The 121,896-nt window shown below is 46.5% G+C and overlaps 1 protein-coding gene across 2 annotated transcripts; it reads right to left on the bottom strand.

The window, feature by feature from the left end:
* Positions 1-1,119: 1,119 nt before the first annotated feature.
* On the bottom strand, positions 1,120-84,985 carry LOC141157296 (man(5)GlcNAc(2)-PP-dolichol translocation protein RFT1-like). Of its 2 annotated transcripts, none has more exons than XM_073644359.1 (13): positions 84,776-84,985; positions 84,332-84,417; positions 83,111-83,227; positions 82,560-82,749; positions 80,192-80,293; positions 79,060-79,194; positions 77,959-78,037; positions 75,989-76,039; positions 73,372-73,502; positions 73,143-73,287; positions 71,680-71,785; positions 4,017-4,136; positions 1,120-1,236 (listed from the first exon to the last, which is right to left on the bottom strand). In XM_073644359.1, the coding sequence occupies exons 1-13, from the start codon at positions 84,842-84,844 to the stop codon at positions 1,191-1,193; spliced, it is 1,377 nt and encodes a 458-aa protein (XP_073500460.1). In that variant the 5' UTR covers positions 84,845-84,985; the 3' UTR covers positions 1,120-1,190. The 2 variants fall into 2 exon arrangements, with proteins under 2 accessions (XP_073500460.1, XP_073500459.1); XM_073644358.1 differs by lacking the exons at positions 1,120-1,236; positions 4,017-4,136 and adding exons at positions 59,367-60,855; positions 67,603-67,852.
* Positions 84,986-121,896: the final 36,911 nt, after the last annotated feature.

Below are 121,896 nucleotides of genomic sequence, written 5' to 3'. Positions count from 1 at the left end.
GGGCACTTTTATCCCCATTTTAAAATGCAGCAGCAGGTGGGACATCTGACCGCAGCCTCATTCATTCTCTTCGGGGCTTCCAGAAAAAAACAGGAACAGCCACTGAGGGAATGAATGGATCAGTGGTCAAGTCGCACATGAGCTCCAGTCTAATGGGGATAAAAACTCCACATTCTGCAGATAGGTGCAGGTCCCAGCATTCAGACCCCCACTAATCAATAACTTATCCTTAGGTCACGTTCACACGTTCAGTATTTTACATCACTTATTTGTAAGCCAAAACCAGGAGTGGATCAGAAGAATAGTATAATAGAATATAATGTAGTATAATAGAATAATAGTATAATAGAATAGAATAGTATAGAATAGTATAATAGAATATAATGTAATGAATCAGAGGAATAGTATAATAGAAACACGTCACCACTTCTGTATTTATCACCCACTCCTGGTTTTGGCTTCCAAATACTGATGTAAAGTATGGACCAAATACTGAATGTGTGAACGTGACCTTAGGATAGGCGATTACTTGTTTTCACTGGAGAACCTCTCTAAGTGCATATTTGCTACTGTGTAATAGACACAGGACAGGGAGGGGTTAAACGTCAAAGCAATTAATCTCTATTGGAAATAAAGAATCTTCCTCTTATTGATATCAGAGAGAACAAATGGCCTCCATACACAACACAATCCACTATACCAAGACCAATACCACCACATACAAGGGACACATACCATCACACCATGACCAGATCACATATTACCACCACATAGTGACCGAATAATACCACATACAAGGAATAAATATCGCCACACCATGACCAGACCACATATTACCACCACATAGTGACCGAATAATACCACATACAAGGAACAAATACCACCATACTATGACCAGACCACATGTTACCATTACATAGTCAACAAATAATACTACAATAAGGATCATGAATAAAAAACACAATACTAATAACACAAATATTACCACTGGTGATATTATACACAGGAGCTCTGTATATAATGTCAGTGTACAGGTAATACAGGGATCACCAATTACATTATACACAGGAGCTCTGTATACAGTGTATAGTGTACAGGTAATACAGGGATCACCAATGACATTATACACAGGAGCTCTGTATACATTGTATAGTGTGCATTTACATGTCCTTCATCTTCGCTTTTCTTTTTCATCCGGCACAGACGGCCATCACTTCTTCCATCCAGGACTTGACGCTGCAGAGAATAACACACAGTTATCAATAGCTGATCACTTCTAGAGCACATTCCACACTTATTCCCTGATTTCTACACGACACCAGATGCAGAAAAAAGCGACATAGTGCCGCCCAGCACAGTAACAGAACCCCCCTTTTGTTACTCCCCCATGGAGAACAGTATCCTCAAAAATAAATTATATTACAGCAGTAATGTTCCCTACAGTAATTATATCCCCATTTGCCACCATAAACTAATAATACCTCATCCTGGCCCCCATACTGTAATTGTCACCCATCCTGGTCCCCTTTATTTAATAATATCCCCCATCCTAGGCTCCCATGTATCCGCCCCCCCTCCATCCTGGGCCTGCATGTATCCCCCCCACCCATCCTGGGCCTGTACGTATCACCCCCCATCATGGGCCCCCATGTATCATCCTCTCCCCCCCCTCCATCATGGGCCCCTATGAGTGATCCACTCTCTCGCCCCCCGTTCATCATGGGCCCCTATGTGTGATCCGCTCTCTCGTCCCCCCTCCATCATGAGCCCCTATGTGTGATCCGCTCTCCCCCCCTTCCATCATGGGCCCCTATGTGTCATACCCCTCCCTCCATCATGGGCCCCTATGTGTCATATCCCCCCCCTCCATCGGGCCCCTACATGTCATTCCCCCCCTCCATCATAAGCCCCTACGTGTCACCCCCCCCCCATCATGGGCCCCTATGTGTCATATCCCCCCCTCCATCATGGACCCCGGTGTGTCATATCCCCCCCCTCCATCATGGGCCCCTGTGTATCATATCCCACCCTCCATCATGGGCCCCTATCGGTCATATCCCCCCCTCCATCATGGCCCCCTATGTGTCATCTCCCCCCCTCCATCATAGGCCCCTGTGTGTAATATCCCCCCTCCATCATGGGCCCCTGTGTGCCATCCCCCCTCCATCATGGGCCCCTGTGTGCCATATCCCCACCTCCATCCTGGGCCCCTGTGTGCCATATCCCCCCCTCCATCATGGACCCCTGTGTGTCATATCCCCTCCTCCATCATGGGCCCCTGTGTGTCATATCCCCTCCTCCATCATGGGCCCCTGTGTGTCATATCCCCTCTCTATCATGGGCCCCTGTGTGTCATATCCCCTCTCTATCATGGGCCCCTGTGTGTCATATCCCCACCCTCCATCATGGGCCCCTGTGTGTCATATCCCCCCTCCCCCTCCATCATGGGCCCCTGTGTGTCATATCTCCCCTCCCCCTCCATCATGGGCCCCTATGTGTCATATCCCCACCCTCCATCGTGGGCCCCTATGTGTCATATCCCCCCCTCCATCATGGGCCCCTGTGTGTCATATCCCGTCCCCTCCATTATGGGCCTCTATGTGCCATCCGCCCCCCCCCCCCCATTCATATAGGAGAAAAAAAAGCTTCTTACCTTCCTGCGCTCCCCCGGTGTCCTCTACAGCTTCATAACGGCGTGGACGCGTGGTCTGCAACAGGGCAGCCGATCCATCGGAGGCCGCGCTCTGTCAGCAGTCCGCCGGCCAGAGGGCATCTCCACATCGCTGCTATGTGCTGCGCACTGTGTGTGTGTGTGTGGGGGGGGATGGACGGAAGGGATTTCACCATTTCACCACACTTAGAATTTTTTTCCCATTTTCCAGTGCATGTGATAGTAAAATGAATAGTGTCATTCGAAACTTTAACTCGCCACGCAAGAAAACAAACTCACATATAGCTATGTCAAAAAAAAAAAAAGTCATGGCTCATGCAAGAGGGGGAGGAAAAAAACGAAAGAGCAAAAATGGAAAATCGGGAAGTGGTTAACAAGGTGATTGCCAAAATAAAAAAATGATGTCTGAATGAGGCATAAAGGGGTTTTCCCACAAAGGAAAGTTGATTTTAATCAATAGATCTTGGAATAATAATAGCTTCCCTTCCTCCTGGGCGGGAACAAAAGAGTATACAGACATTACAGTACGGGATCATAGCTGATTCTTTCACTGAAGTAAAACATTGTTTAAAAACAGGCAGTGAAATGCTTTATCTCACAGAAAGAATCAGCTGTGATCTCCTGCTGTCCTGTCTGTATACTCTTTTGCTTCCTCCCCTGACCAGGAGCTGTGGTATGATCAGACCATGTTCCTGCACGTTCAGACACAGCCATTACACAGTGCACAGCAGGGGCACATTTATAAGATTATCTCAGCACAGGAACATTTTATTTAAACACATCCAATTGTGGAAGTTATTATTATTCCATGATCTATTGATTAAAATGTACTTTTGTTTGTGGGAAAACCCCTTTAACATCACATAACATTACATATCACACAGTATACACTAAACATTACACAGTACAACATTATATGAAGGCTTCTCAAGGGGTGTGGGCAACGTGCCCATCCCCCTACACTTTGCCCACAGAGATCCAAGCAATGGCAACCTACAAAGTACACGTCATATTGTGCCCATATAGTACTAAACTGTGTGATAAATAGAACATTAGTGCCCACACAATGCCTTTTTGTCCTTAAAGAGTGTCATATGTGGCCAACATATAGTCCACACAACCTATGGGACTGTGGAGAAATAGTAGAATTGGGATAAGAAATTGTTGTTTAACCTTCTAATCTCCTTTTTGTAACAATTATGGGTTTCCAAAAATTATTTCCATGAAAAAAAATTTCCATCTCGATGCACAGATACTATGTGTTCTTAATATAAGACTGTCAGCCCTTTAATTATTATTATTTGTTATTATAGCGCCATTCATTCCATAGTGCTTTAATACTCACATGTTGGGTCCCCGAGGCACAAAGGTATAAACACGGGTGATGTACATCAATGTTGATTCATCCTTAAGTTCTCTGACATTTGCTTTTTTATTTCTTAATGCTGAAGGTGAATTTAAAATCCTTTAAAAAAAAAATATGATAAATCTATTTATATAGTAAAACTCCCGCTCTGCCCTCTTTTTATAACTATCTGTTAAATATGTATGTCCCCTCGAACAATGACTTTTCACATTTCCAGGCTGAATGCCTGCAGAGAGCGCGGCTGCTTCTCCCATTCTGCGGGGTCAAGGTGTTCTGTCTCACATGCTACTTCCTAACACTTAGGACCATAGTGTGTTATAGTGAAGGGTTGCCATGGCGACCATCCCCGGTAGGAACGATCAAATGTAAGGCAGTCAGGAACAGAAACCATCCATCTGATTTTTTTTTCTTTCTTTTGTGTTTTAGAAATTTCCTCAAACTCCTAAATAAATGTTACATATTTTAGGCAACTTTCATCCAAGGCAGGAAATTACCTATTATCACAGAGGAACAATCCGCTTCTGGTAGAAGAGATATTGCTTATTTTCACTGAGTAATGTAGGGTGCACATGTATAAAACCCATGTGCCTGATTCTAAGGGTTTGTGTCATGGCCGTATTTTCTGTCCAAGTGCGATCCGACAAAACATCGGATCACACTCGGACCAATGTTATTCTATGGGGCCGTGCACATGTCTGATTTTTTTCTCGGACAGAGTTTTTCCCAGAAAAAAAATCGCAGCATGCACAATTTGCATCCGATATTCGTATCACACTCGGCCATATAAGTCAGTGAGTGCGTGGAAAACATCAGACTGCACTCGGATGACATCTGAGAGCAGTCCTATTTCCACAGACTGACAGAATGGAGAAATTTTTTTCCATCTCCTCATCCGAGATAATCGGATCACACTATGACAGAATATACGCCCATTTCACCCTAGCCTCATACTAATCACTTTCACTTATTTGGTTGTAAGCACTACCATTTCAGCCTTTAGGTTGCTCTACATACAGCACTTAAAGAAACCCAAAACCTGACGTTTATATCCCTTTTGCTAGTGCATTTTTTAGGTGGCGGGGGGAGAGCATTGTGTTGTGTGGAGGACCATGGGGGTGCATTATACTCTATGGAGGACCATGGGGGTGCATAATACTGTATGGAGTACCATGAGGGTGCATAATCTTGTATGGAGGACCATGGGGGTGCATTATATTGTGTGGATGACCATGGGGGTGTATTATATTGTGTGGATGACCATGGGGGTGTATTATACTGTATGACTGTATGGAGGACCATGGGGGTGCATTATACTGTATGGAGGACCATTGGGGTCCATTATACTCTATGGAGGACCATGGGGGTGCATTATACTGTATGGAAGACCATGGGGTGTGAATTATATTGTGTGGATGACCATGGGGGTGCATTAAACTCTATGACCATGGGGGTGCATTAGGCTGCGTGCCCACGTAGCGTTTTTCAAGCGTATATGCTGCGGAATTTCCGCAGCGTAAATGCTTGTGAAACGCTAGGTAATCCGCTCCCCATGGTCCCCAAGGGGATTCCGCAAGTTCTATGCACATGCTGCGGATTTTTCCGCAGCGTTTATGCTGCGTTCAAAAATCCGCAGCATGTTCATCAATTTTGCATTTCCGCAAGCGGAATTGCCTTGTGCAATGCATTAAAAAACGCAAGGCAATTCCGCATGTGGGAAACGCGATATAAACGCACGAAAAACGCGCAATAAACGCGTGCGGAATTCCGCATGCGTTTTTCCGGGAGAGGACTTGCAGAAATGAAGCAGAAATTTTCTGCTTCATTTCTGCAACGTGGGCACATAGCCTTATACTGTATGGAGGACCATTGGGGTCCATTATACTGTATGGAGGACCATGGGGGTGCATTATACTGTATGGAAGACCATGGGGTGTGCATTATATTGTATGCAGGAGCCAGTAGTGTAGCTACCGGGGGGCAGAGGGGGTGGTGGCCCCGGGCCCCACGCTGTGAGGGGGCCCACCCGGAGCTAAGTTGTGTAACTGTATCCGGCGTGCGCCGTTCCCTCTCCCATCAGTCCCCTCTGAGTCTGACGTCAGTGACGTCATCACTTGGCGCCTGACCCGCTGTGCTGAAGATGTGCGGGTCGGGTGCGGCACTTTTTTTGCCCGGTTGGGGGGGGGGGGGGGCATATTATACTACAGACTCGGCCTATGAGGGGGGCACATTATACTACAGACTCTGCCTATGAGGGGGGGCACATTATACTACAGACTCCGCCTATGAGGGGGGGGCACATTATACTACAGACTCTGCCTATGAGGGAGGGGGGGCACTTTATACAACAGTCACTGCCTATGAGGGGGGATAATTATACTACAGACTCTGCCTATGGGGGGAAACATTATACTACAGATTCTGCCTATGAGGGAGGGGGGGAACATTATACTACAGTCTCTGCCTATGGGGGGGATAATTATACTACAGACTCTGCCTATGGGGGGAAACATTATACTACAGACTCTGCCTATGGGAACGGGGGGAGCATTATAGTACAGACTCTGCCTGTGGGGGGGGGGGATTATACAACAGACTCTGCCCATGGGGGGGGCATTATACTACAGACTCTGCCTATGGGGGGCATTATACTACAGACTCTGCCTACGGGGGGGGATTATACTACAGACTCTGCCTATGGGGGGGCATTATACTATACGTAGGCTATTTGTACAGTGTGGGGATTACAGTTAGGGTTATACAGTGTGGGAGATAATGTGGGGTCTTTGCACAGTGTGGGGGCCAGCTTACAGTGTGGGAGATAATGTGGGCCCTTTGCATAGTGTGGGGACCATCTTACAGTGTGGGAGATAATGTGGGGTCTTTGCACAGTGTGGGGGCCATCATACAGTGTGGGAGATAATGTGGGGTCTTTGTACAGTGTGGGGACCATCATACAGTGTGGGAGATAATGTGGGGTCTTTGCACAGTATGGGGGCCATCATACAGTGTGGGAGATAATGTGGGGTCTTTGTACAGTGAGGGGGCCATCATACAGCTTGGGAGATAATGTGGCGTCTTTGCACAGTGTGGGGGCCATCATACAGTGTGGGAGCCATCATACAGTGTGGGAGATAATGTAGGGTCTTTGCGCAGTGTGGGGGCCATCATACAGTGTGGGAGATAATGTGGAGTTCTTGCACTGTCTGGGGGCCATCATACAGCGTGGGAGATAATGTGGGGTCTTTGCACAGTGTGAGGGCCATCATACAGTGTGGGAGATAATGTGGGGTCTTAGCACAATGTGGGGTCCATCATACAGTGTTGGAACCATCAGTTTGGGGGCTACTAAGAAGTCAGTATACTGCGTGAGGTACTATACAGTGAGGGGGAATTATACTGTGTATAAGAGAGCATCAAACTGTGTAGAGAGGAGGTGTACATGGGGGAGACTCAGGACATTATTAAATCTTAAGTTGCCACTTATTGTTATAGGGGAACTCAGGTTATTATGACTGTCATAGGGGCACACAGAGGGCATTATTACTTTCTAGATGGCATAATGTGGTCACTGTTTTCTAGGACACTTGCACACGGCCTTACTATATTCTAGAGGGTTGTTTTACCATTTAGAGAGCACACAGCAGTTGCAGTAATAGGGACACGTACAGCAGCGGCTCAGTACTGGAGTATCAGCAGGATGAGGGGTTTGTGCAGGTTGGGAATAGATTGGGACGGGGCCTGAAATGTAAGGAGTCAACTCGTTGTTGTGATCTCTGCAGATCTAAGACTCTGAGTCCTGGACGGAGGAGTTGTCGTGTCGGTCTGGGCCAGATGGAAAAGACGGGAAAAGTGAACAATTTAATCAGGAAGAACATCAGCTGTAAGTTACTATATTTAACTGTGCTGTGATCTCTTATATGTTCGTCAGGACTGGCATCTATCAATATATGTCACCATATGGCGGTAGTATCAGTGCTGATCTTTGTATAGAGATTATTTTCAGTAACAGGGCGGTCATCTGCCGAGGTTCCCCTACATCCACTCTCTGGGTGCGCCACCATAGCTGTAATCAGGGTTACCTGCTTAGGGCCCACTCAAAAGTTTCGCCTCCCCCCCCTGAACCAAAACCCTAGCTACGCCTCTGGCAGGAGCTTAGGGGTGCATTATATTGTATGGAGGACCAAGGGGTGTGCATTATATTGTATGAAGGACCATGGGGAGAGCATTTTATTATATGGAAGACCACGGGGAGAGCATTTTGTTATATGGAGGACCATGGAGGGCGCATTATATTCTATGGAGGACCATGGGGAGTGCACTATATTTTATGGAGGACCATGGGGAGTGCATTATAGTATATGGAGGGTTATGGGGGGGCGCATTGTACTATATGGAAGGCTATGTGGGGCCATTATAATATGTGGGGCCATTATAACTGTATGCAAGCAATTATACAGTGAAGGTTTGTGTGGATCCATCATACAGTGTGGGGCCATTATAGTGTATGTAGGCCCATTACAGTGCATGGAGGGCTGTGTGGGGGTCACAGTTGGGGGATCATACTGTGTAGCGGTCACCGTACTGTGCCTTGGGAGTTGAGGTGGGGTACAGTAGGGTCATTATGCTGTGCATGTGGAGGAATGCACCATGGGGGTATCTTACTGTGTTTGGGGGGCACTTTTTTGGTATAATACTTTATGGGGGCAATGAAAGAGGAGTCTGGGACTTCAGCAAGAGGAAAATTACTAAGTAAAGGCTGGAAATTTGTGAGATCTGCTCTTCTGTGACCCTGACAATTATTATTATTTTTTTTTTTTGCGGGGACCCAATTAGAACTTCTGCTATAGGGCCCCATGATTTCTATGTACACCCCTGTGCACAGCAATGTAAAGAAAACATTGCTGTGCACATGTGCAGTGTTTTGTTACTCCTTTTAACTGCTTCACTTTTTTGGGAAGCTTCATTTGGAAGCTGGCCGCTCTTTATAATAGAAGACATGAGAATAAGATATGGATGGCGGATCTGCCACAAAAACGTCTGCAAAACTTCCGCTGGAGCCGCCTCCGGCTTTTTCCTCAAACGACTTTCCTCATATGCACACACCCTAAGGCCACGTTCACACGCTCAGTATTTGGTCAGTATTTTACCTCAGTATTTGTAAGTCAAAACCAGGAGTGGAACAATCAAAGGAAAAGTATAATAGAAACACGTCACCACTTCTGTATTTATCACCTACTCCTGGTTTTATCTTACAAATACTGAGGTAAAAAATTCAACGTGTGAACATGGCCTAATTGACAATTAAAAGACATAAAAAAAACCACAAAAGTGCAACTGAGCAAATTTACCAATATTGTTTAAAAAACAAAACAAAAAAAAAACCTCTTTGTTGCCCAATGAAAACAATCACATTGTGGCATTCATTTTACTAGGGCTGTTTAAAAAAAAAATCAAAGAAAAAAACCTTTTTATCTGCAGTGAGACAATAAAAGGCTGCAGAAAACACTCACACAAAAAATAAATAAAAAGTACAAATGGCAGATATAAGCTAGTCTACATTCAGAAGATGTGATCAGACATAAGGAACTGTCCAGACAGACAATCTCCAGGATGCTTTTGCTGTGGATAAAATGATAAAGCCGTATGAACGTGCGGCTGCCACAGGGCTGATTGATGGCTTTAACAACTGCTTCCTCCTGTCCGCTCATGAGTACATGCCGGCTGAGAGGACACTTGTTCCCCAGCTCAATGACCCCGGTGGCAGCTGCATTTCTAAAGTTGCAAAGTAGCAGTTAAAATTCCGAAAAAAGAAAACGTGCGTTTGGATAAATTCTATGGGAATCTGGTTTTCTCATGGAGTTGCCTAGCAACCACCTGGCACCACATCGGAGAACTGCAGAAGTGCATTTCAGTACTGTTAATAACCCACTCATGGGAACCTTCTGCTGTCACTGACAGCCTTGGTCCATTAATGGCAAGCCATCTGATTCGGCGCTGGAGTCGAGGAGAGTCCCGACAGGTTGTTTTTTTATGCCTGGACAAAGAACTTTTTTAAAATCAGAAAAACCTGGAAAAAATACATAATTAAAGGAAATGTCTAGTGATGATCGAGCACTAAAATGCTCGAGTGCTCGGTACTGGAATCGAGAAGGTCTGACGCTCGGAGGGGCTCGACTCTAGTACCGAGTATAATAGAAGTCCATGGGAAACTTGAGCATTTTTCCAGAAGACCTTACAGTAGGGAAGGAGTGGGTGGGGGAGGGGGACAGGAAAATAGCTGAAATGGTTGGAAACAGCACTCAAATGAAATGGGAACAGCATGGGGATGACGTTTGGACGCATGTCTGACTCCCAGGTCGCTGCTGGGGACAATGTTGTCAAAGTATTACGCCACTTTTACGGACAAAACAGAAGATAAAATGGATTTTACTGGAAAAATATGTTAGGAAATAATGTTTCCTGTATAATGACTTCTATATCAGGCAAAATATGAGGGTATGTGCACACGATGCAGAAATGCTCAGGATTTTTTCCTGAGCATTTCTGCATCTCTCTGGCAGGAAAAAACGCATGCGGATTGTACATGCGGATTGTACATGCGGATTTTACATGCCTTTTTCCTGCCAGGGACATGCGGAAATGGAGCGTTCTTCACTTTCATTTCCGCATGCGGGTTGTCAAGCGCTTCCCAAGCGATTTTAGCATCACTTGGAAAGTGCTTGTCAACTTCACACTATATAAATCCATGCAACCGGCATGGATTTATATAGTGTGTGAATGTCAAAAAATAAAAAATAAATATATACTTTACCCTCTGATGGCCCCCGGTGTCCGGCTTCGCTCGGTCCCGGCTGCCGGCAGTGAAGACTTTAGGACCTTCCGACGTCAGCGTCACGTGACCCGTCACATGACTCTGACGTCAGCGAAGGTCCTTCTTCATTCAACCGCGAAGTGCGGGGAATCAAGCAGGAGCGCTGCGCGGGCCGTCAGAAGGTGAGAATATATATATTTTTTATTTTATTCTTTTTTTTTTAATGGTACCTGGGTCTGGATGAGAGTCCTCTCATCCACACCCGGGTACCATCCGCATATTAGACCGCATGAAAAGCGCATCAACATATACAGTGATGCGGATTCCATGCAGTCTAATGCAAGTCAATGGCGGCAAAAGAGCAGCGTTTCCGCAAAATTAATTGACATGCTGCGGATTTTTGACCGCAGCGTTTACGCTGCGGAAAAATCCGCATCATGGGCACAGCACATGCTAATTTCAATTGGGGAACATTGCTGCCCTTCTACCATGCGTTTTTCATGCGTTTCCGCGGCGTTTACGCAACTGCAAAACGCCGCGGAAACGCGTGAAAAACGCATCGTGTGAACTCAGCCTAAAAGAGAAAAAAATACAAAACACCTCTTCCACCCTTTAGGCTGCATGCCCACTGGCTGCGGGCTTGTAGTTTTAGTCTTGTAAAGGCAAAATAACCAAGGAACTTCCCAGCCTGATAATATAACGCCGCAGCTGTCTGCTTTACCTTGACTGGTTATCAAAAATAAGGGGGACCCCACATCATTCTTTTAAATTATTTATTTATTGAAACCAGGCTAAAAACATCTGCATAAACACACTTACAAAGCATGTGCTTTTTTTTAATCTAATGCAAGTCTATGGGGAAATTCTGCACAAAAGACTGAGCGTTCCCACAAGAGTAATTGACATGCTGCGGATCGGAAACCCGCACCACGGGTGAGTTTACACAGCATAAAAAAGAAGTACAGTGGGCATGAGATTTCTATTAATCCCATCCACTGTGCTTGGACTGCACAACCCAGCGTTTTGGATGCAGCAAAAATATGCTGCGTCCAGAACGCTAGTAATTCTGATTGTGGGCATGCAGCCTAAGACCCGATGACGCGATGCAGCCGGCCAATCACAGTAATGTCAGTAGCCAACATGGCTACAGAATTACAGTGTATGGCAGGCAATCCCCGCATGTTTATTAGCTGTCTAACTTGAGCACCGGCAAATACTGGATCGAGTAATGAGCATACCCGAACACCCCAATGCTTGATCGTATATTCAGCAGTGGGGAGTACGCTCGCTCATCACTGGAAATGGCATTATGAATACATTCCTAAATGCCTTTAAGGCCTCATTCAGACGTCTGTGAATTCCGCACGTGTTCTATCCGCAATTGTCATAGTTAGAACACATATACATTAAAGTTTATTGAGCTGTTCACATGTCCGTGATTTTTAATTGCAGAAAAATAATGTGCAGAAATGTCCGTTTTTGATCAGACTCACGGATCAAAATTACCCATAAAAGTCTATGAGTCTGTGAAAATCACGGAAAGCACATGGATGGCAGTGGTGTACAATCCGTGTGCTGTCCATGATTAACATTGCAGTAGATAGGAGACGCTTTGCCATTTATTTCTTTGTTACATGAAAATGACTCATGGTAAAAACTGACATTGACCAAACTCTAATCACAATAGGATCCAAAACAATAAAGAAAGTCAGAGCAGTTTTTAAAAAAATTGTTCCTAGAATTTTAATAGAACAGATGCTTGTTTGCATGTAAAGTAGTAGAAAGAGGTGTTTTTCCAGTGGATATTCTAATCTAATGTTTTAAATACCAGGAGTACAGAGGTAAGTAGAGGCTGCTCATACTGCTGTTCACCCTGTCTATCTAATTTAATACTGGAGATATCAGGGGTGCTGACATAAGAGGAGGCTGCTCACACTGCTGTCTCCCTGTCTTTCTGATCTAATACTGGCGATACCAGGAGAGCTGAGGTAAGAAAAGGCTGCACATACCACTGTCTACCCTTCTTATCCGATCTAATACTGGAGATACCAGCAGTGCTGAGGTCAGAAGAGGCTGCTCACACTGCTGTTCACAATGTCTATATGATCTAATACTGGAGATATCAAGGGTGCTGAGGTAAGAAAAGACTGCTCACACTGCTGTCCATCCTGTCTATCTAATCTAATACTGGGGATATTAGTGGTGCTGACATAAGAAGAGGCTGCTCACACAGCTGTCCACCCTGTTTATCTGATCTAGTACTGGAGATATCAGGGGTGCTGAGGTAAGAAGAAGCTGCTCACATTGCTGTCCACCCTGTCTATCTGATCTATTACTGGAGATATCAGGGGTGCTGAGGTAAGAAAAGGCTGCTCACACTGCGGTCCATCCTGTCTTTCTAATCTATTACTGGGGATATTAGTGGTGTTGAGGTAAGAAGAGGCTGCTCACACTGCTGTCCTCCCTGTCTATCTGATCTATTACTGGAGATATCAGGGGTGCTGAGGTAAGAAGCGGCTGCTGTCCACCCTGTCTATCTGATCTATTATTGGAGATATCAGGGGTGCTGAGTTAAGAAGAGGCTGCTCACACTGCTGTCCACCCTGTCTATCTGATCTGTTACTGGAGATATCAGGGGTGCTGAGGTAAGAAGAGGTTGCTCACACTGCTGTCCATATCATCTAATACTGGAGATATCTGGGGTGCTGAGTTAAGAAGAGGCTGCTCACACTGCTGTCCACCCTGTCTATCTGATCTGTTACTGGAGATATCAGGGGTGCTGAGGTAAGAAGAGGCTGCTCACACTGCTGTCCATCCTGTCTTTCTAATCTATTACTGGGGATATTAGTGGTGTTGACTTAAGAAGAGGCTGCTCACACTGCTGTCCATATCATTTAATACTGGAGATATCTGGGGTGCTGAGGTAAGAAGAGACTGCTCACACTGCTGTACACCCTGTCTATCTGATCTATTACTGGAGATACCAGGGGTGCTGAGGTAAGAAGAGGCTACTCACACTACTGTCTATCTGATCTAATACTGGAGATATCAGGGGTGCCGACATAAGAAAAGGCTGCTCACACTGCTGTCTACTCTGTACACTGTCTTTCTGATCAAATACTGGAGATACTAAAAGTGCTTAAGTAAAAAGAGGCTCCTCATTATTTATTTATAATGACATTTCATTTAGTTTGTTTTTTTTCTTTTCCTCAAGAATCCTTTTATCTGGAAGCAATCTAGGTAAAAGACACCAGCATGGAATTAAAATTGGACAAAATGAATTCCTCCCCCTTTCTATGTGTAGTATGGTCTTCTGTAATTCTTTTGGCAACTGTGATGTTTAGTTGCTCGATTTTATGGCCAGATGCTAATGCAGATGTCATAGAGCCCTATTACAAAACTCGACATAGGTCACATTCATTTTGAGAGCTCCCCAAAATCTACTAGACTTTTATTAAAGTTAACATCCACAATTCATTTTTTTTGTCTAAAAATTGTTTGTTGAGCAATTTAATTTTTTTTTCTGCATGGAGGAGTTCTGTTTTTCAGATGTGATATATTACATAATTCTAAGTTTGTACAGTCATCACTTGGTGGAGCTAAATGGATAGGGATGTGTAAAGCAAAACAGATCATAGAGCGCGGTAAAAATCTGTATGCAGTGATTTTTCCCTAGTATTGGCTGCTAGTAGTTAAAACGTAAGGCTGTGTGCACACATTGCGTTTTTGCTGCATGTTTTTCAATACAGATTTTTCACAAAACCTGAAGGGTTTTCTGATGCCTGCAAAGTGAATGAGAATCCTGAAGTCTCATGCACACTTTGCTTATTTGTGACTCGCAGATTTGGTGCAGAACTAAATCTGCAGCATGTCAATTCTTTCAGCCTTTTTGCTGCAGATTTCATCCATACTAATGAATGGAAAAAAAATCTGCACCAAAAACACAAGTAAGGCTATGTTCACAGATTGCGTTTTTTCAGTTGTTTTTTTTTGCTACAAAACCTGATCTCTTGGCAGGAAAGAAGCTGTGTCAAAAACGCAGGTTTGGGGGCGTTTTTGGTACTTTTTTCAGGATCCCAAAGTTCAGCTTTACTTCTGTAGCACCCCGAGGGCTCGGCTGCTACAGGGGTATTGCACCTCAGACCAGAGGTGTGATATTCCACTCCCGGGTAAGGATGGAGTGTGGACCAGGACTCGTTTAGCTGCATGCACCACACACATCCCATTTCCGAGGGACAGCTCAACGGTGCTCCCACAGAAGTGCAGGCACGACAGCTTCTGTCCCTGGCTGGGGTGGGGCGGGGAAAGGAATACCCAGTGGTGTAGGAGCAGATAGGGGTGGGTCTCTGGGCATAGGCAGGAGTCCATTGGTTGCTAGTCACCTGGGCTCACACATAGAGGGAGGTATAAAAGGTGGGCACCATCTTAGAACAGAGTTCAGTTCAGTTCAGTGGAGACAGTCTGAGGAGAAGACGGGAAGCAGAGCCCCTGCATGGGCTCTGCTCTGCAGGCAGGCCTTGTCAGGAGGCTGAAGCCTGAGAGAGAGAGAGAGAGAAAAGAAGGAACAGAAAGGAAAGTAGGAAAGGAACTGGAACAGAGGAGAAAGGAAGCAAGGAACACAGAGAAAGGCCCAGAGACACGAAGGCAGAAGGAACCCCATATGCCCAGGAGATACAGGGTGAAGGGTTGGCAGAACAGGGTACCGGAACCCAAATTGGTGGAGGCAACAGATTCCTCAGCCAAAGACCGGAGGTTGTTACCACATCTTGGTGCGACCCCTCACTACATCCACCAGAAAGGCATACCACATAGGGTCAGGGAAACCGGGAGAGGTTTCGCCAACAGAAGGCCCGAGGAAGCTGGACAAAGGTGGGTCACTGGTGGGGACGGCCAGAGAAAGGAAAGGAAGGGAGCCCTGTGCCACGCTCTGGAATTGCCTGGGAGTTGGTCGAGTCCCTTGCCTGGTGGACGCAGCACGGCTCAGGCGGTCCCTCATGTGCACAAGTGACCAGAATAACAACTGTGAGTAAAGCTTTGGAAACTGCAATTACAAGTCTCTGTGTTTCATCGCCGCACCAGCACCATTACTACCGGGACACTCACACCATCAATCCCATCATCATCCACATTAGCTGCCCTAAGGCAATACTTCTCCCGTGGGGAGTTATCCCATACTCGGCTGCGCAAACAACATCAGCCTCAGCGGTCGGCAGCGCAGCGGCGGTCCCCACTGACCGCAATCCACGGGTGGCGTAGTCGGACACTTATTATAACACCAATAGACTGCCACTGGTTTGACCACTCTGGGCACGGACCGGGTCAGCGCCACGGAGACTACAACCCCCAGCATCCTACAAAAGGCCCGGTTCCGGGTTCCCCTGCACAGCACAGGCCCAGGGGGCGCGTCAACTTTGGCGTAGTCGGCAGGATCTTTACCAACCCACCACAAGCGGGTATTGCGTGCCTGAAGAAGATTGTGCATGTACCTTGAAAAGAAGTCTCCCGCCATTTCCAGAAGTTTCCCGCCGTCCGGAGTCGTTTCCCGCCATCCGGAGCCGATTCCCGCCATCAGACGCCATCTTGGACCGTTTCCCGCCATCGGACGCCATCTTGGGTCGTTTCCCGCCGTCTTCCCGCCATCCGCAGTCGTTTTCCCGCCATCGGGCGCCATCTTCGGGACGCCGCGCGGGAAGAAGAGGGGCGTGGATGCCGAAAGCGCGCAAGATCTGAAGCTCCGCCCCACGCACCGACGCTGCGTAAGGTCCTAGAAGGGAGAGGGAGCGACGCTGACGTCACAGGAGCGCGACGCAAGGTCCTCAACCCCAACGATCGACTGCGGAGCCGCGGCCTACGGAGGAAGATCAACGCAAGGTAGGCCACGGTCCACCAGGGGGGAGGTGGACACCAGGAACGGAGAGCAAGATGGCGGACCGGCAGCAGACCAAGCTGCCCAGCATCGGCAGTGCCCCAGCCGTCGCGGGCCCCGACCAGCGCCAGGAGAAGACGCGTGATGCAGGAGCGGTCGCGGGAGCAGGTAAGAGGAGTCTCCCTGTCCCGGACGCTGCCAGCGTCAGCCTGCTCCCGGGCCCCCTGGTGGAGCCGCCGATCCCAGGCGCTGAAAACACCGACCTGCTCCAGACCCCGCAACAAGCCCTGCTGCCGAGCCCTCCAGCCCTGGTCACTGCCGCCACCAGCCCGCGCCCAGGCCCAAAGTCGCACCCTCTGACCCCGGGCGTCATTAACAGCGACCTTCTCCAGGTCCGGTCGCAAGGCCTGCTACACAAGGGCGCAAAGGGACTGTATGCCCTCCATGTCCACCATCTAACAGAGGAGGAACTGCGGTACCGCCCAGACATGGACTACCCTGAGGGCCCAGACAGGTCTGAAGAGTACAAGGAGGAAGGAGCATCAGGAGGACACCATTACTAATGAACGGTAAATTGAACTGTACATAGTTACCCGTCAGGGTATAAGAACTGTTATGAGAACTTGCTGAAACTGTTAAATGATTGAAGTGTGGTCCCCGTTGGGACTAGTGTGGAGTTATTAAAGGGACTGTTACCTGTGTGCCCCTAATCCCTAACCAGGCTGAGGACTGTGAGCAGCCATTCCCCTATCCTCACTGGCCGAGGACTGAGAGCGGCCACCCTTGTAAATAGTTGCGCTTCTTAAAGCGCCCCCTACTGGTTTTATACAAAAACCGCAACGTCTACCTCAAGGCGGATTAAATGGACTGTTGCACCTTTACCTGGTCGCAAGTTGCACAGTGGCCAGTGAAGAAGAGAATCTACTAAAATGTTTTACCAGAAAAAGTTTGATATGCTGAATAGTTTTATATGCTGCTAGAAAATGTTATATGACAAAAGAGTTCCAGTAATATTAAAAGTGCAGTATAATGTCTAGTAAAGAGAAAGTGTTTCCTATAAAGGGAAGTTGAATAATGCCGGCCGGTTTCTAATGTGAAAAGTTTTGAAAAAGTATTGCATGTTTTTGAATTGTCTTTGCTCTTTTCCAGCCCGGGGACGTGCTGTGATTTACCAGGGGGGAATGTAGCACCCCGAGGGCTTGGCTGCTACAGGAGTATTGCACCTCAGACCAGAGGTGTGATATTCCACTCCCGGGTAAGGATGGAGTGTGGACCAGGACTCGTTTAGCTGCATGCACCACACACACCCCATTTCCGAGGGACAGCTCAACGGTGCTCCCACAGAAGTGCAGGCACGACAGCTTCTGTCCCTGGCTGGAGTGGGGCGGGGAAAGGAATACCCAGTGGTGTAGGAGCAGATAGGGGTGGGTCTCTGGGCATAGGCAGGAGCCCATTGGTTGCTAGTCACCTGGGCTCACACATAGAGGGAGGTATAAAAGGTGGGCACCATCTTAGAACAGAGTTCAGTTCAGTTCAGTGGAGACAGTCTGAGGAGAAGACAGGAAGCAGAGCCCCTGCATGGGCTCTGCTCTGCAGGCAGGCCTTGTCAGGAGGCTGGAGCCTGAGAGAGAGAGAGAGAGAGAGAAGAAGGAACAGAAAGGAAAGTAGGAAAGGAACTGGAACAGAGGAGAAAGGAAGCAAGGAACACAGAGAAAGGCCCAGAGACACGAAGGCAGAAGGAACCCCATATGCCCAGGAGATACAGGGTGAAGGGTTGGCAGAACAGGGTACCGGAACCCAAATTGGTGGAGGCAACAGATTCCTCAGCCAAAGACCGGAGGTCGTCACCACATCTTGGTGCGACCCCTCACTACATCCACCAGAAAGGCATACCACATAGGGTCAGGGAAACCGGGAGAGGTTTCGCCAACAGAAGGCCCGAGGAAGCTGGGCAAAGGTGGGTCACTGGTGGGGACGGCCAGAGAAAGGAAAGGAAGGGAGCCCTTTGCCACGCTCTGGAATTGCCTGGGAGTTGGTCGAGTCCCTTGCCTGGTGAACGCAGCACGGCTCAGGCGGTCCCTCATGTGCACAAGTGACCAGAATAACAACCGTGAGTAAAGCTTTGGAAACTGCAATTACAAGTCTCTGTGTTTCATCGCCGCACCAGCACCATTACTACCGGGACACTCACACCATCACTCCCATCATCATCCACATTAGCTGCCCTGAGACAATACTTCTCCCGTGGGGAGTTATCCCATACTCGGCTGCGCAAACAACATCAGCCTCAGCGGTCGGCAGCGCAGCGGCGGTCCCCACTGACCGCAATCCACGGGTGGCGTAGTCGGACACTTATTATAACACCAATAGACTGCCACTGGTTTGACCACTCTGGGCACGGACCGGGTCAGCGCCACGGAGACTACAACCCCCAGCATCCTACAACAGGCTCGGTTCCAGGTTCCCCTGCACAGCACAGGCCCAGGGGGCGCGTCACTTCCACCATAGAAGCATGAACACAGATCACCAATGCAAGACATACGTGAAACCATATTAACAAGAATTTCAAATGTAACAGTGGTGGAGGTGAATTGTTCAGGAATAGTTTTTCTAAGACACTGGCAGTGCATTGAGTTTGTAGGACACTATTTACTTTCACTATATGGTCTGCCATTCAGTTGCTCAGGGCATTGTTCAATTTCACACCTCCCTGGGCCACAGGTTTTGTTCAATCTCACTTGTAGCTCAGCCAATGTTTACTGTGTACACATCACTAATTTAATTAAACTATTCTAATCCAAACTGCCATCTCAGGTGACCAAGACAAGATGGTAAAATCACAAAAATAAACGAGTTTCACATAATGTTCTACTTGCTTTTTTTCACTAAATGTGTGTTTTTGCCGCTGCGTTTTTCCTGCCAAGAGATGCAGAAATTTCTGCATAAAATACTTAATGTGTGCACATACTCTTGGTGTGATGACGAGCAGCTTCTTAGCTGTTTTATTTTATTAGTAATTAGTGTCTCTTTCCAATAGATAGAACACATATGATACATTTTACATAAAAAACAAGTGTGACCAGTCATGGTCAGGAAGCTTCTTCCTTCACAAATCTCAAAAACAGTTTTATTTCTGTTCTAAATGAGATAACCTCAAGACCTCCAATGCTATTAAGACAAGGTTTCTGGTACTCTCGTTAATTACAAGTCACAGTGCAGAGCGCAGACACCTCTCCACTGAGAACTGAAAACAAAAAACCCTATTCTTTTGATCATCGGAGCCAAAATTACAGAATCCACACCAATCACAGTGTGTGATTGACATGTCAGAAAAAGATCTAATTGGAAAACCCTCAACCATCAGCACACTGTAATAGGAAAAGTGAGTGAGCTGAGAGCAGCGAGAAAGACCTTCCATCTTCATCATTATCTAGGCATTTAACCCTCTTAAGACAAAGCCTGTTGTGGTTTTAAGGACAAAAAAATGTCCTGTTTTATTTTTTGGTTCCAGAATGTACACCATAGAACATAGAACATATGGTCGAATTTTCTAATTCAGGTGTTTGATCATATTTTAAATTCATTTTGGTGACACAAATACACAAATACCTGTTTATTCAAGGAGTAAATGAGAAAATTCTAGCTATCGGCATTTTCTTCTAGGGAGAGATCACTTATTTATACTGTATAGTGAGTATTAGGTTCCATGAGAATTTTTTTTTTATAATGAGGTATCCCTCAAAGATATACAGTACTGTGCAAAAGTTTTAGGCAGCTGAAGGAAAATACTACAAAGTAACAATGCTTTAAAAAATAGAAGTGCTAATAGTTTATTTTCATAAATTAACAATATGGAAACTAATAAATAAAAGAAGAATCTAAATAAAATCAATATTTGCCTTCAAAATATCATCAATTCTTCTGGTTACACTTGCACACAGTTTTTGATGGTACTCATCAGAGAGATTGTTCCAAACATCTTGGAGAACTGACCACAGATCTTCTGTGGATGTCGCTTACACAAATCCTGTTTTTTCATGTAATCCTAGACAGACTCAATGATGTTGAGATCAGGGCTCTGTGGGAGCCATATCATCACTGATGTAGTGATACCACATGCAAAGTGTTACATCCTGCTATCCACGTTCAAAGAAGACTGGTGTGTGACGTTGTATCCACAATTGGTGATACTTGTTGCCAGGAGGGCCACCACCCTATGTGCATAACTGGCAATAGCGGCAAGGACCCACGTAAGTAGAATGTCGCACGGAGCAAAGGTTTTAGTAATGTCAGGGGTATGGTAGCCAGATCACATGTGCCATCTTGACTCTATTGGATCATGGTTGGACTCCTGTTTAGGGAATCTCTTTAGCCTCAGGTATTCATTATTTCTTGGATTAGATAATACATTTCCAGACTATACTTTGTCTTTAATGAGGGTCAAATTATATATATATTGTTTATGAATATATACGCTCTTCAACATAGAAATTGGAACACCAAGAAGTCATAGAATGATGAAAGTCACAAGATCAATGGACATGTTAATTGTATGCAAATGATGAAAATATAGAGACAACATTTTCCAAAACATCTTGATTTATTCAGTACCAAGTATAAGCTCCGCACTCAAAAAACACCAAACTTATACACCTTGGTTGCTATCAGTGAGGTTATTAATAGTTGTCTGAGAAATGTTCTGCTACCTTGAATGTACTTGGGTATGGAAATCATCAAGAGCCGCAGGATGGCAGATGCTTTTGCAATTTCTGACCAATGACGACCTAGATGTGAACAATAGGAGACAAGTCCAGAGATGTTGCATGTCATGGTAGCATGTTTAGGCCAGGCAGGCTCCTCACATTATCAATAGCAACAGGTGGCATGGTGTTGTAAAACAGCTCTTGGAACAATTGGCTCCACTGCCATCTTGTTCTGCACCATGACAGCCTTTTGGATGAGATCAACAGAACACCTGTAACTGGACGTCTGGCTCGTTGCCTTCTGATTGTCTGTGTAGACTCTGTTTGAAGTCTTAGGTTTGGTATGTGGCATCTAATTTCATTTGTGGTACAGAATGGATCATATGAACAATTCTTTCAATCTGACAAGACTACACAGGCAGTGCCATGAAGAGACCTTCACGAGGGAACATCACGCTGGACCTACTCCTGGGATTATGCTGTAGGGTGACCTAATGTACAGTATCCAGACTCTACTAATCTTCATTCCAGGTACACTAACAGCTCGGTGTTACATTGATTTGGTGGTGGAACCAGTGGTACAACCATTTCTCCAAAGTATTTTAACATGACGCCAGGCTACATGTTGCTCATGTTACGGTGTGAAGCCATTGTGACCTAAACGTGCTACCATGGGTGCTGTTGGACTGGTCTAGTCACAAGCTCCTCCACAAGCAGCCATTTTATGGACAGAAGTGCTGGTTTGTGAGGAAAACTGCACTAACAAGAGAAAGTGACCAACCCCTTTAACTATGTGAGACTGCTATCAGCTTCCTGCACTTTAACGTCTATACTTCATCAAAGTGTATATGTGACATTTTACTTGGTCCGTTAGTCAATGTGTCTGAATGGATGTAATTGTTTCCGTTACCAGTCGAGAGGAACACACTGATTTTTTGCTCAGGTCAGTATTTTTTCTCAGGAGTGGGAGACAAAACCAGGAGTGGAACAATCAGAGAAAAGGTATAATAGAAACAAGTCACCAATTCTGCATTTATCACCCACTCCTGGTTTTGGCTCCTGAGAAAAAATACTGACGGAATAATGACAAAATACCGATAGTGGGGCCGTGGCCTTAGGCTAAGTCGCCAGAGGGAAAATTGCAACATTTCTGAATCTTCTTTTAATATTAATAATAGAGATGAGAGAATCTGTTCAATGCAAACAAATCGACTTTGTGTTGAATTTATAAGAATTTGTTGAAAACAGAAAACTAACAACTTTTGCCATTGTGTTGCCATTTTCTGAGTCCCACAATGTTTTTTATTTTTCAGTCAGTAGAGCGGTGTGATTACTATTTTTTTCCGTGACAAGCTGACGCTTGTTTGATATCTATTCGTGGTACATACGACACTTTGATTACATTTTATTGCATTTTTTGGGGGGTTATTTTGACAGAAAAACTGCAATTCTGGCATTTTAATTGTCTCTCCTCTGTACAGCGTTTACCGTACATGTACATTTTAGATTCTGATAGACTGTATTTTCACGTAAAAGGCTTTACCAAATAATATATATATATATATATATATATATATATATATATATATTAACAAAAATATAAAACAAATGTTTATATTTTTATTTTTTTTATGACATAATCTTTTAGTAACTTTAGGTAACTTGAACCTGTGAGTGTTTGTCCCAGGGATGGACATATTTATGCAACCTTTGCAGCTGCACAGGGCCACTTCCACCTCCAAACTATCAAGAAGCTTCTTTCATAGTCACTTTATTGGACTGTAAAGGGCCTACATACTGTTCTTACATAGGAGGCCTCTTCTGTCTGTGGTTTGTTCTGTGTACTGCAATCAATACTACCTCTTTCTGCAGGATAACACACCCTGGCGCAATGCAAATATTGTTTAGGAGTGGTTGGAAGAACATGACAAAGCGTTTAACCACTTCGCGCCAGAGCCTGTTTTTGCCTTCGTGACCAGGCCAATTTTTTCAATTCTGACCACTGTCACTTTATGAGGTAATTACTCTGGAACGCTTCAACGGATCCCCCTGATTCTGAGATTGTTTTTTTGTGACATATTGTACTTCATGATAGTGGTAAAATTTCTTCGATATCACTTGTGTTTATTTGTGAAAAAATCGGAAATTTGGCAAAAATTTTGAAAATTTTGCAATTTTCAAACTTTGAATTTTCATGCCCTTTAATCAGAGAGATGTGTCACACAAAATAGTTAATGAATAACATTGCCCACATGTCTACTTCACATCAGCACAATTTTGGAACCAAAATTTTTTTCTGTTAGGAAGCTATAAGGGTTAAAAGTTGATTAGCGATTTCTCATTTTTACAACAAAATTTACAAAAACATTTTTTTAGGGACCACATCTTATTTGAAGTGACTTTGAGGAGCCTTTATGACAGAAAATACCCAAAAGTGATACCATTCTAAAAACTGCACCCCTCAAGGTGCTCAAAACCACATTCAAGAAGTTTATTAACCCTTCAGGTGCTTCACAGGAATTTTTGGAATGTGGAAGAAAACAATGAACATTTAACTTTTTTTCACAAAACTGCTACTTTAGCCTCAAATTTTTAATTTTTACAAGGGCAGCCAGAAAAAATGGACCCCAAAATGTGTTGTGCAATTTCTCCTGAGCATGCTGATACCCCATATGTGGTGCAAAGCCACTGTTTGGGCGCACGGCATGGCTCGGAAGGTAAGGAGCGCCATTTGACTTTTGGAATGGAAATTTGACTGGAATCGATAGCGGACGCCATGTTGCATTTGGAGAGCCCCTGAGGTGCCTAAACAGAGGAAACCCCCAACAAGTCACCCCGTTTTGGAAACTAGACCCCTCAAGGAACTTATCTAGATGTGTGGTGAGCACCTTGAACCCCCAGGGGCTTCACAGAATTTTATAATGTTGAAGGGTGAAAATAAAAAAACACATTTTTAACACAAAACTGCTACTTTAGCCTCAAATTTTTAATTTTCACAAGGGCAGCCAGAAAAAATGGACCCCAAAATGTGTTGTGCAATTTCTCCTGAGCACGCTGATACCCCATATGTGGTGCAAAGCCACTGTTTGGGCGCACGGCATGGCTCGGAAGGTAAGGAGCGCCATTTGACTTTTGGAATGGAAATTTGACTGGAATCGATAGCGGACGCCATGTTGCATTTGGAGAGCCCCTGAGGTGCCTAAACAGAGGAAACCCCCAACAAGTCACCCCATTTTGGAAACTAGACCCCTCAAGGAATTTATCTAGATGTGTGGTGAGCACCTTGAACCCCCAGGGGCTTCACAGAATTTTATAATGTTGAAGGGTGAAAATAAAAAAACACATTTTTAACACAAAACTGCTACTTTAGCCTCAAATTTTTAATTTTCACAAGGGCAGCCAGAAAAAATGGACCCCAAAATGTGTTGTGCAATTTCTCCTGAGCATGCTGATACCCCATATGTGGTGCAAAGCCACTGTTTGGGCGCACGGTATGGCTCGGAAGGTAAGGAGCGCCATTTGACTTTTGGAATGGAAATTTGACTGGAATCGATAGCGGACGCCATGTTGCATTTGGAGAGCCCCTGAGGTGCCTAAACAGAGGAAACCCCCAACAAGTCACCCCATTTTGGAAACTAGACCCCTCAAGGAACTTATCTAGATGTGTGGTGAGCACCTTGAACCCCCAGGGGCTTCACAGAATTTTATAATGTTGAAGGGTGAAAATAAAAAAACACATTTTTAACACAAAACTGCTACTTTAGCCTCAAATTTTTAATTTTCACAAGGGCAGCCAGAAAAAATGGACCCCAAAATGTGTTGTGCAATTTCTCCTGAGCACGCTGATACCCCATATGTGGTGCAAAGCCACTGTTTGGGCGCACGGCATGGCTCGGAAGGTAAGGAGCGCCATTTGACTTTTGGAATGGAAATTTGACTGGAATCGATAGCGGACGCCATGTTGCATTTGGAGAGCCCCTGAGGTGCCTAAACAGAGGAAACCCCCAACAAGTCACCCCATTTTGGAAACTAGACCCCTCAAGGAACTTATCTAGATGTGTGGTGAGCACCTTGAACCCCCCAGGGGCTTCACAGAATTTTATAATGTTGAAGGGTGAAAATAAAAAAACACATTTTTAACACAAAACTGCTACTTTAGCCTCAAATTTTTAATTTTCACAAGGGCTGCCAGAAAAAATGGACCCCAAAATGTGTTGTGCAATTTCTCCTGAGCACGCTGATACCCCATATGTGGTGCAAAGCCACTGTTTGGGCGCACGGCATGGCTCGGAAGGTAAGGAGCGCCATTTGACTTTTGGAATGGAAATTTGACTGGAATGGATAGCGGACGCCATGTTGCATTTGGAGAGCCCCTGAGGTGCCTAAACAGAGGAAACCCACAACAAGTGACCGAATTTTACAATCTACTCCTCTGTATAAATTAATCTAGTGGTGGGAAAATAAGTAGATAGGTAAATGGTCACTAAACCCATAGATGAATTCCCACAGAGGTGTCATTTCCATAATGGGGTCACTTCAGGGGGGATTATGCTGTTCTGGCACTTTTCAGAGTACCAGAGCTAAAGAATCCCCCCTGAAGTGACCCCATTTTGGAAATGACACCCCTCTGGAAATTCATCTATGGGTTTAGTGACCATTTTAACTCGATGGATGATTTCCAGAAACAAGCACGCAATGGAAGGTTTAGATTCTGGAGAACCCCCCCTGGAAATTAAGTGAGCTCTACTCGAATATGTCATTCACTAAATGAACCAAATGTTTGAATGACAAATTGGGATACATTTTTACAGTTTAAAAACGTGGTTCTGTGTGGTAGATTTTAAAGCAGTCAGTGACGCATAAGGCTGGCAATGATGGGCATTGTGGGCAATAGTAGCGGGTATCACGCCTCATTCCTCTCTTAGTACATACACAACATCTTTTCTGGGGGTTCCTTCTTGTTTCCGTTGCTGGAATAAGTGCAATAAAATGTCGCTCAGTGAGTCTTTTCACATCCTCAGATTCTAATGGATGAGCGGGGCTGACACTTTGAAAGACAAGATTTTCAATTACCTTTTCTTGATAATCAAGAAAAGGATCTGAATTTCCTGCTTTTTTGTACAACACAAAAGAATTGTATGTGGCCACCTGAAACAAATAAATAACCAACTTTTTATACCAGGTATAGGACTTTCTTGATACCTGGTATGGCTGTAGAACCTGGTCTGCAAGGTCCACACCCCCCATGTGTTTGTTGTAGTCAATGACTGACACAGGTTTTTGCTTCGGAGTGGTGGATCCTAGTTCTACAGTGGCCCTTGTGGCATCTGTGTGGATCGAGCTGAGGACAAAAATATCCCTCTTATCCCTATATTTCAGGGCAAGCAGCTCTCCGTTGCGTACAGCCCCTGACTGCCCCTTTTGAAACTTTTGGTTGACCAATGGTTGTGGAAACCCCTGACGGTTTTTACGGATGGTCCCACAAGCCCCGATGTTGTGTTCAACCAGACTTTTAAATAGGGGTATGCTGGTGTAATAATTGTCCACATATAGATTGTAGCCTTTTTGAAAAAATGGACTTATCAGCTCCCAAACAATTTTTCCAGATGTCCCCAGATAAGTAGGGCATCCTGGTGGGTTTAGTTGGCTGTTTTTCCCCTCATATATGCGAAAAGCGGATGTGTATCCGGTTGACCTTTCGCACATTTTATAGAGCTTTATTCCAAACCTTGCCCTTTTAGATGGGATAAATTGCTTGAGGTGCAGTCTTCCTTTGAATTTTACGAGGGACTCATCTATAGAAATATTTTGTGTTGGGGTGTAGAGGCTTAAGAATTTTTCTGACAAATTTTCAATGATGGGTCTAATTTTATATAACCTGTCATGTTCTGGGGCATTTCTGGGCAGGCATTGACTATTGTCGTTAAAATGCCAAAACCGCATGAGCATTTCATAACGGGTCCTAGGCAGAATGACTGAAAACATAGGGGTGGCTTGAACAGGGTGGTTGGACCAGTAGGATCGAATGCTCGGTTTTTTAACAAGCCCCATGGCAAATGTAAGTCCTAAAAATTTTTTTATTTCCGGGACATTAGTTGGTGTCCATAAATTTGCCCTAGCATAGTAAGATCGGGGATTCTGGCTTATGAATTGGGATGCATATAAATTTGTTTGCACGACAATATGCTCTAGCAAGCTGTCTGTAAAAAAACAAATTAAAAAAATGAATTGGTCCAAAATCTTCCACCTCCACATTTATACCAGGAGTGGCGTTGAAATCAGGGCTGAATGGAGCAGCCGAATCCGAAGCCTCCCATCTGGGAAATGCTAGATCATGTGGCAACGCCCCTTGTACACTGGCGTGCGCCAATTCGCTAGTAGCAGGGACAGCGTTTGTACTGGGCAGTGTTCCCTGATTTGGAGACGTTTCTCCAGTAGCGCTATTTGCCCCTATTGTTGTACTGGTCCTTGGGCTTGAGGATGGACCAGAATCACTGCTCATTTCTGAGCTCTCAGTGTCACCGCTACTAAAGCCCTCAAAATCCATATCTCCATCTGAGATTGCGCTGTCATCAGTGTCAGAACACAGCAGGGCATACACCTCCTCTGCGGTATAAGTCTGACGGGCCATTTTATTTTTATATTTTTTGACTGGACTGAACGGACCGGACTGAAAGGACGGGACTGACCGGACTGGACTGACCGGACTGATCTGACAGGACTGACTGACCTGACAGGACTGACTGATCTGACTGATCTGACAGGACTGACTGACTGATCTGACAGGACTGACTGACTGATCTGACAGGACTGACTGACTGACAGATCTGACAGGACTGATCTGACAGATCTGACAGGACTGACTGACTGACAGATCTGACAGGATTGACTGACTGGACTGATCTGACAGGACTGACTGATCTGACAGATCTGACAGGACTGACTGACTGACTGATCTGACAGGACTGACTGACTGACTGATCTGACAGAACTGACTGACCTGACAGGACTGACTGATCTGACAGGACTGACTGACTGATCTGACAGGACTGACTGACTGACAGATCTGACAGGACTTACTGATCTGACAGGACTGACTGACTGACAGATCTGACAGGACTGACTGACTGACAGATCTGACAGGACTGACTGACTGACAGGACTGACTGACTGACAGATCTGACAGGACTGACTGACTGACAGATCTGACAGGACTGACTGACTGACTGATCTGACAGGACTGACTGACTGACTGATCTGACAGGACTGACTGACCTGACAGGACTGACTGATCTGACAGGACTGACTGACTGATCTGACAGGACTGACTGACTGATCTGACAGGACTGACTGACTGACAGATCTGACAGGACTGATCTGACAGGACTGACTGATCTGACAGGACTGACTGACTGACAGATCTGACAGGACTGACCTACTGACAGATCTGACAGGACTGACTGACTGGACTGATCTGACAGGACTGACTTATCTGACAGGACTGACTGACTGACAGATCTGACAGGACTGACTGACTGACAGGACTGACTGACTGACAGATCTGACAGGACTGACTGACAGATCTGACAGGACTGACTGACTGACTGATCTGACAGGACTGACTGACTGACTGATCTGACAGGACTGACTGACTGATCTGACAGGACTGACTGACTGATCTGACAGGACTGACTGACTGATAGATCTGACAGGACTGACTGACTGATAGATCTGACAGGACTGACTAACCCTAACTCTTACTTTCTTTTTTATTTATTTTTTTTACTTTCACAGTGGCAAGGCTGACACAGCTCTTGTCACACTGTTTCTCCTCTGCTCTCTCACTGAGATCGGAGGAGAAACAGTGTATTTATCAGGCAGATCGCCCGGGAAAGTTTGTTGCTAAAACAAACTTCCCTGGTGATCTCTCTGATTGGCTGGTGTGACGCTGACATCATCGAGACCTGAGCCAATCAGGTCTCGATGATGTCAGAGGTCACAGCACCGGGATCCCCGCCGCTCCTGAGGTATGTGGGGGGTCCCGATCGCCGACCACCAGCTGTCACTATCTTTTAAATGCCGCGATCGCTATGGATCGCGGCATCTAGAAGATAGGAACAGGTTAACATCATGGGGACCTGATCCATTCAGGTCCCCATGATGCCACATGTCAGAGCTATCGCTCTGAACCGGTACCGCAGCGCTAGCAGGACCCTGGGGGTCCTGAGCGCTGCGGGACCACCCACCGTTTTTAAACGTCGGCGCTGCACAGAGCCCGGGCAGCGCCGACGTTTATGTACAGTGGGCGGTCCTGAACCGGTTAAAAGGAATCTGTCTGCAAATTTTTGCTACTTAATCTGAGAGCAGTATTATTTAGGCTATGTGCCCACGATGCAGAAATGTTCTGGATTTTTTCCTGAGCGTTTCTGCATCTCCCCTGGCAGAAAAAAACGCATGCGGATTGTACATGCGGATTGTACATGCGGATTGTACATGCGGATTGTACATGCGGATTGTACATGCAGATTGTACATGCAGATTGTACATGCAGATTGTACATGCAGATTGTACATGCGTTTTTCCTGCCAGGGACAAGCAGATGTGAAACGTTCTTCACATGTATTTCCGCATGCGGGTTGTCAAGCGCTTTCCAAGCGATTTTAGCATCACTTGGAAAGTGCTTATCAACTTGGTCACACTATATAAATCCATGCAACCGGCATGGATTTATATAGTGTGGCTGAAAGAATGGTAAAAAATAAAAAAATAAATCTATACTTACCCTCTGATGGCCCCCGGAGTCTTGCTTCCCTCCGTTCTCCCTTGCCGGCAGCGGTACACTGAAGGACCTGCCGACGTCAGCGTCGCATGGCCCGTCACATGACTGTGACATCAGCGCAGGTCCTCCAGTCCATCGCGATCTGCCGGCATGAGAGGAGGATCGCACCGGGGGCCATCAGAAGGTAAGTATAACATTTATTTTTTATTTTATTCTTTTTTTTTTTACAGTTTTCTATGGTACCCAGGTCCACAGGAGAGTCTCCTCTTCTCTAGACTCGGGTACCATCCGCACATTGGAACGCATGGAATGCGCATCTACATGTACAGTGATGCGGAATACATGCGGTCTAATGCAAGTCAATGGCGGCGAAAACGCAGCACTTCCACAAAATAATTGGTAGTTCTGCGTTTTTCTCCGCAATGATAATCCGCAGCGGAAATTTCCGCAGCATGTGCACAGCACATGCGGATTATCATTGGGGAACATGGCAGACCTTCTACCATGCGTTTTTTAAGCGTTTCTGCTGCGGAGATTTCCGCTGCGGATTATCATTGCGGAAAAAAACGCAGCACTACCAATTATTTTGTGGAAGTGCTGCGTTTTCACTGCCATTGACTTGCATTGGAACGCATGGATTACACATCACTGTGTGACGCTCGCAAGCCCTGCCCTGGGAAGATGGGGGGGGTAACTCGGAGCCGGGTCCTATGGAAGGTGGGGTGCAGCCGTGGCCCGGACCCGTAACGTGCCCAGGGCCGTCACATTAAAAAGGATGTAAGGGCTATCAGGGTTGAGTGGTTGCTATCGACTACGCCACCTGTGGAACCTGGTGAAGGCCACCAACGCTGCAGCAGTCGTCTGAGGCGGGATGTTGTGGCAGCCGTCGTTGATACTACTCCCCACAGGCAGAGCAGGGCCTCAGGGCAGAAGACAAGGATGGAGGGAGTTGTAGTGTAGGATATCTGATGCTGTGCGGTGTGGTGCAGAATAAAGAGTCCGGAGGCCATAGGGGTCGACTTCCAGGGCTGTTTACTCACGGTGGAGAGCGCAGCTGCAAGGCTTCTCCCTGCTCCTCACGGAGTTCTACGGTCACCAGGGATGGGGGTCTGACAACCTCCGAGTAATTCGAGTGCTTAATCAGGACCCCGCACCAGAGTGTTCCTAGACTTCAGACCGGGTCCTTTCCTGTCTGTGTGTAGATAGGCCGGGTCTCCCTCTGGACTAAGCTCAGAAGCAGGGTACGGGTGGCAGCTCCGCTCCGTCCGTTACCCGGTGGGATCCTCAGGGCCTGCCGGGCTTTCCTGACTAGGACGTGGAGTAGCAAAGTCAGGTGTCGGGGGCCGGTACCCCTCTTGCAGCCGGAATCCCTCTGAATAGATCAGAATAGCGAGGACAGGTGGCGTATACCGCTCCGTCTGCATCCTCCCGGGATCCTTTTGCGGTGGAGCTACACTCCTAAGCTCCGGGCCTTCTTGGTCATGGTCCTTAACCGGGTTGAGACATATGTTAACTCGAACCTGCCCCTCGACCCAAGGCCAGGGTACGAGGGCCGTGTCTCCATCCTCTGCAGGTCCACACAGGATCCACACTCAGGGAGGGAGATCACAAACAAAGAACCCAGAACCAAAATGGTTGTGTATTAAATATGAAATATTAAGTGTCACAAAAATGTGAGTCCTCCACCCTCACCCACTAATTGGTTCCCCCTATCGCTTGGTTCCCCAGTCTCCCAATTCCCAGTAGGGGCAGCACACTAGTGCTTACTAGCCCCCTCTGGTGGGAGAAGTGTGGTGTTGGATGTGGAGGTGGGGTCCTGATCATTGCACCGTTCTTACCACGAAGGAGGGATACCACACCCCATTAGAGAGGAGCAGCATCCCTGTGGCGGTCGAACCCTCAGGGGCGCCACATTATGTAGATGCGCATTCCACGCGTTTCAATGTGCGGATGGTACCCGGGTGTGGAGGACAGGAGAGACTCCTCTGTACCCAGGTACCATAGTACCTGTGAAAAAAAGAATAAAATAAAAAATAAATGTTATACTTACCTTCTGACGGCCCCCGCTGCGCTCGTCCTCCCTTGCCGGCAGATCGCGGTGGACTGAAGGACCTGCGCTGACGTCATAGTCATGTGACGGCAAGTCCTTCAGTGTACCGCGATCTGCTGGCAGCCAGGACGGAGCGAAGCAAGACTCTGGGGGCCATCGGAAGGTAAGTATAGATTCATTTTTTTATTTTTAACCATTCTTTAAGATCACAGTATATAAATCCATGCCGGTTGCATGGATTTATATAGTGTGACCAAGTTAACAAGCACTTTCCAAGTGATGCTAAAATCGCTTGGAAAGCGCTTGACAACTCGCATGCGGAAATGCATGTGAAGAACGCTTCACTTCCGCTTGTCCCTGGCAGGAAAAACGCTTGTCCCTGGCAGGAAAAACGCATGTACAATCCGCATGTACAATCCGCATGCGTTTTTTTCTGCCAGGGAGATGCAGAAATGCTCAGGAAAAATCTGGAGCATTTCTGCATCGTGAGCACATAACCATAGGGGGCACTTGAAGAAAAAGGGGCTGCATGGTCGAGTCGCCAGAAGAAAGCCATTACTGTGCAAATGCCACAAAGTATCTCTCCTACAATATGCCAAGCACCACAGAGACAAGCCTCAAAACTTCTGTTACAAGGTAATTTGGAGTGATGAGACCAAAATTGAACTTTTTGGCGACAACCATAAACGTTACATTTGGAGAGAGGTCAACAAGGCCTTTGAGGAAAGGAACACCATTCCTACATTCCTAGTAAAGTACGGAGGTGGATCGCTGATGTTTTGGGGATGTGTAAGCTACAAAGGCACAGGAAACTTTGTAAAAGTTGAAGGAAAGATGAATGCAGCACGTTATCAGCAAATGCTGGAGGCAAATTTGCACTCATCAGCCCGGAAGCTGCGCATGGGACGTACTTGGACGTTCCAACATGACAACGATCCAAAGCACAAGGCAAAGTCGACCTGTCATTGGCTACAGCTGAACAAAGTGAAGGTTTTGGAGTGGCCATCTCAGTCTCCTGACCTCAATATCATTGAGCCACTCTGGGGAGATCTCAAGCGCGCAGTTCATGCTAGACAGCCCAGGAATTTACAGGAACTGGAGGCTTTTTGCCAAGAAAAATGGGCAGATTTACCATCTGAGAAAATAAAGAACCTCATCCACAACTACCACAAAAGACTTCAAGCTGTCATTGATGTTAGAGGGGGCAATACACGATATTAAGAACTGGGGTATGTGAACTTTTGATCAGGGTCATTTGGATGTTTTTGGTTGTCATTAAGATTTAAAAAGAGAAAACACAGTAATTTGACAATAAATGGCTTCACCCAACCAATAACCATGAGCGGAGAAAAAGTTTTTTTTTTGTTATCATTCATATTCTCTGAAACAAGCCCAAGAAAGGAAAAATTCTGCCGGGGTATGTAAACTTTTGAGCACAACTGTATATACAGCAATATAAAATGCTGTATATCAGGGCTGAAAGGTACTGGCCTTACCTTATATAGGAAAAACCGGGTTCCATTTAAGAAAAAAATACAGAAGTCCCAGATAACACCTTTAATTGCCCCAATCAACCAACAGCACATTATTATTATTTGTGCCAGTGGACCTGTCACATTTAGGCTATGTTGGCGAGGAATATGATTCTGGCTGCCGCATGCAGGACAGATTGGATGGGGAGAGTTTAGTAAGAGAGAGACCGATTAGTAAAGAGTTGCAGTAGTCCAGACGAGAGTCAATAAGAGCTACAGTAAGAGTTTTTGCAGAGTCAAAGGTAAGAAAAGTTCAAACTGTAGAGATGTTTTGAGGTATAGATGACATGAGCGGGCGAATAATCGGATCTGGGGAGAGAAGGAAAGATCTGAATCAAGTATGACCCAGAGACAGCGGGCTTGTCGCTGGGGAGTAATGGTAGAACCACACACGGAAATGGCAATATCGGGCACAGGTAGGTTAGTGGAGGGAGGAAACATAAGAAGTTCCGTTTTTGATGGGTTCAGTTTCAGATAGAGGGAGGACATGATATTAGAGACAACGGAAAGACAATCACTGGTGTTTTGTAATAATTCAGGGGTGATGTCAGGAGATGATGTGTATAATTGGGTGTCATCAGCATAGAGATGGTGCTGAGAACCAAATCTACTGATTGTTTGATCCTCATATCACCACCAATAGTTCTTTACTTAATCATCTTTTGTATACACTATGCACTTTTTGGCACAACAAGCACTTTAGTACCATCTATTGGTCAAATTAATTATTACATTTAAAAATCACATTTTTTATGTGAACTTTAGCACCATCTAGTGGTAGAAATAATTATTACTTTCCAATACATATTTTGTTTTCACGTGGTGGTGATTCATTATATGCACATGGGCTGAATGAAGATATGTACTAACTTACAGTTAAACTTGATCTGCTAGAATATACTAGGAGCCTATTTGTGCATATATTTATTGATAGAGGAATATAAATAAATGTATTTTGCCACTAAAGGTATAACATCCATTTTGATGTATAATAATTGTTTTATGACCCATTTTGAAAAATGGATGCAAATTTGTTCCAAAGAGGTCACGCACAGTGGGGAACATTATTTCTCCTAGTGAATTTAGAAATAACATAGAAAGAGGGGGAATTCTTGGCTGTCCACAAAAGGCTCATTTAAGTGTGGACAAAGGCAATGTGGCTTGTGTCCGTATATGATCAATAACAACAAATCGGTAATCAATAATGAGGGACAAATATACCGTCTAGTGACATTTAAGAACTGCGGCAGTAATCATTGTGTTTATGTGATTTTCTGCACACAGTGTAATAAACAGTATGTTGGGTTCACAAGCCGCACTTTGAGAAAACGTTTGTCTGAACACCAGTGGCGTACAGCCAATAGCGGCAGGCCACGCCACTGCTATGGGGCCCGTGATCGGAAGGGGGCCCGTGAGCCGGGAGGGCCCCAAACAGCGTGGGAACCAGGAGGATATGTGAGTATTGGGGGGGAGGGAGGGTGCGGCGGATGAGCGAGCACACGCGGTAGCCGCTGCTGCAGCTACCACGTGTGCCCGCTGCTAAAGGGACATGAATATTCCCTCTTCTCCACTCCCATGGGCATGGAGAAGAGGGAATATTCATTCGCTTAAGTAGCGGCCAAGGAGGAGCGCTGAGCCCCGGCTCCTGCTGTCAGTGCCCGCCGCTAAAGAGAAAGCATATTCACGCTTCTCCACTCCCATAGTCCCGGCATGGAGAAGCGTACAACTGGTTTTTACAAATGTGGTCATTCTATTTGTACATGTTGCACCCATATAACGAAGACAGCCACATTTACATCTTTTTCTACCAACATAAAATATAATATAAAAAATGTTATTAATTGTAACACCACTTATGTTATATATATCATTTCATGTAATGTGTGCTGTCTTCAATATGTGGGATGCACATGTACTTCTTTGAAAAAACGCATCAGACGACATCTATCCGATGCGCATAATAAATTAAGTATCAGATGTTCTGCGGCATCAAGACATTTTTCGCTATGCCATAATGGGGACACTTCAACATTTATAGTAACAGGTATAGAGAAAGTTTTGAAACCTCATAGAGGGGGAGATTATAGGAGAAAGCTCCTTAATAGAGAAAGTTGGTGGATCTATACACTTAATACACGTGCACCAGTGGGTCTGAATATTAGACATGATTTGATGTATCATTATGAATGAATATTTGCAGATTATTGTTGCATATATGTCTTTTCTCGTGGGTACTTCATATTGTTTGTATTGTTTTTAATGTGTTATACGATTTTAACATGGTATGTGTGTTTAAATTCTTGATTAGTTTACCTTGAACAGGTGTATAACAGGACATGACATATAAATACCACTTCCTTGCTGTTTTTTTGCTATGCAATGATTAAGAACTTATAGTTCGAAACGCGTTTGCTGTTCTTCTCCAAGGTGGACTTTTTTATGTATTTTTTCATGACTCAATAAACTATGGATTTTTAGAAGATTGTTCAGCTGGATCTTCCTGGTTCCTCATTGATCGTCTGGTAGCACTCCTGGCTCCGTGCTGTTGATCTTCTAGGTGGGTGAGCTGATTTTCCCCTTTTTTATTTGCCATTTAAAATATACGGTATTTTAAAATCAGTGAGTACGTGGTGCCCATAATACTGCAGGACTGTGGGGTGCATTATACTATATGGGGGCTGCATTTTACCCTATGGGGTGTGTAATATACTGTATGGAGGACTATGGGGAGTGCATTATATTCTATGGAGGACCATGAGAAGTTCATCATACTATATGGAGGATTATGGGGGGCGCATTATACTATATGGAGGATTATCGGTGGTGTATTATACTCTATGGAAGGCTGTGGAGCCATTATAATATTTTGAGGGCTATATGGGGGGCCATTATACTGTATGAAAGCAATTACACTGTGTGAAGGGTTGTGTGGGGTCCATTATACTGTTTGGAGGGCTCCTGCGGGCCATTATACTGTATGTAAAAAGAAAAGAAAGGGCGCATGTGTAGACTCACAGGGCTATTTATATAATTTAAAAAGTGCCAGTGCACTCACCTGTGATGGTTGTGTACGTCTACACAACCAAGATTAAGCGTGTGATTAATGAGGCTCCGGGTCACCTCTATTTGTAGTACCGTCCTGTCGGTGTTTGCCTCGCAACTCCGTGCTCCTCAAGTGGTCACACGATCCTGCTGGACCAGATACCACGTCACCGCAGGTCCTCAGTAGTTTAACCCGGTGGTTGGATACCGCAGGTCCTCAAACATCCAAATATGCCCGGCTGCTCCTGCCGCTTTAGCTCCGCATGGAGATATCTCACAAGTAAACAATGGTGCAGCGGTCTCAGGGAGCGCCAAAGGAATACTGGACAATTTAGTAGATGTCAACCGACTTTTATTCTTCCTCCAATACCACTGCCACAACGCGTTTCAACGGTCTAAGCCGTCTTGACCCCACCTGATGAAGACGGCTTAGACCGTTGAAACGCGTTGTGGCAGTGGTATTGGAGGAAGAATAAAAGTCGGTTGCCATCTATTAAATTGTCCAGTATTCCTTTGGCGCTCCCTGAGACCGCTGCACCATTGTTTACTTATTATACTGTATGCAGGCACATTATAGTGTATGGAGAGCTTTGGGGGTCACAGTTTGGTGATCATACTGTGTTGGGGTCACAATACTTTGCCTTGGGAGTTGAAGTTGGGTACGATAGGGTCATTATACTGTGCATGTGTAGGCTAATGTGGAGGAATGCACCATGGGGTAATCATACTGTGTTTGAGGGGCACTTTTGTTGGAATCACACTTTATGGGGCAATGAAAGAGGAACCTAGGACTTCAGCAGGAGGAAAATTACTGTGTAAAGGCTGGAAAGTTGTTAGATCTGCTCTTCTGTGACACAAATATTCATTTATTTTTCGTGGGGGGTGGGGGGCCCCAATTAGAGCTTCTGCTATGGGGCCCCATGATTTCTATGTACGCCCCTGCTGAACACTTATACCATGTCCTAAATCCCACTAACGGTAGTTTGTCAGGAGCCTCCAGGCATTTTTTGCATGAACATGGAGGTAATATCGGCTGCTTACGTGTAAGTGCATTGGAATCTGTCCCTATATCTCATCGTGGTGGGGACAGGGTTAAATTATTACGGAAAAAAGAAGCACAGTGGATTTTGAAATTAAATACTAGATATCCAACAGGTTTAAAGATGAGAAATGAATTAATGTATTTGTATTAATATTCCGGTTATTTCCACTTGCACTATTTTACACTAGCTGATTTCCTGCTATATTCATTATAATTGTCTGTTTCTAGGTTGATATTATGGGACTTATATTTAGCGAGTTATATTTATGGAGTTTGTAATTATTTTGTCAACCTTCCATTTTTTTCTTTTAATAGAAACAGTCAGTTCATTTAGGGTTAAAACTGAGTTTTCTGAGCTTCTGAACAGGTGATGTCGGTGGGCCGCTACTTTCTCCATATGCCTTAAAAGTTTTTCCATTTCAACATTGTATTATGCTATGAGTAAGGATCTACGTATCCGAAACGCGTAAGCCTCTGTACGCTTTTATTTGCACTATGGTCTCATGTTTTTAATTTTTTCAAAATAAAGGCTATTTTTTAAGTCAATTTCCAATTTCACAAGTTGCTGGATAACTACCCTTTCATCACTGCCTAATGTCTCCCAGACGGGGATCTTTATAATCCGAGCACCATGATTCATGAGAAAGTGGACCGAGCAGGCTGACCCAGGTGAGCTGAAATAGTTTTTCTACATTACTTAATGTAAATAACACAGTGTGTATGGTTTTATAATCGGGAGGTGCAGTGGAGGGCACTTGTAGTTCTGGAAGTTAGACAGGTTCAGTACAGAAGTGGCTAATGTGTTCAGGGAACTCACCCCAGTTGGGAGGGGTAGGACTAGATATAAGGGGAAGCATTTCCTGTTTAGGGCAGTTGGAGATAGAAGGCAGATTAGGCCAGTGGGCTGATTAGCACAGAAGAGTACATATCTTTTGGGAGTAGCATGCGGAGAGCCGCCACTAATTTCAGCGGTCCCTCTCAGGATATCTGGGGCCTACGGCCGAATTAGGTATGGAAGCGAGTGCCTTATTCACCTTCCTGAAGGGGAAGCCGGATGGGAAATCGTGTTCTGACTGACCGGAACCTAGCGTTCCATGGGCTACAGGTGATGTATGTATGAGGTCACGTGATCTCCGAATGGGTGGGGGCTCTCACCAGAAGTGATATACATGTATTGCCACATGTCACCAAAGGGGGATGGAGGTTGCGGCATGCCGGTGCGGACGGACCAGGAAGGCGATGCATGCATGGTAAGGAAGGGCTGGAGGTTGCAGGCCCCGCATCAGGTGACTGATGACGTTGGGTCAGAGGACCCGAGTCAGCAGGCATTGTGAGATACAGGGACGGCAACCAGCCGGGGCACAGACCACGTATGCCAAGACAGCCAAGACCCATAGGCACAATGGCATCAGATACCACGCTATATAGCATCAATCCATGTTTGGACAGCATATTTCAATGAATAAATGGGGCAGCACGGTGGCTCTGTGGTTAGCACTGTAGCTTTGCAGCGCTGGAGTCCTGGGTTCAAATCCCACCAAGGACAACATCTGCAAGGAGTTTGTATGTTCTCCCCATGTTTGCGTGGGTTTCCTCTGGGTTCTCCGGTTTCCTCCCACACTCCAAAGACATAACGATAGGGAATTTAGATTGTGAGCCCTGATGGGGACAGTGCAGATAATGTGTGTAATGTCTGTTGCCCTTGCAGTGTTGGGGCGATAATGTGTGTGAGCCAAATTGTCGGTTTAAAAAACGGACTCTAGTGAAGAGTATAATAATTTTATGAGTGAAAATGTTTGTTAAATGTCTAAAATGTAGTTTTATATGCATATGTACATGTAGGTATCTTACCAGTATTATGTGGTTAGGGATGACCATGTTTTAGGAGGGAGGAATGTAAAAATATGTCCGGGACAAATGTGCTCTTCTCTCCTCCTTACTAAAACGTGCACGTTTTGTGTATTCTAGGTATATTGAACGGTTTAATGTAAATAACAGTGTGTACGGTTTTATAGCTATTTTATATGTGGATGACCGGTATGTGTTTTGATAATGCTATAATGTGTGTTAAGATAGAGACAGCATAGGATTAAGACCAAGAAATAGTTAATATGGATAGGAATGGGAAGTGCAGTGAAGGGCACTGTAGTTCCGGAAGTTTGAGGTTCAGTACAGTAGTTAATATGTAGTAAATATGTTCAGGGAGCTCATCCCAGTTGGAAGGAGTAGGAGTATAAGGGGAAGCATTTCCTGTTTAGGGCAGTTGGAGATAGATGCAGGGTTAAGATAGTGAGAGACTAGATGAAAGGCAGATTAGGCCAGTGGGCTGATTAGCACGGAACAGTATGGAATTTTTGGGAGCAGCATGCAGACGGCCGCCACTAATTTCAGCAGTCCTTTTCAGGATATCCGGGGCCTACGGCGTGAATTAGGTATGGAAGTAAGTGCCTTATTCACCTTCCAGAAGAGGAGGCCGGATGGGAAACTGTGTCAGAGAAGTGGGCCAGAAACATGGAAGCTGCGGAGCCGGATTGTCACGCTAGGTATGGGGAGAACCCAGCGTATAATGATGGGAAAAGGGGAGGGAGCCCTACAACTAGGAAAAGAAAGAGTGGAGACCCGTGAACAGATCCAACGACAAACCCTGACTCCCTTATAGACCCTAAATAGGTTCTGCACCCATCACCAAACAGGAAACCTGGCCCTAGCTGACCCTAAGGCTAGGACCTAGGTAGGGAGCAGATTGCAAATTTCTTCTTTGGCGAAAAAGAGGACTTGAACTCTATAGCGCCACCTGATTGTGACTTGTAGGATTGCTGCTACCAATAGGTGGCGCTATAGAGTTCAAGTCCTCTTTTTCTCTGAAGAGGCAATTTGCCTTACCTTGGCATGCCAGTGCTGGTATGTCACTCTCCACAAGGGCCGGCTCCAGGTTTTTCTGGGCCCTGGGCGAAAGAGTCTCAGTGGGCCCCTTTAACACATACCACGATTCATGATGCACAGATACCGCAGAGAAATACAGTTATATGAAAAAGTTTGGGCACCCCTATTAATCTTAAGCTTAATGTTTTATAAAAATTGGTGTTTTTGCAACAGCTATTTCAGTTTGATATATGTAATAACTGTTGGACACAGTAATGTTTCTGCCTTGAAATGAGGTTTATTGTACTAACAGAAAATGTGCAATCTGCATTCAAACAAAATTTGACAGGTGCATAAGTATGGGCACCCTTATCATTTTCTTGTTTTAAATACTCCTACCTACTTTTTACTGACTTACTAAAGCACTTTTTTTGGTTTTGTAATCTCATTGAGCTTTGAACTTCATAGCCAGGTGTATGCAATCATGAGAAAAGCTACTTAAAGTGGCCACTTGCAAGTTGTTCTCCTGTTTGAATCTCCTCTGAAGAGTGGCATCATGGGCTCCACAAAACAACTGTTGAATGATCTGAAAACAAAGATTATTCAACATAGTTGTTCAGGGGAAGGATACAAAAAGCTGTCTCAGAGATTTAACCTGTCAGTTTCCACTGTGAGGAACATAGTAAGGAAATGGAAGAACACAGGGACAGTTCTTGTTAAGGCCAGAAGTGGCAGGCCAAGAAAAACATCAGAAAGGCAGAGAAGAAGAATGGTGAGATCAGTCAAGGACAATCCTCAGACCACCTCCAGAGAGCTGCAGCATCAACTTGCTGCAGATGGTGTCACTGTGCATCGGTCAACTATACAACGCACTTTGCACAAGGAGAAGCTGTATGGGAGAGTGATGCGAAAGAAGCCGTTTCTGCAAGCACGCCACAAACAGAGCCGGCTGAGGTATGCAAAAGCACATTTGGGGAAGCCAATTTCTTTTTGGAAGAAGGTCCTGTGGACTGATGAAACCAAGATTGAGTTGTTTGGTCATACAAAAAGGCGTTATGCATGGCGGCAAAAAAACACAGCATTCCAAGAAAAACACTTGCTACCCACAGTAAAATTTGGTGGAGGTTCCATCATGCTTTGGGGCTGTGTGGCCAATGCCGGCACCGGGAATCTTGTTAAAGTTGAGGGACGCATGGATTCCACTCAGTATCAGCAGATTCTTGACAATAATGTTCAAGAATCAGTGATAAAGTTGAAGTTACGCAGGGGATGGATCTTTCAGAAAGACAATGATCCAAAACACCGCTCCAAATCTACTCAGGCATTCATGCAGAGGAACAATTACAATGTTCTGGAATGGCCATCCCAGTCCCCAGACCTGAATATCATTGAACATCTGTGGGATCATTTGAAGAGGGCTGTCCATGCTCGGCGACCATCAAATTTAACTGAACTGGAATTGTTTTGTAAAGAGGAATGGTCAAAAATACCTTCATCCAGGATCCAGGAACTCATTAAAAGCTACAGGAAGCGACTAGAGGCTGTTATTTTTGTAAAAGGAGGATCTACTAAATATTAATGTCACTTTTCTGGTGAGGTGCCCATACTTATGCACCTGTCAAATTTTGTTTGAATGCAAATTGCACATTTTCTGTTAGTACAATAAACCTCATTTCAAGGCAGAAACATTACTGTCTCCAACAGTTATTACATATATCAAACTGAAATAGCTGTTGCAAAAACACCAATTTTTATAAAACACTAAGCTTAAGATTAATAGGGGTGCCCAAACTTTTTCATATAACTGTATATATATATATATATATATATATATATATATATATATATATATATATATATATATATATGGTGCAATGCAAAGATTTCACTTCTTACATTACATGAGCGATATCTATTGTAAATTCCACAATAGCTCAGAAACCGGCGAATCGATCCACACAGTATACTGGCCCCCATAAAATGCTCCATACAGGATACTGGCCCCCATATAACGCTCCATACAGTATACTACCCCACATAAAATGCTCTATACAGAATACTGGCCCCCATATAACGCTCCATACAGAAAACTGGCCCCCATAAAATGTTACGTACAGGATACCTACCCCCATAAAATGCTCTGTACAGGATACTGGTCCCCATATAATGCTCCATAAAGGCTGTTCCCCCCACATAATGCCCTATGCAGGCTATTCCCCCCCTTATAATACCCCATGCAGGATGTCACCCCCCATATAATGCCCCATGCAGGATGTCACTCCCCTCCCATATAATGCCCCATGCAGGATGTCACCCCCCATATAATGCCCCATGCAGGATGTCACCCCCCCATATGATGCCCCACGCCTCCATACATTAAAAAAAAAAAAAATCAAATACTCACCTCCCTCCTCACCTGCTGCCGCTGCTCAGGTCCGGACACCAGCGTCGCTGGGGTCGTCCCGCTCTGCGCTGCGTGTGATGGATCAGGGGAGGGCGCTGTGGAAAGACGTCACTGCACCCTCTGACCTGAGACGTCACAGGGAGCGCACAGCAGGAAGACAGCGGATCTGCAGAGGCACGGGGAGAGGTAAGTATCTGGCTGCCGGGGCCCTGAGCAAGCGGGGGGGAAGGGCGTGCGCTGGCTCTCCTCCGCCCATAGCCCGGCAGGGTGCCCGACCGCCAGCGGGCCCCCCGCCTGCTCAGGGCCCTAGCACTTGCCCGGGTGCTGACGCCGACCCTGCCTTGAACCTTAGTCCAGAGCCTCTCACCTAGCAAAATCAGTTCTCATACTTTGCACTGACGAGGGCCAACAGCCCGAAACACCGTGTCTGCAAATTGAAATTCTGATTTAGATATTATCCTAAGTCATAATGCACGACTCATTAAAGTGTTGATTGTATCACTGCTACCAATAGGTGGCACAATAGAGTTCAAGTCCTCTTTTTCTCTGAAGAGGCAATTTGCATATTAAATTTCCCAGAGGAGAATTGCATGGTGAATAAGCCTCCTTACCTTGGCATGCCAGAGCCGGTGTGTCACTTTTAGCCTTCCCCCATCCCCCTTCTTTCCCACTAGAGTCTATTGGGACACGGACCTTCATCTACTCTCCTTTTCAAGTAGGGAGCACATACAATTGAAACCCTACTAATCAGGTAACTAATATCTAATCTAATATTGTGATTAACCATACATCATACCTAAATATCCATTTTTTCTCCTAGCTTTCATACTACCAGCAATAGTATAAGTAAACCTCTACCTCCAAGACTCAACTTTCTCCGGCCCCATGGAGGTATTACCAACATCCTTCAACTAATACCTGTGTCCAGATTACTAGCTCTAATCTTTAACTAACTCACTCTTCCTCTCTTCTAGGGGACCAACGACAATTATACCCACTCCTAACTAGGACTACCACCCTAAATCCTGAGGATTTATGCTACATTGTTTTTATTCGTTATTTACTGATCTTAGCATATCTATCAACTGCTTATTATAATTGATTACTGAATATCTAAAAATAAAAACTTTTCAATTTTAACTTTATACCTCTCCAAGTCTATTATCCAGCTCAATTTTATATATATATATATATATATATATATATATATATATATATATATATATATATATATATATATATATATATATATATTTTTTTTTACTTCTAACACTTAATACTTGGTGGCAAAACCCTTGTTGGCAAGCACATAAGTCAGACGTTGTTTGTAGTTGATGATGAGGTTTGCGCACATGTCAGAAGGAATTTTGGTCCACTCATCTTTGCAGATCATCTTTAAATCATTCAGATTTTGAGGCTGTCGCTTGGCAACTCGGAGCTTCAACTCCCTCCATAAGTTTTCTATAGCATTAAGGTCTGGAGACGGGCTAGGCCACTCCATGACCTTAATGTGCTTCTTTTTGAGCCGCTTCTTTTTGAGCCACTCCTTTGTTGCCTTGGCTGTATGTTTTGGGTCATTGTCTTGCTAGAAGACCCAGCTGCGACCCATCTTCAGTGCTCTTACTGAGGGAAAGAGTTTGTTGGCCAAAATCTTGCAATACAAGACCTCATCCATCTTCCCTTCAGTAGGGTGCAGTCATCATGTCCCCTTTGCAGAAAAGCACCCCCAAAATATAATGTTTCCCCCACCATACTTCACGTTTGGGACAATGTTCTTTGAGTTGTACTCATCCTTCTTCTTCCTCCAAAAACGGTGAGTTGAGTTAATGCCAAAGAGCTCAATTTTTGTCTCATCTGACCACAGCACCTTCTCCCAATAACTCACAGAATCATCCAGGTGTTCATTGGCAAACTTCAGATGGGCCTGCACATGAGCCTTCTTGAGCAGGGGGACCTTGCGGGCACTGCAGGATTTTAAACCTTTAAGGAGTAATGTGTTACCAATGGTTTCCTTGGTGACTGTGGTCCCAGCTGCCTGGAAATCATTAACAAGTTACCCCCGTGTAGTTTTAGGCTGATCTCTCACATTCCTCATGATCAAGGATACCCCACGAGGTGAGATTTTGCATGGTGCCCCAGATCGATGTCAATTGACAGTCATTTTGTATTTCTTCCATTTTCTTACTATTGCACCAACATTGTCTCCTTCTCACCCAGCGTCTTACTTATGGTTTTGTATCCCATTCCAGCTTTGTGCAGGTCTATGATCTTGTCCCTGATATCCTTAGAAAGCTCTTTGGTCTTGCCCATGTTGTAGAGATTAGAGTCTGACTAAGTAATTGAGTCTGTGGACAGGAGTCTTCTATTCAGGTGACTATGTATGACAGCTGTCTTTAATGCAGGTAACGAGTTGATTAGGAGCGTCTAACTGGTCTGTAGGAGCCAGAACTCATAATGGTTTGTAGGGGATCAAATACTTATTTCTCACTGCAAAATGCAAAAAAAATTATCTAATTTATACAATGTCATTTTCTTGATTTTTTTTTTTTTATATCTTTCAAATGTTAAAATTAACCTACCCTTAAAATTATAGACTGTTCATGTCTTTGTCAGTGGGCAAACTTACAAAGACAGCAAGGGATCAAATAATTATTTCCTTCACTGTACATATATACATTTTTCACATGATTTGCCACCAGAAAGCCCATAAAAAAGATCTTTTGTAACATCCCTAGCGGCGTGCTTGCATGGTGCACCACCTCCCACCATGCAAGACCGCAATCTTACCTGTCAGTCCATGCTGCACTCTTTGCTCCATTACCTGCTGTGTCCATGTCTCGTCTGATTGCTTAGGGCGTCGGCGTGGCTTTCTGCTTGTTTCTTATAGCTACTGTGTGCACAGTCCTAATGCGTCCCCAGCCTATTGCTGTGAGTCACTGGATACTTAAACCCCCTCCACCCAGTAGGAGGTGCCTGAACAACACTTTCACTCAGTTTGTCTTTTGCAACTGAGGTGCCAGGTCCCGTCCTGACTCTAGTCGGTTTCCGCCAACCTGGGGGCTGAGTTCCCAGGCTCGTTCCTGTATCTTGTTCCCGGTTCAGTTCCTGTCTGAACAGTGTCCTAGCCCGTTACTTGTTTCTCTCTATGTCCGTACCTTCCCTTTGCCTGCAGTGTCTGAACCTGCACCTAACTCCAACTCGTTGTCTCTGTACTTCTGTTTGTGAGTTTTGTGTCCACTCACTACTTCATTGTAAGTACCTTGTGTGTATTTGGTTCTGCTTGTCCCCTTTCCCTGCCTCCGTATCTACCTCCTGTGTTCTAACCATCTTCCTGTATTTTCCAGTCTGTTCCATGTGAACAGAGCCCTGTCCTGTCTGCCTTCACCTTCTGCTCTGTTCTGCACCGCTTGTTTACCGCACCTGTGGTTCTGTTCTGCTTGTTCACCGCTCCGGCGGTTCCGCTCTGCTCCGGACTTACAGTTTTGCTCCGCCCTGCTTGTTCTCCGCACCTGCGGTTTTGCTCCGCTCTGCTTGCTCACCGCACCTGTGGTTTTGCTCCGCTCTGCTTGTTCAGCGCACCTGCGGTTTTGCTCCGCTCTTTTTGTTCACTGCTCCTGCGGTTTTGCTCTGCTAGTCCACCACACCTGCGGCTCTGTTCCTGTATCCCAGTCTGTACTGGTCCCTATCCAGCCTGCGTTCTTACCTGCCAGTATCTGCCTGTCTGCATTCCAGCCGTGCCTGTCAGCACCCGCCTGTCTGCATACCAGTCACGCCTGCCAGTACCCACCTGCCTACATACCAGCCGTGCCTGCTAAGTACCCACCTGCCGTCATACCAACCGTGCCTGCCAGTACCCACCTGTCTGCATACCAGCTAACCTGCCTGTTCCTGCATTCCCCGGTGTGGGTCAACAGCTGTGACCGGGGTCTGACCTGGAGTAGCACCTGGTCCCTCTGCTCGGTTCCTCCCTGGTTCACGGAGTCGACTGAGCCGCCGTGCGACCTTGGTCGGACCGGGTTGATACTTAGTTACGCCCCTCCAGGCACTCCTCGGTTCATGGTACAGTGGGATGACTAATCACGCTCACGCCAGTCAGTCCGGGCGCGAGCGTAACTGTTTGCTCAGGCCATGGTTACCGTTGAGCCCCACGGCCCTTCACTCTCAGACACATTTGAATCCTTGTCTGGCGAATACGTGCACTAAGAAATTTTTTTTTCTCAAGCTGAGGTTCAGGCAATTTACGCACCAGCCCAAATGGAGCCATCAGCACTCGTTCCTGCGGATCCACCACGGTACTATGGGGATCCAAAATGAAGACGTGCATTTGTGGAGCAATGCATGCTGCATTTCAAATTCTATGCACACTATTTTCCTACCGATCGTGTTAAAGTAGCATTCATGATGTCCTACCTAGCGGGTGATGCCTTGAAATGGATCACCCCCCTATGGGAAGCATGGGATCCTATCGTCTCTGACCTGCAGGCCTTCCTGGTGGCCTTTCTAATGGTCTTCGATGACCCTAATCCTGAAGCTTCTGCTAAAGCTTCCCTTCCCAATATCATGGAGCAGCCCCGATGGGTGATGTGTGTAGGTAGCCTACCAGTTCTCCAGCCTGAAGAGACTGCTGCCCACACAGAATCCACACAGGATGACAATGCTCCACAGAATACTTCCCTTCCCAACCTCAAGAGGCTGTCCAGACGTGCAAGGCGTAGAGGTAAACCGTCACGCCAGGTTCTGTCCTCCCAAAGACTTCCTGTTCCCCAGCCTGTGGAGGCAGCTATCTGCACAGAGTCCATGAAGGATGACTATGTTCGTCAGGCAAAGCAGAGGCCAGAACTCAGTCACAAAGTCGGATTGCGGTCCCGCTGCGGTTGTTTGGGACCCCCGGACGGTCTTTGTCCAGCGAAGGTTGGAGAATCCCAAGACATTAGGCCTGTGAGAGAGGCTGCCCTTGACGTTAGTGTTTCCTCTCCACAGATGACCATGACTGTCTCCGTGGCAAGTGAAGGCCTCGGATTAACTGGAAGTTTCGGGCTTAAAGCCTTGAAGGGTCAGTGTCTGATTCCCGTCCGACAACTCCAGAAGCCGGTTTAGGCATTGTCAGAGGAAGGACGAGCCCTACTCAGAAACAGTCAAAATATGTCTGTACAAATTAAGCTCCAGATTGGAGCATTACACATGAAGAAGTTCACATTTCAGGTGCTGTCTGGTTTACCTACAGGTCGTCCAGAGCCGAGAGACCTAGTGCCCGCTCAGGTCTGGAGATCCTGCATGGTGTTTCCTGGGGGACTGCTGAGGTGCAAGGGGTGTCCAGTCCCCATATCTTCAGGACAGTCAGCAGTTTCTTCTTCTTTTTCACCAGATCTGCTAGTCGCTGACTCGCTATGCGCTGAAGTCTCCGAAGGAAGGGAAGCGGAGGCATTGTCCCCACACAGTCTCGACGATTGTACCAATGATCTGGCTTTAGGCACCGCCCCATCTCGCAGACGTGTCATCTCAGAAACCAGACTGAAGTTGGTCCCTAAGCAAGGATCCTCCATCTTTAACAAATCTGGCAATAAGTCCATCAAGGCGGTGGCTACCTCCAAGTCTCTGCACCCCTCCAACCAGGCAGAGGACCTCCAGTTGCCTCCTGAATCCTCCAGGGTGCTATCTGATAACAAATGGAGAGAGACTTTTCTACACTCTGTACCTGGTACTTCGCCCACTTCATCCAGTAAGCTTGGCAAAGTGTACGTCAAGGCGGTGGTTACCCCCGAGTCTCTGCACCCCTTCAACCAAGCGGAGGACTTCCAGTTGTCTCCTGAATCCTCCGGGGTGCTACCTGATAACAAATGGAGAGAGACTTTTCTACACCCTGTACCTGGTACTTCGCCCACTTCATCCAGTAAGCTTGGCAAAGTGTACGTCAAAGCGGTGGTTAACCCCGAGTCTTTGCACCCCTCCAACCTGGTGGAGGACCTCCAGTTGGCCCGTGAATCCTTTGGGGTGATACCCGATATTAATAAGTGGAGAGAGACTTTCCTGTGTCCTGTTCCAGGTACCTCGCCCGCTTCATCTGTTGCTGAGGATGGCCCGATGGAAGGAAGCATCCTAGTTACCAAGATGATGAGACCAGCTTTGTTCCCTCTAGTGGACAGAAGAGGAAATCTTCTTGAGGAGAAGGATCGGCATCCAAATTCTCTGCAGAAAATCCTTGCTGGCTGGAGGAAGAGTGGGCGTAAAGGGGGGGTGTACTGTAACATCCCTGGCGGCGTGCTTGCATGGTGCACCACCTCCCACCATGCAAGACCGCAATCTTACCTGTCAGTCCATGCTGCACTCTTTGCTCCATTACCTGCTGTGTCCAGGTCTCTTGTCTGATTGCTTAGGGGGTCGGCACGGCTTTCTGCTTGTTTCTTATAGCTACTGTGTGCACAGTCCTAATGCGTCCCCAGCCTATTGCTGTGAGTCACTGGATACTTAAACACCCTCCACCCAGTAGGAGGTGCCTGAGCAACACTTTCACTCAGTTTGTCTTTTGCAACTGAGGTGCCAGGTCCCGTCCTGACTCTAGTCTGTCCACCACCCTGGGGGCTGAGTACCCAGGGCCTTTTCCTGTACCTGTGACTTCTAGTCTGTTTCCGCCACCCTGGGGGCCGAGTACCCAGGGCCGCTACCTGTATCTCTGACTTCTAGTCTGTTTCCGCCACCCTGGGGGCTGAGTTCCCAGGCTCGTTCCTGTATCTTGTTCCCGGTTCAGTTCCTGTCTGAACAGTGTCCTAGCCCGTTACCTGTTTCTCTCTATGTCCGTACCTTCCCTTTGCCTGCAGTGTCTGAACCTGCACCTAACTCCAACTCGTTGTCTCTGTACTTCTGTTTGTGAGTTTTGTGTCAACTCGCTACTTCATTGTAAGTACCGTGTGTGTATCTGGTTCTGCTTGTCCCCTTTCCCTGCCTCCGTATCTACCTCCTGTGTTCTAACCATCTTCCTGTTTTTTCCAGAGCCCTGTCCTGTCTGCCTTCACCTTCTGCTCTGTTCTGCTCTGCTCTGCTTGTTTATCGCTCCGGCGGTTCCGCTTGTTTACCGCACCTGCGGTTCTGTTCTGCTCTGCTTGTTCACCGCTCCGGCGGTTCCGCTCTGCTTCGCTTGTTTACCGCACCTGCGGTTCTGCTCCGCTCTGCTTGTTCTCCGCACCTGCGGTTTTGCTCCGCTCTGCTTTTTCACCGCACCTGCGGTTTTGCTCCGCTCCGCTTGCTCACCGCACCTGCGGTTTTGCTCTGCTCGGCTTGTTCACCGCACCAGCGGTTTTGCTCCATTCTGCTTGATCTCCACACCTGCGGTTTTGCTCCGCTCTGCTTGTTCACTGCACCTGCGGTTTTGCTCCGCTCTGCTTGCTCATCGCACCTGCGGTTTTGCTCCACTCTGCTTGTTCACCGCTCCTGCGGTTTTGCTCCGCTCTGCTTGTTCACCGCACCTGCAGTTTTCCTCCGCTCTGCTTGTTCACCGCTCCTGCGGTTTTGCTCTGCTAGTCCACCGCACCTGCGGCTCTGTTCCTGTATCTCAGTCTGTACTGGTCCCTATCCAGCCTACGTTCTTACCTGCCAGTATCTGCCTGTCTGCATTCCAGCCGTGCCTGCCAGTACCCACCTGCCTACATACCAGCCGTGCCTGCTAAGTACCCACCTGCCGTCATACCAGCCGTGCCTGCCAGTACCCACCTGTCTGCATACCATAACCTGCCTGTTTCTGCATTCCCCGGTGTGGGTCAACAGCTGTGACCGGGGTCTGACCTGGAGTAGCACCTGGTCCCTCTGCTTGGTTCCTCCCTGGTTCACGGAGTCGACTGAGCCGCCGTGTGACCTTGGTCTGACCGGGTTGATACTTAGTTACGCCCCTCCAGGCACTCCTCGGTTCATGGTACAGTGGGATCACTAATCACGCTCACGCCAGTCAGTCCGGGCGCGAGCGTAACATCTTTGATTGTTTTGCATATTTTACACTGCACCCAGTGCCTGAATCTCAATAGGAGCAGCAGTTACAGGCAGTGTCAGACTTGGGTGCCAAGAGCCCACCAGTAACCAACTCCAGGGCCCCCCTTTTCAGCTAAATGCAAATGTGACATTGTCTTCCAACACAGATTTATATAACAATGAACTGGGTAAATTGTTAAATGAATAAGATGCTGCCTTTGTTTGTACATAGGGATTCAACTATATAGTGACAAGTACTGCTCATATAAGAGGGTGGTGGCCCACCGGAGGATTCTCCTGTTCTCCTGCGGGCCAGTGCACGCATGGTTACAGGGAGAACTCACTAGCCTATTCAGATAAAAAGCAAAAATCAATCGTTACATGCAAATCTCTTCTAAACTCGTGTTACATTCCGAATGTTCATAGTAAATTCATGTTACAGAAAACTGCTCACACCTCTGTTCCAAGGCTTCATCTTATGCAAAACAGCTTTTTCTTGGCTAGTGTTGTCGATTTCACTAGTAGAGCTGGTTATACTGGAATGCCTACCTCACAGATGAAGCAAGGGGTATGGAGGATCACAAGGAAGTCAGTTGTCTCATAATGTTATTCTTAACAAGGCTTCTTGAGAAGTGTACATGGAGAGCTGGAGATATCTGAAATAAATTAGTGATAATGGTGGGCTCGTAATTATAAGGTCTTCCTGTCATTACAAACAACCTTTCCCCGATATGAAATCCAGGGAAGAATATAATATGTTATGTTTCAGATCTGCCTTAAAACAGACATGGGCTTTTTATGATAACCTGCAGGCTTGGACTGGCCCACAGGAGAGCAGGAGAATCCTCCGGTGGGCCACCACCCTCTTATATGAGCAGTACTTGGCACAATATACTTGAATCACTATGTACAGACAAAGGCAACATCTGTCAAACCAAAAAGGCTCCAAAAATAAAACACTCTAAGGCTATGTGCACACAGAATCTTTTTGCTTAGCCTTTGAAGCAGAAACTGAGCATCTATTAATCAGGCTTAAGACACAGCTGCTGAGTGGAGAAACAACCTCTCGGGAAGTGCACTGTCACACCCAGAGCATTTAACGCCTCATTTTCATATGAATGAGAACATTATTTACTCAGGAATGCAGCAACAGATAGAAGATATAAAGGTGTCAATAAATTTACATTTCAAAGACCTGCATATTCATATATGTGATTTTGGAGGGTTTATCTTTCTGACAGATTCAATTTAATGACTGTTAAGTAAAGTGTTACCATTGAAAAATACAAAAACAACTCTTAAAAGCAAATTCCGGAAAAAATTCAAACGTGTTGTTCCCAGAATATGGCGTCGCAAAAACAAAAAAATTCCTGCAGTTTAAACGTCAAAATAGGATTAATCCTGGAGGTGTTAACCCCCTGATAAAATTCAAAGTGGTTTCATTTTTGACCAGTAAGCTCCTACGATGCCCCCTAGTGGTAGCTGGGCATATAGCAATTGTATCATTTAAAAATAGTAATGTCTGTAAAATAAGTACAGAATATAGACTAAGGTACAACAATATACTAAAGAACTAATCAGTATGAGAAATTTGTCTCTTTCTAGATACAAAAATGTAGGGTCGAAGATTGAATTATTTATTTATAAAACAATTTTAACAAGTATCAAAAAATACAAAATATAAATCACAAATATTATCAGAACAGGGTCATGGAGGTGGCAGCAATCAAACTTTGAAGTATCCGCCCCCAGAAAGAGGAGATCAAAATGCAACTTGGAGATCAAAATGCCATCCCCACACAGAGTAGGGGTGTAATTTATTAATGTACAGTGGGTATGGAAAGTATTCAGACCCCTTTAAATTTTTTCCTCTTTGTTTCATTGCAGCCATTTGGTAAATTCTAAAAAGTTCATTTTTTTTTCTCATTAAAGTACACTCTGCACCCCATCTTGACTGAATAAACCAGAAATGTAGATTTTTTTGCAAATTTATTAAAAAAAAAACCTGAACTATCACATGGTCATAAATATGCAGACAGACCATTTGCTCAGACACTCATATATAAGTCACATGCTGTTCATTTCCTTGTGAGTCTCCTTGAGATGGTTCTACTCCTTCATTGGAGTCCAGCTGTGTTTAATTAAACTGATAGGACTTGATTTGGAAAGGCACACACCTGTCTATATAAGACATCACAGATCACAGTGCATGTCAGACCAAATGAGAATCATGAGCTCAAAGGAACTGCCCCAGGAGCTCAGAGACAGAATTGTGGCAAGGCACAGATCTGGCCAAGGTTACAAAATAATTTCTGCATTACTCAAGGTTCCTAAGAGCACAGTGGCCTCCATAATCCTTAAATGGAAGAAGTTTGGACCACCAGAAGTCTTCCTAGACCTGGCCGTCTAGCCAAACTGAGCAAAAGTGGGAGAAGAGCCTTGGTTAGAGAGGTAAAGAAGAACCCCAAGATCACTGTGGCTGAGCTCCAGAGATGCAGTAGGGAGATGGGAGAAAGTTCCACAAAGTCACTGCAGCCCTCCACCAGTCGAGCCTTTATGGCACAGCGGCCTGACGGAAGCCTCTCCTCAGTGCAAGACATATGAAAGCCCGCACAGAGTTTGCTCAAAAACACATGAAGGACTCACAGACTATGAGAAATAAGATTCTCTGGTCTGATGAGACGAAGATAGAACTTTTTGGTGATAATTGTAAGCGGTATGTGTGGAGAAAACCAGGCACTGCTCATCACCTGCCCAATACAATCCCAATAGTGAAACGTGGTGGCAGCATCATGCTATGGGGGTGTTTTTCAGCTGCAGGGACAGGACGACTGGTTGCAATTGACGGAAACATGAATGCGGCCAAGTACAGAGATATCCTGGATGAAAACCTCTTCCAGAGTGCTCTGGACCTCAGACTTGGCCGAAGGTTCACCTTCCAACAAGACAATGACCCTAAGCACACAGCTAAAATAACAAAGGAGTGGCTTCAGAACAACTCTGTGACCATTCTTGACTGGCTCAGCCAGAGCCCTGACCTAAACCCAATTGAGCATCTCTGGAGAGACCTGAAAATGGCTGTCCACCAACGTTCACCATCCAACCTGACGGAACTGGAGAGGATCTGCAAGGAAGAATGGCAGAGGATCCCCAAATCCAGGTGTGAAACACTTGTTGCATCATTCCCAAGAAGACTCATGGCTGTACTAGCTCAAAAGGGTGCTTCTTCTCAATGCTGAGCAAAGGGTCTGAATTCTTATGACCATGTGATGTTTCAGTTTTTTCTTTTTTAATAAATTTGCAAAAATTTCTACATTTCTGTTTTTTTCAGTCAAGATGGGGTGCAGAGTGTACTTTAATGAGAAAAAAAATTAACTTTTTAGAATTTACCAAATGGCTGCAATGAAACAAAGAGTGAAAAACGTAAAGGGGTCTGAATACTTTCTGTACCCACTGTATACTAGTGGCATACATAGAAACGTGAGAGCCCCACTGCAATCATAAAAACTGATCCCCTATTAAGATGACAGATTTTTTTTTTATTGCCCCACTCATGTCCTTCCCTTGATTTTGTTTCCATGATGTTTTGTTTGTTCTGTAGAGAGTCCTTTTTGTGTTCTGCCACCCAATTCCAAATGCCATAGGACAAACCAGGACAGGGATTGCTTGCTCAAAGGATCCCAATATCCTTGGCAACTCTTCTAGAAAAAAAAAACATCCCAGGAGAGTTAAGCCTCATTCACATGTCAGTTTGTTTTATGAATGAGAAAATTTGAGTTTCATCAGTGATTTCAGTCAAACTTTCATCAATTTTTGTCAAAGTTTGCTCCAAGTTTCATCAGTTTTTCTCATAAGTGACAAAAAAAAAACATTTCTCCACTTTCTCCTATCTAACAGAGGACAGCACTTGGATGCCATCCAAGTGCTGTCCGATTTTTTTCACGGCCCCATAGTCCTGTGTCCACCTGTGTGCTGCTGCGGCCAGCCTCCTCCTGTCAGCCTCCTCCTGTCAGCCTTCTCCTGCTCCTTTCAGCCTCCTCCTGTTCCTGTCAGCCTCCTCCTGTCAGCCTCCTCCTGTCAGCCTCCTCCTGCTCCTGTCAGCCTCCTCTTGCTCCTTTCAGCCTCCTCCTGTTCCTATCAGCCTCCTCCTGCTCCTGTCAGCCATCCCAGCTGAGGAGAGGGCAGGGAGGTGTCCGCTGGGACAGTGCTGCTGTGAGCAGGAGAAGCTGCAGCTCATATTGTGAAACATCTTCATTCCCTTCAGTATAAAGCAGTGTGTAGTATGTGCTCCCTGTGAGAGATTTATATGTATTTATATGAACGTTTGTTGTCCTGCATACATGTGCTGTGTAATGTGTGCATCTACTGAGCATTTGTTGTGCTGTGTGTGTGCCGTATACATGTGTGTATATAAGTGTGTATGTTTATATATTTTATTGCATTATGATAACTTGTATATATGTTAATAGTATATGTATATGGTCGGGTATAGACACAGTGGCAGTATGTGACACTGTGTGTGTGATCCACATTTATAAATTCCGGCAGTGCAGTCAAGAGCTCATAGGTGTAAACATGTCAGCAATCGTTCAACGAACGAGCAAAATGCTGCTCATTCATCAGGCGATTGGTTGTTCTCAGCGGCACATCGCCCGGTGTAATCTGCAGATATGCTGCTGATAACACAATACTGTATGGGGACAGACTGATCCATTAAGGCTATGTGCCCACGATGCAGAAATGCTCCGGATTTTTCCTGAGCGTTTCTGCATCTCTCTGGCAGAAAAAACGCATGCGGATTGTACATGCGGATTGTACATGCGTTTTCCTACCAGGGACATGCGGATGTGAAGTGTTCTTCACATGCATTTCCGCATGCGAGTTGTCAAGCGCTTTCCAAGCGATTTTAGCATCACTTGGAAAGTGCTTTTCAACTTGGTCACACTATATAAATCCATGCAACCGACATGGATTTATATAGTGTGACCGAAAGAATGGTAAAAAATAAAAAATCTATACTTACCTTCTGATGGCCCCAGGAGTCTTTATCCGATGCGTCTCAGCTTGCCGGCAGCTCGCGGTAGATTAAAGGACCTGCCAACGTCAGCGGTCGCGTGACCCGTCACATGACTATGACGTCAGCGCAGGTCCTTCAGTCCACCGCGAGCTGCCAGCAAGCCGAGACAAGAACACCGGGGGCCATCAGAAGGTAAGTATAATGTTTATTTTTTATTTTATTCTTTTTTTACAGGTTCTATGGTACCCGGGTCCGGAGGAGAGTCTCCTCTCCTCCAGACCCGGGTACCATCCGCACATTGAACTCTGTGATATCCGCATGTACAGATGTAGTGATGTGGAATACATGCGTTTCAACGAAAGTCAATGGCGGTGAAAATGCCGCGTTTCCGCACAATAATTGGTAATGCTGCAGATTTTTCCGCAATGATAATCCGTAGCGGAAATTTCTGCAGCATGTGCACAGCACATGCGGATTATCATTGGGGAACATGGCAGGCCTTCTACCAAGCGTTTATTAAGCGTTTCTGCAGCAGAAACACTTAAAAACGCATAGTGGGCACACAGCCTAATAATTGTTCTGTGCCCATCATTCTTCCTCAGCCGGTGTAAAGAAGCCGGGAAACAAGCGTCGAACAAGTTCAATATTGTCGATCACGCTCATCGAACGGCCTGAACTCATCGCATGTAAATACAACCGAAATGTTTCTGTGTGATGGTGCAATATGTGAGCATAGAGGGCCACACATTAAACTTTTGCCCAGGGCGCCACTTTGCCTAAAACCAGCCCTGGTGACGGGATTAGTGTTAGCTCATATCTAGTTAGATGTCATAGGTGACAAATGCTACTGAATACGTGGGCTTCTGACCCTGAGGTATGCCACGCCATAATTGTACACTGCAAGTACTCACTCCATGTGCTGTGCTATTACAGAGTAGTGCTGTGAGGGGTTAAGTAGTACTGGTGTTCGATATTAAGCACTTGATTTTTAAATTAGCATTCAGATTTTTATTTTTGTTTTTTTTACTATGGATCACCAATACTTTAGTGCCTTTAAAATTGAGTAAAAATCCTGGCAACCTGCAGCTGCTACTTGGGAGTTCTAAGCATTGGCATAACTGCAATGGGTGCAGTCATCCCTGTGCCCTGGAAGCCTATGATGGCCCTTTGGCCCATGTGAGAAGGAAAATTCTAGTAAAGACTTGCTGGCCAAGTGGAAGATTTGCACTAGGGCCCACAAGCTTACACCACTGGTCCTATCAGTGGACGGCTGTACAGGACTTTGATATTGATGGTCATCATAAGGTAAAGCCTTCAATAAAAGATCAGCTGATTGTTTAGGAGGCACAGCTCTGTATTCAACATACATTTCTTGATTACCATGGAGAAAAGGGACATCAAGATGTCTGGAGATGGACTTGCAACTTTGAGATTGTTGATATTGTTCAACAATTTTGGTTTTTAAGTCCTCACACAGTTCTCTTCTCCTCTTTCTGTTCTCCATGCGTGTGTGGCACACAGACACAATGCAAAGATTGACACTTCTCCCCATTTTATCTGGTTTCACGTGTGATTTTCATATTGCCCACACTTGTTACTTGTCACAGGAGAGTTGAAACGAGCATCACATGATTGAAACAAAGTTGGTTTACCCACAATTTTGGAAAAGTGTCAACAATTCTGTCCAGCCCATGTTTAGGGGTTTTGTGTGAAATAATTTCTAATTTGCCTTCTTTTCTCATTTTGTTTTGCATTGTTCCAATAAACACAAATGAATTAAACATATAACAAAATGGGGAATTGCAATAATTTTCTGGAGAAATACTTCAATTTCTGGAACAATTTACAGGGAGCCAACACTTTTGGCAATGACTGTGTATGTATATATTATACACACTCACCTATCATAGTCTTCCAAGCTTCCTCTTGCAGACATAATATCTACTGTGGTAGTGATGACTTTTTCCCACTAAGTTGACATCAGTTGAATTTTGCCTTTTTCTTATAAATGATGAATCCAATGAGACAGTAAGCAGAAGTGTAAAAGAAGGGAAATTATATCTTTACTATAATTTGTGGCATAACAGCTTTTTTTTCTTGTAAATGTAACATTTAGTTGCTTTTTCTTCTGAAGATAATGACTGAGACGAGTTCATTCATACGAGATTCTTGTGAGAGACGGTTTAGTGCTTCTTGGTTCCTCACCGCTGACATATTGGCTGGAGATCTTGGCTTGTTGTGACCATAGGAAACACTATAGACCAACAGAGAGAGCCGGGAGAGCGTCGGCAGGCGGGAGGGCGGGAGAGAATGTGTAGTTTAGTTTATATTTAGATAGGTTGGGAAAAAAAATCTCTCAGATTCTATTGCAGATTTATAGCAAAATCTGTAAATATTCCACGGCAATTCTGTTACAGAATTCATCCTGTACATTGCAAAGGGTGAAATTTTGCACAAAAAAAAAAATTGTTATGCTGCAGATTTAAGAATCTACAGCTCCGGATAACCTGCAGCGAGTGGATGAGACTTTTGAAATCTCCGTTACTTTGTCAGCTACTTTAATCCGCTGTGGATTTCCAGTCCCTAAATCCGGATGGAAGATCCACAACGTGTGAAGAAGTCCTAAAAAATTGTTTGCAATTTTAAAGGGAATCTGTGAGTAAAAAAAACACAAAACACAATATCTGTACCCATAGAATTATCAGGCCGTCAGCCTACTATGTGCAGCCTCCGCATGAACCACAACCACCATGCAATCTCCCATTTTGCATCTTCATCTGCAGATTCCCCTAATGGCAGTTGCAGACAACCGTATTTTCAGTCCAAGTGCGATCCAACAAAACATTGGATCGCACTAGGACCAATGTTAGTGCGCAGGTCTGATTTTTTTTCCTCTGACCGAGTCTGTCCAAAGGAAAAAATAAGTAAATAAAAAATATTGCAGCATGTCCAATATGCATCCGTAAATCAGATTGCACTTGACCATGCAAGTCAATAGGTTTGTCAAGAAAATCAGACTGCACTCTGATGACATCTGAGTGCGGTTCAATTTTCACGGGCTGACAGAATTGGGACCACACTCGGACCGATTTTCTAGAATGAGAAGAGATACAGTTGTGACCTTAGCTACATGTGACAGCCCCACTGGCTCTACCATGGCAGGTACACAAATAGGCGAGAATACAACATGGATCAGTATTTGACTTGTAGGAACAGTTCACCCGAAACCATTTCTAATCTGCAGTAATAAAGTAAATACAATAAATTATTATTATTTTTTTTAATAAAATGTATTAACTGCCCATCACAAATTATTATATAAAGATTTGATATCCTCAGAACTGAATGTAATATTCAAGATCAGTGAACAGTATATAAAAAAAATTCTCCACTATATAGACTAATTGCTATCATGTTACCTCAATAGAAAAAAAAATCTGCAAAAAATAAAGTTATGACTGCGAGAAAGCCACTTTAAGAATGAAAATTAATTATTTTTACAAAAATGTAACAATGTAACAATGTATTACTTATATACTTGTCCATCACTCGCTCTCTTATCTTCATTTTGACAAAGAATATAAAAAAGTCATGTGCTGTGGGTGTTTTTTTTTATAGTTGTTTTGGTCACCTTTTTAATTTTGGAATACTATCTCCAGATTTTACAATACAAACTGCATAAAGATCTGACACCTGGTGAGGCGGGTATATTTACTTAGAAAATCATGGTCAAAATAACAGGAAAATCTTGAAAGAAAAAGCTATTTTTTCTTATAATGTATACAGTATGTATTGTAAAATCTGGCGACAGATCTGCTTTACAAGGATTTAGACTTTAAATATCCCAATCACTAAATTATATAATAAGATATAACAAATTACAAACTTCCACCTAGAAAAAAACATCCAACTTGTGGCTGAGACCCCAGTTTGTGGAAACGGCACCAGAACATATGTGAATTCTATCAATATTAAGGGGTTGTCCACCATTGGGGACAATTTTTTTTGCTATCCATAAAGAAGTTGTCCGGCCCTGGGCTACAAGTCTGCAGACACTATGTGACTGCAGACTTGTGAACTCTCACGTTGCATGCTGTGAAGATTCTCCTATGCTGGGTGGTTATGTGACTGCAAGTAAGCAATTTGCATACTTCCAGCCACATACCGACTGGACGACTTGTCCGGACTCACTCAATACACTTGCATTGAGCGAGGCAGTGCACGTCTAGTCAGCATGTGACTGCATGTATGCATATTGCCTGCCGTTGGCACCGGAGAGTCCTGACAGTGTGCTCAATATGTGGATTCACAAGCTTGCAGTCAGAGTAACTACAGACTTGTGGCCCAAGTCCGAACATCCCCTTTAAATGCAAGTATTAACTAAAAATCAGTATTGTAATTTGGTTTCTTTAAAAAATGTTGGCTGCAGAATGAGCTAACTGAGAAACCGTTGGTGAGCTCGTTCTGATGGTCGAATGATTTTCAACTTTGCTTTCAGCTCTTCTAGACAGAAGTGTCTCCATCTTGGGGTCATCTGTTCGTACCACACCAAGTAGTGATTGCTTGGAGGAAGCTCAGTCCTTTCTCCATTATACTTTCTTCTTTAGCTTTTTGGGCAGGAAGTGACTGCGTATAAAGGGAGTCAGTTTTCCTTCAGAAAGGACTACAGCAGCCAAAGTCATGGACAGACAGAGCGCCCCCACCAGGATGTGAGCCAGGCGGGACGGCCAGCCCACGTCACAGCACAAAGCTGACTGCAAAAAGAAGAAAGGGAAGACAAGAGACAACATAAAAGTTCAGTAAAGCCTAACAAACCAAGACGGGTATATTCTGGTATGGCAGGATGGGTGTACACACCTGCATGGGAAAAAAAATGCAATACGACATCCGGTGCACACCGCAGTACCATATTGGCCGACAGGCGAGTATCATGCATTGTCAGAGATGTAACAAGGTGTATTGGTGTATTCCGGATGTTTGTTCATGAAGAAGTCCATGTAACCTGTAACCGATACATAAAACGGCCGGCGGATACCAACGTAACAAGGTGATGACCTCCATCGCTGACGGGTGCAGCGTTTGGAGTAAAGGCCCCATACGCATTAGATGATGCCACAACTAAGAATGTATGCTTATATTCCACACACATTGGGCCACGATTCATCAAAGCTTTCACACCAGAATTCTTTCACTTTGAAAAGTCACAAAATTTGGGGGCAAATCGGAGTTGCGCCTAAGTTTTGCGACTTTTGGAGCAGTGCTGGGGCGCGGTGTGAGACCACAGGTTATCTAATTCATGACGAACTGTGGCGTTCCGGAACCCACAAATCTTACTCCAGTACAGGACTGGAGTCAGATGTCTAGAACAGTGCTCAGAGGTGCTCATCACTCATCAGATGCTCCACATTGATCAACAGGCATGCAACGTCGTGAATCCGGAGTGTCTGCCTCCAGCGCACCCCCTCATCAAGACCAATGTGAACAACGCCGGTCTTGATCAATTGGGCCGATTGTTTTTATTCCTTTTTATTTTGTATTCTGAAGTTTTAATATTAGAATAAAGTTTCTATATTTTTAACCTCGCGGAGCTGGAACATTTTCAAATTAGCATTCATCTGGACGCCTGGTGGATCCTGTGCACCAAGGAAACAAGCATTTTATTGGAGGAGCTGGTTGTTCCTTTTCTTCTTGTTGGACTATAGGCCTTCATACACATTAGATGACAACGGAGTGATGAACGGTTGTTCTTTGGTCAAATGAACATTTGTGACGCCTCATTCTCAAAAGAGCCCTTTTAATTTTGAGTTTACCCTGGGAGATGGGGGACTCTGTGTCGGGTCCTGTGATGAAGAGATGGGATGTAGCCGTGGCCCGGACCCGACCCGTGCTCAGGGCCGTCACATGAAAAGGAAGATGTTGTGGGCTCGTCCGGGTTGAGTGGCTTAATTGTAACGACTACGCCACCTGTGGTGTCTGGTGAAGGGTCACCAGCGCCGCTGCAGTCCGCTGAGGTATGGTTTTATGGCGGCCAAAGTTCTTACTACGCCCCACAGGCGGAGCAGGGCCTCAGGGCAGAGGGACAGGATGGAGGGGGTAGTAGTTGAGGAGAGGGAATCCCGCATCCCGCTGTGTGGCGCAGAAATAACAGTCCGGAGGCCATAGGGGTGAACTTCCAAGGCTTTACTCACTCAGATGGCAAAGGAAGGCGACTCCCTGCTCCTCGCGGAGTCCTGCGTTCACCAGAGACGGGGGTCCGACAACCTCCGAGTAAGTCCAGCGTTAAGTCAGGACCCTACAACAGAGTGTTCCTGAACTACAGACCGATTCCTTTCCCGTCCGTGTGTGTGCAAATAGGCCGGGTCTCCCTCTAAACTCCTCTCAGAACAAGGGTACGGGTGGCAATTCCTCTCCATCCGATACCCGGTGGGAACCTGTGGGCCTAACCGGGCTTTCCCGTCCAGGACGTAGAGTACAAGGTCAGGTGTCGGTACCCCTCTTGCAGCCGGAGTCCCTCTGAATATATCAGATAGGCGAGGACAGGTGGCGTACTCCGCTCCGTCTGCATCCTGCCTGGGATCCATTTGCTGTGGAGCCACACTCTTAGGCTCCGGGCCTTCTTGATCCTGGTCCTTGGCCGGGTTGAGACATTCCCCGTCTACAACCTACCTCTCGTCCCAAGGACAGGGTACAAGGGCTGTGTCCCTTGCCAGTGCAGGCCCACACAGGATCTGCGCTCCCGGAGGGAGGTCACATTAACCGGTTCCCGACCGCCCACTGTACATAAACGTCCGCGCTGCCTGGGCTCTGTGCAGTGCGGACGTTTAAAATCGGTGGGTGGTCTCGCAGCGCTCAGGACCCCCAGGGTCCTGCAAGCGCTGCGATTCCGGTGCAGAGCGTTAGCTCTGACAGGGAACATCATCGGGACCTGATTGGATCAGGTCCCAGTGATGTTAACCCTTTGCTGTCTTCTATATGCTGCGATCTTTAGTGATCGCGGCATATAGGAGACAGCAGGAGGAGAGGGGGTCGTCTTACTTGCCTCCGATTCCTTCCAGGACCTGGGGTTGCTATGGCAGCTGGAGGTCACATGACCGCCTCCAGCTCTGCCATATATGGTGTCCTGTCTGGCTCAGCCTGCAAGCTGAGCCAGACAGGAGACTGACTGAAACAGGGAAGATCTCATGTAATGTAATGTAATATATGTCTATTACATTACATGAGATCAGTGATCAGAAAAATAAAAATTAATGTCCCATACAGGGACTAAGTAAAAATGTAAAAAAAAGTAAAAAAAAAGTTTTTAAACTGTTAAAAAAAATAAAAAATAAAAAAAAAAAATCACAAAATAAATAAATAAAATATTAAACCAATAAATCCGTATATTTTTACAAAACCAAAAAAAGAACACATATTTGGTATCGCCGCGTCCAAAACAACCCGAGCTATAAAACAGTCACACTAATTAACTCCTTCTGTGCACACCGTAATAAAAATAAATAAAAAACGGAGCAAAAAAATATGCATTTTCATCATATCGCCAAACAAAAAGTGGAAAAAAATGCGATCAAAAAGCAAAATAGAATTGGTACCGCTGAAAACATCATCTTGTTCCGCAAAATACAAGCCGCCATACAGCTCCATCAGTCGAAAAATAAAAAAGTTAGTGCTCAGAATAAAGCAATGCAAAAAAAATATATTTTTTTCTATAAATTTGTTTTATTGTGTAAAAGCGCCAAAACATAAAAAAATATACAGTAAGTATAGTATCGCTGTATATGTACTTACCCGAAGAATAACGCTGCCTGATCACTTTTACCACACGCAGAACGGCATAAAAAAAAACCTCAAAGAACAATTCCTGAATTGGTTTTTGTTAATTTTACCTCCCAAAAACGGAATAGAAAGCGATCAAAAAATGTCACGTATCCAAAAATGGTACCAATAAAAATGTCAACTCATCCCGCAAAAAACAAGCCATCACATGACTGTCGGCCGAAATATGGAAAAATTATAGCCCTCAAAATATGGTGATGCAAAAACTAGATTTTGCAAAAAAAAGCGTCTTTTAGTGTGTGACAGCTGTCAATCATAAAAACCCAATATAAATCTGGTATCTCTGTAATCGCACCGACCCGAAGAATAAAGTAATCTTATCACTTATACCGCACGAGGAGCGGCGTAAAAAATAAACAAAACCAATTGTTCACCTGCTACTGATTTGTTTATTATGTCTCCGAAAGATCGCAGTAAGGCTCTGCTCACATTTATCCTGCGCTCTGCGCTGAGCACTTACACAAGAGTTTCCGTGTAAATCTCTGAAATACGTGATTCAGCCAGAACCTATGACGGAAGATTCCCTGTAATGAGGCAGATATAGGCCACTGTGGATGCCGTCTGGCCTGTGATCCCACGGTGTCATTCGTTTTAGGCGTGCATAAAAGTGCGGTTGGCCAGTTTTGTGCACTTCTGAAAAAAAGGAAACCGCTAAACAGAGGCCAGACGGAGTCCAGAGTAACTCTGCTGCCTCATTACAGTGAATGGATCCCGCAGGGGTTTCATCTGAATTATATCACTTGGAAATTTAGATGGAAACCCCGATGTAAGTGCTCAGCCTAGAGCGCCGGATAAATGTTACGTAAAATGTTCCCAATAAAAGCTTCAACTCAGTCCTCAAAAAAAACTAGTCCCCACTCAGGTCTGTCATCTGTTAAAAATATAAGGGACTTCCAAGTTACTGGTAGCAGAAAGGCTCTGGAAAAGCGAAATGGCCCTTGCCCCCTAAAAGAAATTCAGAAAATTTTGTGCTCCCAAATCCAAATGCCTATTCTACAATAATTTGTTCTCCAATTGTCAAATAGCACTCCGTCCCCCCCAGATCTCGCCGTATGGCTGAGCGGTACGATACAGCCACATATGGGGTATGGACACTTTTAGAAGAAATTGTGTGACACATTTCGGCACCATTTTTACCCATTGCCCTGTGAGAAAATGTAAAATCTGAGGGTAAAACATTTTTTGTGGTAAAAATATAATTATGCTTTTTTCACTGCCCAAGGGTATAAATTAAAAAATTAAAAAATACTCACTACTTCCCTAGATGAATTCCTTGAGAGGTGTAGTTTACAAAATGGGGTCACTTGTGGGGGTTTCTGCTGTTTCGGCATGTCAGCGACTCTTCAAATGTGACATGGTGTCTGCAACCTATCCCAGCCAACATAGCGCTCCTTTCTCTTCCGAACCCTGCCGTACACCAAAACAGTGGTTTGCCTCCACATATGGGGTATCGGCGTGTTCAGGAGAAATTGCACAACAAATTTCATGGTGCAATTTATCCTATTACCCTTATGATAGTACAAAATTAAGGGATGAAAAACGGTTTTGTGGGAAAAATGTGAAAATTGTATTATTACAGCTCAATATTATAATCATCTGTGAAGCACCTTGGGGTTCAAGGTGCTCACCACACATCTAGATAAGTTCCCTAAGGGGTCTAGTTTCCAAAATGGTGTCACTTGTGGGGGGTTTCCACTATTTAGGCACATCAGGGGCTCCCCAAATGCAACATGGCGTCCGCTAATTATTCAAACAAATTTTACATTCAAAAAGTCAAAGGGCGCTCCTTCCCTTTCAAACCCTGCCGTGCGCCCAAACAGTGGTTTGCCTCCACATATGGGGTATCAGCGTGTTCAGGAGAAATTGCACAAAAAAAATTGGGGTCCATTTTTTCCTGTTACCCCTGTGAAAATAGAAAAAATTGGGTCTAAAGTAACATTTTTGTGAAAAAAGTTAAGTTAATTTTTTTTTTCCACATTCCAAAAATTCCTGTGAAGCACCTGAAGGGTTAATAAAGTTCTTGAATGTGGTTTTGAGCACCTTGAGGGGTGCAGTTTTTAGAATGGTGTCACCATTTTTCTGTCATAAAGGCCCCTCAAAGTGACTTCAAATATGATGCGGTCCCTAAAAAAATGTTTTTGTAAATTTTGTTGGAAAAATGAGAAATCGCTGGTCAACTTTTAACCCTTATACCTCCCTAACAAAAACAAATTTTGGTTCCAAAATTGTGCTGATGTAAAGTAGACATGTGGGAAATGTTATTTATTAACTCTTTTGTGTGACATATCTCTCTGATTTAAGGGCATGAAAATTCAAAGTTAGAAAATTGCAAAATTTTCGCCAAATTTCCGATTTTTTCACAAATAAACGTAAGTGATATCGAAGAAATTTTACCAGTATCATGAAGTACAGTATGTCACAAAAAAACAATCTCAGAATCAGGGGAATATGTTGAAGCATTCCAGAGTAATTACTTCATAAAGTGACAGCGGTCAGAATTGAAAAAATTGGCCCAGTCACGAAGGCAAAAACAGGCTCTGGTGCGAAGTGGTTAATTAACACACAGTACATGACAGCACACAGCAACCAAGGCAGACTAGCCAGGTTGTGCCAAGATGCACCAAAGACTAGCAACAAGACCGCTTGACAGACAGACTGCCAGAGACCAAGATCAAAGATTGCTTTGAATTAAATATGAAATCTAAAGTGTAACTAACTAGTACGTCCTCCACCCTCACCCACTAACTGGTTCCTACCACTTTGTGTTCCCCAGTCTCCCTGTAACCAGGGGAGCAGCACCTAGTGCATACCAGCTCCCTCTGGTGGAGAAGTGTGGTGTTGGGTGCAAAAGATTAGGTCACGACTATCACACTGGCCTTACCTCAGAGGAGGAACACTACACTCCATTAAAGAAGTGCAGCATCCCTGTGGCGGTCGAACCCTCAGGGGCGCCACACATTCATCGATGGCCCAAAATACATCTCACACAGCATTGGCCAAGACAATGATTCAGCCAGAACTAATCATGGTCCAAAAAAATCCAATTTTCCAATCCGTTTTCAATAACGTGAGCTCAATGGTCGGTGATCAAAACGAGCGATGATCCTTTCACAAAAAAAGCCGACAATCATTCGCTATGGTCGAAATCGACCATTTCGGCCGACGTTTATCTAATGTCTATGGGCACCATAAGGTTCTGCTTTGGATGGTATGGTTTGGTGTGTCAATATGGCTTTGTGGGTTGAACAAGTGTGGTGTGAGACATGCTAAAAATATATTTTTGGGGTTTGCTGTAGTGTGCTTTGATTTCTGGTGCCTACCGCTTTATGTGATGATCTTCAGTTTGAAGAATAAAAAATGTAAATGCATAAAACTGATAATGTTTTTTATAAATTGTATTTGTAGTTTAACTAAAATCTAATAACATTAATTAGTAAAAAAAGACAAAATACAACTATTGAATAAAATTAAAAAAGCAAAATAAATAATATTTAAACAAATATAAAATTAATGAAATAAATACAAATAAAATTATGAAAATATTAAATAAAATTGAAAGCTAACAAGGAACAGAATAAACCATGAGCGGTGATAGACTATGGAACCTAGATGCTTAGGTTTTGCCCATTGCGTCACAAATCATTAAACAATTAGACTTTCTAGGTTACCTCGGAATATCTGGTGATGGCGGCACTAACGGCAAGCACACAAATTACTGCCGGAGACGGTAAGAGCCCAGCGAGCGGCTGGTGGGGGCTGCCGGTGTAATATCTCCTAATATAACGTAGGCTGTGAGCGATACGTAAACCCATATTAAAGCAGTTTGCCAAGATGAATCCGACACTGCCCAGCCAAGTTGTCATGTAGTAGGATAGGCAAAGGAAACTGAGCGAGAGACCCAACATGATGTAGTTAAACCTGATAATGGGACATTAGGAAGAAAAACAGAATTTAGAATAGATCTATAGATAGCACTGTGATAATCACAAACTTTTCAGAAATTAGTTCTTTTGAAAATGTATTAATCAGCATTAAGGCATTGTAGTAATTCAGAATAATAGACTCCGAGGACAACGAATTATGGATGTTGGTTCTTGCAACGTTGGTGTTGAGCGTGACAATGTCAGCTGCCGGCTTTGTGCCGGCTATGGAAAAGGACGCTGCATGTCGTGAGAGCGGGGGAAGGCAAGACAAATCGTTTATTTTTTAAATATCTTGTGGAAGAGAGGCAGAAAGGAGAACATTATTACCAGGATGAGGGACATTATCTCAGGAAGGGGCCAGGAGAGAGGACATTATACTAGGAATGAGCCAACATTGGGGGGTGAACTTGTATGTCTTTAGAATATCTAGAACACTGCTAAGGGCCCATACATCTCACCAACATGCAGGTGAGGGCCTAGGTCCAAACTTGTAACTAGAGTCCGATGAGCTCTGGTGCCACCACTGAGATCTGCACCATATCTGTCCGCACGTCAAGCATTGCAGCTCATCTCTATTCCTCTGTGCGGCAATGAAGTGTAAGTCTAGCAGACTCCTACGTTATCATGGACGCCCTCTATAAATCATGTTCTACACTTCATATAGATTAAGAAAACTGATGAAAGATATAGTAAAATAAAGACGTTTTATTACTTGTCTATAAGGAATTTGCTGTAATGAATATTTGTGTTAGGAAAGTCAATTTCCCTGTCCTATTCTTCATGGCAGCATCATATTTTCAGTGTTCTTTCTGGCTTATATGAGCAGCACGGTGGCTCAGTGGTTAGCACAGCAGCCTTGCAGCGCTGGGGTCTTGGGATAAAATCCCACCAAGGACAACATCTGCAAGGAGTGTGTGATCTCCCCTTGTTTGCGTGGGTTTCCTCCTGGTTCTCTGGTTTCCTCCCACACTCCGGATACTGATAGGGAAGCTACACTGTGAGCCCCAGTGGGGACATTGATGATAATTAGTGATGAGCGAGTACGTTCTGTTAACTCTTTAGGCAAGCATGCTCGGGTGCTCGCCGAGTATCTTCAGTGTGCTCGGGTCTTATGTTTGAGTCACTCCGTGAGTATGATTTGAGACTGTTTGACAGCTTTAATACACGTGAGGAATGTGTAAGAAATAGCTTTAATACATGCGAGGAATGTCTATCAAACAGTCGCAAATCATGGACACGGAGTGACTCAAACATAACACCGAGCAGCTGTAAATACTCTGTGCTCGCCCGAGCATACTCGCCGAAAGGGTTAACAGAACTTACTTGCTCATCACTAATGATAATGTAGGTAAAGTGCTGTGGAAATAATGGCGCTATATAAGTGAGTAAATTAAATAAGAGACAAATGTGATTGTCAATAGAACAGAGACCCCTCATTATCGTATTATATGACAACGCAGCACATCATGTACAGATGATTTAGCATTCTGCACCAGCCGCCATTAAACTGAATGGACGCCACACAATAAGCTTACACCACAGTCCTGACGTAAGATCAGGTTTGCAGCAGCCAGATATCTGCTATCACATACAGGGATCAGGACTGGAGAAAGGCGCTTGGTGTCCTTGGACCTCCATTCTTCAAAGCCACTACTTTTACATTGATGGCCTATCCTCAGTCTAGGTCATCAATGTCTGATTGACCGGGGTCCGACACCCGGCACCCCTAGGTGATGTGAATAGGAGGCGGATGTGTAGTACCGTGCGGCAGCCACTACAAGCAGACGGCCAGTTCCACAAGTGAGTACTTCTGGCCGGCGGCCGCCACCGATAACAGCTGATCAGCGGGGGTGCCGGGTGTCGGACCCCGGTCAATGAAACATTGATGACCAATCCTAAGGATAGGCCATTAATGTAAGAGTAGTGGACGACCTCTTTAAGACCAGTCGTAGGTTATTACAGTGCCTACAAGTAGTATTCAACCCCCTGCAGATTTAGCTGGTTGACACATGCGGAATTAACTTGGCATTGTGACATTTGTACTGTAGATCAGCCTGGAAGTGGGAAATGCACTGCAGCAAATTTTTTTTTTTTTTTTTTTTAAAACGTAAAAAGTTAATTCAGAGTGTCATTTATTATTCAACCCCTCAAACCACAAGAATTCTGTTTGGTCCCCCTAAAGTATTAAGAAGTAGTTCAGGCACCAAGAATAATGAGCTTCACATGTGTGGATTAAAGATCTCTTTTGCCAGCCTTTTCTAACTATTTAAGACCCTCCCCAAACTTGTGAACAGCACTCAGACATGGTCAACATGGGAAAGACAAAGGAGCATTCCAAGGCCATCAGAGACAAGATCGTGGAGGGTCACAAGGCTGGCAAGGGGTACAAAACCCTTTCCAAGGAGTTGGGCCTACCTGTCTCCACTGTTGGGAGCATCATCCGTAAGTGGAAGGCTTATGGAACTACTGTTAGCCTTCCACGGCCAGGACAGCCTTTGAAAGTGTCCTCCCGTGCCGAGGCCAGGCTTGTCCGAAGAGTCAAGGCTAACCCAAGGACAACAAGGAAGGAGCTCCGGGAAGATCTCATGGCAGTGGGGACATTGGTTTCAGTCAATACCATAAGTAACGTACTCCACCGCAATGGTCTCCGTTTCAGACGAGCCCGTAAGGTACCTTTACTTTCAAAGCGTCATGTCAAGGCTCGTCTACAGTTTGCTCATGATCACTTGGAGGACTCTGAGACAGACTGGTTCAAGGTTCTATGGTCTGATGAGACCAAGATCGAGATCTTTGGTGCCAACCACACACGTGACGTTTGGAGACTGGATGGCACTGCATACGACCCCAAGAATACCATCCCTACAGTCAAACATGGTGGTGGCAGCATCATGCTGTGGGGCTGTTTCTCTGCCAAGGGGCCTGGCCATCTGTTCCGCATCCATGGGAAGATGGATAGCACGGCCTACCTGGAGATTTTGGCCAAGAACCTCCGCTCCTCCATCAAGGATCTTAAGATGGGTCGTAATTTCATCTTCCAACAAGACAACGACCCAAAGCACACAGCCAAGAAAACCAAGGCCTGGTTCAATAGGGAAAAAGTCAAGGTGTTGGAGTGGCCTAGTCAGTCTCCTGACCTTAACCCAATTGAAAACTTGTGGAAGGAGCTCAAGAATAAAGTCCACATGAGACACCCAAAGAACCTAGATAACTTGGAGAAGATCTGCATGGAGGAGTGGGCCAAGATAACTCCACAGACCTGTGCCGGCCTGATCAGGTCTTATAAAAGACGATTATTAGCTGTAATTGCAAACAAGGGTTATTCCACAAAATATTAAACATAGGGGTTGTATAATAATTGACCTACACTTTTATGTTTAAAATTTAATAAAATTCAACTGAGCAACATAACTTTTTGGTTTGTAAGATTTATGCTTCTGTTCATAAAACCTACTCTCGTTTGCAGTTTGAAGGCTCTAACTTATTTGCATCTTATCAAACCAGCTAAATCTGCAGGGGGTTGAATACTACTTGTAGGCACTGTATGTGCCAATAGGACAATATCCGCTGTGGAATGTCCCTAGCAGAATCCACTGCAAAAATTAGATCCTGATACAGGAATTCTTCAGATCTGTCACATTTCGCACTTTGTATAGTAAAGGTTGAAATCCACAGCATTGGTGAATTAACCCGCCATATTCTCTCCGTAGTGTGTGGATGTGTAAGGTGTCACTGAGCTGCCACAGTAATACACAGCAGACTATACAGGTTGTGGTCACAGACCCTACAATGACCGGACACTGTGCAGACGTTACATCCACTCACCCGTCTACCTCCTCGTTACTCATGGAAGCAAAGGTGAAGCACTCGGTGACGCCATTGACAGCCAGCAGGAGCACGTAGAGACAGTAGAAGCGCAGGAGCACCGGGCCTGAAATACACCATGTGGGATGTGACCCATCTAGAGATATTTCTATATCCATAGCATTACTCTACATTCAATGTGTGATCATTAGTCCTACATCAAAGGGACCATAAAGAAAGCGGTAAAGTGGTCTAATGGCCGTGACCCGCAAGAGGAGAGGCAGAAGCCATGACTGCTCCATTTCACCTCCTTCTTCTTAGAGGGGTTGTCCACTACTTTTATATTCATGGCCTATCCTTAGGATAGGTCATCAATATCAGATCGGTGGGGATGCAGCATCCATCAACCACGCCGATCAGCTGCACAACACGGCACCACCAACTGTATAGAGGCCGCGGCAGGTACTGCACATCTAGTCGAATGCATAAGGGTAGATCTGCAGTACCCCGCTACGAACACTACACAGTTGACGGAGGGGCGCTCTTCACCTTTACAGTTGATCACATCCATCTACCGACACAGAGAGTAGCTGATCGGCGGGGGTGCCAGGTGTCACTCCCCCACCAATCTCATATTGATAGGTCAATATCATAAAAGTAGTGGACAACCCCATGGAAGGAGATGTCAGTAAGAGACAAAAACAGGAATCCGAGTGCCACTTTAATTACATTTCCACACTAAATTTTCTCTAGTCACATCTAAAGCTGCAGTCAAATATTTGCAAGTCACTCATGGAAACAGAAGGAGGTTTATCTCTATCCCATGAGATTGGCTGTAATGACCCAACACTCCGGCTCCTGACTGAAGACATGGCCATACTATCTTCTGATCTGTCTCAAGTCTGTGCTTTAAATGCAGCTCTGGTTGTGAAAAGAGAAGAAAAGATCAGCATGGTGCATAGTTACTTGTTGAGGGACCTGATTTGTGACATGAATATATATTCCAGGCTGGTCTCCTGCTTGTGAGTGCAGAGCTCTGTGGTTCTCAATATTACCAATGATGCAGACGTACGAGACCAGACCTGTCAATCAACCGCCTCCCATAGGTGCAGGTTTGGGTTTTTTTCAATTAGAGGAGACTGATGACCAGCTCTGATCTCATGTTCCTCCATCAATGGCAATTCTGAGAACAAGTCTAGTTCCTTCAGAGCTGAAATCTGGTGATTTGCATTCCTGAGAAGCCTGGTCTTTACAGCAGACAATATCCAGTTATCCAACAATGGAAAATTGTCCTCGCTGCTGCTTTGAAGTTATTAGGAGTTTCTCCATATAGAATCGTATTCACGTATTCCATTAACAATCAGCAGAATTTTGAGTGCAGCTCTGAAGTTTTATACAAGCCGTAACTCAGAAACCAGCACTGAAGCTCATATACTTGGGAAGGGATAACCCCTGAATAGTACATATTTATGACACATCCTTACCAGAGCCGCCACTAAGCAGGGATCCACCATAAATATCCAATGCCAGCTGGGAGTAGGCATATCCGAAGGTAACGATCACCAGACCGATCAGCGTCACCAGTTTCAGGAGAGACGCCAAAACTTCAGATGCGGCAGCCATCTCCTCCTTATGCCATGATATAAGAGGATAAATGGATGTTTTACCAGCACAAGACATCTTTTCAGCATTATTTTAGTAGATGTCACTCACCTTCCTCTGATTTCTGACAGTTTTTCCTCTTTCTAACACCTTAGAGAAATAAACATAGAAGCTTTCCTCTATAGGTAAGAAGACAAACCGCGCCACCAGAGACCCCAAGTTATTCACTATGTCGTACACGCCTGGGAAAGAGAAAAGTCACAAGATATCAATGCAGCTTATTAAAACGTTTTATATGAAAGGTTTATAGAAAGCGTCCAAAAATCCAGAATAATATGAAATCTGTACATTCCCCCATTAGTAATACATGTGCATTTAGATGGGCTGAGAATCGATGGACCGCCGTACACAAGAATGCCGGCGATCACCCAAAGAACGAGCAAAGCACTTGTTCCCCAGTTGGTGGGATCTTTTCTACTGGCATAAATATCATAGTAATCAGCAGCACATTGGCCCTAGTAACAGGAGATGTGCTGCCGAGAACATGTTGCTGCACGGGGACAAAGATCGGGTATCAAAAGTTCTGTTCCCATTAGTTTTGTTGGCCGTGTAAATGGGCAAGTCAACGATTGCGGATCAGCTTGTAGGTGGTTGTTGCTCGTTAATGGACCTAAATCAGCCCATGTAAATGCACCATAAGGCCACTACCGAAAAAATGATACCAGGTACAACACTTAATGAGGGCACTGGGGTGATCTGCAAATGGCCTGGAGACCCACCCTCGGAGACTTGGTGGCCATTGAGATGAATGACCATCATCGATGGTCAAGGTTGGAACCAGTCTGCCAGAACTTGAGCCCCATCTATGATTCCCATAGGCACCATGGGAAAAGGCTGTCTGACGAGGGCCACCCATTTATCCCTAATTCTACATTACTGGTCACCAAGCTGAAATATCACACAGACTTCGTGTTACACCTAACTAAATGAGTTATTGTAAGCGGATATGAGGCTACCAGGACAGTCCTCCATAGTCATATCTCACGTTGAGCTGGACACAAGATGTAATAGTGGCTGCAGGGAGGAATAAACTTTTTTTTATTTGTCTCTACATTGTGGAGAGTTGCAAAGATATTAGCAAATTATTTGATAACTAATGAGTTAAATTTTATTAAGCCAAAGTCCGTGTTGTCAGATAGTTTTCAATGGGGGTGTGTACTACTTCTCCCTGTATGATGCTGACCAATCATAAAGCAGGCAGCAACACATCACAGAAAAAAACCCACAAGCCCCCATCACAGCTTAGAGCAGGTTTCTCAGTGTGTGGGATGTAATCACACTTCTGTCTGTTGTGCTCAAGAAACTTGTACTCGCTCAGCAGTGAGATCAGAGCAGACTATAATTGCATCTCACACAGGAGCAGTCTGTTCAGGGCGACTCCTGTGTGAGATATAATGACAGCCTGCGCTGATATCTCACACAGGAGTCGCCCAGAACAGACTGCTCCTGTGTGAGATGTAATTATAGTCTGCTCTGATCTCACTGCCAAGCGAGTACAAGACAGTTTTCATGACAACAACAGACATAAGCGATTACTGACACATCTCTGGGTAGGCAGTGTGGGGGAAGAGGTACTACAGCAGAGGTGACCGTACTAGAAGAGGAGTAGAGCTGATAGAAAGGTTTGAAATGTAACACAGCTAAACTCAGCTGTACTGCCTTCCATACTGACTGCCGAAACCTTATTTGGAATCTATTAGTCATCTGTGCTCTCCTCCCACCACTGTCTAATCATACAGGAGATCCGAGCTGTATCATTACATCTCACACACTGAGAAATCTGCTTTAACCTGTGCTGGGGGTGTGTTCTTTTTCACCTGTGCATCTGCCTGCTTATGATTGGTCAGCATTACCAGAGGGAAAGAAGTACACGCCCCCAGTGAAAACTATCTGATAACAGCCAACATGAAAGTTAACTCATTAGGTGCCAAATACATTGATTGCTAATATCTGTGCAACAAAGCAAATAAAAAAAATAACAAAAACATTTTTATTCCGCTCTGCAGCCACTATTACATAATGTATCCAGTTCAGCACAAAACATTTGGTGAAAGGTCCACATTAAGGCCTTATTTTTATGCACATAACTTCGTTTGTCATACATGTTTTGTCCGTCCGTCTTTAGGTTTAAAAAGAAGCAAAAAAACACCAACATGCCCTACTCTGGTATATTTTAGGGACTTGTAAAAAAAAAAAAAGCTATTAACCACATGGGTGTTTATGAGACACTTAAGATACCTTTATCCTATTAAATTTACATACAACAAAAGGGATGCCAAATAGATGGCAAAGATGGCCTCACAAAACGCAAATAGGTCCTTTTCTCCACGACAGTCAGGAAACAAGAATTCCTTTACATGTAGGGGTGCTGCTCCTCTCAACATCCAGACGGGGAGAATCGGAGCCTGTGTTATAGCAGTTTGTGTCTCTCACATAATACATGGCCGGCAGGAGAGGTGCATCCAGTACCACAGAGCGGCACCATCGCCTAAATACATCTCCTAAAGACTGGCATAGCTAAGTAACGCTGTAGGGGCAGACGCCATCTTCAATGGAATAACTACATTTTTCATCTTTGTCCAGGTTAATCCTTTTTTTATGTTGCTCTATTCCAAAAAGATGTGTAATACACAGAAAACGCTGGCGATGTAGAAAGTCTGAAACTTACCCTGATCTCCAAATGACAGGACATTGAGAAAAGTCATCACATAGCGCTCACCTAGAAAAAAATAAATATTATTATTATAGTGCCATTTATTCCATGGCGCTTTAAAGTGGCTTGCAAAAGTATTCACCCCCTTGGCTTTTTACATTACAACCTGTGGTTAAATATTTTTGTAATCCGATTTGTATGTGATGCATCAGCACTAAATAGTTACTGAAGTGAAGTGAGAAAAATATAGACATAAATTACATTTCTGGGATCAAATAACTAAAAATTGGAAAATTGGCATGTGCATATGTATTCATCCCTTTTGCGATGAAGCCCCTAAAAATTTCTGCTGCAAGCAATTACCTTCATAAGTCACATACTTGGTGAAAGGACGTCCACCTGTGTGCCATCTAATTGTAACATGGCCTGTCAGCATACACACACCTTTTCTGAAAGGCCACAGAGGCTGCAACACTGTTAGGCAAGAGGCACCACTAAAGTCAAACAACACCAGGAAAACCAAGGAGATCTCCAATCAAGTCAGGGACAAAGTTGTTGAGAAGTACAAGTCAGGGTTGGGTTATAAAAAAAATATCCTAATCTCTGATGATCCCCCGGAGTACCATCAAACCCATTATCATCAAATTAAAAAACATGGTACCACAACAAACCTGCCAAGAGAGGGCCACCCTTTAAAACGCTCAGCCCAGGCAAGGAGGGCATTAATCAGAGAGGCAGCGCAGAGACAAAAGGTAACCCTAAATGAGCTGCAGAGTGCCCAAGCAGAGACTGGAGTATCTGTCCATAGGACCAGAATAAGCCGTACACTCCATGGGAGGTGGCCTTTATGGAAGAGTGGGCTGAAAAAAGCCGTTACTTACACACAAAAATTGTAAGGCTCGTTTTGAGTTTGCCAAAAGACTTATGGGAGACTTCCCATATGTATGGTGGAAGGTGTTGTGGTCAGATGAGACCAAAATTGAACTTTTTGGCCACCAAGCTATGTCTAATGTCAAAGAAACACCACTTATCACCCCAAGAACACCTCCCCCACAATGAAACATGGTGGCAGCAGCATCAAGCTGTGGGGATTTTTTTTGGCAGCAGTGACAGGAAAAAAGGTCAGAGTTGAGGTAAGATGGATGGTGTGGACTACAGGGATATTCTTGAGCAAAACCTGTTTGAGTCTGTCAGTGATTTGAGACTGGGACGGGGGTTCACCTTCCAAAAAGACAATGACTCAAAGCATACTGCTAAAGCATCACTCGTGTGGTTTAAGGGGAAACATGTAAATGTTTTGAAGTGGCCTCGTCAAAGCCCAGACCCTAATCCAATTGAGACTCTGTGGTCAGACTTGAAGATAGATTGTTTCCTCTGGTGAACAACAAACTTGAAGGAGCTAGAGCAGTTTTGCCTTGAAGACTGGGCAAAAATCCCAGTGGCAAGATGTGGAAAGCTCATAGAGACTTATCCATAGCAACTTGCAGCCATAATTGTCGCATAAGGAGGCTCTACAAAGTACTGACTTTAGGGGGGTGAATAGTTATGCCCACTGAAGTTTTCAGTTATTTTGTCCTACATGTTGTTTGCTTCACAATAAAAAGAAATCTAAATGTTCACTGTGATAGGCATGTTCTTTACATGAACTGATGCAAACCCTCAAAAAGACAGTGAAATTCCAGGTTGTAAAATGCAGAGGAAGGAGGCAGGTGGGGGGGGCGGTCTGAAGACTTTCACAAAGCCCTGAACATGTGAAAAATATATATATTAAAACGTAACAGTTAAATCTTATGATTTTTTCCCTTTTCTTAAGGTTCTTACATGCTGAAAAGTTAAAAAGTCCAAACAACGTTACAGAATGGCTGACGGCGTCGCCTTTGCTTTCCTCCTTCTAATAAAATCTCACGGAACGACAAACAATATTGTATCTGCAAAAAGAAGACTCGCTATCTCCTAATTTACTAAAGTGACGACTGCAAACTAACCTTCTGTCAGAATTTGTTTCAGAAATGACTGCTTGAAGAAGCTCCACGCCAGCAAGGCCTGCTGCCAATCCAAAAAGTCCTGTTAGAGGAACAATCAGAAAATCAGCTTAGAGCCGAGCTCTGGTTACGGCACACGGAGATGTTATTCAGCCTTATCTAGGCTTCCTGTAGTACAGCAGAGCTGCCAATCGTCATTACACCTCTTATATTCCAAGAATAATGAAAAGGCTCTGCTGATCATGCACCATTCTACAAAGCACAGTGAAAACGTGTTGCTGCTTGCAGGTTCCTCTGAAAATATTGGCACATAAAGATAATATTTTTTTGACACAAAATAGTCCAGGTGCATTTTCTTAATGGAATTAAAAAAGGTAAAAAAACGGTGTTCTCGGAAAAAAAAAAAACGCATCGCAAACACAATGTGATTTATTGCATTTTTGTGTCTTTCTAATTTCCTTCCTCCATCCTTTCCTAAAGGCCTCCCGATTATATACCAATGACATCCAAGTGCTGGACACAGGAGGTGGGACTCCAAAAACCAAGCCAAGCACGGAAGTGAGAAGCCAATTCCGTAATCCCCATAGAAATGATTGGAAGTTATGGATATAGCGAGCTACTGAGAGGGTGATATTAGATAAGGAGCGATGGAAACTTGACATTCATGCAATAAAAAGCAGACAAGGAGTTAAAGGAGTATTCCGGTGAAAACAAGTTATCACTTATTTGAAAGATAGGTGATAACTTGGACCGCGGGGACCGGCAGGGGCCCAACGTAAGGGGATCGGCAGAGGCCCAACGTAAGGGGCACTTTTATCCCCATACAATGAGGCAGTAGTGTGCAGCTTGATGGCCGCTCCATTAATTCCCAATGGAGCTGCCGAGCATTACATCTGACCTGCAGCTCCATTTTGCAAAGAGAAAACAAGAACACACCGACACGTGAATGAGGTCCAAGGCCGGGTTCAGACGCCTCTTGTAAGTTTAGGGCCAATTACACCCGCAATTTCGGCCGCGATTGGCTCCACGTGCACCCATCAACACGGAGGGTGAGTGCAGCAGCTGCCCGTTATCACATAAAATTAACAGAATAAAGCTCATTACCTGAGATATGGAGAGTCGGGGTAAAAATTCCATCATATTGTGAAGAGGAAAGGATTTCTTCTCTGCCTCCCGGGAACCAAGAAACTTTGCAAAGTAGACAATGTAAGACAGAGAGAGCAGACTGGTGTACAAGATCTAGGAGAGACAGAGCACAAGTTACAAGACCAGATTTCTATAATGTGGGATAAGTAATGGCTCCTCTGGAGGAGATCAGCCAAGGAACGCTCGTTCACCATAATCAGCCAGGGTAAATGCACGCTTACCAGCAATGCTCCATGGGAGATCAGTATGCAAATAAAGTTCTCTAACAGTGCGAAAGAACCTCTCTTGCAAGTACAACCCAGGAGAGATATTTACCCTATTAGTCAATGTCTGAATATTGCAACATGACCTGGGATCAACAACGAGCCAGAATTCATCTCCAGACAGCCTGTTTCGGGGTGTTTGCCCATCATCAGTGTAGAGTCATTCCTGGTCATGTTGCAATGCCTGTTACAGGGTATGACTTATAGGGTAGTCACCTAGAGAGGTGGCTACCCTATAAGTCACCAATATTTGATCTGTTGGGTTCTGTCGCCTGGGATCCCATTGCCACACTCCAAGTAAAGAAGCGTCTGCATATTATAGACCACAGGAAATGCAGCCAAGACCCCACTAATCAGACATCAAATCCATAAACCATGGTCTTACAGGAAGAATCAGTAATCCCAGGTTTCCTTCCACCATGTCTCCTCTATTGCACGTAGCCTCCGATATACAGCTTGTGCCCCCACATCCGGCCCTCTGACTGTTCTAGCCCATGGGCCACACTTTGCTCACTTTTGCTCTGTTGCAAAACAGCGGAGTGGGGTGGGGGGGGGGGGTACAGGATCCCATAACTATTGAGACCCTGCACATTAATACATTTCCATCCAGAAGATGCCTTTACCCTTTGTATACAGAGCAAAAAAAACATGTAAGCCACCAAAAGTGTAAGAAAAGGAAGTTAAGTCCTATTGGGAACAGTGACTGATGTGTGATGGCAATCTCCGTACAGAGCTGCGGAATATGGTGAGAGTTTATAAGCAACCGGAAGTAAAAGAATATAAAAAAATCTTTTTACAAATATGGAAGATAAAAGTGGACGTCTTACCTGAGCTAACGAGAAGATGAGGAGCCCCCACTGAGGGCAGAGAAGAACCAAAGTGACGGTGACAGAACAACGGACGATTATGGCCAGACTCTCTGCAATCACCTAAGAGACACGTGGTGGAGATGAAGATACCTCTAGGGATCATATGTGCTAAAGAAATACAACAATAGGCTACAATAAAGGAGAACGGGAGGGAAATGGCAGTGACTGGGCCTCTAGGGATAAACTGGTATTATATTGTGAGATATCCAACATTCCCTACAGACACATCACATACAGTGGGGTAGATAAGCATTTCATGCACTGCCGATTTTGCAAGTTTTCCCACCTATAAAGAATGGAGAGGTCTGTAATTTTTATGGTAGGTACACTTCACCTGTGAGAGACAGAATCTATAAATAAAAAAACAGAAAATCACATTGTATAATTTTTACATAATTCATTTGCATTTTATTGCATGAAATAAATACCGTATTTGATCATCTACCAACCAACAAGAATTCTGGCTCTCACAGACCTGTTAGTTTTTCCATTAAGAAGCCCTAATTGCACCTGTTTGAACTCGTTGCCTGTATAAAAGACACCTGTCCACACACTCAATCACACTCCAACCTCTCCACCATGGCCAAGACCAAAGAGCTGTCTAAGGATACAAGGGACACAATTGTAGACCTGCACAAGGCTGGGATGGGCTACAGGACAATAAGCAAGCAACTTGGTGAGAAGGCAACATCTGTTGGCACAATTATTAGAAAATGGAAGAAACACAAGATGACTGTCAATCTTCCTCAGTCTGGGCTCCATGCAAGATCTCGCCTCGTGGGGCAAGGAGGATTCGGAGAAAGGTCAGGAATCAGCCCAGAACTACACGGAAGGATCTGGTCAATGACCTGAAGAGAGCTGGGACCGCAGTCTCAAATATTACAGTTAGTAAACACTATGCCATCATGGATTAAAATCCTGTAGGTATCAACTCCACTCTCCGTGTTTGGAGGAAGAAGAAGGATGAGTACAACCCCAAGAACACCATCCCAACCGTGAAGCATGGTGGGGGAAACATCATACTTTGGGGGAGCTTTTCTGCAAAGGGGACAGGATGACTGCACCATATTGAAGGAAGGATGGATGGATGGATGGGGTCATGTATTGCGAGATTTTGGCCAACAGCCTCCTTCCCTCAGCAATGAAGATGGGACGTGGCTGGGTCTTGCAAATTATGTAAAAATCATACAATGTGATTTTCTGGATTTGTTTTAGATTCTGTCTCTCACAGTTGAAGTGTACCTATGATAAAAGTTACAGATCTCTCCATTCTTTGTAGATGGGAAAACTTGCAAAATCGGCAGTGTATCAAATACTTATTTTCCCCACTGTATATACTGTAGTCAGCATTTTTCCTTTATTAGCTGTTTGAACAGTTGGCATAAACTACCTTTATAATGTATCAGACAGAGGAGTCTGGCAGCAGTTTGTCTCCTGCGCCCCATGCACACTCGGTGATGCATACATGTCTATTTGGTGGTGCTGAGGATCGCGGATGACGTCGATCTTGGACAAGGTTCACACTAGCGTTCTGAGCTCCGCTTTCGTATTCCATCAGTTAGGGAGCTCGTCTTCTTGATGCTCTCTCTATTCTTGCGATAATGCAGGAGGCTCAGACTCCAGAATGACCCTACGGTGGGTTTTATTCACACATCTCTGGCCATTATAAGGTCCTTTTTCATCCGTCTGCATTTTGATCAAAGTGTTTTTCCTAAATTCTCCCTGCAACTGTGAATAATGGGCAGCACCCGGATGCCGTCTACGGGATGTTTGCAGTTTTCCCTGACCCAGTTACTTAAGTCGGAGAGTTCTGTCAGTGAAATGGACCATAATAGGACCATCAGTCCGAAAAGAAAGCACCATGGAAAATCTGTGTAGGACCGCATGGAGCAATTGTAGTTTCTTCTTAAATGGGTTGTCTGGCCTTAGAGTGGCTGCAGACTTGTGAGTCCTCACATAGCAAGCTGTGAGGATTCTCTTGTGCCAGGAGCAGGCGGTCATGTAACCGCAGGAATGTGATTTGCATACTACTGTCCACATTCCAACTAGACATGTCTGACCTTGTTCATACACTTGCATTGAGTAAGGCCGTGCACGTCTAGTTGGCATGAGATCGTATGTATGCAAATCACATACTGGTGGTCACACCCTGACATTGAAGAATCCTCAGTGCACACAATGTGAGGAGACACTAGCCTGCAGTCAAATAGGGTGACTGCAGACTTGTAGGCTAAGGCCGGACATTCCCTTTAAGAGCAAAACAAGACACAGATGAAAAAGACTTTCCAATGTAAACGTCGAGCAATAAACACCTTCACTTTCATACCTTCAGCCTGACAAAGAGATGAGCTTGTGCAAGGACCCAGAACGGTTCTGCCATTAGTTCGATTACTGCAGAAAATCCAAACGCCAGAACCCCAGTGCCATAATGGGGGATAATGGCCGGATCGGGGAGCTCCAATATACTCAGCCATATCCACCCCAGGATTATAGACCAGCAGACGCCTAGTGGTACTCTGCAAATACACCACAACAATACACTCTTACTTCTAGCAAAAATTACATGGTTATACTCGTGGTGTCAACTTGAGAGGAGCTGCTGAGCTCACCGATTGGCTGCAGCGCCGTCGATGTCACGTCAGTGCTGCAGACAATAGCAGAGCCTCAGTGTTGGACCTGGGGAGGGTAAGTAAAGAAGTGTTTGTTTTTATAAAACAAACTGCAGCCAGGGGAACAGGTATTTTCCAAGAGTGGAAACCCTTTTATAGAGCGCCTGCACTTTCTGAAAACTTTCAGGGCAATTGTTCTATTGTATGTAGAACAGAAGATATTTCCAATTGTCTAAGAGTCCGGATCCGCACCATCAGCAATACTTACGCCAGCCAGGTGAGGTGGACGGTGTGTCTCCAGCTCTGCTGTGTAGAATGGCTCAGACAAGCTTTACGGAAAGCTTCTCGGGCAAGAAACACGACTGTGGTGTAGAGGAGGGTCAGACTGAGGAGGAAGAAGAGGCGTGAGCTCAGTGTGTGCAGTGACCAGACTATATACCAGCACTGGGATCCTAATGTGATGTCTGGGCACAAAGCAGCTTACTCCCTCCACACCCAAAGAACTAGTATAAAAAAAAAAAAATAAATAAAAAAAAAAAAAAGAAGAAGTCCCTTACTCACCTTCCCCAGGTCCAAAACTGAATCTCTGGGGGGGGGGGGGGGGGGGGCTGTGATTATCTGCAGTTGTCAATCAGTGGGCTCTACAGCTCATCTTTTTTGCAGAGCTGTTGAGCTGACTAATTGGCTGCAGTGCTGACGAAGTAACGTAATATCAGCCACTGGGAGAAGAGGAGATTCATCATTGGACCTGGGGATGGTGAGTATTGAATATATATATATAAAAATAACCAAACTGCACCCAGGGGAGAGGGGTCGTACAAAACCAGAAAACCTCTTTCTAGAATCCTTGCACTTTCCGGTAACTTCTGGCAGATCAGAGAGCGCCGCTCCCTCTGAGCCTGAAGAAGGGCTCAGTACAAAGCCAATGGGGCGATTCATTAGGATTGGTGCAGCGCTCACCAGTCTTACTGGAGGACAATGTGCCGAACTTATTACAGGGGTTGTCGGGGCCGAAGCTACAAGTCTGCGGTCGCTCTGAGTGAACACTCACATTGCACACTGTCAGGATTCTCCGATGCTCGAAGCAGTGGTCATGTGACCGCACGTATGTGGTAGGAGGATCCACAAGTCTGCAGACACATAGAGCGACTGCAGATTTGCAGCTTCGGCCCGGACAACCCCTTTAAGAGGCACGCACACGCACACTTTATGAGTTCAGCGCATCTTCTGAGTGCCGCGCGCCTCGCCAGAAATACTACTCCAATCAGGGACTGGAGTAACATTTCTGGAGTACAAAACGCCGGCATTTTTCATGAATTGGACAAGTTGGGGTGGCCGTGCATCTTCCCGGCGATTCCCCATTATTGAGATGATTCAAACTGGAAAGAAACCACCAAAAGTTGCAGCATTTCTGCGCTCCTGACTGTGGGGGGAGGGGATTGGCACTTGGACCCCCACAATCACACGCAGTGACTGTAAGGAAACTTACCGGACATTCACAATGCCAATCACCTCCCTGGAGACGAAGCGCAGGGTGAAGGCGTTCAGGGCAAAGGTCAGGAGCCGGAAGACGACCTGCACAGACAAGAAGGCGTCAGGTGCGGACACTGCGCTGCTGGAGGTACAAGGTGTCGCTGCTGCCATTTCTGTGTCATCAGCGTCTGACATCCTGACAATACAAAGCCCCCAGATCTCACAACACAAGCTGCACACACGATCACATAGAGCTCCTAGACCTGATGAGGCTGAGGAGATTACTATGAAAACCCAGAATGTCAGAACGGCTGACGGTGATATCAGCCCTATACGGCCATCCGGACACTGCACACAGGCCATGTTGGGAGTTGTAGTTCCAGGGCAGCTGGAGACCCACAGAAGGATAACTGGACTGTCGCCCCCTGCAGGGGAGCGGAGAGCAGGGCGAGGACTGTACCTGCAGGACCATAGTGGACGATGCCAGCCTGGTGGTGTCCCGGAGGACATCATGCTTCTGAGCCGCCATCCTGCCGGTCACCGGCCGCTGTAATCAGTACAGCGATCAGCGAACTCCGACCACACTGCCGGCAGCAACATCACTGACAGCGGGGGCGCAGCTCCGGGAATGTCACGGTCATGTGATCAGTCACGTGTGAGGGCGGAGCCAATCAGGACGGAGCAGTTGTCTGTGTGTCATCACTAGGAAAAGGGTAGCCTAATTTCAAGTGGGCTGACCTCTGCTGACGTCATCGGAAGGGGGACACGGACACACCGTGTGGGTAACGTGGATATGGCGGAGCCGTGTGTGTAACGTGGGAGCAGCGGGAGATAATTACTACAGGACTAGGTGTCTCGTGCCTTCTTATCCTGCTGTTCTGTGTAATACCCCGCCCCCACCACTGATTAGCAGCTTTCTGTTAATATACAGTGTACATAGAAAGCTGCCAATCAGTGGTGTGGGCGGGGTTCAGAGCTCTGCTACATCTGTAGCAGATAAAACAGTTACTTGCAGCTCAACAAGTGATACATTGTAGGAATCAGGGTCTCAGCCCCCTACATTATGCTGCTCTCAGATTACAGTCATATAATATCTATTTTCAGAAGAGGTCATCGCTGTCGAGTCAGTTGGGGTCAGACACCCCCCTCTAATATTGATGTTAGGTCATCATATGCGCCTGGACAACAACTTTAGGACCTGTTCACACGTTCAGTATTTTACCTCAGTATTTGTAAGTCAAAACCAGGAGTGGAACAATCAGAGGAAAAGTATAATAGAAACACGTCACCACTTCTGTATTTATCACCCACTCCTGGTTTTATCTTACAAATACTGAGGTAAAAAACTCACCAAATACTGAACATGTGAACGTGGCCTTAGTATTAGATTCCAGGTCAGAACCAGACATATTGCAAAGCTAAGTGCTAGATGCGGGTCCCACCACTGAAACCTGCAAATATCTCGAGTTTGGGGCACTGTCGGGGGCTGTCAGAAATGGGGAGGGGGACATGGATATGTGGGTTTCTCAATTCCTTTCTCTGGAATTTTGAAACTTGTACACCAAACAGAACTCTGGTTACACCGAGATTTCTGATCCTTTTCTGTGAAATGTATGAGCAGTGTCAGGTCCATCAGGAGCGTTCCCACTGAATGGTGGATGGGTGTTTCCTGCATAGAGATCTTTTCTATCAAACCCAGAAACAGACATTAGAAATGTGTTGTCGTGTAAGAGGAAAACCCCTCAGTTTATGTCTATTGCGTCTAATGTCCCTATCTGATACTTCTACTCTATCTACTCTATAGACCAACATTCAGCCTAGGAGTTATTATTTAGAAGATGAGAGAAAAGCAGCACAAGCCTAAATTACAGTGTGAATGTGGCCACGGTGGGATTTGAACCCACAACCCCAGCGCTGCGCCGGTCACTAAGCTCTGAGCCTTCAAACCTGTAGGAAAAAGTGGTCAGCGAAGAGAATGCTTAGTGTCCCCTGGATCACTAAGTACGGTAATCGCCCAGCAGATACCTGCGTCACTCCCGTGCTCTCCAAGCAAATGCCTGGATGACACCTCAGTCTCTGCACCGCACACTGTTATACAGGGAAACCTCAGCTCTATTTATGCGCCTGGAATGGAAGAATTTTTACCTTATGGAGACTAAAAAAAAAGAAAAAAAAAGCAGCCTCACCGTGTCCTCTTTGTATAGCTCAGTCCGTTTTGCTAAGAGAGTTATTTTGGATTATCAAACTGGATACAAAATACCCCAATGGTATGAACTATAGGAATGATACCCTTTATCTATATTAGATCTCAGAGAATTGAATGTCGGGTTTTTTTTTTGTTGCTTTTTTTTCTCTCTCTTTTTCTCTGGCTTTCTTGGATTTAGCCTTGTGATTATGCTGATTATTCTCAAATGTGATTGATTGCTGACATATGTGTTTATTGATCAATGGTTGGTCACCATTTGTTTTTATACCATGTATCTTAAGGAATCTGTATCTCAGTGAATAAGGGCTTTTGCCAGAAACGCATTGAGATGTATCCCCAACCTGTATGATCTTTTAATTATTTTCTAATAAATTGAGGATTTTAATTATTCTTGGGACTCACCAAATTTATTTTTCTTAAAAAAAAAAAAAAAAAAAAATCAAGTGACCTGCTGACACAGTGACCCGCCCCCACTGACACAGTGACCCGCCCCCCCGCTGACACAGTGACCCGCCCCCACTGACACAGTGACCCGCCCCCCCACTGACACAGTGACCCGCCCCCCCGCTGACACAGTGACCCGCCCCCCCGCTGACACAGTGACCCGCTGACACAGTGACCCGCCCCCCCCGCTGACACAGTGACCCGCCCCCCCGCTGACACAGTGACCCGCCCCCGCTGACACAGTGACCCGCCCCCCCCGCTGACACAGTGACCCGCCCCCCCCGCTGACACAGTGACCCGCCCCCCCGCTGACACAGTGACCCGCCCCCCCCACTGACACAGTGACCCGCCCCCCCCGCTGACACAGTGACCCGCCCCCCCCGCTGACACAGTGACCCGCCCCCGCTGACACAGTGACCCGCCCCTGCTGACAAACTCACCCGCCCCTGCTGACAAACTCACCCGCCCCTGCTGAATGTTTAGGAGAATTTTTTTTCCCCCACCAGCTCATTTGCATAAATCGGTTAGCAAGCGCTCTGATTGGCTGGCTGTAGAATGCTGCATCTGCAGTCATGTTATAGACGGGAACATCATTCCGACAGGACAGGTCGGCTGAACGAGGGACACGGCTTCAATATTAAGAAAATGGGGCCCAACTCAGGGACATATTTACCACTAGGCATCAGGGGGCGGGGGCCTAGGGCGGCACCTCCATGAATGAGTTAAAAAAAATAAAGTAATTTCCCTGTTTCACAGCTGGACCGAGTGTCAGTATCACTGTTGTTATTTGGGGGGTATGGGAGGGGAAGGCGGTGGAGGTTCAGGAGGCCTCGCGTCCTGTCTTTTCTATTTCAGCCTCCTGAGGGCGGTATTTTTACCATTGATAAGTCTGCACTGAATGGTGGATGAGTGTTTCCTGCATAGAGATCTTTTCTATCAAACCCAGAAACAGACATTAGAAATGTGTTGGCTGCTTGCACTGTATGGTCAATTCTAAAAAAGATGCAGCAAATGTTAGGGAAAGGAGGGACGATCCCCACATCCTTATGTCAGCCAAATCCACTCACTGGGAATTTATTATATGGAAGCAAAATGTGAGTCTATTAAAACAGAACTTTCAATCTGGTATATTAAAAGATATCACAAAGCTTGACCCCTCACGGGATAAAAAGCCACCAAAATAAGCAGCTGGATACTCCTAGGGAAGAGTCATCAAGCTGATAATGATCAGTCTCACAATCAGTGGTCCAAAAACAAAAAAGACCCTCGAAAAGTCAAACAGGTCAAATACTTAAGGATGTCCTCCTTTCCTGACAATGGTCAGTTCTACAGTCGGTGGTCCCTAATGCGAAAGACCAACTTTACTCACAGAGTAAATGCATATCCTTAACATGAAAAACAATGGGAGAAAGAGTATGGAGTAATCTCCTCCATCCTGAGAGTGCATGAAGCCTTTTATGTGACTCCATGTTCAGGTGGCCTTTCTGCAGCTAGTCCGGGCATCCACACTGCAGGGCCCTATAGACTATCCTGGCCCTGATTGACCCCAAAAGACTCCCAACCTGACAAAGGAGTCTCAGGTCTGAGATACCTCGGACCAGCCCTCTTTGTTTCCCGACTCGCTTCCTCTTTTACGATTCATCAGGGGAAGAAAAAATTCACTTGTCAGCTGAAACAGGACTTTGGTGCAGCAGACAGCACACGGACCAATGTTAGCCTATGTGCGAGTGCACGCTGGTTATTTTTATTTTTATTTAGGAATGAAACAAAACAAAAACACAGCAAGTATATATGTAAGTAATATGGTAGAATATAAAAGTGTCATAAAACTGTATAAATATATATATGAATAAAAACGAAAAAACACATCTGTAACGTGATAAAGAATCCACCAGCCGTGTGTGTGTAACGAGGTGTGGTTGATCAATTCACTTGGTTGCACATAGAGGTACACAGGAACGCTGTCTCTTTAAATTTTCTGCTGAGTTTATGCAGAGCACTGCATAAACTACAGCAATGTTGACAAAAGCAAACACGGCCTTCCTGACCTAACAGGAAAAACAAAACATAAGCATAATGTGTGGCACAGTCCTTGTTGCTACTGGTAACCGCCAGTTTCAGGAACAAACAATCCCAACTTTGTCTTTCCTTCATAAGACCAAAACAGCTCAGAGCTTTCATCTCCAGGCCCTCCCCACACCAAATGCCCTGAAAGGCTGTGATTTTATCCTCTGAGTTCCTCCCTTTCTACAGGTGTTCAATCACCCTAGCACCAAGATGGCTGATTAACCCACTCATGTGCTGGAACCTTTTTCCTATGTATAATTACTGCAGCTATTAATCTCAGTGCTATACACCTTCCCTCCAGTACTTTGCCAGTGACTTTGTCATGTGACGCTCACAGCCCTCCCTGGGTAATGGGGTTACTCGGAGCCGGGTCAGTGTAGGTGTCTCGGGTGTTGCAGTCGTGGCCCGGACCTGGTCTGTGCCCAGGGTGGTCACATAAAAGATTTAATGGGCTTTCAGGGTTGAGTGGCATTTTCCGACTACGCCACCTACGGTTTCCGGTGATACACACCAGCACTGCTTCAGTCCACTGAGGCCGGTGTTAAAGGCAGCTTAGATGGGACGGCTCCCCTCAGGCAGAGCAGACCTCAGGGCAGTGTGATGAGGAATGGTGGGTGCAGTGCCTCGCAGGAAATAACAGGCTGAAGAGGGGTGTGAAGTCATCCAGGGTTTTTACTCACATTCAGATGAACTTTAGCCGCAAAGCTTCCCTCTGCTCCTCGCGGCATACTGCGGCCACCGGGAAGGGGGTCCAGCACTTTCCAGATAGATCAGGAGTACCTGTTTAGACCCCTCTGGTGTGTGTTCCTCTCCTTGGTGAGTTCTCCCACTAAGTCTTCACTTGACTGTTTGTGTGGTTAGAACTAGGTGTAAGGCAGGGTCCCACTGGATAAACGCAGGTAGAGAGTTACAGGTGGCGACTCCGCTCTGTCTGTATCCCTCCTGGGATCCACTAAGCCTCCGGGCTTTTCTGACTGAGACGTGAAGTAACAAAGTCAGATATCGGGGGCCGGTCACCCCTCTTGCAGCAGGAGTGCCTCTGACTAGGCCAGAGTAAGAAATACAGGTGGCGTATGCCGCTCCGTCCGTATCCCCCTGGGATCCTTTTGCCTGTGGAGCTTGTCTCCTCTGCTCCCCTCCAGGCCTTCTTAAGTAGGGACCTTGACCGGGTAGAGACAGTGGTTAACTCTGACCCGCTCCTCGCCTCAAGGCCAGAGAACGAGGATTGTGTATCTTCAGTCGGATGAGGCCTATTACTGAACTCTGGTGCGTGACCACAATCAGAGACGGAGACCACAATCACTTCTGAAGATCACAATCAAAGACCTTGAACCTAAGATGGCCGTAGATTAAATATGAATTAGTAAGTGTACCCTAAAAGTGTGTCCTCCACCCTCACCCACTACATGGTTCCCCCTATCTTTGGTTCCCCCCATCTCCTATATCCCAGGCTGGGGCAGAACCCTGGCGCATTTAGGCCCCCTATCGGACAGGAGTGGTGTAGTGTTGAGTGGTGAAGTAGGGTCCCGAGAAGTGCTCCATCCTTACCTGGAAGAGGAGATACCACACCTCAAGCTGAGGTGCAGTACCCCTGTGGCGACTGAACCCTCAGGGGCGCCACATTCCCCCCTGGTGAAACACAGCACGTCCGCAGGCTGCAAAAGAGTAAAAAGTGGTACAGACATTTCAAATTTTTGTATAACAATAACAATCTTCCCTTTATGGGAGGTAAGGAAACTTTAACGTTGCATGATATATATATAAATATAATATGTATAAATGTAGAAAAACAGTAAAGAGACATTATGCATGTAGACAGATCAGTAGAAAACATTGTAGAAAAGTGTCAGTTCAGCAGCATGAGGGACCTGTCCCAAACCCTCAACGTAGGCCCTGGGGTGGCTGCAGGGCATGGAGATCCTGGGTTGGACCTCCAGGAGAGCCACTCCAGACAGGTTTTACTTCTGAGGTCTGAGGTAGAAGTAGAAGTGCTTTTTTTTTGCATAAAACCAATAGGGAGCACCTAAATAGATGCAAAATTATATACAATTGGGAGTCTGTCTACTGCTAGTGTCCACAGGGACAAATGTCTCTTCAAACTCAAATCCGGGTGTATCAAAAGTTAACTCTTTACATGGAGGTTCAGCCTCCTGGGCCGCTTTGTCAAGGTATCCCCTCCGGGGAAAAGGCTCATTTTTGCCGACAGAGCCTGACCGATCCCTTGTTGGCAGATGGGTGGGGGCATCCCCTTTGAACACCCAGTGGACGTCCAGGGCGTACCACCCCCCGCTCCCCGTTGTGACGGGTGTAGGACACCAGGTCACCCAGGTAAAGGTTTCGGTGTGGGTGGCCTTACTCCAGCCGCGGCTCGACGTCCCGGCGGTTCACAAAAACATCTCGGTGGAACTGTGGGCTGCGAATGAAGCCCCATCCGGCCTCCTGGTGGAATCGCACAATTAGGCCTTCCTCCCGGGGGCTTGGACGGGTGGCCTCTGCCTGGCGGGCCCGCGACTTTGCGGCCTTGGTACGCACCTCCAGGCACTCGCAGCGGACCTCCCTCTGGCATCGCTCCTTGTCAAATTGGAGGAGTTGCTCACGGCACGCCTCCTCCCGCCTCTGCGCTTCAGCCCGGGTCTCCTGGAGGAAGCCCATCAGGTCGCCCCCCTGGTTGTCCCAGACATACTCGTCTGCCGCCGGGCAGGTGACTGGAGGTGCAGGGAGCGGCAAAAGCGGAAGCTGCTGCGGACCCAATACTGATGCGGACCAGTCCGGGTTGGGGCAGGTGGATACCCCATGAAACGCAGGACTTTCTGGGCCAGGAGCCGGAAGGCATAGCAGGTCTCCGGTAACAGCGGTGGCTTGGGCCTCGGCCTCCGGAGCCGATTGCTGCTCCCATATGATGACGCCCGGGAACAGGGGTGCCTGCAGGATACTTAGGAGCGACACAGTGCGTCCCGCGCCCGGGATAAGGGTTTCCGCCTTAGCCGCTCTTGGGTTGCGCACGGCCTCCTGGGCTTCCTCCGTCTGGGCTGCGACCTCTATGTACCGACATGACGAGCTTTGGCGGCAGGCCTGGATCCTCTGCAGCACCGCCTCTCTCCACTCCGCGGCGGCCAATCGCTGGGCCTCTTCGACCCTCCGGGTCAGGTTCTGGGTTTCTCCTCGGAGGAACTCGGCCTCCTCCGGGGTCAGGTGTATTCCCTTCATGCCGAGGAAGGTGGCAGCTCGTGGAACAGCGTCGGAGGCCTCGGAGGACTTCTCTTCTGCTGCGTCCATCTTGGCTGCAAGGTGTGTTCTCTTTCTCCTCCTTCTTTTAGGGCGGATCCAGGGCAGCTGGCTGACGGGCACTCCCAGGGACGTCCCATCCGTTTTGACTGAAACCACTACGCGGACTGTCTCTGCTGGAGGGGGCGGTCTGCACTTTTGGCGCCATTGGGGAGCCAGGCCCACGATGGGAAGACTTTGGTCGCTGTTGTTTTGGCACATAATGGCGTCCGTTCTTCTTGAGCGGCGCCACGCTAAGTGTAAAACGACAGTCTTTTTGTGAAAAAGGCGCACAGTAATGGGGGTTATTCTCTTCCGTTGCTGTGGGCACGCAATCCTGCCAACTACGCCAAGTTGTGACGCTCACAGCCCTCCCTGGGTAATGGGGTTACTCGGAGCCGGGTCAGTGTAGGTGTCTCGGGGTTGCAGTCGTGGCCCGGATCCGGTCCGTGCCCAGGGCAGTCACATAAAAGATTTAGTGGGCTTTCAGGGTTGAGTGGTATTTTCCGACTACGCCACCTACGGTTTCCGGTGATAGACACCAGCGCTGCTTCAGTCCACTGAGGCTGGTGTTAAAGGCAGCTTAGATGGGACGGCTCCCCGCAGGCGGAGCAGGCCTCAGCGCAGTGTGATGAGGAATGGTGGGTGCAGTGCCACGCAGGAAATAACAGGCTGAAGCGGGGTGTGAAGTCATCCAGGGTTTTTACTCACATTCAGATGAACTTTAACCGCAAAGCTTCTCTCTGCTCCTCGCGGCGTACTGCGGCCACCGGGAAGGGGGTCCCGCACTTTCCAGATAGATCAGGAGCACCTGTCGAGACCCCTCTGGTGTGTGTTCCTCTCCTTGGTGAGTTCTCCCACTAAGTCTTCACTAGAGATGAGCGTTTTTCTACTCGAACTGTTCGCCAATCTCAAATTCGAGCTGTTTTGGGCGGTGTTCGAGCCGTTCGGCGAACACGAACAATTTGAGAAAAATTCGGCTGTTCGAGGTTATGTTCGTGCACCAAAATCATAACTGGATTTTTTCTCAGTAATGATGAAAATTAATGTTAATACGCAGTTTGAGTGTACAGCGGGGTGGGGGGAGGGGCAGGGGATGGATCTCTGCAGGAACAATGAAGATCTCCATTTTTTTTTCTCTTTCCCGCATTTACAGTGGGGAGGTGCAATCTGTCAGCCTATCAGCAGCGCACACACGGAGCGAAGTGCTTTTTTTCACACAAGCAAGGGCATGTGTCATTGGCAGTGTATGTCACATGTCCTTGCCCTATAAGACCAAGCCATTTTCCCCGTCGCCACCATTTTCTCACTGCTGCAGCTGCGTGTTAGACGGCACCGCTGTTGCTGTGTGCGCTATACCTTGTTAATTTCAAGCCAATTTTCGCACAAATATACAGATAGCTTGGGAGTAGGGAATAGTTGTGATTGCAGTCCTTTTAAGGACTAGGTTACAGCATTTCCTACGACTTTTATCAGGCAGGTCTGTGCTCTTAAATAGATAGGTTGTGGGAGTAAAGACTAATTGTAATTGGAGTCCTTTTCAGGACTAGGTTACATCAGTTCCTATCAGTTTTTGCCAGGCAGGTCTGTGCCAGTGCTGTGCAAGTTTTTTTCACAGCATTTGGCTGAATCTAGCAAAGCTAATCCTTTTTGGCCTATTGCAGAGTGTGTTAGTCAGTGGAGTAGCCTATCTGTGTTGCAAGATATACCACCTGTGTATAGAATACCAATTTTTTTACTGCACCTAGTGAAGTAAAATCTTTTGGGCATAGCATCATTCTATTAGTCCATCTATACTGACCTCCATCAGGTTGCAAACTGAGTATATTTTTTTCTGCATCTACCTCTGAAAAAATATTGGGCTTCTAGCTGTGTGTGGGACTTGTTGTATTAGTCCATCTATACTGACCTCCATCAGGTTGCAAACTGAATATATTTTTTTCTGCATCTACCTCTGAAAAAATATTGGGCTTCTAGCTGTGTGTGGGACTTGTTGTATTAGTCCATCTATACTGACCTCCATCAGGTTGCAAACTGAATATATTTTTTTCTGCATCTACCTCTGAAAAAATATTGGGCTTCTAGCTGTGTGTGGGACTTGTTGTATTAGTCCATCTATACTGACCTCCATCAGGTTGCAAACTGAATATAATTTTTTTCTGCATCTAGCTCTGAAAAAATATTTGGCCTTCTAGTAGTGTGTCGGACTTTCTCTATTAGTCCATCTATACTGACCTCCATCAGGTTGCAAATTCAAAATAATTTTTATCTGCATCTACAGTACCTCTGAAAAAATATTGGGCTTCTAGCTGTGTGTGGGACTTGTTGTATTAGTCCATCTATACTGACCTCCATCAGGTTGCAAACTGAATATATTTTTTTCTGCATCTACCTCTGAAAAAATATTGGGCTTCTAGCTGTGTGTGGGTCTTGTTCTATTAATCCATCTATACAGACCTCCATCAGGTTGCAAACTGAATCTAATTTTTTTCTGCATCTAGCTCTGAAAAAATATTTGGCCTTCTAGTAGTGTGTCGGACTTTCTCTATTAGTCCATCTATACTGACCTCCATCAGGTTGCAAATTAAAAATAATTTTTATCTGCATCTACAGTACCTCTGAAAAAATATTTGGGCTTCTAGCTGTGTGTGGGACTTGTTGTATTAGCAGGGGCGGACACAGACTGTAGTGGGCCCCTGTGCAAGAAATTTTGGGGGGCCCCCCCTGCCCTTCATAAGGCAACAAAGTTATGTAAACATAACCCCCCATGTGCATCTCTCACCCCCCCATGTGCAGCTCTCATCCCACCCATGTGCAGCTCTCACCCCCCGTGCATCTCTCACCCCCCCCATGTGCATCTCTCATCCCCCCCATGTGCATCTCTCATCCCCCCCATGTGCATCTCTCACCCCCCCATGTGCATCTCTCACCCCCCCATGTGCATCTCTCACCCCCCCATGTGCATCTCTCACCCCCCCCATGTGCATCTCTCATCCCCCCCGTGCATCTCTGATTCCCCCCACTCCTAGTTAATTAATTGTATTTAAAAAAAATAAAACTTGTTATACTTACCCCCATGCAATCCCTGCAGAATCCTGGCGCTCGTCCACGTCGCTGCCACCAGGTTCTCCTGACGTTCGGCCATGTGACGGCGCCACATACATAGCCATCAGCTTTTGTTTTGGCCAAAAGATTTTTAAAGCCGCCACCACGATAAGGTAGACTCTTCTGGGCGGGCCCTACTCTAACCTATTAAAATTTTCTTAAAATATCCAATACTCTTTTTAGATATATTTTTATTTAGTTTTCTTTAAGGGAATGTGTCATATACATTTTTTTTTAAATGACCAATAATACCACATACAGGGAATACCGCCACACCATGACCAGACCACATATTACCACAACATAGTGACCGAATAATACCACACAGAAGGGAGAAAAACTGCCACACCATGACCAGACCACATATTACCACTACATTACTAATATTACCACCACATTACTAATATTACCATAAGTGTCATTATACACGGGAGCTCTATACATGGTATGTATAACGTAAGTGTCCAGGTAATCTAGTGATCACCAGTGAAATTATACACAGGAGCTCTGTATATAGTGTCAGTGTACAGGTAATACAGTGACATTATACACAGGAGCTCTGTATATAGTGTACAGGTAATACAGTGATCATCAGTGACATTATACACAGGAGCTCTGTATATAGTGTCAGTGTACAGGTAATACAGGGATCACCAGTGACATTATACACAGGAGCTCTGTATATAGTGTCAGTGTACAGGTAATACAGTGATCACCAGTGAAATTATACACAGGAGCTCTGTATATAGTGTCAGTGTACAGGTAATACAGTGATCACCAGTGACATTATACACAGGAGCTCTGTATATAGTGTCAGTGTACAGGTAATACAGTGATCACCAGTGACATTATACACAGTGTACATGTAATAGACTGACTCACCGGTGACGTCTCTAGGTGAAGTCCTTCATCTTCGCTTTTCTCCTTCATCCAGCACAGACCGCCATCACGTCTTCCAGCCAGGACTCGTCTCTCAATAAAATAACACAGTTATCTAGAGCACATTCCCCAACTTCTACATTACGCAGCTGAATACAGACGTGCATCCACCATCAATATATGGTTAGTTATTAGGCAACCTACCATTCCAAATATAAATTGTAATCCACCACTGTGCCCCCATTAACTGTAAATAGGCACTTAATATATAATTTAATTAGAACCTCTACTCTTTCCGCCAATTTGTTACCAGTCACACTCCTGCATCCGCAACGCCCCCTACTCTATACTTCCTGCTCCCCGCATTCAATATTTACATGCACCCCCTGCCCCAATTCATTATATCATGTCCGTGCTCTCCCCACCCCATCATCATTTATCATTTACTCTCCCCCACCCCACATTCGTTATGTGCAGCTCATTATCCCCCTACTCCCAATTCCCCCATGTGCAGCTCTCAAACCCCCCCATGTGCAGCTCTCATCCCCCTCCATGTGCCCCTCTCACCCCCTCCCCCCCACATGTGCCCCTCTCTCATCCCCCTCCCCCACATGTGCCCCTCTCTCATCCCCCTCCCCCACATGTGCCCCTCTCTCATCCCCCTCCCCCACATGTGCCCCTCTCATCCCCCTCCACCACATGTGCACCTCTCTCATCTCCCCCCACATGTGCATCTCCCATCTCCCCCCCCCACACATGTGCATCTCCCATCTCCCCCCCACACATGTGCATCTCCCCCCCACACATGTGCATCTCCCATCTCCCCCACACATGTGCATCTCCCATCTCCCCCCCCCCCACACGTGCATCTCCCATCTCCCCCCCCCACACACATGTGCATCTCCCATCCCCCCCCCCACATGTGCATCTCCCACCCCCCCCCACATGTGCATCTCCCATCCCCTCCCCACACACATGTGCATCTCCCATCCCCCCCACACACACATGTGCATCTCCCATCTCCCCCCCCTACACACATGTGCATCTCCCATCTCCCCCCCCACACACATGTGCATCTCCCATCTCCCCCCCCACATACATGTGCATCTCCCATCTCCCCCCCCACATACATGTGCATCTCCCATCTCCCCCCCCCACACACGTGCATCTCCCATCTCCCCCCCCACACACATGTGCATCTCCCATCTCCCCCCCCACACACACACATGTGCATCTCCCATCTCCCCCCCCACACACACACATGTGCATCTCCCATCTCCCCCCCCACACACACATACACACACACACACACACACACACACACACACACACATGTGCTTCTCCCATCTCTCCACTCCTAGTTAATTGTATTTTAAAAAAAATAAAACTTGTTATACTTACCCCCATGCGATCCCTGCAGAATCCTGGCGCTCGTCCAAATCGCTGACAGCAGGTTCTCCTGACTTCCGGCCATGTGACGGCACCGTCACATGACCGGAAGTCAGGGGAATCATGAAGGCGCTGCTGCAACAGCGCAGCTCAGCGCTGAAATGTCCCGGACCCGGCGCATAGCATGGGGCCGGGGGCCCCATGAGGAGAGAGACGCACAAGAGGGGGGCCCCCGAGGGGGCCCCTACCGGCCGGGCTCCATACTGGAGTCAGGGCAGTCATGCCCTGATGGCGGCCCTGCTGGAGGCTGGAGGGGCCCCCTCTCCCTCGGGGCCCCCGTTCAATGAACCGGCTGCACGGGCGGTAGTTCCGCCCCTGTGTATTAGTCCATCTATACTGACCTCCATCAGGTTGCAAACTGAATATATTTTTTTCTGCATCTACCTCTGAAAAAATATTGGGCTTCTAGCTGTGTGTGGGACTTGTTGTATTAGTCCATCTATACTGACCTCCATCAGGTTGCAAATTGAATCTAATTTTTTTCTGCATCTAACCCAGCCAATAGTTTTGGCCTAATACCACAGTTTGGCCACTCAGCTCTGCTCGGTTACCATCCATTGTTTTTTTGTGCAAACAACTCCAGAGTTGTGAATTAGTTAACCACCAAAATGAGTGGAAAAAGGCCTGCTGCTGGTGGAAAGGGGAATAGGCGTGTTGGGAAGGGGAAAAAAGGTTGTGTCCGTGGGGTAGGTGTTAAAGCAACAGTAACATCTGCAGAAGAAAGACCATCTTCCAGCCAAACTAAAATGTCTACTTCTTTTAGCGGACAATGTGATAAGATCCCTTTCTTACGGCCACGCCAATCGCTACAAATTCCAGATGAGGCACAAAAACAGCAGGTGCTTCAACGGATATCAAGTGCTCCTTTAAGTGGGCTCTCCTCCACATCAACTTGAACATCACAAATACTCCAGTCCTCAAAGGTGTCACCCAAATCGCACTTGCTTCCTCACAGCTCCCAAATCTCCAGCTGCCCGTCTGAGTATGAGGTAGAACAGATGGTTGAGTCTGCAGAGCTGTTTACTCATACTATAGCCTGGGAATCAGAGGTCGACTCCAGCGCTTCTGTGAATCCAGACGAGGAAATGATCTGCACTGATGCCCAGAATCTTTATGAGTCGGATCCAGGACCAGACGCAGAAGGTTCTGACCATAATGTAGACCCTCATTCCCAAACTGTAACTCCTGTTGGAGGAGACAATGAGGAAGACGATGATAAGACTCAAATACCTGATTGGATCGACAACTTTAGTTTTTTGTCAGGGCAGGAACAGGTTGGCTCTGAGGACGACGGGTGTGATAACACACAGGGTGATGATGATGAGGTTGGAGATCCCACTTACTGTCAACCCACAGTCAGCCAAGAGATGAGGTCAGCAGAGGAGGTGGAGGAAGATGCTAGTGACGACGAGGTCAGGTTGCGCCTTCCTGGACAGAGACGTAGTACTAGAAGCACGTCAACAACTGCATCCTCAAACACAACTCTGCCTCTCACCACAAGTCGTGGTGGCTCTTCAGGTCGCATGGGTGCTAAGCCTTGCATAGCCTGGGCATTTTTTCAGATCGATAAAGATGACCCAACTCGTGTTATCTGTAACATTTGTCAGCAAAAGCTAAGTAGAGGCCAAAAAATACATAGTTTGAGTACTTCATGCATGAACCGGCACATGGACATGAAGCATAAGTTGCAGTGGGAAGCTCAGTGTGCTACAATGCGGCCTAGCCGACCGGGCCAACCACCGTCTGCCATATCTTGTGCATCCGCGGCCTCTTCATCCTCTGTGACTGGGGGGACAGCAGTCACACCTGTTTTGGGGCACAGACCTGCCACCTCTTTACCCGCAACAGCCAGCGTGATTGGCAGGTCATCATTTTCTTTGGAGGTGGTAACACCAGCTGGTGTTGAGCGCTGTCCGACATCGATAGCACCACCTTTGGATCAAGGCAACCTAACATGTCCGCCTGCATCTTCCTCACAGACCGGCAGTTTGCCGGGGACACCCTTATCAACCCCGTCTAAGCACAATAGCCAGCCCTCGGTCCCTCAGATGTGGACAAGTAAAAGACCATTTCCTCCTAGCCATGAGAAAGCTAAGAGGTTGAATTTCACCATCTGCAAGCTCTTGGCTACAGAAATGCTGCCTTTCCGCCTGGTGGACACAGAGGATTTTCGAGACCTTATGTCCGTTGCAGTGCCCCAGTACCAGATGCCCAGTCGGCACTACTTCTCAAAGAAAGGTGTGCCTGCGCTCCACCAGCATGTCGCACACAACATCACCGCTTCTTTGAGAAACTCTGTGTGTGACAGGGTGCATTTCACCACAGACACTTGGACGAGTAGGCATGGACAGGGGCGTTACATGTCGCTGACTGGGCACTGGGTAACTATGGTGACAGCAGGACAAGGGGCTGCTGTCCAAGTCTTGCCGTCCCCACGAGTTGTGCGTCAATCCTCTTTATGTCAAAGTTCCTCCACTGCTTCTGCCTCCTCAACCTCCTCTCGGTCTTCCACCTGCACCCAAAGCCTGTCTGGTCATGCCACAAGCTTTCTAACTGCGCAGAAGGGATCCTGCACACCTCCTTACTATGCTGGCAGTAGGGCTCAACGTCATCAGGCGGTTTTTACTTTGAAATGTCTGGGAAATGTGAGTCACACAGCTGAGGAGTTGTGGTCAGCTCTGGAGAACCAATTTCATGAATGGTTGTCTCCACTGGACCTGAAACCAGGGAAGGCCGTGTGCGACAATGCTGCAAACCTGGGTGCGGCCCTTCGCCGGGGCAATGTCACACACGTGCCTTGTATGGCTCACGTGTTGAACCTGGTTGTCCAGCAATTTTTAGCCCACTATCCCAGACTAGATGGCCTTCTGCAGAGGGCAAGGTCGCTGTGTGCTCACTTCCGCCGTTCGCATCCCGCAGCTCAGCGACTTACATCTCTACAGAAGTCGTTGGGCCTGCCACTTCACCGGCTAAAATGCGATGTGCCTACCCGGTGGAATTCAACTCTGCACATGTTGCAGCGACTGTGGCAGCACCGACAAGCCCTGGTGCAATACGTTCTGACGTATAGCCTGGGCCAACGAGATTCAGAGGTGGGGCAAATCACGCTGGAGGAGTGGTCTCAGATCAGGGACCTATGCACCCTTCTGCACAGTTTTGAAATGGCGACGAAGATGTTTAGTGCTGACGATGCCATTATCAGCATGACTATTCCGGTGATTTACATGCTGGAGCACATGTTAAACAGAATTCGGAGTCAGGTGGTGGCACAAGAGGAGGTGGAGGAAGTAGAGGAGGAGGAGTTGTATGCGGAAGGGCTAACATCTGCAAGGTCCAGACGGTCGGCAGCACCAAGGCGGCAGGCATGTGAGGGTGGGGGAGATGGTTTTACCAGGGCGCATGGTAGCAGCCAAACTAGTGAGGAAGGTGCAGGAGCCCAGGAAGAAGTGGAGGACGAACTGATGGAAGACTCATCAGATGAGGGAGACCTTGATCACATTTCTGTTGTGCGAGGTTGGGGGGAGAGGACAGAGGAAGGAAGCATGATTGTTACCTCGCCACCAACACAACAGGGACTTGGTGCTCCTGGATGCGCAACACACATGAGTGCCTTCTTGCTGCACTACCTGCAACATGACCCTCGAATTGTGAGAATTAGAAATAATCCTGACTACTGGGTTGCCACACTGTTAGATCCCCGGTACAAAAGTAAATTTGCAGAAATTATTCCTGCCATAGAAAGGGATGCACGCATGCAGGAGTATCAGCAGAGACTGTTGCAGAATCTTACATGTGCTTTTCCACAAAATATCAGTGGTACACGTAGTGAATCTCACAGTTCCAACTTGCCAACCGTGGGACCGTCAAGTGTTCAGCACTCAAACCGTAACAGAACCACAGTATCTGCTGGTAACATCAATTTTGCGGAATCATTTCACCACTTTTTTAGCCCATCCTTTGCAAGGCCACAGGAGACAAGAAGTCTGACACATAGTCAACGCCTAGAGACGATGGTACAGGAGTATCTCCAAGTAAACATTGAAGCCACAACTGTGTCACTGGACCCTTGCTCTTTTTGGGCTTCCAATCTGGATAAATGGCCGGAGCTAGCCACTTACGCCTTGGAGATCTTGTCATGCCCCGCAGCCAGCGTTCTGTCTGAACGTGTGTTCAGCGCTGCTGGTGGTGTGCTGACAGATAAGCGCACGCGGCTCTCCACTGATAATGTAGACAGACTCACGTTCATAAAGATGAACAAATCATGGATCCGAAACGACTTTTCTACCCCTGTGTCATCCTGGGGAGAGTAAAAGCTTGATGATTGGTTAAAATCACCCTACCAACCGTTTTAAGCTTTCAAATTACTAATCATGTTTATCTGTATCTTGACTGGAAAATAATTTGGGCTTTGTAGCAGTGTGCAGCACTGATCCTATTAGGCCATCTATAATAAGCTCCACCAGATTTAAAATTAAAAATAATTTTTAGCTGCATCTAGCCCGGAAAATAATTTTGGGGCTCCGAGATGCGCAAGACACATAAGTGCCTTCTTGCTGCACTACCTGCAGCATGACCCTCATATTGTCAGAATTCGAAGTAATCATGACTACTGGGTTGCCACACTCTTAGATCCCCCAAACTTTTCGATCAACCTTTTCATTTTAATAAAGACCAAAAAAATGGTCATTTTTGAAATTATAAGCATTAGCAGGTTGTTAGAAACTGAAATCAAACAGTTTTCAACTCAAAACTTTATTGTAGGTGATGTTACATTTTCACATAGGACCCCTTGTTCGAAAGGAGCTTCTGAACTCTCTCGTCCATTGAATTTGTCAGGTTTTGGATGGTTTCTGCTTCAATTGTTTTGCATGAGGACAGAATACCCTCCCAGAGCTGTTGCTTAGATGTGAACTGCCTCCCGCCATCATAGACACTCCTTTTAATGATGCTCCAAAGGTTCTGAATGGGGTAGAGGTCAGGGGAGCATGGGGGTCACACCATAAGTTTGTCCCCTTTTATGCCCATATCAGCCAGAGATGCAGATGTTTTATGTGCAGCATGAGATGGTGCATTATCATGCAGAAAAATGATCTTGCTGTGAAATACACGGTTCTTCTTCTTGAACCATGGCAGGAAGTGCTGTTTGAGAAAATCCACATACATTATGGAGTTCATCTTTAGCGCCTTCAGGGATCCTAAAGGGGCCGACAATCTCTCTCCCCATGATTCCAGCCCAAAACATTACTCCACCTCCTCCTTGTTGGCGCTGTAGCCGTGTTTGCGTGGGGTGTCCATCAACCAGCCATCCTCCACTCCATCCATCTGGACCATCGAGCGCTGCACGGCACTCATCCGTGAACAAAACAGTTTTGAAATCAGTCTTCATGTAATGTTTGGCCCACTGGAGCCGTTTCTGCTTGTGTGAAGTGGATAGAGGAGGTCGACAGGATGGCGTATGCACAGCTGCAAACCTCTGAAGGACCCTGCATCTTGTTGTTCGGGGGACGTTGGAGGCACCAGCAGCTTCAAAAACTTGTCTGCTGCTATGACAAGGCTTTCTTGCCGCTGCTCTTTTAACCTGACGTAATTGCCTGTAGGAAAGAGTCCTCAATTTGCCCTTATCAGCACGCACACGTGTGTACTGTGAATCAGCTACATACTTCTTGATTGCCAAGACACTTCATCCTGATCATCGCACAATGTTGATTGTAGTCATGCCTTGACCTAAACACTCCACAATTTGTTGCTTCTCAGCAGCCGACACATCCTTTTTCTTTCCCATTTTGGCAGAAAATGTAGGCTGCTTAACAATGTGAGAGAGCCTTCTTAAGTAGTCTTGCCTTTCATTGGACACACCTGCCAAACTAATTAGCACAGGTGTCTGCAATTGCTTACAGTGATATAAAGAGCCCTGACACACATCACCATCAATGAGTTTAACTGACAAACAAACAAATTCTTCCCTTATCACTCCTAAACACTTTTTGCATAATAATTTGGAACGCAGTGTACATGTGCTTTTCCACAAAACACCAGTGGTTCACGTAGTGAATCTTACAGTTCTAACTTGCCAACCGTGGTCTGTATGGAATTGTTCAATAAAGGGCCCAAAATTAAGATAACATAGATGGGAGAGGTCTCTATGAATAGGAATTCCTAAGTATTTGATACCCTGTGAGGGCCAGGCAAAGGGAAAGTTGGACTGGATGGAATCCTATATGGATTTGGGGAGGGAGACATAGAGGGCCTCAGACTTCGCTGCATTGATTTTAAAATTTTACCATGTAACAAAGTGATCTATTTCAGCCATAACAGCAGGGATGGATATATGTGATTGAGTGATATATACTAGGACATCATCAGCAAATAGAGAGCACTTGTACTCGGTGCCTCCCACCTCAATCCACCTAATATTGGGGTTATGGCGAATTGATGAGAGCAGGTGCTCCGTCACTAGGATGTATAAGAGAGGGGACAGAGGACATCCCTGCCTTGTCCCATTGGTGATTGTGAAAGGTGATGAAAATGTTCTGACGCACCCCCTGGGCCTTGGGACACCCGGAGCCGGACCCTTTTTGGTGGATGCTGGTGGTTGTAGTCTTCGTGGCGGCGACCCGGTTCCGTGGCTCAGGGCGGTCAAACCAGTGGCGGAACTATTTATGTGGTTTTGATGTTTAAATGTCCGACTACGCCACCCGTGGATTGCGGTCAGAGTGAACCGCCGCTACAGGGCAGACCGCTGAGGCTGGTGTTGTGGGTGCAGCAGAGCGTAGCATAACTCCCCACGGGAGGAGTATAGCCTCAGGGCAGTGTATGCGGAGGATGGGGGTGATGGTGCAGGGCAGCAGCAGTAACGACACGGAGTCAGTGATGCAGTCCAGGGCCTTTACTCACAGTTCTTATTATCCAGACCACGTCTGCAGGTAACGGCTGCCCACGTCGTACTGTGCTCACCAGGTGAGGGGCTCAGACAACTCCCAGATAACTTTGGAGCACTTCACAGGACCCCCTTTGTGTGTCCTTTGTCTGGCCTTTCTTACCAACACTTCTGTCCGGCTGCCTCGGGCCTCCTCTTGGTAAACTTGGCGCCAGTTTCCCTGACCCTATGTGGTGCCTTCCTAGCGGGTGTAGCGAGGGGCTGCGCCACATAAAATGTCAGAGCCTCCGGTTTCTAGCTGAGGGTCGTTTCCTGCCTCCACTAGTTCGGGGACCGGTCTCCCCCTTTGGCCTGACCCCTCCACGCAGGTGGATTCGGGCGTGCGGTGGCGACTCGCCCGTCCGCACCCCTGGGATCCCTTCATTCCTCATTCCTGGAGCCTTCTCCGCTCCTCTTCCTTCCTTCTCCCTCTTCCAGGCCTGGGCCTCTGTTACTAGGCCCGCCTCCGGAGCAGAGCTCATGCAGAGCCCCTGCTCCCTGCCACTTCTGCTCAGACTTCTCTGCACTGAACTAAGATGGTGCCCACCTTTTATACTCCCTTCTCAATGCACCCAGGAACTGCTTGTTCCCTCCCCCACTCCAGCCAGGGACAGGGACTGTCGTGCCCATCTCAGGGGGATATTGGTCGCCCTGCCCCACGGCAATGTGGTGTAATGCATGCAGGTGTCGGGTCCTGATCCACACTCCATCCTTACCTGAGAGTGAGATATCACACCTCTGGGTGAGATGCAATACGTCTGTAGCAACCGAGCCCTCAGGGTGCTACAGTTCCATTTATCTTCAGCCTAGGTGACGTATTGCGATACAGGGCCGTGATTTTGGCTATAAAAGGGTCCCCTAGACCCCTACCCCAAGCTTTTTAAGAGAATCATATATGGCGTGCCAGGAGACTCTATGGAATGCTTTCTCAGCATCCAACGAGAGTATCTAATTACAAATTTTTAACTGCATCTAGCCCAGGAAATATTTTGTGCCTAGTAGCAGTGTCTGCTAGTCAGCGGATTATCCCGGCTGTTAAGCAAGCTACACCACCTGTAGTTTAGACACTTAATTTTTTCAAAGGAAATGCTTCGGGACCATGGGATACTTAGTGAAGAGCATCAGGAGGCACCCCAAGGCATAGGGGCTGGGACTGGCAGTAGGATGCCTTGCGGTGGACAGCCGAGCTCGATCCTTATAAAAGCTTTTTAACTGCAGCAGCTTTAGTGGACGCTACTGGAGCTGGAATTACCGCGGCTGCTGGCATGAGACTTGCCCTCCAATAGATCCTTGTAAATGGATTTAAAGTGTATTCATTCAAATTAGAGAGACAATTTAAATTAAAAAGCTTAGAGCTGCCTCCACCACAGGGGGGCTCGCTCGACCCACCAGCGGACAGGCACCAGTATTGGGAGAGGGGGGCTGGCCGTCAGGGTTCACCGCGGCTCTGGCACAAACCCGGCGACACGGAGGTGGCACGGGCAGGAGCGGACTGGCCGTGTCGGCTTCTCACTTTTTGGATTTTAGAAGGGCATGACATGCCTATATCTGTGTCTCCCCCTCCTTTTACTCCTCCACCTCTTTTATTTTCGCATGACTATATGTACTTGTCACTTTTCCATGTGTTAGTTATGTCTTCTGAGCAGTTTGTCAGCTTTTGGACACCTTTGAAGGTGTTTTCTATGTGTTTCTATGTGTTTTTGTTTGCCTGCCATTGGTTTTAACGGTGTTCGACGAACAGTTCGACGAACAGTTCGGCGAACACACGGGTGTTCGACGAACCGAACCGAACTCGAACACTACGGGGGTGGCTCAACACTAGTCTTCACTTGACTGTTTGTGTGGTTAGAACTAGGTGTAAGGCAGGGTCCCATTGGATAAACGCAGGTAGAGAGTTACAGGTGGCGTATGCCGCTAAGTCTGTATCCCTCCTGGGATCCACTAAGCCTCCGGGCTTTTCTGACTGAGACGTGAAGTAACAAAGTCAGATATCAGGGGCCGGTCACCCCTCTTGCAGCAGGAGTCCCTCTGACTAGGCCAGAGTAAGAAATACAGGTGGCATATGCCGCTCCGTCCGTATCCCCCTGGGATCCTTTTGCCTGTGGAGCTTGTCTCCTCTGCTCCCCTCCAGGCCTTCTTATGTAGGGACCTTGACCGAGTAGAGACAGTGGTTAACTCTGACCCGCTCCTCGCCTCAAGGCCAGAGAACGAGGATCGTGTATCTTCAGTCAGATGAGGCCTATTACTGAACTCTGGTGGGTGACCACAATCAGAGACGGGGACAACAATCACTTCGGAAGATCACAATCAAAGACCTTGAACCTAAGATGGCCGTAGATTAAATAAGAATTAGTAAGTGTACCCTAAAAGTGTGTCCTCCACCCTCACCCAGTACATGGTTCCCCCTATCTTTGGTTCCCCCCATCTCCTATATCCCGGGCTGGGGCAACACCCTGGTGCATTTAGGCCACCTAAAGGATAGAAGTGGTGTAGTGTTGAGTGGTGAAGTAGGGTCCCGAGAAGTGCTCCATCCTTACCTGGAAAAGGAGATACCACACCTCAAGCTGAGGTGCAGTACCCCTGTGGCGACTGAACCCTCAGGGGCGCCACAGTCACATATTCCCCCCCACTGCCCAAAGCCGTAGGTTTTGGCACCTTCAGTCACCAAACAGGGGAGTCTAAATTGGCATCTCCCTTACTATCCAGCTTCCCAGGCCTGTGTTTACATAAAAGATGAAGTCCTGTAGCCCTGAGTTTCAACTCTTGGAACATGATCTCTGCTTCAAGAAACCATTTGGCCATCACAGTCTTTGTGCCCTTAAGGAGGTTGGTCAGGAGTGTGGATATCATGGTGAAATTCGGGATACACCGCTGATAGTATCCCACCGTTCCCAGAAATGCCTGAAATTGTTCCTTGGAGACAGGTTTTGGACAATTTTGGACGGCCTCCACCTTATTCACTTGCAGCTTTACTTTGTTTCTTCCAACGATGTAGCCCAGGTATTTTCCCTTCTTTTTCTCGATGGCACACTTCTTTGGGTTTATGGTAAACCCCACTTTAGTGCATCCATCTCGGCCTGGACTATCTGCAGATGACTTCCCCAATCCGGGCTGAATATCACAATATCGTCAGTGTAAGCTGCTGCATACTTTTTGTGAGGGACTAGGGTCCGGTCTATGGCCCTCCAGAATATAGCTGGGGCTCCTTGCAGCCCGAAAGGAATTCTTGTATACTGGAAGCAACTGTCAGGTGTAGAAGAGGCAGTCTTCTCCTTTGCACTTTGAGAGAGCAGAATTTGGAAGTAACCTCTCGTTTGGTCCAGGGTGGTGATGTATCTGTCTGACCTTAGCTTTTCCACGAGATCATCAATGCAGGGCATTGGATGCGCATCATGTTTCGATATCACATTTAGTTTCCTGTGGTTGTTGCAGAAACGCAACTCTCCCGAAGGCATCCGCACATGTGTTTCCGTCAGGATTTCATGTTTAACCACCTGCGTACGTCCTGACAACTCGGAGAACAGGTTCCGTTGAAGTAGTTCTCAGCACTGTTGTTTCTGGGCCGTTGACAGTGTCTCTGCCATGGTGACATCCTCAGTGTCCTCTTCTGGCTTGTCCAGCCCACATGGAGGTTCAACTGGATCCCTCTATTGCTCTGCCGTAATGGATATCAGCATGAGAGGATGATAGCACTTAACTGGCAGGTGGGACAAAGCTTTGATAAAGAATCCCGTTTTGCGTTTGAAACACGTTGCTATTTTATATGGAATCTTTTTGTATCAATAAATATTTTTGCACTTTATGGAAGCTCCTTCAACTATTGCAAGTGGTCCCTTGTGTTCCGTGCCTCTGGACGCCTAGGAGTGTGGGTGATCTGGTCTTTTTTCTATTTTTTATTGCTAGTACTAACAACTGCTCCACTATCTCCTCCCTCACTTTATTAACGCGGTACAATAAGTCTCCACTCAACATAAAATAGGGAAACCTGGTGTCAGCCCCTGACTCCTGTGCTATGCCGTTCATGACGGTTACCTTATTGAAAGCTTCTTTTAGTGATAGGTCTCTGTTGGGTGAACCTCAAATTTTCTCTGGTCACCCCTATCTCAAGAATGTCTACCTCAGTGAATACTACTTTCTCCTCTATTCCCATTACACAGAAGGGAAACCTGTCAGACTCTGGGGTTGGTGAGACTTTTTTAGGGCCAACCCATTTCTTACCTGAGTAATCCAGGTCTCGCCCCCTCCCCCACAAGTCCCAAAATAATGCAAAGTCTCGGCCTATGATGATTGGATGCAACAAATCCGTCACCACGCCATCCTCATGGGACTCAGTACCTCGGGACAATGACAACTCTGGCCACCGGATAGTCTTTAGCATCCCCGTGAATGCAGCGGATGCCAACCTTCTTCCAGGGATCAATTGGAGAGGGAGTGTGGCCCTCACGAGGGTCACCAGATTTCCTGAGTCTAGTAGTCCATTGATTTGCAGGCCATTCACTGTTACAGGACAAGTTTGGGGCCCCTTGCCGGATGGAAAGTCCACACTGCAATCTGGATAAGAGTAGAAGGAACAGCGGTGTCCTATGCTACAGTCCATTTGTTCGGTGCTCAGGGGACAAAGGGCTGCTATATGACCTGGACCATGACATCTCAAGCAAATGACATCACCCGATGAAGGCTTTGGCGTGACATCTGCTGCCCCCTTGGACTTAGGATGCCTCACCCCCTTTTTAACGTCCACCCTCCAGAATGGAATGGGTTGCCTGTTATGATCTGCTACAAGCACTAAGGAAAGACAGGAGATCTGTCCCTACAATAGAACTAAGCTGGATCCCTACGATGTAACGGGGAACCTGATCCTGCGATAAGACCCGCTAAAGTCCTCGGCTAGTCTGAACGAAGATCTCTAGATGTGAGCAAGGGATCCCTACAACAACTAGGAACTGGGAGAAAGATGGACACCTCCTAGCAGAAATTGTAGCAGAAATAAGACAAACAAACAACATAGAACATATAGGTCCGAAGACCTAGCAAAACTGACTGAGAAAGGTAACAGAGCACCAAGCTAGCTCAAGAGTAGAAATTACAATGAAGTCCAGCAAGGCCAGGAGGGCGGAGCAGGATTAAATAGGCAAAAAAGGTCATGTGACCAGCAAACTAGAAAAAAACTAACAGGAGAGTTCTAACAGTACCCCCTCTTCTAAGATGATCCTCCGGATCCCCTAGGCCCGGGCTTATCAGGAAACCTCCTGTGAAACGCTCTGACAAGTCTGGAAGCAGAAACATCATCCGCCCTCACCCATGAGTTATCCTCGGGTCCGAAACCCTTCCAAGCGACGAGATACTGCAAACTCCCTCTATACCGTCTAGAATTTAGGATGTGGGAAATTTCATATTCCCCGTCCTCCACCACCGGAGGAACAGTGGCAGAGGCGTCACCATCCGACACATCAGCTCTTTTCAACAGAGAAACATGAAACACCGGATTAATCTTCCAGGAGGTAGGAACCTCCAACCTAACAGCAGATTGGTTAACTACCTGAAGCACCTTAAAGGGCCCTACAAACTTGGGACCCAATTTTTTAGAAGGAATCCTCAATCACAGATTCTTAGAGGACAACCAAACCATGTCACCAATAGCAAACAAAACCTCTTGCCATTTCCTATCAAAGTACCTCTTAGATTTTTTGTTAGCCTCCTGAAGATTACCACGCACATCCGTCCAAACTCTCTCCAAATCACCGGAAAAACTCTCCTCCTCAGGCACAGCCGATACCAATTTGGAGAATGACCCAAAAGACGGATGTCTCCCAGAACAACAAAAAAAAGGCGAACACCCAGCAGAAGAGGATGTATGGTTGTTAAGAGCAAATTCAGCAAGCGGCAGAAACTCAGACCACCCCCCTTGATTGTCTGCCACAAAACAACGCAAGAACTGCTCAGCATCCTGGTTCTTTCTTTCTGTCTGGCCATTAGACTCAGGATGATATCCGGATGAAAACGACAAATGAACTCCCAACCTGTCACAAAAGGCACGCCAAAAACGAGCCACGAACTGAGGTCCCCTATCAGAAACAATGTCAGTAGGAACGCCATGTAGTCTGACAATTTCCTTGACAAAGGCCTTAGCGAGTGTCTTAGCGCAGGGCAGTTTGACATAGGGAACCAAGTGACATATCTTGCTAAAACGGTCCACGACCACCCAGATGACCGTGAAACCCTCAGAGGGGGGAAGGTCAGTAATAAAGTCCATAGCCAGATGTGTCCAAGGTGCACTAGGAACCTCCAGAGGGCAAAGCAACCCCGCAGCAGGAGCATGTGAAGACTTAGATCTAGCACACACAGTACATTGACGCCCCTACTTAATGACTTCCTTCTGCCATCCAGGCCACCAAAAACTGCGACCCACAAGTCTCTTGGTCTCAGAAATTCCTGGATGACCTGCCAACCGAGACTCATGACACTCAACAAACAAATCTTTCCTAAAGGTCTTAGGCACAAACAACCTCCCATAGGGAGTGTTAGATGGGGCATTCTCCTGAGCTTTAAGAATCTCATCCTCCAAAACGGAGTCCAAAGCAGCAATCACAACACCTTCTTGTAAAATGCTCTCCTCCTCAGCACCGACCATGGGAGAAAAGCTGCGAGACAAAGCATCAGCTTTAACATTCTTGGTACCTGGGATGTAAGTAACGGAAAAATTAAACCACGAGAAAAAAAGTGCCCACCTAGCCTGACGGGCATTCAAGCGCTTGGCAGCATCAAGATAGATCAGATTTTTATGATCAGTGAAAACCTGAATGGGAAATTCAGCACCTTCCAAGAGATGACGCCAGTGTTCAAATGCGAGTCTAATAGCCAGCAATTCCCGATTACCAATATTGTAATTAAGTTCAGTCTCAGAAATTTTTTTTGATAAAAAGGCACAGGGATGTACTCCATCCTTGTTTTCCTGAGACAACACCGCACCGACCCACACAGAAGAAGCATCAACCTCAATCAAAAACGGCTTAGTCACATCAGGCTGCATAAGGATGGGAGCAGAGGTGAACCTCTCCTTTAGAAACACAAATGCTTCAATGGCCTCAGAAGTCCACTGAACCGCATTAGCACCTTTCCTGGTGAGATCGGTCAGTGGTTTGACAATAATAGAATTTTTTTTTAGGAATTTTCTGTAATAATTGGCGAAACCCAAAAACCTCTGTATCGATTTCAAACCAATAGGCCTAGGCCATTCCTGCACAGCTTGAACTTTAACCGGATCCATCTCAAAACCTTCACTGGAGATAATGTAGCCCAAAAAACTAATCCTCTGTACAGCAAACTCACATTTCTCTAGCTTAGCAAAAAGCGAATTGTCAATCAATAACTGTAATACCTCACGTACGCTCCGCCAATGAGACTCCAGATCCGGCGAATAAATCAAAATGTCATCCAAATAGACAACCACATTTTTGCCGATCAAAGGTCTAAGGATGTCATTAATAAGATTCTGAAAAAATGCTGGAGCATTGGTAAGACCAAAAGGCATAACCAGATTCTCAAAATGACCCACAGGAGTGTTAAAAGCAGTCTTCCATTCATCACCCTCCTTCATGCGCAACAAATTGTATGCCCCCCAGAGATCAATTTTAGAGAACCACTTGGCCCCCACTAACTGGTTAAACAAATCAGGAATCAATGGCAGTGGGTAAGGATTGCGTACAGTAATTTTATTAATCTCACGAAAGTCCAGACAAGGACGTAAACCGCCGTCCTTTTTTTTAACAAAAAAAAATCCAACAGCCACAGGAGACTTGGAAGGCCTAATGTGACCGGCGGCCAAGCTTGTCTGTATGTATTCCTACAAAGCTTTTCTCTCAGGAATAGTAAGATTAAATTAACGACTTTTAGGAAGAGTCGCTCCAGGGACAAATTCAATGGTACAATCATAGTGACGCGCCCCCTGGGCCATGTTCAGGGGATACCCGGAGCCGGATCTCGATGGGGGTAGTAGTCCTTGTGGCGGTGACCCGGTCCGTGCCCAGGGTGTCAAACTAAGTGGCAGTCTATGGCAGTAGATGTTAATTTGATCGACTACGCCACCCGTTGAGTGCGGCTTTGAAGCTGCCGCTGCAGAACAGTCCACTGAGGCCAGGTGTATAAGGATGTGCAGCGTGGTGGTATAACCCCCAAAGGGAGGGGTATGGCCTCAGGGCAGCAGGTGTAGATGATGGGGGTTGTGATGATGCAGGAAGGAGAGTCAGAGTCAGGAGATGCAGTTTCAGGGTTTTTACTCACGGGTGTTCTCTCAGTCACTCTGGCCTTGAGTGACCACCCGAGCCGTGCTGGGTCCACCAGGTCCTGGACTCGGCCAACCCCCAGGCAGTCCGGAGCGTGGTCCTGAGCTTCCCTGTCTCTCTCTCTCTTCCTCCTGGCCGTTCCCACCAGGGATCCACCTTTGGCCGGCTCCCTCGGGTCTCTTGGTGGTCAAACCTCCTCTGGGTTCCCTGACCCTATGCTTGGTGTGCCTTTCTGGTGGATTTGGTGAGGGTCGTGGCAAATCTTGACCACGACCTCCGGTTTCTGGCTGAGGATTAGTGGCCTCCACCAGTTCGGGTTCCGGTACCCGTGTCCGCCAACCCTTCACCCTTTCTGCTCTGATTCTGGGTTCTTGGGGTTCCTTCTGTCTTTCTCTCTGGGTCCTTCTTTCTCCTCTCTCCTCTGCAGGCTTGGCTCTGGAGCTGGGCCCAGCCGGAGCCACAGCTCCCTGTCAGCCCTCCTGGCTGAGCTCCTCTGCTCTGCTCCTCCTCAGGCTGAACTCGACTCACTCACCCTGTCCTAAGATGGTGCCCACCTTATATACTCCCCCTATGTGTGAGCCCAGGTGACCAGCACCCAATGGGCTCCTAGCTTTACCCAGACTGCTCCCCCTATCTGCCCCTACACTACTGGGATGTTCCACCCCCCTCCCACTCCAGCCAGGGACAGACGCTGTCGTACCTGCACATATACTTGGTGGGAGTACCGTAGTTCTGTCCCCAGGAAATGGGATGTATGTAGTGCATGCAGCCTACTAAGCTCAGTTCCACACTCCATCCTTACCCGGGAGTGGAATACCACACCTCTGGCTTGAGGTGTAATACCCCTGTAGCAGCCGAATCCTCAGGGTGCTACATTCCCCCCTGGTAAATCACAGCACGTCCTCGGGCTGTAAAAGAATAAAAATATCCAAAAACATACAATTTTTTTTCAAAACATCATAAACATATCAAACATTATACATTATCAGATTTAAACAAGATAAACTTTTTCTTTCATATAAAACTCTTCATGACAATGTTCTTTGAGTTACTGGCCACTGTGCGCTTGTGACCAGGTAAAAGTGCAACAGTCAGTTTAAGAACAACAGTTTCCTATAAAACCAGTAGGGGGCGCCTTAGAAAGCGCAACTATATACAAGGGGAGGTGGCCGCTCTCAGTCCTCGGCCAGGGGGATTAGGAAAGAGTGACCGCTCTCAGTCCTCGGCCAGTGGGATTAAGGGACATACGGGTAACAGTTTAATTTGCTGGTCCCAACGGGGACTATAATGGTAACAGTTCCTGTACCCTGACGGGTAACTATTTTACAGTTCCTTTTACCGTACTTTAGTAGCGGCGTCCTCCTGATGCTTCCTCCCTGTATTCTTCAGACCCGTCCGGGTCCTCTTGCTCCTCCTGACACCTCAGCTCTTCCTCTGTCAGCCGGTGTACATGAAGGGCATAGGGTCCTTTGGCACATTGGTGCCGGGTAAAGGTGACCTCATCACCCAGGTATAAGTCACGACCTCTGTGTCCCTCTGGTAGGTGGGACTCGACATCTCTTCTGGTCACGAAGACGTCGCCGGGGGTGTGATGATCTCTGATGAAGCCCCAACCGTGCTGCAGTTGGAATTTAATTACAGTCCCGGTGGCACGGGGACCATGTGCTGCACGGGGGTTCCTTCGGGTCCGGCTCTTTTGTTCTGCACTTTTTACTTGCAGCCGCTCCTCGCGGACCCGTCTCTCTCTCCGTTCTCGCTCAAAGGCTTCCAACTGCTGGCGGCAGCACTCCGCACGCTCAGCTGCAGCCGCCCGGGTCTCTTGAGTGAACCCGATGAGGTCTCCTCCTGCGGGGTCCCACTCAAACTGCGCCTCCTCTAACGAGAGCGGGGTCATCTTGACGGGCGCCGGAGCCGGGATTAGGGGCTCATCCAGGGGTCTTTCCTTCCGGAGTCGGGGATGGTGGTACTCCGGTGGCCACACAAAGGGCTGCCCATCCGGGCAAGTGTGCTGGGCAAACAAGTCCTCACCCAGGTGCGGCACTGTGGATGTTGAGGGCGCGGTGGTGGCAGCGGCGCCCGGGATCACTAGGCCTTGCGACCAGGCTTGGGGCACCCTGAAGGTGAAGGGCACCGTGAAGACGGCGGCGCCCGGGGGTACTTGACCGTGCGTACAGGCCGGTGGCTCAGTGGAGGTAGAGGGCGCTGTTGGTACTGCGGCGCCCGGGGGCACTCGGCCTTGCGACCAGGCCGGTGGCGTCTCCTGCTTGGCCGCGCTCAGGGTTGAGGCGCGTGACGTCACAGGGAGCGTGGCCGCGGCTTCTGTTTGAGGCCTAGTCGGGAGCGGTGACGGTGCAACGACGAGCACGGCAGGGGAAATTTCGGGCTCTGCGACGGGGAGCTTGGGCAGGCTCACGACTTCTCGGCTCGGGGTAGTGACGTCCCCTTTACCTGCCTCCGTTTCTTTAGCTCCTTCCTCGGCGTCGTCTCCGGCCTTGATTCCTCTTGCACCATCCTCAGAGGCGGTCTGACTCCTCGTCTCGGGTGGCGTGCTCCGGTGGCGGGTTCCAGCCTGCTGGGCCATCTCTCTGCTCCACTCCGTCAGCGTTTCTCGCTGCACCTGGGCCATCCTCCGTGCAAGGCTCTCCAAGGCTGTCTGTGCACGCTCCCGGTTTCGGGGGAGCTGTGCCAGGATCTCCACCAGGTCTTGTGGGGTGGTTGCTTGCAGCAGGCTCCTGACCACAGGGTCGGTGCTGCCTGACTCTCCCTCCATCTCCGGGTACGGCTTCTCCAGACTCCTCTCCAGACTCCTCTCCAGACTCCTCCAGGCTGCACCCATCTTCTCTGTTTTGTTCTGTATCCGCCCCCATTGAGGGCGGTCCTGGGGCAACTTGGTGATTGTCAGTTCCAGGGGCAGACCCCCCACGCTGATGGACATCTCAATCATTGCAGTCTCTGCTGGTGGGGGCGGTCTTCGTTTTTGGCGCCATTCTTGGACCCGGCCCACGATGGGAGGTGGCCTCTTGCCACCCTCTGGCACGCCCATAATGGCGTCCGCTCTGCCAGGGCGGGAAATCTTCTGAAATGGCGGGAATCTTCTCCCAGTGGCGGGAAAAAGCTGAAAATGGCGCCGGATGGCGGGAATCTTCACCGATGGCGGGAAGAAGGCTGAAGATGGCGCCGGATGGCGGGAATCTTCACCACTGGTAAGTTTGAACAGTCTTTTTCAGGCACGCAGTACCCGGTGGTTGCGGGCACGAAATCCTGCCGACTACGCCAAAAGTTGACGCGCCCCCTGGGCCATGTTCAGGGGATACCCGGAGCCGGATCTCGATGGGGGTAGTAGTCCTTGTGGCGGTGACCCGGTCCGTGCCCAGGGTGTCAAACTAAGTGGCAGTCTATGGCAGTAGATGTTAATTTGATCGACTACGCCACCCGTTGAGTGCGGCTTTGAAGCCGCCGCTGCAGAACAGTCCACTGAGGCCAGGTGTATAAGGATGTGCAGCGTGGTGGTATAACCCCCAACGGGAGGGGTATGGCCTCAGGGCAGCAGGTGTAGATGATGGGGGTTGTGATGATGCAGGAAGGAGAGTCAGAGTCAGGAGATGCAGTTTCAGGGTTTTTACTCACGGGTGTTCTCTCAGTCACTCTGGCCTTGAGTGACCACCCGAGCCGTGCTGCGTCCACCAGGTCCTGGACTCGGCCAACCCCCAGGCAGTCCGGAGCGTGGTCCTGAGCTTCCCTGTCTCTCTCTCTCTTCCTCCTGGCCGTTCCCACCAGGGATCCACCTTTGGCCGGCTCCCTCGGGTCTCTTGGTGGTCAAACCTCCTCTGGGTTCCCTGACCCTATGCTTGGTGTGCCTTTCTGGTGGATTTGGTGAGGGTCGTGGCAAATCTTGACCACGACCTCCGGTTTCTGGCTGAGGATTAGTGGCCTCCACCAGTTCGGGTTCCGGTACCCGTGTCCGCCAACCCTTCACCCTTTCTGGTCTGATTCTGGGTTCTTGGGGTTCCTTCTGTCTTTCTCTCTGGGTCCTTCTTTCTCCTCTCTCCTCTGCAGGCTTGGCTCTGGAGCTGGGCCCAGCCGGAGCCACAGCTCCCTGTCAGCCCTCCTGGCTGAGCTCCTCTGCTCTGCTCCTCCTCAGGCTGAACTCGACTCACTCACCCTGTCCTAAGATGGTGCCCACCTTATATACTCCCCCTATGTGTGAGCCCAGGTGACCAGCACCCAATGGGCTCCTAGCTTTACCCAGACTGCTCCCCCTATCTGCCCCTACACTACTGGGATGTTCCACCCCCCTCCCACTCCAGCCAGGGACAGACGCTGTCGTACCTGCACATATACTTGGTGGGAGTACCGTAGTTCTGTCCCCCGGAAATGGGATGTATGTAGTGCATGCAGCCTACTAAGCTCAGTTCCACACTCCATCCTTACCCGGGAGTGGAATACCACACCTCTGGCTTGAGGTGTAATACCCCTGTAGCAGCCGAATCCTCAGGGTGCTACAATAGTCTCTATGGGGAGGCAAAATTTGCGATTCCTTCTCAGAAAAAACTTTCCAAAAATCCTGAATAGGTACAGGTAATTCCCCTTTATCCACAGCAGCAATGCGCCCGTTACAACACTTGTCATAACACTTAGGGCTTCAGGACTTAATTTCATTGGTAGACCAATCCAGTACAGGATTGTGCAATTTTAACCAGGGTAACCCCAACACTACTGGAGAAGGCAAATTATTTAATACTACCAAATCCAAATTCTCTTGGTGAATACCATTAATAGTGAGGGGAAATTCACAGACCTTGTGAGTAACACTCTTTAAGGGAGAGCCATCGACAGAAACCACGGCAATAGGGGATGACAAAGGTTTGGGTTTTAATTTAAGCTTTTCCAAGAATCCCCCATCAATCACATTCAGAGTAGAACCACAATCCACAAATACCCGAAATTCAATTAATTCTTCCTGAGCAGTGGTAGTAGCAGAAAGAAATACACCCTTAGTATTTAAACAGGCTATACGAGCGTAACTGACCTTTTTTTTTTCTTTGTTCATACGAAGCACACAGTTCTTAATGAAATGGTCAGATCCACCGCAATAAAAGCACAAACCTTCAGAAAATCTGTGGTCTTTTTCCTGAGATCGGGGTGACATCACCCCAATCTCCATCGGCTCTCCAATGTCAGTACAGACCCTCTCAAGACTCGGAGCTGACATGGCAGAGGATTTACTCTCATTAACCCTTACACGCAGTCTCCTGTCCACCCGTATAGCTAATTGCATTGCCTCCTGCAAGTTTCCAGGTGAAGGATAAGCAATCAGCAGATCCTTAACCCTTTCACCTAGCCCCGCAAGAAACAAACTTTTCAAAGCTGAATCATTCCACCCCACCTGAGCAGACCACCAACGGAAATGAGTACAAGCAGACCACCGACGGAAGTGAGTACGATAATTTTCCACATAACTTGATCCCTGCCTCAAACGTCTTAATTCAGACTCAGCAGATGAGACACGATCAGGATCATCATACAACAACCCCAAAGCAGAAAAAAAACTATCCACTGATCTAAAGCACGGATCACTAGGTTGGAGAGAAAAGACCCATCCCTGAGGTTCTTTGCGCAAAAGTAACATTATGAACCCTATCCGCTGTGATTCATCACCAGAGGATCCGGGTCTTAGACGAAAATACAATAAACAAGCATTTTTAAAGGAAAAAAAATCTTGTTGTTCACCAAAAAATAGATCAGGCAGACGTACCTTTGGCTCTACAAAATGTGCTCCAGGACAGCTACTCACATGTTGTTGGAGCTTGGCCACCTCCAGAGAGAGTCCCTGCAAGCATTGAGCCAAATCCTGAACCGAGACCATGATGGAAACTGGAGGTCTTTCCTTAGAGAAATTTTTGGGCTGGACTTACTGTTATGATCTGCTACAAGCACTAAGGAAAGACAGGAGATCTGTCCCTACAATAGAACTAAGCTGGATCCCTGCGATGTAACGGGGAACCTGATCCTGCGATCAGACCCGCTAAAGTCCTCGGCTAGTCTGAACGAAGACCTATAGATGTGAGGAAGGGATCCTTACAAGAACTAGGGACTGGGAGAAAGATGGACACCTCCTAGCAGAAATTGTAGCAGAAATAAGACAAACAAACAACATAGAACATATAGGTCCGAAGACCTAGCAAAACTGACTGAGAAAGGTAACAGAGCACCAAGCTAGCTCAAGAGTAGAAATTACAATGAAGTCCAGCAAGGCCAGGAGGGCGGAGCAGGATTAAATAGGCAAAAAAGGTCATGTGACCAGCAAACTAGAAAAAACCTAACAGGAGAGTTCTAACATTGCCTTCTCACGGACCTGTCGACCCCCTGATATCTTTCGACCAGTCCGACCAAGTCATCGGCGTTCTGGGGATCTCCCTGGGCAACCCAAGTGTGCATCGGGTTCGGAAGGGAGTGCACAAACAGGTCCATTACAACTCATCCACCATCTGCGCTGGGTTAAAGAACTCCGGCTGTAACCACTTTTGGATGAGATGCAGCAGATCAAACTTTTGGGAGCGAGGGGGTTTGTCACAGTGATCTGCCCAGCGGTGGACCCATTGTGCCCTGACAGACACTGTCACCCCGAAGCGCTCCAAAATTTCTGTTTTCAATTTTTCATATTCTTTGGTGTCCTGTAAAGCCAAATCATAGTAGGCCTTTTGTGGCTCCACATTAAGTATGGCGCCAGGACTTCAGCCCACTGCTCAGGCGGGAGTTTCTCTCTATCGGAAACCCTTTGAAAAACGGTTAAAAAGGTCTGTATGTCATCACTCGGGGTCATTTTCTGTAAGGCTCTCCTCACCGCATTCCGGACAGAGAAATCATCAGCTGACAATGGAGTCGGATCCGCTGTCGTGCCACGAGCCGCCTCTGTGAGTAAATCAATCTGCTGCTGCTGTTGTCGACTCTGTTGCTGGTACTGTTGGAGCTGCTGTTGGTGCTGCTGCTGCAGCTTTTGCATAAGCAGCTTACTTGTCTCCTGTTTTTCCAGCTGTTACTGTTGCATCTGGTCTCGATGCTGCTGCTGATCCTGATGTTTCTGCAGTTGATGCTGTTAGAGCTGCTGCTGCTCCCGGTGCTGCTGCTGCTGTTGCTCCCGTTGCTGCTGGAGCTGCTGCTGGTGCTGGCTTTGGACCAGGTGCTTGATCAGCTCCTCCATTTTGTCTGACCGCTGTTCCATGCTCACAGCCGCCTTCACCCAGTACATGCAGTCTGTTCACAGGCTGCCACACGACTCAATTGGTTGCGCATAGAGGTACACAGGAACTCTGTCTCTTTAAATCTCCTGCTGAGTTTATTAAGAACACTGCATAAACTACAGCAATTTTAGCAAAAACAAACACGGCCTTCCTGACCTAACAGGAAAAACAAAAAATAAGCATAATGTATGGCACAGTCCTTGTTGCTACGGGTAACCACCCATTTCAGGAACAAACAATCTCAGGTTTGTCTTTCCTTCATATGACCAAAACAGCTCAGAGCTTTCACCTGCAGGCCCTCCCCACACTAAATGCTCTGAAAGGCTGTAATTTTATCCTCTGAGTTCCTCCCTTTCTACAGGTGTTTAATCACCCTAGCACCAGGATGGCTGATTAACCCACTCATGTGCTGGAACCTTTATCCTATGTATAATTACTGCAGCTATTAATCTCAGTGCTACATATCTCCCCTCCAGTACTTTGCCAGTGATTTTGTCACAGTGGATATAGCAGAGCTGTATTTGTTTGTAACGTGGATACAGCCGAGCCGTGTGTGTGTAACATGAATGCAGCGGAGCCATGTGTGTAACTCGGATATAGCGGAGCCATGTGTATGTAACGTGGGCACAGAGGAGCTGTGTGTGTAATGAGGGAGCAGTGGAAGATAATTACTACAGGACTAGGTGTCTCGTGCCTTCTTGTCCTGCTGTTTTGTGTAACCCCGCCCCCACCACTGATTGGAAGCTTTCTGTGAATATACAGTGCATACCCCGGTGTGGATCAACAGCTGTGTGACCAGGGTTGCACTGGAGTAGCACCTGGGCCACCTCCCGCGTCCCTCCTTGGTTCACGGGGTCGACTAAGCCGCTGTATGAGCCGGGGTCGGATCTGGCGAGGCCCCTAGCCACGCCCCTCCAGGCACTCCTCGGTTCGTGGCCCAGTGGGACCACTAACCACGCTTGTTCTGTCCCCACTTAAGGCGATTGAAGGTGCGTAGTAAAATTATGATGTGAGAGGTGTTACCTTCTTATCCTTGAAGCGAGGCAGACAGGACCGAGTGCGGCTCCAGGTGGATGGAGTCAAACGTGGACGCAGAGAGATGAATCAGCGGTGGTTTATTTGAACCATACCCGAAGACAGTGAGGTAATACAGTGCAGATGATACAAGTAGCCAGTACTGTAATAGTCTTGTGGGTGTTCACCTCTGGAGCCGCTACTGAGCTGCGGAGGCTGATGCTGGTCAAAAGACTTTGCTTTCTGCAGCCCAAGGGGATGTGTGCCTCTCACGCTGGTGGCTGAGGTAAAAATGGATGCCAGGAAGTGAGGTAGCACACAGAGCTGCAGGACACTCCCATGTTCAGAAAAAATGTAAAGGGAGGAGCGAGGAAGTGACACAAAGCTTCTGGTCAGCAGGTGGCAGCAGACAAGAATGAACAGGTGACAATGGAACATTAGATAGAACTATATGAAAAAGATATTAAGGGAACAGCACAACGCAGGGGTGAGCATAACAGCGGGCACACGTGTTCCTGGGATCTTGCCTGCATTCTCCACCAACTGTGGTAGGATGACTCGCTCGGCCGCTTCTGGAAGTAGACTCAGGAACCCTGTTTTCACTGCAGGCTTTACTATGTGGCATAAAGCCCTGCAGCTTCAGCAAAAATAAACACAGCCTTACTGGCAAAACAACAAAACAAAAGATAAACAATAGCACAGTCTGTAGCAGTG

This window comes from Phyllobates terribilis, unplaced genomic scaffold, assembly GCF_046119375.1.
Source record: "Phyllobates terribilis strain yellow unplaced genomic scaffold, ASM4611937v1 Scaffold_8__6_contigs__length_399053987, whole genome shotgun sequence".
In the NCBI taxonomy this organism is placed as follows: domain Eukaryota; kingdom Metazoa; phylum Chordata; class Amphibia; order Anura; family Dendrobatidae; genus Phyllobates; species Phyllobates terribilis.
The sequence above is the reverse complement of the archived record's forward strand: the minus strand, read 5'-3'. Positions and strand labels throughout refer to the sequence as shown.

Excerpts from the sequence above, each read along its gene's own strand:
- LOC141157296 (XM_073644358.1), bottom strand. The coding sequence starts at position 84,844 with ATGGCGGCTCAGAAGCATGATGTCCTCCGGGACACCACCAGGCTGGCA. Across the intron at positions 80,294-82,559 it reads ATCTCTTTGTCAGGCTGAAG|GTGATTGCAGAGAGTCTGGC; the intron begins GTATGAAAGTGA and ends CGTGTCTCTTAG. Across the intron at positions 73,288-73,371 it reads CTGTCAGAAATCAGAGGAAG|GAGGAGATGGCTGCCGCATC; the intron begins GTGAGTGACATC and ends TCATGGCATAAG.